This window comes from Cricetulus griseus, chromosome 2 (genome assembly GCF_003668045.3).
Source record: "Cricetulus griseus strain 17A/GY chromosome 2, alternate assembly CriGri-PICRH-1.0, whole genome shotgun sequence".
Lineage (NCBI taxonomy): Eukaryota > Metazoa > Chordata > Mammalia > Rodentia > Cricetidae > Cricetulus > Cricetulus griseus.
In genome coordinates this window covers 205,642,517-205,786,695 of record NC_048595.1, presented here as the reverse complement: position 1 = coordinate 205,786,695, position 144,179 = coordinate 205,642,517, and the positions used below count along the sequence as shown (strand labels likewise).

At 40.9% G+C, this 144,179-nt stretch overlaps 3 protein-coding genes across 6 annotated transcripts; 1 reads left to right on the top strand and 2 right to left on the bottom strand.

The window, feature by feature from the left end:
• Positions 1-33,639: 33,639 nt before the first annotated feature.
• On the bottom strand, positions 33,640-57,135 carry Slc25a46 (solute carrier family 25 member 46). 3 transcript variants are annotated; one of them, XM_027400648.2, is made up of 8 exons: positions 56,749-57,135; positions 54,310-54,352; positions 52,916-52,973; positions 49,536-49,613; positions 47,046-47,146; positions 43,665-43,721; positions 41,574-41,631; positions 33,640-35,787 (listed from the first exon to the last, which is right to left on the bottom strand). In XM_027400648.2, the coding sequence occupies exons 1-8, from the start codon at positions 57,029-57,031 to the stop codon at positions 35,209-35,211; spliced, it is 1,257 nt and encodes a 418-aa protein (XP_027256449.1). In that variant the 5' UTR covers positions 57,032-57,135; the 3' UTR covers positions 33,640-35,208. The 3 variants fall into 3 exon arrangements, with proteins under 3 accessions (XP_027256449.1, XP_027256450.1, XP_027256451.1); XM_027400649.2 differs by lacking the exon at positions 56,749-57,135 and adding an exon at positions 56,546-56,679; XM_027400650.2 differs by lacking the exon at positions 56,749-57,135 and adding an exon at positions 56,575-56,668.
• Positions 57,136-63,474: 6,339 nt separating this feature from the next.
• LOC100755897 (protein cornichon homolog 1) lies at positions 63,475-64,213 on the bottom strand. The gene has a single exon (XM_027400651.2). The coding sequence runs from the start codon at positions 64,165-64,167 to the stop codon at positions 63,784-63,786; it is 384 nt and encodes a 127-aa protein (XP_027256452.1). The 5' UTR covers positions 64,168-64,213; the 3' UTR covers positions 63,475-63,783.
• An 11,941-nt stretch (positions 64,214-76,154) lies between these two features.
• On the top strand, positions 76,155-140,703 carry Sap130 (Sin3A associated protein 130). 2 transcript variants are annotated; one of them, XM_027400653.2, is made up of 21 exons: positions 76,155-76,309; positions 77,845-77,962; positions 86,466-86,698; positions 87,556-87,714; positions 89,153-89,264; positions 90,415-90,539; positions 92,079-92,203; positions 96,711-96,858; positions 97,016-97,106; positions 97,303-97,407; positions 99,909-100,050; positions 101,663-101,784; positions 104,962-105,264; positions 106,787-106,961; positions 119,502-119,606; positions 125,123-125,481; positions 134,576-134,824; positions 134,987-135,112; positions 137,605-137,708; positions 138,560-138,673; positions 139,821-139,979. In XM_027400653.2, exons 2-21 carry the CDS (start codon positions 77,851-77,853, stop codon positions 139,977-139,979), a joined length of 3,168 nt encoding a protein of 1,055 aa, XP_027256454.1. In that variant the 5' UTR covers positions 76,155-76,309; positions 77,845-77,850. The 2 variants fall into 2 exon arrangements, with proteins under 2 accessions (XP_027256454.1, XP_027256453.1); XM_027400652.1 differs by lacking the exon at positions 76,155-76,309 and adding an exon at positions 77,334-77,387 and having other exon boundaries at positions 139,821-140,703.
• The last annotated feature ends 3,476 nt before the right edge of the window (positions 140,704-144,179 follow it).

The following is a 144,179-nucleotide window of genomic DNA, read 5'->3' as shown; positions in this document are numbered from 1 at the left end:
AAAATGTTTTAATTATAATCTCAAAAAAAGCCTTCTAGGAAGCACTTATCTGTACCAGTTACTGCTTCACTCATAGTCTCTAGTCCCTAACCTCACATATAGTGCTCAGTAGCTATTTCTGAGAGAGTTATTAAAATTCAGAGTGATGGAATGTGAATGTCTAAAGAGTTGGAAGGCATGATACTTTCTTCCGTTTATTCTACCTAAAAATGCTGTCTAACTTGCAATCTGATGGTCTATGACAATGGATTGAGCTAGAAAAGAGCCGCAGGTAGACTGATATATTCACATATCACAGACTTACTGCCTTTGTAAGTCTATTAATTTTCTAATTTAGATATTTCTAAGATGCTTCTATATGGCAATGCATTATGACTTAAAAAAAAAAACTCTTATTTCTAAGAAACTAGGGCTTTTGCTGGACCTCACAGTCAAAGTTAATAATTTATCTCCAGGTCACTTAAGACTGCTGTCCTACTGTGTGCCTAGCCTGATATTTAGCCTGCTCATTACCATCAGCCTTACTTTTCTTGGATTTTCCATGTTACCAACTTTTACAACCCAAACTAATGTACAGCTATAACTTTAAATTATGTAAGTTTCCATGCCCCAGAACCAGAACAATGCATGTGCATCGTTTGCTAAGAGCCACAAGTGTAGAGGTTTAAAGCAATCTTCTAAAATAAATATTCACTTACGGATATTGGTTGATAAACAGTGAAATCTGTAGTACTATTGCTGTCAGTTGGGATCAGCTGGGGCCAGTGACTTAATCCTTTGTAAAACTGTTAAAGATTTCTGTAACCTATCCCAATTGTTCCCCACATGACACTTTCTGTGCTGATCAATAAAGACAGAGTGAAGTCCTGTGTTGGAGACAGACAAAGAGATTCATAAGACAGCTGTCAGGTAGGCACAGATTAAGACTCATAATCTTATATGAGAGGAGACATAGGGAGCGTGGTGTAGAGTTCAAATCTGGACTCACTCATGGTTAAATGACTCCTGGGGGAAGTGCTTTTATTCCTTTCCTTAATGCAAAACTGATGCATTATGTGTGACTCAGAGTTAAACACTAATGCATTTAGTCAATGAAAATGTCATTTTTAGGAAATATAAATTCCCATGATTAGTAGTACATGGATATATACTTTTCAACTTACAAGTTTTTCAGGAAAAAAATATTTAATATAAAATTCTAAATAAATGGGGTAAAATAGAAGACATTGGTGAATTTAAGTAAAATATGCACAAGAATATCTTGTGCTTCTTTGTCAATCTTTCTTTAAATTTGGAATTGTGTCACAACGAATGGTCTTATCTGTTTCTATGTAATATTTGCCTTTGAAATACATGTTTGAAGAACAACAAGGACCCTAACAGACACATACATGGTCCCCTGGAGAAGGGGAAAGGAACAAGATCTCCTGAGCAAATTGGGAGCATGGGGGAGGGGAGAGGAAGCTAGGAGAAAAAGAAGGGGAGAAGAGGAAGGGAGAGGGGGACATGAGGGAGCAGGAAAGTTGAGTCAGAAAGAATAGAAGAGAGCAAGATAAGAGATACCACAATAGAGGGAGCCATTATAGGTTTAAAGAGAAATCTTGCACCAGGGAAATGTTCAGAGATCTACAAGGATGACCCCAACTAAGAATCTAAGCAATAGTTGAGAGGTTACCTTAAATGCCCTTCCCCGATAATGAATTGATGACTACCTTATATGCCATCCTAGAGCCTTCATCCAGTAGCTGATGGAAGCAGAAGCAGACAACCACAGCTAAACACTGAACTGAACTCCTGGAATCCAGTTGCAGAGAGGGAGGAGTGATGAGCAGGACCAGGCTGGTGAAACACACAAAAGCAGCTGACCTGAACAAGAGGGAGCGCATGGACCCCAGACTGGGGAAACCAGCATAGGACTGATCCAGGACCCCTGAACATGGGTGTCAGTGAGGAAGCCTCAGTAATCTATGGGGCCCCTGGTAGTGGATCAGTATTTATACCTAGCATAAGAATGGACTTTGGGAGCCCATTCCCCATAGAGGGATACTCTCTCAGCCTAAACACACTGGGGAGGGCCTAGGCACTGCTCCAAATGATATGACAGACTTTTAGGATTCCCCGTGGAAGGCCTCACTCTCCCTGGGGAGTAGAAAGAGGATGGAATATAGGGTTAGTAGGGGGTAGGGGAGAAGGGGAGGGAGAGGGAACTGGGATTGATATGTAAAATAAGGCTTGTTTCTAATTTAAATTTAAAAAGTAGAAAAAAAGAGAAAGAAATACGTGTTTGATGTTTAAATGGGCAGCAGGTTAAAAAAAAAAAATGATCATTCATGTCATCATTTTAAAACAATTCCCAATCTGTCCTTTAGACTTTTGGATACAATCCAACAAGCTGTTGTGGGAAGCTAAGACAATTTTATGGATGCTCTCTATACATTCTATTCTAAATGCCAGAGTCAAGCTTTAAAGGACAAATATTTAACAATCTAATAACCAGTTAAATAGAGACAACCATTCCTATTTTTCAATAGGTAAAATTGAAGTTAACTATAGTGACTAAACTTTGGAAGTTCTCAAACCATAAGGCAGAGGCTCAGTGACCATAACGAAGACCTTGAAAAGCATCATTACCTAGGTTCCACCTAAGAATTGTGACTGCATTCTTCTAGTGTGAATCATAAGTATCAGTGTTTTAAACAGTTCTTTGTTGCTCCACAACTAGAAAATGTGAGAACACACACCTGATATTGAAGACAAACAAACCTAGGACGTCACAAAGCACAATTTAGAGAAATCTATGATGCCATTTAAAAAAATCAAGCTACTGAATGCCTGAAGACTAGGTTGACTGATTTTGGGTCAGGGGAGGGACTCAAACTGTTTAGGGCAGAAGTGACTTCACTCAACCTTAAATATACTTGGTTGGGCTGGAGAGATGGCTCAGCAGTTAAGAGCATAACTGTACTTCCAAAGGTCCTGAGTTCAATTCCCGGCAACCACATGGTGGTTCACAACCATCTATAATAGGACCTGATGCCCACTTCTGTCGTGCAGGTATATATGCAGAGCACTCATACATAAAATATAAATGAATTTTAAAAATTAAAAATAAGATTAACTGAAGGCAATGTAGATGTCTGTGGCCTCAGATAATACCTCCAGCCATATTGGTGCTGGGGAATCATGCTGCCATTGGGGCCATGCAGATTGGGTTGCTTGTGCTGCTGCCTGGGGCCATGTAAACATCCAGGCCGAGGGGGCGAGGGTGGGGGAATGTCTGGGTCCATGACGTACTGAAACCAGGGTCTATTTTGAGCTCTGTGGCTTTTGTTGCCACTGGGGCCCATGGGACTGCTGGAGATGGGGGAATCTCTACTGCCATCAGGGACCATGCTGCTGCTGGGCCCATGAGAATCTGAAGAAGCCTACACTGCCGCCTTGGGCCATAGTAGCATCCAGTCCTGATGGTCATGTGTGGGTCTGTGGTCCTGCAACAGCTGGGGTCTGTGTTGATGTCTGTTGCCCAGGTAACCACAAGAGCTCATGTGAGCCATGTGTTGAACCATGAGTTGTCCTCCATCCTCACCAGAGAGCTGATCCCATCCCTCACCTGGGCCCTGGGATAACAGACCCCGTGACCCTGGCACGGCAAAGATGGCCAACCCCTTCACCATGGGCCTGGAGAGCTGGTCCAGCCACTCACCTGAGGAGAGTGTCCCAGCAGCCCAGAGTGATGAACTCAGCAGCCACCCAGGTATACATCCAAGGCTTTGAGCTGTCACACCCCAACATCTACCCCATCGAAGACCTGCTGGAGTGCATGAAGGGACTAGTCCTAAAGAACCATGGCCACACAGTCTGCATGACTTGGAACAACAGTGGGATGTCCAGGGAGTCTCTGTGGGGCTCCCGAGTTGATGGTGTATGGGAGACCAGAGGCCTTAGGCCTAGCCAATTACACATTACACAATGAGCATTTGCAAGGAAAGACGTTGGACAAAAGGGCATACTGCATGATACATAGCAGCTCCCAATGCCACTAAGATGAATGAAGAGGCAATGGAGAGGCAAAGACAGAAGGGCAAAGTGGTTTTCTCTTTTTGTTGTTGTTGTTTTCTTTGTTTTTTATTGCCTTCGTTGTTAATTGTTTTTAATTGAAAATTGATATACTTATTTTTACTTAATATTTTTTATTTTTCTTTTTTATCTTTATCTTATTTGTATTATTTCTCTTTTAGTTTTCCTTTAGGGGCACTACAAAGGTGAGGGATGGATGTGTGCTGCTACAAAGAATAATAGTAGTAACACTAAAATATTTGGGGCTACATAAAAATTGCATTTTGTTTCTGAGCAGGACATGGGTCTCTTCTCAATACAGAAATGCATCTGGCAGAGGAGCCATCATCTACTGCTGATCATGAGGCCAGAGAAAAGTGAGAGCAGAGCTCATTGGGCAGAAGGGTCTAGATCTTACCTATTCTAGTAGTAGGAAGAAAGAAGGAATTATATCCTAAAGGAGGAAAAAATGAAACTATTTACAAGCGCCACTGATGTCTAGCATGTTTGTCATCTAGTAGACTCAAAATGCTTTCACTGCTCAGATTTTTTCCCCCTACTCCTAATTTCTTCACCATAAGATTGTATACGTTACTCTCACTTATGCTTAGAGTTTTACCAAGGTCTAACCCTAAAAAACTACAGAGTCTACTCATTAAATCTCATAACAGAACTTCACAATAGAAAGAAGGTGAAGGTCACCTTCACTCTTTCTATGGAAATACATACTGTTATGAAAATGTTAATACTATTTTAAAGGCATGGAAAAGCTCCAAACAGGATTGCCTGTAATAACTATAATATAATCAATATTATGTTAGTTTTGAGATAAAATGGTATATAAATTAAAAACATTAGTGATTAACTCTGAATCAACAAACATACTCAGCTTCAAATTAAGAAACAAAAGCCCCTCGGAATCATTTAACGAAGAGCAAGTTCTCTACCTCATTCTTCTTGTGTCCTCTACCCAATCTGTTGCATGACTCTGAATCTGTGCCTGCCTGAGGCTTTCTGGTGAATGTGTCCCTCTGTCTGTGTGTGCCTGTGTCTTCTGTCTGTGTGTTTGTACCTAACAAAGGGCTTCACTTTGTCTTTATTAACATAGAAGGTGTCAAACGGGGAAGGAATGAAGGACATTTTACAGAAATATTTCAGAGTTTTACAAGAGATTAAGGCACTGATTCCAACTGACCCAGATAACAAACAGTACTACAAACATCATTGTTTATCAACCAATAACTATGAGTGTTGTTTTTTTAATGTTTATGGTGAATATTCATTTTAGAACACTTGTTCCAACTTCTGTGTTTGTTGCTTTCAGCAAATGATATTGTTCTGGGTCAGGAGAATGAAAGACTACATAGCAACATTACAGCTATGCATCAGGTTGGGTTGTAAAAGTTGATTACATGGGAAACCCAAGGAAAGTAAAACTGGTTGTTTCATTCTTCTCTTAAAAGAAAGTTAAACAAAAAAAAATTACATACCTGATGCCTACACTTCTGCAAATACACTGACAAAATGCTATTGCTCACCATAAAGGTGATAACTTTGGCAGTCTCCAATCATACTTAATGATTGAGCCACAGCTGGTACATTTATATATGTTAGAGGTAAAGCAGAATCCTAGTAAAGAGTCATCAACTACATATGTCTTATTCAAACCATGCCTCACTGAGAGCTAATGGCATTCGTAAAGAAATCCATCACTCTTACACACTGAGAATCCAAATGTTCTTTCAAATAAAGGATGTTATTTCTAAGTCTTAAAGCTCTAGAGACAAGGGACCACATATTAACACTTAAAGGAAGAAAATATAACAATTACTCATCTGTTGGGTTTCTTATCAACCCACTCAATTGGTCTTATCACAATGTTACTGCCACATCCAGTTGTTACAAAGCTTTATAAAGCCACTATCATACTTAGGAATATCCCCCATTCAAACTGCCTTCTACATTAAAAAAGCATGATCTCCATGTTTTTCCATAATTCAACATCATTTTAGACTGTTCCCCTTCCCACACACAACAAGTAGCGGGATATTACCCTGTAGTCAGTGCTGTGACTGTAGTTCCTGCTCAGATCCTCACCATCCTACATTTTTTCCATCATAAGAAAATGCCTGAGGTAATTAACTTATGAAGAAAAAATGGGCTTGCTTTGCTTCCATATGGAGTAGCTCTAATGCTTTGGATCACTGATAGACTGTACATCCTGTCTAGAGTGTACAGTGGAGGAAGCTACTTATATCATGAACTAAGAAGCAATAAAAGATAAAGAGGCCAAGGTCCCATTCACCTTCTAGGACATATCCCCAGTGATTCAGGGTCTGATAACTATAGTTTCCACAACTTACCAATGGCAATACAATGAGGACAATTTTAAAACAGACTAGAGATACTCAACTTATAAACTACAGCCATATCTTATCCAAGTTACTGCAACAATGGCTTCTGGCCACTCTTTTGTCTCTCCTCTACAATATTTTCCTTTCATCTGTAATCCAATTTATCTTCATAGAACACAAGTCAGATAACATCTGTTCCTTTTTAAAAAGATGTGAATAGGCTTTGTTTTCTATAGTATAAAGCCTAAACACTCTAGTATTGATTAAATTATTATACTTCGTATTTTAAGCCTATGTAGTTTTCATAGCTTCAAATTCTTCTTCTCTCTCACCATTCCATACCAAACAAAAAATAAATAAATAAAAAACAGACTTTCATTCAGCTTTTGGGTATCTTTTTATATACTACTTTTTAACCAAGTTATAAGGAATTTAGGGACAAGAACATTCAAATACTATAGTCAATTATCAGTCTATATATGTATAGTTAGTTATATATTGACCATATGCCAATCAATTACTTATTACCTGTTAACACAACAATTAGATATTCAAAAAGGAATTAACGTGCCTGTGAGGAGGAAGCAATCAAAAATAAGAGGTGAACATATTTTCTAAAATTTGGGCCTTTCTAGTATCTAAAACTTGAACATGTCATAAAGTAATTGCAATACACAGCACACTCCTAACCGTAGGAGGATGAGACAAGAAACAATAGACAAAACGGTTGAAGAAAATTAAATAAATGCCAGAGGGGAATTTTCTGGCTCTCCTACGAGCTCACTGACTGAGTTTGTGAAATGAACTGAAAATAAGAAAATTGACAAAGCAAGGTGAATGGAGTCAGGCCATGAAGGAGAAGTAAGCATCTCAAACATCAGACATCTACAAGCTTTGCCCTTATTCATAAGGAAGAAGGAAAATGACATGTGTAGAGTTTAGGGGGTATTGTATGAATTTTAAGAAGGCAGTTGGTGGTGGTGCACACCTTTAAACCCAGAACTGGGGAGACAGAGGCAAGCAGATCTCTGTGAGTTTGAGGCCAGCCTGGACTACAGAGTGAGTCCCAGAACAGCCAGGGAGGTTACACAGAGAAACTCTGTAGGTGGAAGTTTTCCTGCCCCAGCAGCCACTTCCCAAATAACTGACTCAGAGACTTCATTAATTACAAATGCTCAGCTGATAGCTCAGGCTTCTTACTACCAAGTTCTTACATTTAAATTAACCCATATTTCCTATCTATGCTTTGCCACATGGCTCGTGGCTTGTTACCTCATTTTCTACATGTCCTGTTTCCTCAGCAGCTGGCTGGCATCTCCTCTAACTCCAGGCTTCTTCTTCCCTAGTTTGATTGTCCCACCTATAATTCCTGCCTGGATACTGGCCAATCAGTTTTTTATTAACAATGAGAGCAGCACATTTTCACAGCATACAGATTATTCCACAGCAAAACTCTAAACAGGTTTTGTTAAACAACAAAAACCAAGCTTTAAGAAAGATAAGAGGCTCTCAGGAGAAAAATGGACAGCCTGTGACAATGCATATCCCGGTATGATACCAACCTCTGATGTTTCTCCTATAAGAGAAATAAATTTTTTCTTGGTTTCTGAAATTCTTTTGGACAGATTTATGGCATAATTTGTTAGCTTTTCCATAGGTAGACGAAAATGTTCAGAGGAAATGCCTTCCTGTATTTGCTGCTCACCAAATGTACCCTGTAGGGGACACCATAACCACGCCTTGCAGGCATGGTCAGGGTGATGTAGGGAAGGTTTAAGAGTGAGAGGCCCTCACATGGCCTTCCCTTCTTCCATTTTCTCTTTGGCTTGCTGTATTTACTCCTACCCTGCCGCTGGCTAGGTCGCCCTGTAAGTAAGATTTCTCCCTAATAAATACCCTTATATTTTTACCTGACCCCATATTGGTAATTACCCCATTAGTACCCACTATGAAGTAACCAGAACTCTGAGATGGAAAATGAGAAAGCACTGCTGGACCTCTTCATAGATATACATGTACTCTTCTATCTCCACCTTCTGCCATCTCTGAGACTGTCATGTACTCAGAGGAAGTGAATACATATAACTATATACTACGTCTAGATCCTAAGAGGTTTCATGTTACAAAGAAAACAAAACGGTTCCTGTAAGGAGATGAGTCCATAGTTTATCAGTAAGAACATGTAGCATATGGGATTCAGGATTTCAGAATTCCATAGAGACTACTTTAACTGCAGACCACAAATGCAGACAACAGAGTCCCTGTAATGGGAGATGATGCCAAATTCTAGAGCCACTGAATAAGAGTGTTTGGGACAGTCATTACTTATTTCATACTACAATTCTTTGAATGATTTGTCAATGATTTTCTGATATTAAGTGGGTGAGTCACAATTTAGTTCTGCTCTAACAATTGGTACATTGCTGATCTCACTTCGGAAATGTGTTGCGTGTCTCCATAGTTACCTGCACTTCTAACCAAGCATTTGAGAGCTCCATGACCTTCTCAGGCTTAACAGCTTTGTAGATTAACTTATAGGACTCTTAAATATAGAGAAAGCTCTAGAAAGTTTTAAAACACACAGATTTTATTACCTTGTTCTGAAGAGCCAGCATACCTAGAATTCTCAGTACATTAGTGTATTTACCAAATAACCATGAGGCACCACAAAACATGGATGTCCATAGTTCTTACTGGACTTCTTCCATCTTCAGCTATCACACCTTCACTCTGAGAGCTTGACTTCCCTGTCAAGGAAATAAGGAATAAATCAAAATGAGACAGTAGTGAATTAGGACACTTAAAATGGAACTGGGAACTATCGAGAGACAGATCTTAGGCAGCTGTATGTATAGCTAGACCTCTGCCTAGACTGATAAATGACAAGTGACCTTAGACATCATTAACTTTTGCCAACCTTTACTATATAAAACTCCTTTTCCCACAAACAACCTAGATATTGAGACAGCACCTAACACTTCGCTAGAGAACCATTTAAATCATAGTCTCAATCATAATTCACAGTAAATGATGTAACTGTGAACTCCTTTTCTGGCATTTTATAAAAATCTTACAGCACATTTTCAGAACTGTTTGAATCTGTGTGGGGGGTGTTGTTTGTTTGTTTAGACTACCCAACTCAGATTCATGGAGTTTTCATTGTTTTCAACTATTCTGATTTTCTTCTCTATCAACAGTACTAAATTTCCAAACTTTTAATCACATGGCATGTCTTTCTGGTGACCAGCTGTCAGCCTGAAGCTATTAGGGGCCTCATTTGTCTTGTTATTAGCACAAAATGTATTCTTCCCATCCAGAGAACTTCATACTTTCAAAGTTCTGCACCAGGAATTCCCCAGGGGGAATGATGAACAAGTACATGTTTTATTGTGCCACACCATCCATCATGGGTTCATTATGCCATTAAATTCTGAACTGTTTTAAATAACTGGTTTCTTAACTTACATAATGTGGGGAAAGGAAAGTAAGAAAATAAACATTTATCTCCTTTTATCCAGTTTCATCTATTGTCTTACTTAATTCATCATCTCATCTTCATATGTTCTTACCCCCAACCACATTTTCTCTGAACTATTTGGGAGTATAAGCCATGAAATATATGCACTCTTTTTTTTACACTGTTGCTTTTCTCTTTTTTTTCCATTTTTTATTTGAATTAGAAACAAGAGTGTTTTACGTGTCGATCCTAGTTCCCTTTCCCTGCCCTCCTCCCCTACCACCCCCCCCAACTAAAACCCTAACTATCACATAACCCTTCTGCTCCCCAGAGAGGGTGAGGCCTTCCATAGGGGGTCTTGGGGGAGGTCTGTCATATCCTTTGGGATAGGGCCTGGGCCCACCCCTGTGTGCCTTGGTTCAGGAAGTATCCCTCTATGTGGAATGGGCTCCCAAAGTCCACACCTATGCTGGGGATAAGTACTGATCTACTACAGGAGACCCCATGGATTGCTGAGGTCTCCTCACTGACACCCACATTCCTGGTGTCTGGATCAGTCCCATGCTGGTTTCCCAACTATCAATCTGGGGACCAAGAGCTCCCCGTTTTTCAGATCAGCTGTTTCTATGGGTTTCACCAGCCTGGTATGGACCCCTTTGCTCATCACTCGTTCTTCTCTGCAACTGGATTCCAGTATAGTTCAGTGATTAGTTGTGGGTGTCTGCTTCTACTTCTACCAGCTGCTGGATGAAAGCTATAGGATGGCATATAAGTCAGTCATCAATCTCATTATCAGGGGAGGGCATTTAAGGTAGTCTTTCCTCTGTTGCTTAGATTGTTAGTTGTTGTCATCTTTGCAGATATCCAGAAATTTCCCTAGTGCCTGATTTCTCTTTAAACCTAAAATGTCTCCCTCTATTATGGTATCTCCATTCTTGTTATCTTCTATTCTTCCCCTGACTCAACCTTTCTGCTCCCTCATGTCCTCTGCATCCCTCCTCTTCTCCCCTTCTCGTTCTCCTAGCTCCCTCCCCCCTCTTCCTGTACTCCCAATTTGCTCATGAAATCTTGTCCCTTTCCCTTTCTCCAGAGGACCATGTATGTCTCTCTTAGAGTCCTCCTTGTTACCTAGCTTCTCTGGTGGTGTGGATTGTGGGCTGGTAATCTTTTGCTCTATGTCTAAAATCCATATATGAGTGAGTACATACCCTGTTTGTCTTTTTGTGATTGGGTTACCTCGCTCAGAATGGTTTCTTTGAGTTCCATCCATTTGCCTGCGAATTTTTAAGATTCCATTGTTTTTTTCTGCTGAGTAGTACTCCATTCTGTAAATGTACCACATTTTCTCTATCCATTCTTCAGTTGAGGGCCATCTAGGATGCTTCCAGGTTCTGGATATTACGAATAATGCTGCTATGAACATCGTTGAACAGATGTCCTTGTTGTATGAATGTGCTTCTTTTGGGTATATGCCTAAGGGTGGAATTGCTGGATCTTGTAGTAGACTGATTCCCATTTTCTTGAGGAGTCTCCATACTAATTTCCAAAGTGGCTGTACAAGTTGGCACTGCCACCAGCAATGGAGGAATGTTCCCTTTTCTCCACATCTTCTCCAACATAAACTGTCATTGGTGTTTTTTATTTTAGCCTTCTGACAGGAGTAAGATGGTATCTCAGAGGTGTTTTGATTTGCATTTCCCTGATGTATGCACTACTCTTAAGGTTACCATAAAGTATTTATTTATCATGTTTTACTCCTTATCCACACATGTGTGTTTATACTTATTGCATCGAGTATTTTATTTCTATTTTGTATTGTCAGTAGTTGCATTGGTTATTTTGGTGTTGCTATGATAAAATACCATGACCAAATACAACTTGAAGAAGAAAAAGTTTCTTTGGGTCTTAAAAGTTCCAGGGAAAGAGTCACAATGGTTAGGGAAGCAGTTGGCCAAAGCAAGAAACAGAGACAACATTCTTCAACCACAGGCATAAAGCAAAGACAGCAAACAAGAAGTTGTATAAGGCTAGAAACTCTTCAAGTCCCAATGACGTACTTCCTCCAGTGAGGCAGCACCTCTTCATAGCCTCATCAAGCAGCATCACCAGTTGAGGAACAAGTTTTCGAAACTGTGAGCCTATGCTGAGTGGGGGTGTGGGGATGGAGTGCCATGTAGGGAGGATTTCCATTCAAGCCATCAAACCACCACAGTAGTTATTTTCACTGTGGTGGGCAAAGACATCGATATTTTAAATGTAAAGCCTCAGCCCCACAATTAATTGCACCTGAAGTCTTCATAAAAGCCAATAATCTCTAAAATATTTCTACATTGTTCCAGCTTCCCAGAGATTTCCCAGGATCTTTTAGGACAAAGCTTTCCTTCTTCCTATGGATCCTCTCAATCCTCCCTTCCCATTCCTTGGCATCAGCCACAGAATCCTAGAAATACTGCCTGGAGCCTATCTCAGTGGACACACATAATGGGGACTCAGGCAGGTGACTCACGCCATCTTTCTGGTCCCCATTATGACCTCTCCATTCTCACCATCAGCCGGTAACAGCCTGATTTTAGGTGCCCTCATTCACCTCAACTCCATCCACTGGAGACTCCAATTTTTGGCTTAGGCTCTGGGTTCCCAGGGCCCACTCATCCTTGTCTCTCTAGATTGTTCTTTGTCTCTCTTCAACATAATTACAGGAGCCTTTTCTCCCACCACACAACCAATTTCCAGGGAACCCTTCTTCTTGGTGTGGACAGGGTCCCCTTAACTCTTTTATGAAGCCCCTTTCAACTTTCTCTCCTAACCCAGCTCTATTCCTCTCTGCCACCCTCGGACACATAGAAGCACTCTCTACCAGGCAACCAACAGCCACCACACTTAGCTAAGTTCCAGAGAGAGCAACAAATTAAAAGTTTCCTAACCAACCAAAGTCCAGAGCCAGATGGTTTCAGATCAGGTCTACAAGAACTTCAAAGAAGAGTTAACAGCAATACTCCTAAAATTAGTCTTCAAAATGGAACCTGAAGGAACATTTGCCTAATTGTTTTTACAAACATTACAATTACTATGATACATAAACCATATAAAGGCTCAACAAAGAAAGCAAATTATAGACCTAACAACCACAGATGGAAATTTTCCCAATAAAATACTTACAAACTGAATCCAAGAACATATCATAAAGATTACCTACCACACTAATGTTGGCTTCATCCCAGAAGTGCAGGCATGGCTCAACATATGTAAATCAAAAAATGTTATCTACCACATAAACTGATGGAAAGACAAAAACCACACGATCATACCATTAAATGCAGGGGTCAGTACCAGGCTGGTGAAACCTACAGAATTAGCTGGCCTAAACAAGGGGGAGCTCAGGGACACCAGACTGCTGTCTGGGAGGCCAGCCTGGGACTGATCCAGACCTCTGAACATAGATGTCAATGAGGAGGCCTCCGAACTCTAGGGGGCCCCTGGTAGTGGATTAGTAGTTTTCTCTGGTGTAAGAAGGGACTTTGAGAGCCCATCCCACGTGAAGGAATGCACTCTCAGCCTGGACACATTAGAGAGGGCCTAGGTCCGGCCCAGGATGATGTTGTGGACTTTGGGGAGCCCCGTTGAGGGCCCTACCCTGCCTGAGGAGTGGAGGGTGGATGGGGTGGGGGCAGGCCGGGGACTGGGGGGAGGGAGGGAGAAGGGATTAACATGTGAAGCAAGCTTGTTCCGAATTTGAACTAATAAAAAAATTTTCTTAAATAAAAAAAAAGAACATGTCACATAATAGAAAAAAAAGAAGGGAACAAGAAAGGGAAATGGGGTGAAAGTAATCAAAATTATTACATACATTAATAAAAATGGCATTATGAAACCATGAAAAAAAAGGCCTTTGACAATATCCAATTCCCCTTCATGATTAAAGTCCTAGACAGATTAGAGATATAACATACATACCTCAACATAATAATAGTGACTGACAGCAAGCTCATAATCAACATCAACTTAAATAGAGAGAAACTCAAAACAATTCCACTAAAATCAGGAACAAGACAAGGTTGTCCACTCCCTCCACACCTATTCGATATAGTATATAAAGTCTTAACTAGAGCAGTAAGATAACTGAAGGAGACCAAGGGAACACAAATAGGAAAGGAAGAAGTAAAAATGTCTAAATTGAAGATATGATTTTATACATGAAATACCTGAAATACTCCACTAGGAAGCATGTACACCTGATAGACACTTTCAGCAAAGTAGAAGGACATAAAATTAGCCCAAAAAATCAGTAGCCTTCCTATATACAAATGACAGACTAAGAAAGAAATCAGGGAAATAACATCTTTCACAATAGCCTCAAAAAAAACAAAAAACAAAATCTTAGGGTATCTCTTGCCAAGCAAGTAAAAGACTTATATAATAAAAACTTTAAGAAACTAGAAGAAAGAAAGAAAGATGGGAAGAGCTCCCATGTTCATGAATCAGCAGAATTAGTATAGTAAAATGACCATCCTACTAAACACAATCTACATATTTAATGCAATCCCCTCCAAAAAGTAAAAAAAAAAAAAAAAAAACTTCACAGAAATGAAAAGGACAAATGTAAAGTTCTTGGAGGGAGCTCTGTCAGGCCAGATGAGAAAAGCACACTTAAACATATATGTATATTTATGCACAGAATTACTTTATTGTAACTGTATGCTATTTTCCCTTTGCCCTCCTCCAACCTTCCTCTGTGTTTACCTGTTTGCCCTCCCAGATCACATCGCTGGTGCTGTTGTTCTCTTTCTTTTGTTCCCCACACCCCTACCTACCATGACAATGGTCCCATCTTGCTTTCCTGGTGTGTGCAGTTTCTCCAGGCTAATGCACACATCTGAAGATGTGGAGCTAGGAGCCTCCAGTGTAGAGAACATGTGATGTCCATCATCTGGAGTCTGGGTTACCTCACTCAGGATGGTCTTTTCTAGTTCTATCCATTTGCCTGCAAAATTCATAATTTCATTTTTCTTTATAGCTAAATAGTATTCCATGGTGTTTATGTAGCGCATTTTCATTATCCATTTAGATTGTTTCCATTTCCTAGTCATTATGAATAGAACATCAGAAATGAATACACTGTACCTCAGGGGAGTTCAAACAGAATAACTTCCTCATGTTCCAGTTTTTCCCAGCATGCACAATTGGCTTCTCAATGCTGTGGATTATACCTTATTCACTTTTCATTTTACATGTATCAGATTGCTTATTTACAGATATTTGGAATGTGTGTGATAAAGAAATAAGTGGTCTTATACTCAAGGACCTTGTGTTTATCTTATCTCCTTTCCAACACATGTTATTCAATAATGTTAATAAAAATGAAAAAGCAATTCACTTGAGCTAAGTGGCCAGATATAAAGATGTGCATATTGTCTGTTTGTCTCCCAAGGACTGTCACAAAGCCTGAGTCCACATATGCCATTGACAAGTTCATAATGAATTCTTGGAATACAAAATTATGTATCTGAAACTAATTCAGAAGTTACAATCAAATAAAATCTATGGAGATTATGAGAATCTCGGTTTTCTGGGTCTCATATAAACGATTTTTGACGATGGCCAGGAAATGTCTAGCTTGTTGACAAAACATGCTAAGACTAAGCAAAGAGAGTGCCGAGGGATTCCATAAACAGATGTAACACATAGTGTTGGGTAATGACTCTTTCGTCATGCACATATACAGGACAACTCTGCACTCAGAGAACCAAGATATGGCTGCCGAGGGAAGACGGCAGCTCTGGTCTGGAGTCTCTGTTACAGGGTTCTTTTGTTAGCTTTTAGAATGTAGGCTTTCTTTGTTTTCCTTTCTCTCTTACTTTATTTTGTAGCCAGACTCATCAAAACAGCTGCAACGTGGTATAATTATTTTAATTGTGTGACTGCTATAAAGCCATAAAAGCAATTTTAATTTTTACCAGTAAATAGGTTTTATTGCAAAGGTATATTGTTGCTTATAGCTATCCGATGTAATGGGTACTTAGAAGAGTGTTTCAGTCTGGATTATTATGACTCCTTTTCCTACTGTATGCCCAGCCAAGTGTTAAAAATTTTGCCCAGAGGATAGCAAAAACATGCTAATAGGAGCAATTAAAGATATGAATAATATCAACATCTTTTTATTATCTTCCAGGTGCCATTGGAACTGCCCAGAAAATTAAATGGTAATGAGGAAGTTACAGTTATTTGCTAATTGAAGTGTTTCCTGGGGAAAGACAGAGATATTTATTTCCAGATCTTGAAGGCTTTTGTACTTCATTATGGGATGTGAAAAATAAAGCAAGCATCTACAGAATTTTCCAAATGGTGATTGATAATGCCAAGGTTCTCTAAGCAGTCAGCACACACAGCTTTTTACCCAAATATAGATAAGGCATGGCTCCTCAGCAGTTTCACAAGGTCAGCCTATTATGATTGTTTTTCGTTTTCCATCTTTCTTCTTGCTTTTTCTTTCTTCTGTTACTCCTCTCTATCTCTTTATTTTTGTCTTATAATTCTGCATTCTCTCTGCAGTTCCAGGCACATCTTCATCTACTCTCCATAAGTGAGGTGCTGCCAAAGAGAATTTGACCCACCCTCTGATCGGCAATCTGCAAGGGGAGAAGTGCAACTTGCCTGACAGAGTTCTTTATCATGCTTCCTGTTTATTCATTTGTCTAATGAAAGCATTCAAAATGAGTCTCCTTCAAACTTTGTCCCCTGGAGAAGGGAAAGGGTCACCATCCCCTGAGCAAATTGAGAACATGGGAAGAGGAGGGAGGGAGCTACAAGAATGAGAAGGGAAGAAAAGGAAGGATGCAGAGGTCATGAGGGAGCAGAAAGGTTGAGTCAGGGGAAGAATAGAAGAAAAGATATGTGATAGGTAGGGTTTTAGTTGGGGAGTGGTAGGGGAGGAAGGGAGGGAGAAGGGAACTGGGATTGTCATGTAATTCAATCTTGTTTATAATTCAAATTAAAAAAAAAGTCAAAAAAAGCACTTCATATCACTAATCAAAGAAATACATTCTAAAATAACAATAAAAAATGAGTCTCCTTGTCTTTTTGCTTCTTGATAGTTACCCCTCCTGTTTTTATGTTAATCTCTTACCTTGCAGTGATTTTCTTTTCCATGTGCAATTCCTTTGAGCCTGAAATGCCTAGAATGAACTTAACCTTCCTTCCTGCCCACTCATCTATTTCAGCCATCTAAGTTTTTTTAGAAAAACAGATCCATTGAGTTGTTTTTTTATTTTGTGTCTCAATTCCACCAAAAAAAAAAAATGTAAGAAATAAGTCAGTGGAGGAAAACAGAATATGTTCAGTTTGACTTCCAAATGGTGAAGGCAGACATTGATTGGTCTGAGCTATACGGGAGAACTTGACATGTAGAGTCTGACGAATCAGATTCTGTCATCAATAGCAAGTAAGGCAGGGTGGTGATGCCAGATTGGTTTTCTCTGTAACCTCCAGGCTCCAAGGGAAGGGGTGGAAGTTGGCTGTTTTCTGGAATTCCACAAAAATATACATAAACATAACAGGAGGCATCCTTTATTGTCAGGCTGCTTCCTACTTGGGGAGGTGGGGGTGTTTGGAAGTTTGTGTGTCTGTAGTCTCTAGCATTGCTTTTATTTCATCCTATGTGGTAATGACCAAGTAATGATGATGATTTGATCTAGAGGTAACGTCTGTAAAAGTTTAAAAGACAGGGTAACAATGAGGATAATGTGGAGGAAAGGAATGAGGAGAGGAGGGAGCCAGGATGGAAGGGAATCGAGAACCCATCCAAAGGAGGAGGCTTGTGGCTAAATTCTCTGTGTCTGGTCTCTGAATCTTTGGGTTCCACCTCAACCCCGTTTGGATTTGTGGTTATAGAAGCATCACTGTTCTGGGAGGAGGCCACAAATCCTTCCTTTGGCAGTTGTCATAAGGTCTCTGATTTTAGAGTATCATGGTGACCAAAGATTCCAGTTGATCCTGAAGGATGTCGAGCTTCCTCTGAAATTTCTTTAAGGGTTCCTGAGAAGTGAAGGGTTAAGGTAAATTGATGAAAAGAACTCAGTGCAGCTATGTCCTGAAAGAACACCCAGAGTGGCAAGAAGTCAGATGAGTTAAATAGCCCATTAGCTAGGTAAACAGCATCATTGGCATCAAAGACAAACTGGTAAGACATGGAGAGGAATTTGGAGCTAACAGTTGGCAGCAAAGTTAGAGCTGAATTAGGAGAGAGCAAGGAAGTTGGGTCCCCGGAAATATTGAGAATCAGAAAGAAGAAAGGTCAGAAAAGGAAATAGGAAGCCTAGTGAAATGGAAAATTCCAGAAGGGCACTATCTAGTCTTGAAGAGCAAAGGTGGTGATGATGATCTTGCATTAGCAAGGCTTAATGAAACTAATGGAATAGGGAAGTGGGAGTCTACAACATATATGGAACCTTTTGAAATAGAATTATTCTTAGCTAATAAGGTCCCCTGAGTGGATAATAAAGGAGCAAGTCTTACAAGGCCAGGAAATCTACTAGTTAGAAAACAACTAGTCCATTACTTCTCCCTCTCAGAGATTACCCTAACTGCTTTTAGGGGTTTAGAGGTACAGACCACTCTGCTTCCTAGCTGACAAAGGGGGTTATGCAGAAGAGAAAGCAGTTAGAGATCCTCAGAAGAGGGTCAATCTAAGGGGCTATGACAAACTTAGCAGATGTCAAAGATCCAAAACACAAGACAGCATGTGACAACAATGTGCATCTTTGGAGCACACTATGCAGAGTAGGTAGTATCTGTAATATACAAAAAGTGAAGTTAGTATTCTCATTGAGAGCTTAGTTAAGAAAAATCATTGGGGCAGTATTGTCCTCACTAGAAGAAGAGGACCTCTAAGAAAACTATCTGAAGAACCCTAGACAGGTTTTGTCATGGGTATTAGCAAGACTAGTGAGGTGGGGTTTTTTGTTTGTTTGTTTTTTATCTGTTCTATAAACAGATAAGAGAACTGTAATGACCTGTTTGCTACATCCGACTCCTGTATAACAAACAAATGCCTATGAGCTTTGTGAGAGAAATAAGTTAAAGAGAGCACCTAATAGTCAATTTAGAATAGACATAGGATCCACTGGATCATTTCTTTTTATAGAATTTCCATTGATGCTCCCCAGATACCATTGTATTCTGTATAATTCCCGAAATAATATCCCCAAATCTTTGAGTTGGGTGACCACATACCTGGTATTAGCACTTAAGAAGACAGGCTTGCACCATAACCAACCACCAGGGCTCTTCCAGAACCTGCCCTGCCTAGATCTGACCCACATGCTCCTCCCAAACCATACCCAGGCTCTCCACCAATTCAGATGTTCACATCCTCCTCCAAGGGCTAGCCCAAAGATTCTGCCTGACCATCTTCTTCAGGCACTCTCCACCAGATCTGGCCTAGATCCCACATCAGTACCCTCGCCTAGTCTGCCCACACTTGACTACATCATGTAACTAACATCTAGGCTTTTTCCAGACCCTGCCCTGCCTTCCCTTTGACCCATAGATTGCTCAAATATTATATCAAAACTTTCCATTCAACTACATTCTGTACATCCTTCTCTAGGGTATAAATTTATGTCTGATTCCCTCCTCCACACACTGTCTCTAGCTCCCAGATCTACCCACACACCAGGCTTAGGACAGAATGCACATCTGCTCACCAACCAGTATTCCTGTCATCTGACTTCACTCCATCGATGCCATTTCCAACCGATAGGCCCAACCACCCACACATACCCTTTTTGCCCCAACCTGCTCTGTTCAAATCAGACATAAACAAAAGAAGTCTATATTGGCTAGATGGCATTGCAAAAATGCAAACAGTGTGAAAGCTCAACTTTCAAACAGAAAGCCAGCATCTCTGTCTAGATCTATCAGTCCTGAGAAAATGATTGGGAATAAGAATCACTTAGATAAATATCAGGACTTAGAATTTTTAAAAAATCATAAATATGCTAAAGAATTTAAGGAATCTAAAGAAGAAAGAAAGAAACAGCTTAATAAAATCAAGGAGAAAGAACACCAAGAAAAACAAAAACCTAACTGATGCCCAAGAAAACAAAAACTTAGGCAGATAATATGGTAAAAACAATCTAGGTCTTTAGAACAGAATTCAATAAAGCTTCAAGAGAAAAAAACACAAGGCACATATAAGGAAACTCAGAGCAGAAATTAATGAAATAGAAGAAAAAGAAACATCAAAGAATGAAGGAATCTAGGAGCTGATGTTTTGAGAAAAGATAAAGAAGATCTATGACCTTTGACCTAACTAAGCAAAAGAAAGAGAAACCCCAAATTAACACAACCAGAAATGAACATGTAAACATTGCAACAGACAGAAATTCAGAATATAAGGGAATGTTTTACAGACCTGTATTCTATTAAGGTGGGAAAGAAAACAGATGAAATTCTATATTGAGCCAAACCACCAGAATTGTGGTGTTGTAAGTTGCCTTGCAGTTCATCTATAAACTGTTAGCCAGAAATTGACAAATGAGAATTTTTTTGGTTTTGGGGTTTTTTGTTTGTTTGTTTGTTTGTTTTTTGAGTTTTTCAAGGCAGAGTTTTTCTGTGGCTTTAGAGGTTGTCCTGGAACTAGCTCTTGTAGACCAGGCTGGCCTTGAACTCACAAGAAATCCACCTACCTCTGCCTCCCAAGTGCTGGGATTAAGGGTGTACGCCACCACCGCCTGGCATGACAAATGAGAATTTCTAATGAGTGTATTTCTTGATGTAATTAGCTAAGGCCAATAATACTGTTGTGTTGAGTCTACACTCAGTCTAGATCAGTGGTTCTCAACCTTCTTAAAGCATTGACCCTTTAATACAGTTCCTCATGTTGTGGTGACTTCAACAATAAAATTATTTTGTTGCAATATTATTAATATATTTAATAATGTGACAAGACATATATGAAATACAGTACAGAGTACAGAGTGTCAGTGTAACAAAAAGAAGTTTGGTAATGGGGATAAGAATTAGAAGTAGAGTGCCTAGGCCCGGCCTAGGATGATGTGGTGAACTTTGGGGAGCCCCCATCGAGGGCCCTACCCAGCCTGGGGAGTAGAGGGTGGATGGGGTTGGGGGCAGGTGGGAGGCTTGGGGGATGGTTGGGAGAAGGGGAGGGAGAGGGAGAAGGGATTGACATGTGGTTGAAATTCAGGAGAGTATGCCTTTTTAGTTAGCAGGTTGCTGCTTCCTGGCACCAGTTCGTTGTATGGCTTTACCAATCCTGCTGAAGCCCAGAAAAAGCCTGTAGGAGAAGGCATCGACATAATGCCCAGGCTATAAGCTATGAGGGGAACAGGACCCAGACATCAGTCAGGTCCTTGAAGGGGTTTCTATAAAACCACAAGTTTGGATAACATTGTCTTTTGTAATTTTTTGTAGGAGTCAAGAGGAAAAATTTAGGGAAACCATTTTTAAAAATTAAAAGTATAGGTTGCTTTGGCAAGTTGTTCCTGAGCAGTTAATCTTTTCTCTCTTATTTTTGTTTATGTATTTCATATTTGTACAAAAAAATGAAATCATTTAATTATAAATTGTCCTTGAGCTATGGGGAATGTTGTGAGAGACATGGAATTCCTAAGCTTTGAAAAAGAGATAAGTGTTTTTGATATACAAGCTGGACCATTGTCTGTTTCGATTTTGTCAAGATCCTCATGACAAAGAGACAGAGTCTGTAAATAACTGGAGCAGCTTATGTGCTTGATCAACAGAAAGGCATGCAACGTTATCAATATAAACATGAAAAAAGTTTAGACAACTAGAGAACATTTCATTTTTAACCTGTATCTATGATAATTTTAATTTTTATAAAGCTTTAGAAGCCACTACTTATTGTTGCCAAGAGTAGACTAATAATTTCTGAGAACTCCATTGACTTAACTGGAGGTTTAACATCAATGTGTCAGACTTTGAAGTTTTCGTATCGTCTTTAAGTCTCATCTTTTATATACCTTAAATAACTTACTAAGATGCTCACAACTGGCATATTTTTTCCTTTCCATCCATTTTAACATTCTTTAATAAAATCTTTCCATATTCTTATCCATATACCCTTCTTAATATTATGAGACATAGGTGCTTGGTTATGGAGGGTAGCCACTAAAAATCCAGGCCTTTTCTCTTTTTTCCTTTTTTAATTATTAGAGCATAAAGGAATAGCAAAAAACAAAAAACAAAAACAAAAAAACCAGTAAAAACAGTATGGGCGTTTTGAGATTGCTTTCTCTTTGAAACCTATTTGTGAGTGCCAATCTCAGAGGAAGCCTGCTAGCTCTACGAAAAGGCAAGGCCTAATTTTCACATCTGAAGCACTTAGAGGCCTGGTCAGAATTTATATTTTTATAAGTCAAGGAAAAAAATAAGATGATCAAAATTTCTTTATTATCTGCATTTTTATAACTTGTTGTAGAATTTCAAAAGTCCATAAGGGTCTGCAAGTCTTTATTTGCTTGTGGAAGAAGCCCCTGAGTGTGCTACAAAATCAGGGACTTGTTTATTTTTATTTACTTACTTTGTGCCCTTGTGCAGAATCTGTAAGCCTGTTGCAGGCTCAATGTTGTTTGTTTGTTTGTTTGTTTCATTTTTTTAATTTAAGAGATTCAGGTAATTAAATTTTCTTTTAGTGTTTTTAAATCTGTATCATCAATAAGCAACATGTTCACCCTTTGTATCCAAAGGTATTGCAAAGCTACCCTACTTTTAAGAAGAAAGCCAATTTTTTAGTTATGCTTGGATTGGCCAGGAAGCCACAGAAATGTTGGTTGCCTGCTTGCTGCTGTAGTAATAAGTAGCAGGGCTGATGAAATGTCTGACGATACAGCCTGGGACAAGGTGGGCCCAGAGGAATCAATTGTGTCCAGTGATAAAAATTTACAGGCTTGTTGGAAGGGAGGTAGTTTGGAATCAGTAGACATGCCTAGGAAGTCTGTTTTAAGTCATTTTTTAATGACCTCATTTTAGTCGTTTTCTGGATTTTAAAAACAATGGTTTTTTTTTTCTTTTTTATCGTAGTTACTTTCATCTGAACTAAAGGCTTCGTACTTACGTGCTGAGTGAGGATGAAGAATTTTCATTTCCCCAGCAATTTGCTGGCCCCTTGGAGATCAACTTAGATTTGTCTTCCAGGGGCTCCAAAGTAACAGCAACAAGACTCCAAATATTAAGGGATTTCATATGAATTGGTTCACCTTGCTCCTATTTTTGTCTTACCAGTTCTCATTCTTTTCCAATATTCAATATCTTTTCTGAAAACCACGGATAACATACTGTTGAAAGACCCCCGAAGAGGCACTTTCGTAGAGGGAGACCCACACACCCAGGAATCAGCGAGGCCACGAACTGGATGCAAAAAACAAGAGGCTTTATTGGAGACGCGGGTACCCGGGGCGACTTAGCTTCTGTGTGGCTAAGCGCCCCGAGCCAAGGGAAAGGGGTCCTTATATAGGGAAAAAGGCGCAAGCTAGGAGCAGGGATTCGATTGGATAATTCTAATGAGGCATTATACAGAGCTATTCCCATTGGTCAATGTATATGAGGCGCTATACAGGGTTATTCAAATGAGGCAAAGTACAGAGTTATTCAAATGAGGTGAAACACAGAGTCTTTCAAATGAGGCGAAATACAGAATCATTTCCATTGGATGGTTCAAATGAGACACAGAGCCATTCCAGATCAGCATATTCTCAAGGTCTGGTGTCTGGTACAGCAGACTCAATTCCCCCCCTTTCCTGATGGCTGACCTTGGGGGCGGAGACCTTGGGACGGAGTGTTTCTCTTCGGGCGGGGCGGGGGCTCAGGGGCAGGGCTCCAGGCCGGCTCACTCGGTGTTTGTTCTCGTGCTGACCCACCTGGTGCTCGCCCTCGTGCCGGCCCACCCGGTGCTCATTCTCGGGCTGGCCCACCTGGTGCTCATTCTCGGGCCGGCCCCACCCGGTGCTTGTTCTCGGGCCGGCCCCACCCGGTGCTTGTTCTCGGGCCGGGCGGGGAAAGGCCACCGGGGGTGGGGATCGGGGAAGCCGCCGACAGGAGGAAGAGGAGACAAACTTGAGAAAGAAAGGGCTAAGGGACAGGGGTCTTTCACTGTAATATGTCTATCATTGATCTAAATCATCCTTATCAATTTTAGCTCCAGTGAGCTAAAGCATATGGTTAAGTAAAGATACACAATGTCCCCAAATACCTTCAGAATTCCCATGCTCTTGGGTGCAGTGTTCTCTCTTCTGTATTTTTCCCCAAGCTGACACATACTCCTTCATCCAAACTGTAAATGTTTGCACAGTGAGTCCATGAGTTTCCTTCAAGCCACACATTGGGCACAACTTGCCAGGGACAATAATGCATCATGGGGACCTAAAAAGGAGAGCAATCAAAGGGAGAGAGACACAGGAATCTGGATTCACTTCAGGAATGAAGAACTTTTGGGGTTTTCCATTGCTGTTTAGCTAACTATTAAAAATAGCACTGCAAGCCCACTGTGAACAGTGTCTTTGATACCTTTATTTGAAAGCCCTCGACTACATTTCCCTGTCCTTGGGGTCTTGTTTTGCCAAGAACACTCCTTCTACACATTATCTCCTGTCTACAGTTTCCTCAATCAAGTTGCCACATTAGGGTTTCTGTATGAAGAAGGAATTGCAGACCTTCTGGCCCCTGACTTTCTATGAAACCAGAGTCACTATAATGCCAAACCCGGAAAAACACACAACAAAAAAGAAAACTACAAGCCAATATCCCTGATGAAGGTACATAGAAAAGCACACTGGCAAACAGGAACAGGGAATTTGGGATAACCTAAATCTGAGTTTCCAGTCCATGGTCACTCAATGGCTCTAGAATAAACCATCTCTAAATCCCTTTAAGATCAAGGCTATGGTTTTGATTGACATTGTATGCCAACTTGACATACAACTGACAAGCATGGCACAACAATACGGAACTCTGAGATGATCCACTTTTCACTGAAGAAAATCACCTGAATGGTCAAGTACCTGCATGGACCCATTGAGTCCAAATCATCTAGTGTTATTTCCTCAGGTTGATTGTCAGAGAGTTCTTTCCAGGGGCTCCAGACCTACTTTAGTTTAGTTAATAGTCCATTTTGTTTATTCTGAACTCATTAACAATGATCCTACTTTGGCAGTTACCTTTTTGGTCTGTATTTGGTAAAAGTATCTAGCTTCTTTGCTTTCTTTGAAAGCATTTTAGTCTAGACATTTGGTTTGGTTTTGTTTGCTTGCTTGCTTGCTTGCTTGTTGCTTGCTTGCATTCAGATCTCTAAATGCATTTTGGAATCTTTGCTTTTTTAACCTTGAAGACAATTTGGTTTCTGTTTTATTTGTCATGGTTTTGTCTTCGAAATATTTTTATTTATTGTCATTTGGCCTTGCCTCTGACATTCTTGCTCCAATATATAATTCTGATTTTTCTGCTGCTTCTCCTGTGACCCAAGTTTGTAGCTAGGAATTTTATGAGCACCTGATGATAAAGATGTTAAGACCAAAAGTGTGGAGGTGTCAAGGGGAACATTCCCATGATGTACAATAGCACTGTAGGAAAATCCAGCAAACATACTCCATTCCTGAGTCAGAAGAAATTTTGTTGACTTGCCCAGGAAGAAACATATGAGAGATTTGTCACCCCATGGCATGAGCAATCTCATGTTTACATAAATGTGCAGGATAAGGTCCAGGCCCAGTGGGAGAAGATGAACTCAGGGGAACAGTTAAGAAAGTCATCTCCAGCAGGGCATTGGTGGCGCACGCCTTTTATCCCAGCACTTGGGAAGCAGAGGCAGGTGTATCTCTGTGAGTTTGAGGCCAGCCTGATCTACAGAACAAGCTCCAGGACAACCTCCAAAGCAATACAGAGAAACCCTGTCTCGGGAAAAGAAAGAAAGAAAGAAAGAAAGAAAGAAAGAAAGAAAGGAAGGAAGGAAGGAAGGAAGGAAGGAAGGAAGGAAGGAAGGAAGAAAGAGAAAGTCATCTCAAAAGCAACAAACTATCCAAAACACATATTTCCTAGTGTCATGGTTATTGTTCTATTACTGTGAAGAGACACCACAACCAAGGCAACTTATAAAAGAAGGTGTTTAATTAGAGACTTGTTCACAGTTTTAATCTCTAACCATAATGGCGGGAAGCATGGCAGCAGGCAAGCAGGCATGTTGCTGAAGTAGTAGCTGAGAGCTTACATCTGATCCCCAAGTAAAGAGAAAGTGAGAAAGCAAGACCTCACTTGGCATGGGCTTTTGAAACCTCAAAGCTCACCCCCCCCATCCCACCCCTACCCCCAGTAACACACTTCCTCCAACAAGGCCACATCTTCTAATCCTTCCAAAACAGTTCTACCAACTAGGGACTAAGCATTGAAATATATAAGCCTATGAAGGCAATTCTCATTCAAACCACTACACATAACTAGCATAGATGTTGCAGAATATTTGTTTATACTATAAAGATATGTCTTTGTCAAGGCACCTTCTGATTGTTTTAATAAAAGATTTTAAATACCATTCATATACTAATTAGCATCCTAATTGGTTTCTACAGTGAGAAATGTGGGATGGAAATCTTATATCTCTTGAGATAGCCTGAGATTATTATAATAAAGCTAGTTTAGAAGTCATAGTCAATTAAAGACATTTATTTATTTAGAAAAGTAAACATGAGAGGAACTTTTGTCTGGATAGCTTTCAGGGAAAAAAATAAAGACGGATCACTGTGCAGTAATTAGAAAAGGGAATATTGTGTTTTTCATATTGTCCAAATATAGCACACTACAACAGGAAATCAAAGGGAAGACATATCTCCTCTGTCTAATTAGGTCCATTTTCACTTTACATATTTACCCATTCTCCTCTATCTTTCTGAAATTTTCTTCTTTCATATGTATCATATCCAAACTATCTCTGCTTCTGATCTCTGTGCCACTGACAATCAGACTAGTGTTCTAGAACCCCCATGGTTAGTCCTTTCATTCCAAACCACAGCAGTGAACCTTGGTTTACTAGACAACTGGCTCAGACAGCAGCACGTCAGCAGACTAGTGCAGGAGTCCATAGGGATCCACCTGGATTGACTGCAACAGCAGCATTCACGGATGCACTACTTCTGCAGCACAAATGGGCATACCTAGACAGCAGGGCACACAGGTGTACCGGTACAGCAGTGCAGGTGGCTGTCCTAGTGTAGCATGCACATGGATGTATGCGCTCATCTCTGGAAGAGGATGTAAAAGTATACCAGCGAGCATCAGTGTAGGATTTGCTAGGAGGGCAGTGCACACAGATATAGAAGTACATCCTCAAACACAGGCATATTAAAACAGCAGCACACGTGGATATACTAGAGCAGCATGCCTTGAGATAGCGGTACCACACTGAACATAGACGTACAGATACAGCCTTGCACAAGGAAGTACTAACACAGCAAACACACACATGTATTAATGCTGGGAGAATGGAAGTACTACTATAGCAGTGCAACTGGGTCTACTAGAAGAGAAGAGCATGTGGATATACTAGCACCACAGCACACAGGACTGTACAGTACAATGGTGCCTGAGGATATACAGCAGGGAGACTGGAGCTGGAGACTTAAATGGAGAAGGGAAGAGAATAGGGGTGAAGGCGGGAACACAACACTTAGGCCATAGGAAGGCTCATATGGGAACCTACTACTATTGAAGTTTCTTAAAATATGTACATATATGAGGTCGAATAGTGGTGGTGCACATCTTTAATCCTAGAACTCAAAAGGCAGAAGCAGGCAGATCTCTGACTTTGAGGCCAGCCTGGTTTACAGAGCAAGTTCCAGGACAGCCAGGGCTACACAGAGAGATCCTGTCTCCAAAAACCAATAAATAAATAGAAATACATATGTGAAAGAAATCTAAAAGGAGTCACCAAATAATAGGGGAGAGAAAGCCCCAACCAGACATCTTTTGCCACCAAATGAAACCTCTAGTTCCATGGGTTACATCTAGTTGAACTATTGGCCAAAGGGTCACTCTGGGAACCCTCAAACAACTCAGGCGACTGACAACCCTATTGGTTGCTCCCCACAAACTGATGGTGAGGTCCTATTGCTGAAGACAACATATATTCACAGAACTATATAATACACATAAGTGTATGCATGTATATCTATATATTAAACAAAGTTATGCTACTTCAGCTGACAGAACTCCTCACAAGAATCATAAACTAACAAGAGTACCAGTATGTACTTTCAAGTGGTTGGTCAGGGTAGTCCAAATGAGGTCCAAAACAATAAAGGCTAATAACATTGCACTTGGATGCCTCTCAGAAGTTGAAGGTAAGCCCCAGTTGCTGAATATACCACATGCTTAGGACACAGGACTCGGGTGCTTCAAGCTTAATCTGACCCAAGAACCTCTCTCCTGCCACCTCATTTCCATGGTTCAAGAGCATGCTATGAATGAAATATGTTGAGGAGGGAAACAATATTCCTACCAAGCTGTGGCACCTATAAACCACAATGACCAGCATAGCAAGATACCAGCAAAGACACAGTGGTGGTACTCACATGTTGGTGATACCAGCAGCTGTCTAAGTGGACTGAAAGATCACTCAACAGGAGGGAAATCATGCCAACTCCCTGGGGTAGTGAGGTCATGGACCTTAGAAAAGAATCTACTGCGGCCATTTCACTCAACCAGCATAATTTCTTTACTATATTCCAAACATTATCCTTATACCTACTGATAAATGTAGCTCACCCCCTCCTCAAATAAGCTGCCCTCCACTGCAAGTGGAGACCATTACAGAAAACTACAACAGGACACAATGCAAACATCAGTGGGTTTGGGGGAGCTCAGTCCCATTGGATACAGTTGAAGCACAGCTCCTGCAATTGTGGCTCAAGAAGCATCACATAAGAGGGGGCAGAAAGAATGTAAAAGATGGAGTACCAAGAAGTCTGCTGTGTGACTGCCTCTCTTAGAAATGGCTACATAAGCAAGACCAAACAATAGTACCAATAGGCATGCAGATGAGGAAGGGAAAAGTGTCTCATGAGTTTCCTCTCCTAGACAAAAAACTACAGGCAGCTAATAATGTGAGTCAGGGAAATTTGTCACTCCCAAAAATGAGTTCCTTGATTGGTTACCCAATACACAGCGGTCAGTCATGTAACCACATATACAGAAACAAAAGTGGACTCGGAGGGATATTTACATAGATTTATATTAACTAATGTATATTATTTCTATATTTATTAATATATTAATATGTTTATGTAAATAATATATTAATAGCTATAAACAATATATTAGCAAATACTATATATTGATATGTTATTTATATATATATAAATATATGCCTAGATATCGATAGATATAAATAATATGTATTAGTGAATATATATCTATATATTTAAAAGAGGCTATCAATCTAAGATTAGAGGGAAAGAACTTGGGAAGGGCTAGGAGGAAGAAACGCAAGGGGAAGTGATATAATTATAATTAAAATGTAATTAACAAATTTTTACTATTTATGTGTATGGAAGGGACCAACCCCCTGTTTTAGCAGCCATGACAAGCTAACATGTGCTTGCCTGACCTTGCCCCTCCTGTCCTACTCACTAGGTCAGATACCCTCGTGGCAAGGAACCAATCAGAAGTTAGCTGGCAGGGCTGTGCTTTAAGGCTCTGGGTGTGCTTTACCTATAAGTGGACAACAGTGATGTGCAGAGCATAGCAACCACCTTGGGAGGGCCTATAGGCCATAACAACCAGTTGACCAATCAACACAGAACAGGTTGTCCAAGCCCGGAAGCACACCAATCCTGAGACTGTTGCATACCCCTAGACACTCCCCTTATGCTATCCGATATATTCCCTGCCTTGTGGTTTCTCTGGGTCTTTTCTCCAGCCATCCACCATGGTGGATGGATGAAGGGCCTGAGCTAATGGGGTTAGCTCATTACACAAGTATAATAAAAGACTCTTTGCTTTTGCATCAAAATGGGTCTTTTGGTGATTTTGGAATTTCAGAATTTGGGCACAACAGTATGAGTTCTTTACCTGTATGTATCTGTACCATATGTAAGTATGTTGCCCACAGAGATTAGAAGAATGTTAGATTCTTTGGAACTGGAATTATGGGATGTGAGCTGCCATGTGGGTGTTGGGAACTGAACCTATGTCTCTGAAAGCGCTTTTACCTGCAGACCCCAGTTTGCTAGGTTTGGGGAGGGACATAATTTTTTGCATGTATACTACTCATAAGGAACACCAGTCTGCAGCTCTTGTCTAGGACTTAATCCTGTATTGATTTAATTCTGGTTTCACAGGGTGTTATAATATGAATGAATGAAACAGTTACAAGTTCTTCATTTGGTAGACTTAACCAGTGAAATTCATCATAGATTTTTGTTGAGTTTTTTAATTGATTCACAGTTGGCATAATCTACTAAGATTTTTCTATTTCTTCTTGTGCCTGTTACAGTTTGTTTATAGGGATTTGCCCATTTCATGTAGCTTATCCAAACTGGCATGTGGTTTTTAATAGCAATCTCTTACAACTCATGCTTTTCTATAAACTTTGCAGCAATGACCCATCTTCATTTCTGATTTAATAATTTGAGTCTTATTTAGTAAATTTTGTTGTGGGCTTAGTTTTATTATTGTTTGACTCACTTTTTTGTTTTATTTTCTTATTCACTGTGAGCATGATAGCACAACTCACTCTGCTGTTCATCCTGGAGTTCACAAGGAGCTGACCATTTTAGTGCTGTGTGGTGATTTGAATAGCTATGGTCCCTCATAGACTCATGTGTTTGAATGCTTGGCCTATAGGAAGAGGCACTATTAGGCATGGCTTTGTTGGAGGAAGTGTGTCATTGTGGAGGCAGGCTTTGAGGTCTTATATGCTCAAGCCACGCCCACTGGCAACTTCACTTGTTACCTGCTGATCAAAATACAAAACTCTCAGCTCCCTCTCCAGAACCATGCTGCCTGCATGCTGCCATACTTTCCTGCCATGATGATTGTTGAGCCCATAAAGATGACTCCACTCCATCTTGACTAAAGGTCAGAGAATTCAAAACTGTCTTTATACCTATAAGACTAAGTTTGGCTGCCACAGGATGTTTCAGCCTTGGTAGTGGATGTCTTTACTTAGGCAGGGGTGGAGGGTTACTCTAGACCCTGAAGGCCTGATGGCAGGTGTGGCTACCAAAAACCTGGAGGATTAAGGGAAGTTTAAGTCTCTTTGCCCCTTATACATGCTAACAGATGTCTTCTGCCATTGTCCCCACTTTTGATTGGGTACTTATGTTAAAGAATAAACTCGGGGTGTTCAGCATTCAGCATTGAGTATAATCTGAATGGCCCTCCTGACAATATCCCTGTGTCCCTGTCTTGTCTCTTGACTAACTCCCTTAGCTAGCCCTTCTTGGTCCACACTCCCCGTCTCAGTTACAAACCATGTTTTCCTTTATAAAAGTTGCTGTGATCATGGGTCTCTTCACAATAGAAACCCTACCTAAGGTATGCAGTTAGACCCACAGTTGCTCAATACAAGGCTAGTCACAGGCTTTCTAATTATTATTATTTAATTATTTCTTGAATAGTACCCAAACAGGACTATTCCAAAAATGCCGCAGGGCTGTTGTGCAGGTGAAAAAATGTTAAGACTTTTTAACAGGATGCAATGCAGAAATTTATCTTAAGAAATAGGCTATTTTGTGTGCCACAGCTGAACACACTGCTTGGTGTGCCACATCAGTTACCCTAGTTTATAATGCAAGGAATTTTTCTAAGTAGGTGGTGGCAAATGTTCAATTTTACATACAGATCTTTCTCTTGATCTTCATTTTGTTTCTGGCTTGTGCTTTGGATCTCTGCTGTTTGTTTTGGTTTGGTTGGGTTTTGTTGTTGATGATGATCGTCATTTCTTTCTAGAAAAGAAAAATCACCTTTTATCCCCACCCTGAGTATTACTCTAATATCAATAAGAAAAATATATTGGCTTGATTATACATTTTATCAACCTTTCATGTTACAATTTATTATCTAAAATATTTAAAATGGTAGTGAGGCAAAATTTAAAAAAATAAACTGCCTGGCTGAGGTAATAAGATATGAGTCACCATCAAAACATGGGTTTTTGATACTCTGCTATACAATCTATTACTATATCAGTGAAAAACCGTTACCTATTCAGGGAGAGGGAGGGAGGGGGAAGAGAAATGTATCATGCCAACTACTTGAAGAGAACACAGAAACGTCAGCAGTGAAGCTCTGATAAAACCATCCTAGAGCCAGCCGCAAGTAGTCACGCACCTCTGCACTATTCGTCCCTTGTCCCACCTCCCAGTCACACTGATGAAAACACTGGCTGAGGGACCAAACAATCCAGCTTGGAACCCACAAATTAGCTTCCTTTTAGCATTTGATAACATTTACTGTTATGAATCTAGAGGATTGAGTTACTTTATTACTAGGGACTTTAAGGGACCCACAATAAATTTGAGGATATCTCAGGGAAATCCATACATAGCTTACTAAATAAATTAATAAATTTAAACAAAAGTTAATTTTAACTTGTCTTAACTCAATCACTTATTTAAATTAGAAAGCCTAATTTTTTTTTTTTTTAAAGCCAGGCAGTGGTGGTGTATGCCTTTAATCTCAGCACTTCTGGGAGGCAAGGCAGGCGGATCTCTGTGAGTTTGAGGCCAGCCTGGTCTACAGAGCTAGTTCCAGGACAGCCAGGGCTACACAGAGAAACCCTATCTCAAAAAACAAAATGAAACAAACAAACAAACAAAAAAAAACTTCCCAAGTTTCTTGGCCAAAATCTGGCCCTCTGAACTACTTAATAGAAGCACATCCATGAGGCTATTTGTCATACTAAATCTAAAAGGCATTGTTTTATTGTTATTGTCTTTTAAAATGTACCATACGGATACTAGATTTTGGCTTCTATAAGTTAACAGGAATTTTTGAAAAGAAGAGTGACTCTTATGGCTATTATTTTCTCAATTCATTGAGAAACATCCGGCCAGTTAAAATGTTTTACTTTCAAAGGTTGTGGGGGGGGGGTTGTTTTTTGTTTTGTTTTGTTTTGTTTTCGAGACAAGGTTTCTCTGTATTGTTTTGGAGCCTGTCCTGGAACTCACTTGGTAGACCAGGCTGGCCTCAAACTCAGACATCCACCTGCCTTTGCCTCCCAAGTGCTCGGATTAAAGGCGTGCGTCACCAACACCTGGCCCAAAGGTTGTGTTTTAACCAATTCAGAAAAGCAGGAGAAAGAAAGAAAGAAAGAAAGAAAGAGAGAGAGAGAGAGAGAGAGAGAGAGAAAGAAAGAATTAGAACTTTATTTAACATTCTTCAACTTTAGTTTTTAAGATAGTTCCTGGGGAATTCTACAAAGAAACAGCAAATGAGACCTGTCTTATATTTAGTTCAGCTACAAGTATTTTGACTCCAGCTGCAATAAATTTATACTACCAAATTTATGGTAACTGTAAATAAATAATCCTTAAACATCTACTCTTTAGATGCATGGAAAATTCCACAGAATTAACCTAGTAAATACTTTATTCCATTTAGACTGTTGCAGGCATTTTCTGAAACCATAAATTTCTGGTTCTTCCCTGAAACAACGTTGACTTGTATATAAAATGAGATTCTGAGGAAAGTGGCCATAAACATCTACAAACTTAGCTGCTTAAGTCAATAAAAACAACTTTAGTCCCATTTTTAGGCAGAGAAAAAGCATTTATTTTCCCTTTTTGAGGAAGTGAATAGTGGACAACATTACTTCAGTAACATAGGGTAAGGACAGCTACTCACACATTACTTCATGCTTTTCCTTGGCCATGTTAAGCTCTTATCAGTCGAAGTAACACTCTCTGTGATGTTTAACATGTAACACCAGTTTTAGTTTGCATGCATGCTCGGTTGGGCAACATCTGCAGGCACTGCACTTCAGAATGTTTGTAAACTTGCTCATACTCGGGAAGAAATGAAACATTAAATGTTGCATGAATGATCAGTGAACTGCGTATCACTTCATTACAAAGTCTAATCCACCATAGGAACACATCAACTTTGCTTTATTAAACTGATTAACAAGTTTCATTTGTTGGAATACTGACTCTCCCTTTCCTTCATAAAACATAAGAGCAAATTTCCTATGAAGTTTGTATTTTTCTTCAGTACTTATCCAAGCAAGTTTAAATAAAAAGTAACAAGGATCTCTCATTTTTATCTTTAGGGTAGCTCATTTGGAGAATAAAACTTTACAAACACACACACACACACACACACACACACACACAAAGAAACATTGCAGTCATTATTTACGATGAACAAGAAGCACAAATTCCCAGGTGAACTTTAATTTTGTCCCCTCTAAGACAAGTTCTTTTAGAAATGAAAGACAAGTGAGGCTCCTTTAGGTAATGTGGGAACGGTAATGGCTGCCATGATTGTTAGGTATCTTTAAAAGTGGCTCTAAAATCATCCGATGAGCCAAATGTATAAGCATATGAAAAATTTCAAGTTTCTGGCACTGCATTGCTGGGTGTGATGCAGACAAGAAAGCTATTTCCTGGTGTTTTGATGGCTTACTCTTGATGGTCAAGCAGAAGGTGTCTCCCTTCATCTGATGCAATAAGCTGGTCTATGAGAACTTGCAGGCATGAAGGGAATCCCAAGTTACATGTACACACACAAAGGAATCCATATAATATATATAGCAAATAAGAGGGCTACACACAATTGGACAGCCTTCAACCCCTGCTTACAGAGAGCCAAATCTAATCATTAGTTGTTTCAATGATGATGTAATCTATTTGACTAAAGGTAAAAACCCCTGATACTATACACTGCATTAAGAATTAACACACTGACCCGAATCCAGGTTAAACAAACATATATAACAAATATTAAGGTCAATAAAATAGATTCAAGTCATTGCAATTTCATTTTATACTTGATACATTTTTGCTTCTACCCAGGATCAATTTACTTCAGCATGAGTGTTATACCAAAATGTAATTTTACATTTTGCATTTAAAGTATTACCTTTATTGAGTTTTCAATTTTGGAAAGGTTTTGATCCAGTATTATTTACACAGCTATATGTCTATATATTTATGCCTTAAGAAAAATGAGAAGTTAGTATAGCCAGCATGAGCTTTTCCACCAGTCTCAATTCCCAGTCTACTTCTTTCCACCCAGCATTTTACTTTCATTACTTACAATTTCAGAGCAAATTATCCAGACCACATTTTTGGATCAGCCAATGATAGAACCTAAATCTCAAATGCTATTCTGAAGAAGTGTGGAGTAAATAATTTTGGTAATCTGTAAGATGGCCGCATGCAGTGTATACTGTATAATAACAGCACCAAACCCTTTATAAAAGCCAAACACTCCTTCCTCCTGCTTAATGGTATTTATACAGTCTCTCATTCCCTCATACTGAGTATTAATTGGAAGTACTTCATAGCCAAGGTCTGTATTGTCAATTATTGTGCGTGTTCCTTGAATATGAAGGCGATGCAGAACGGTTTCCAATGGGTAAAGTATAACGTCAGAGCAAAGGCTGGCAGCAAAGTTAGCAATAAGTTCTGGAAAGTAAGCATCCAGCATACTCTGCATGGGGCTGGTACTCTCAGCGAGGTGGCTATTACAGGTCTTTCTCTTCAGAATTAGGAGGACAATCTTCTGAATGATGGAGCTGATGATGTAATGAAGAGCTCCATGCAGCACTGTCGGGAAGATGAGTGAGAGCAACGGAAGAAGGCGCTTGCTGTGAGGCACGCCCAGGCCTATCACCCTTCCAATCCCTTCTTTAATACACTCCAGGATACCGGTATTATCTCGGATTATCTCACTCTGAAACAAAAATTATGAAACAGGTTCAATTTTATTAAAAAGAGAGAGAGAGACGTATTTGTTGCATGTGTATGGCTGTTTTGCCTGCATGTGTACCCAGTGTATGCAGTACCTGCAGAATCCAGAAGAGGCCATCAGATCCCCTGGAACACGATTATTATGCTGAGAATTGAACCCTGAAGAGCAAGCAGTCAGTGTGCTCTTTACCACCGAGATCTCATCAACTTAACATTTTTTAAAAATTGCCATGGAAAGTACTGTTATTAAGTCCCTTTGAGAAATGTATTGATGAATATAAACAACCATGATTTGCCAACTTCAGCTATGAGATTAGATTAGCATTAGATTCATTTTTCAAAGGAAATATCAGAAAGAGACAGCAATGAGTTGGGCATCTACCTGCAATCGCCTACAAGGCCCTTCACTCAACCCAGCCTCTTCCCACTTCCTTTACCAGTGTCTAACCCAGTGAGTCTCCCTCATCTCCCCACTGAGGCCTTCTCCACATTTAGCCTGATTTCCTAAAACTAGTGCCCTAGCCTAGGCTAACCACCCCTGACTGAAATGCAACCAGCCTGTGGGCTTCCACCAGTACCTACCCTATTACCTGCAACCACCTACAAGCCCCTTCTGTGCCATGCCCAACCTTCCCCACCCAGCCAGACTTCCCACATCTTCTCCAGAGTCTAGCCCCTGGAGTCTCCCTGATCTCCCATCCACACCTTTTCCCCAGCTGGCCAGATCTAGCCTAGGTCCCACATCCTGTGCCCTAGCCTACTCTGGCCTGCCCTGCCTGCACCACAAAAGATCTCTGGGCTTTGGCCAGGACCCTCTTTACCTATCCCACCTCCCACTCACAGGGCCCTTCAACAACATATCCAACCTTTTCAACCGCCACACTCCAGGCTTGAACCAGGAAGTACATCCTGCACATCAGCCTAGTCCCTTCTGTCCACTTGACTCCATTCCACCCAAGCCATTTCCAATCTCTAGTCCAAACCTGCCCCACATCATCTCTTTTACCTCAACCTACTCTGTCCATATCAGACTTAGAACTAACAAAAGAAGTCCACATGATCAGATCTCATTGCAAAAAATTCCAGAAATATGAAAGAGACAGTATCTTCTTTCCAAAGCACACCCGTACTATAGAAATGTTTAACAATGTGAATTAATCTAGATAAACCCAAGGATACAAAATTCAAAAGAACAATCATAAAATTCATCAAAGATTTTGGAGTTTAAAGAAGACACAAAGAAACAGCTCAGTGAATTTAAGGAGAAAGCTTAAAGAGAAAAAATGTCCAAGTGATGCCCAAGAAACACAAACATAAGGCTGACAGAAAAGATGAAGACAATCCAGGGCTTAATAATGAAATCAAAAAAGGAGATAGAAACACTGAAAAGGACTCAAGCTGAGAAGAAGATGGAATTGAAAAACTCAATTTCCCAACTAGAAAACTCTAAGGAAAGCCTTACGAATAGCATGAATCAAATAGAACACAGAATATCAGGACTTGAGGTTAAAGTATGAGATCTAGGCCAAATAAGAAAAGAGTACGAAAATTATTTTTAAATACAAGGAATGATCATACCAGAAATGTGGAATACCATGAAACCAAACAAACCAACAAATTATAGGCATAGATGAGAAAGGAATCCCATGTCAAAGGCATAGATCTGATCTTCAACAAAATAACAGAAGAAAACTTACCTAAATTAAGGGACAGACACTCACATACGGATACAAGAAGCACACAGAATACCAAATAGACAGGAGGAGAAAAGAAAATTAGTTAAGAAAGAAGATATATAACAAAGAAAGTATACTGAAAGCTGCAAGAGAAAAAATGCAAATCACATATAAAGGAAAACCCATCAGAATAACAGCTCAGTGAAAACTCTTTAAAAGCCAGAAAACTCTGGAGCAATGCATTCCCAGTCTTAAAAGACTATGATGGCCTACCTACACTAATATACCCAGCAAACCTATCTGCCATAATTAATGAAAGAAAAACTTTCCATGATAAAAATATACTAGAAATTTATATCCAACAAGCCAAACCTAAAAAGAAAGAAAGAAAGAAAGAAAGAAAGAAAGAGAGAGAGAAGAGAGAGACAGAGAGAGAAAGAAAGAAAGATAGAAAGAAAGAAAATTACAGGAAGTGATATGTGTTGATTTGAATGGGAATGGCTCCCATAAACTCATGTTTGAATGCTTGGTCCCAGTTGGCAGAAGTTTTGGTGAAGATTGGGATGTGTGGCCTTGTTAGAATAGGTGTGTCACTAGGGGTGAGCCCTGAGGTTTCAAAAGCTCATGCCAGGCCCAGTCTCTCTCTCTCTCTCCTCTCTCTCTCTTGCTCTCCTCCCTCTCCCTCTTCCTCTCTCTGCCTGCTGTCTACAAATCAGAATGCAAAGCTCTCAGCTACTGCTCTAGCAATACACCTGTCTGCCTCCTGCCACGCTGATCATGGACTAGTCCTCTAAAACTGTAAGCCAGCCCTAATTAAATGCTTTCTTCTATAAGTTGCCTTGGTCATAGTGTCACCTCACAGCAATAGAACAGTAACCAAGACACAATATTTCAGGCTGAAGAGAAAAATGAGCATAGCAGAGAGATTATAGAAAGAAATATGAAGCCATAATTATTAAAATACATAATATAAAATACATAAACTTTAAATATCATGACCTCAATTCTCCAATCAAAAGACAGACTGACTGAATAGAACAAGTCCTGGAAATTTTTTATTTCTTTCTTGATTTCATCTTTGACCCATTGATTATTCACTAATAAGCTGTTTATTCTCCATGAAATTTATTTGATGCCAATTTTTAAGCTTTATTGCATTGTGGGAAGGGATATAAGGAGAGATTCAGTGTTTTTAAATTTTTGTTTTGTTTTGTTTTTTTGTTTTTTGAGACAGGGTTTCTCTGTGTAGCTTTGTAGACCAGAGTGGCCTCAAACTCACAGAGATCCGCCTGCCTCTGCCTCCCCAATTGGTGGGATTAAAGGCATGTACCACCACCACCCAGCAAGTCTTCTTAAATTTTTAAAGATTTGTTTAGTGTGCCCCAGGATGTGGTCTATTTTAAAAACACTTCCCTGTGCTGTTTCGTATTGGAGTTTGGGTGGAATATTCTGAGGATCAGTTAAGCCATTTGATGAATGATATCAATTGATAATAATATTTCACTGTTAGTTTTTTATCCAGATGACCTGTCTTGGAGAAAGAGGGGTATTTGAAATCGCCTACTATTAATGGATTGATGTCAATCTATTTTTAAATACAGTTGTATATTTTTTATGCAATTGGGTTCCCTAGAGTTTGGTGCATATATGTTTAGGATAGTAATGTGCTCTTTGGTAACTGTTTCCTTGATTAGAATGAAGTTTTCCTTTTTTATCTCTTTATATTAGTTTTAATTTGAAGTCTACTTTGTTAGATGTTAGAATAGTGACACTTGCATGTTTCCTGGGTCCATTTGATCAGAGTATTTTTGTCCATCATTTATTCAAAAGTGGTGCTAATCTTTAAAACTAAGATGTGCTTCCTGTAGACAGGGACAAAAAGGACACAGAGACAAATCTATTAATGCAATCTGGATACTTACAATAAGTACAGAAATTGAGTTATTCTATGCAAGATAAAATTACAATTTAAAATGATTAAAAAATGTCTAAAGTCACTGTCTCTGTAAACTACAGACACAACCCATATGCAAGAGGACATGAAAATATGTTTGGGTCATGAGATGTTAGTTTCAGTTAACCAACATTAGTTCTAACAGCAACAGCAAAATCAGAGATTAATGATGTAGTGGGGACAGCAAATTAAGAGAAAACAAAACAAAAGCCAGAAAGGCAAGGCTGGCCCAACAAGCAATTCACAGAGCAAGCACTGACACAGGTGGGGAAAGTATTCTTGAAGTTCGGATACTGGTAACAGAAGACAAGCTGTATAAGCACTTTCTTTTTTTTTTTTTTTAAGTGTTGAAATGACCTTTAATAAATGAACTAAGGCCGGGTGTTGGTGGTGCACGCCTTTAATACCAGCACTCAGGAGACAGAGGCAGGTGATCTCTGTGAATTTAAAGCTGTGTCTACAGAGCAAGTGCCAGGATAGGCTCCAAAGCTACACATAGAAACTCTGTCTCAAAAAACCAAAAACAAACAAACAAAAAAAAAGAACTAAACTTTTGATTTATAGGAAAACATCAAAAGTGGAGTAAAAGTGAGAAAAAATTGTCAGTGATTAACCTGAAGACCCTACAGGAGGTAGTTTGAAGGAGATGCATTAAATTTTCAAAAGGGGGAACGACAGATAAACATAAGTTTTCTATCTGGGAAGAAAATGCCAGTGAGATTAAAAGAAAACCAGTATAATAAAGCATCCTAAAGTCAAGACAAAAAGGGGGGTAATAAAATCTCTGCCCTTAAAACTGTAATTTACACACATTTCTTTCTCTTCTCCTCTACTTTTTTTTAAATATATATATTTGTTTGTTCATTCATTCGAAGCATACACACGTGGAGGTTAGAATCAACTTGGAGTTTGTTCTTTCTTTCCACCATGACAGATGGCTATGGGACTGGACTTGTTATCAGCAGTGACTACAAGCACCTCATCTTGCCACTCTTCCTTTGCGTCTTTGAGACACAGTCTCACTATAGCCCATGCTGTCCTGGAATTTTAGCCATCCTCCTGCCTACCTCTTAGGTGCTGGGATTTGGGGTATGTGCTGAAAACAAGGCTTAGGTTAATTCTTCGTATCCTTCTTCATCGATACAATTCTTTTGAAGAACTTATATGACCTGAGTTACTCGAAAATTGATTTTTAGTTATTCCAAGGTATAAATCAGAAAAATACCAAATATTTAAACAATTATAAATGCATATAAAAAGAAATGTGTTGCATCTACAACAAAGCAGATTAATTTTCTGATTTTCTGATCAAACTGCAAGGGTATGGGCCAAAAGTATAACTGAGACAGTAGGTAAAGGAAGTCAGAGGTAGATCATGCATTTAGTGTATGCAAAGCTTTGGTTTCCACCTTAAGTAACCTCCCTCCCCCTAAAAATGCAAGAGTAGGTGATGTCTAGTTTTCTGTCAACTTGACACAAGCTATAATGATCTGAGAGGAGGGGACTTCAGTTGAGAAAAAGGCTCCAGACGATTGGGTGTAAGCAGGCTAGTCTATAGGGCATTTCCTTAATTAGTGATCACTTTCATCTTAACAGTTTTACCTGTAAAAGATGGTGAGGCTACAAAACTTAATTCAATGTGCTTCAAGTGCCACCTTGTGGTGAGAAACAGTAAAACAAGCAAGCAGAATTTAAATACAGGAAACGGCTGAAGCTTTGTACTTATTGTGCCAACAATATTTCATCAGAGGGTGTTTAAAACTAATGCTGTTAGTATATTACACATGGTGCCACCTACTGACTGTTAAGATAATTACTTCTTATGCTCACACAATTATTAATGTACTTGCTATAAGCCATAAGCATTTTCAATTGTTCTTGTGCCTTGAAAGAGAATTAAATATTCAAAACAAGTCATAGTTTGGGCTCTAGGATACTTGAGTGAAGAGTATAGTTGTGTATGGAAGGGAGAAAAATAATTAAAACCATGTGACCCAAATTTGCAATGGGAATATTACACCAGTGGTAATATATGGTAAATATGTATCTGTGAAGCGAACATTTAAAATCAGACATACACAGTATACTGGATATTCTAAAAGTTCTTAACAAAAAAGTTACAAGAAAAGAGCAGCTCACCTGTACTGTTTCAATCAGACTTGCTGAGTAAAAAGGCATGGCCACCACATATGTTAGGCTGCAGAGATAAAACAAACACTATCAGTACAGCAAAATAAGATGAAATTTTACAATCTGTTTTAATGTATTCACCTAATTTACATTCAAACTCAAAATTATTTTTTTTTATTTTTCAACCATACTTTGAAACTAGTGATACTAACTCAGAATACTGAAACACAGAGTACTTTATTCAACAGAGGCAGAAATTAAAAAGTAATAATAATAATATAGAGACAATCTAGGGGGAAAAAACCTAGATTATACCTTTAGCAGAATGCAGGCTCCTGTATGACTGTTTGGACATCTACCTGCACATACTAGGGCTGCCTGGAATCTGTTTCTGAACCTTTTGGACAATTATTCCATAGTCCGGTGTTTTAGTAATGATTTTTGCTATTATCTTACTATCTTGTTCTACTTCTACATTCCCCACCAGCAGAACTAAGCCAGCTTTCAACTGTGAGCCAAGTTCCCTTTTATTATGAAAACGTAATATTGTCCAGCTTTCCAAAGTTGTTTCCTCATCAATATAGTAACATTACAACTTTGCAAACCTGCAAAGTGTGTTTACTTAAAATCATTTCAAGGGTAGGACTAATCTAATCAACACCCTTAGGAGCCAGGTCCTCATCAATACCAGTCTCCAAAGTAATGGTACATCAGTAAGTAACTATGTGCTAGACTGTCCCACACAGACAACCAGCAAGCTAGAGGAATTTCCAATTCACAGTCCTTAAAAAATAAATAAATAAGTAAATAAATAAACAAACAAACTTCTAATCTGTAAAAATAGTCACTGATGTAAAATCACCAGGTGCCTTTAGACTATACTGTAACGTGACTATCGTTTTGATCTAGCTCTTCACCAACTCTATACATCCATATTTCTGACTAATACTAAGACAAAGGTTTAGTGTCCCTGCTATCAGAAATGCTTAGATCAGATGTATTTCAAATTTGGGGACATAACTAGATATCTTAAGGATGGGACCCAAGTCTAAATACAAAGTTATTTATGTGTTATACTCATTTACCCACAAAGCTTGACAGTGTTTTTACATTTTACATTAGTATTTTCTGTGTTGCTATATTCAGACACCCTATCCCTAATTAAATAGGATCAGGTTAGAGATATTTAAAACAATTGACATGTGTTGATGTTCAAATTCTTCAGAGTTTGATTCATTTTGCATTTCAGATGTTTGGCTTAGGGATGTTCAAGACAGAGTAGTAATATCTAGCTAGCTAGCTAGCTATCTAGCTATCTATCTATTTTTAATCTTGGTCAAGGGACTGGGAAGATCTCAACTGGTTAAGTGCTTGTCATGCAAGCATGAGGACCCAAGTTTGATCCCAAGCATCCATGTATAAAGTTGGGCATAGTGGCATGTACTTGCAATATCAGAGCTAGGTAGACAGAAACAGGTATATCCCTGAGGCTTCCTTGCTGCCCAGCCTAAATCAGTAACCATGGACTGCACTCCAACTGATTATCCAATACCAAATAATCATCCCTAAAAACACATGCATATAGTAACATTATGTGGATCGAGAAGGCTGTATTTGTGCATTTACACACATACAGCAAGTAACAACAATGAGGTGAGGGTTACATGGGAACAGTTGGAGAAAAAGGAAAGGGTGGGGGATGATATAATTATATACAATCTCAAAAAAAAAAAAAATCCACCTTAAAAACAAAAAACAAGATTGATGGTGTCTGAGGGGACTCTGGCCTTCGTGTTCACACAAGTGCACCCGAACACACAAACACACACTACCCACCCCATTCCACCCCCAAATGAACAAAAGAAAAAGTAATTTAAGAGAAAAAAGTTGAACCACAACTTTTATCTTTCAAGTGCCTAAGAATCATTTTAAACAGCGTGTGTATTTCAGGATCTTAGCCCTAAGCCTTGTTACTTGTTCCGTGACAGTCCATTCCTATTACTCTGACTTCTTCGACTATGCTATGCATATGTGTTTTTCAGTTCTGACACTAAAAAAGCTAATAGAATTTTCTGGTAACAATGTCATTGTAAAACTTACCATTTCAGAAGAAGGTGTTCACCTATTAGTTTAGGATTCCATTTGTGTAAAACTTCCCTAAAATTTAAAAATAAGTATAAATAAACAAAAACAGTTATTTTAAATATTTTGAGTTAATTTTTTTAAACAGTAATAAATTTTTGTTTTTGTTTTAATCTGTAGAGAGGATTTTTCCTTCTGGACATAATTCTGACACCTGGAGTGGTTTAAAAGAAGAAATTGTGTGTCTGCTGCAGAGGGGGCTGCAGGGGAAAAGCTGTGACTTCCTGCATGATGGCTACTACTGTGTGACAGACGAGAAGACCTAGGAGACAAACCTCTAGGTGTGTCTGTGAGGAAGTTTCACGCCTGGATGGATTCATGGGCTAGGATCCTGGACTGAATGAAAAAGAGAAAGTTGGCTGAGCACCAGCATGTATGCCTTGCTTACTAAAGCACAGGGTAGTGTTCTTTATCAGAAATGCTCAGGACCAGATGTGTTCCAGATAGATAGCTCGTCTCTCTCTGAGAAGTGGGACCATTGCTTTGATAACTGCATGTGACTTGGGTCTATGGGACAGGTCTGTCCATTCCGATTTCCCCTCTTCATCTCTCTCCCCATAGCCAAATTAATACATTTTCAGTTGTTTGCCTACAACTCTGAAACTTAAGTTTCAGAAATCAAACCACAAATATTATCACTGCAGGTACTGAATTCTTGCCACACTATTAAACTGAATGACCTGCACTTTGTTAATTTTTTATAGATCTCTGTTTTTGGGGGAAGCCTCAAAAACAAGATCTGGCACATCTGTACTTTCAAATGCACTCTGAGACATCAAAAGCAGTAACAGATATAATTAGCCAAGCATAGAAACTCAATTTATAAAGTATGAGTCAAGAAACTTTTAGCTGGCCAGGTGTTCCTAGCCTTTAACAAAGCTGTATTAAAGGAGTTCTGAGAATACACAGTTCCTTGAAAGCAAATACATTGGAAAAAGTTTGCTCTTAGCTTCTTGACTTTGTTTCCTTCCCTTACAAACATATCCCAACATCGAGTACATGTGCAATACTAGTGGTTAGTTAGACCTTCAACTGACTCCCTTTCTTAACAAAGCAAAATAATGTATCCTAAGGGCTAACTTCAGAAATAAAGAACTATTCAAAGGCCTTAACACTATCCATGAGTTCATGCAGAAGAATACAGTACTTAAAAATGGAAAATTGGTCATGCTAAAGAGTGCCCAACAAATTACAATCTCTCACTACTGTCTATCATATCTTTGTTGTTGGCATGCCTTGTTGCCAACCGCCGTAACTCTGGGATACTTACAGTATCAGTCTCTCAGAGCTTTCTAAAAGTCCAGTGCTATCTTTCCTACAACAAATAATGGCTTAATTTGACCCACAGAGAAGAAACAGCATATTTCCCTAACTTTATCTACCTTCTCTCTCCCAGTGTATCTGTAATTGAAGTTTACAACCTTGGATTCTACAAAGTGTCATGAATCTTACTACTAATTTTGTTTTGAGGGTATCACAAACTATACCCTTCAACTACTGCTCTCACCACCCCCACAATACCACATATGGGACAGGTTTGTAGACATACAAATTGTCCACGACACTTTCCTTGTCACCTCTCATAACTTGTGGTCTACAATTCTCCATTAATTGAATTTCACTGAGTCTCATATTCTTTATAATATTTTATGCCACAATACTCAAAACTATGTCTATATTTAAATAATTTCTGTAGCATCCTAATCCACAGTTCCAACCACCTTTTACTCATGTCCCCTGTGGTTGTTAGAATGAGAATGGTCCCCATAGGCTAATATATTTGAGGATTAGGAGGTGTGGCCTTTTGGAAGGGGGTGTGACCATCACTGGATGTGGGTTTTGAGGTTTCAAAAGCCTTTAACATTTCCAGTTAGCTCTCTCTCTCTCTCTCTCTCTCTCTCTCTCTCTCTCTCTCTCTCTCTCTGCTGCAAACCTGTACATCAGATGTAAGCTCTCAGCTATAGCTACAGTGCCATGCCTGCCTGACTCCAGCAATGCTCTTGCCATGATGGTCTACTCTAGAGCTGATGCCCAAACTAACTGCTTTCTTTTATAAGTTGCCTTGGTCATGTTGTCTCTTCACAGTAATATAAAAGTAACTAAAACAACCCTTACAGGTCTGACAAAAATCTCAAACTCCATTTAGTGAAAGTTAAATTCCTTATCTCCTTTCTAACTCATTCTTACTGAATTCTCCACCTTGGTTAGCATTCTTATTAATTAATTAATTAATTAATTAATTAATTAATTCTCAGCTACTGCCGGCAACTCACTTCCTAATATGCCTCCCACTTTCAACCTAATGGCAGCTAACATCAATTACACGGAGCATGTCATCCTAACTCAGCACTTTCTGTTCTGTTCCATAACTCAAAATAGTCCCTATGTGGTTAAGATTAATGCATGAGCCCTCTACAAAACAGTCTGAAGCAATACTTTCACACTACCTCTTGGGAATACCCTCGATCAAAACACATCAAGAAACAGATAAAATGTTTGATTTCAGGCCCACAGAAAATAAGCCATTACAAAGACACAATCACGGAGGGAGGGAGAGGATTTGAGTTGGATATGACCTAGATACTTGTATATACACACAAAATGATCAAAGAATAAATAAAAACATTTTAAAAAGACACAACATCATGGCTTCTCTTCCCTCCCACGAAAAAGCTGCTTCTTTTTGTCACCGAGACTAAGTTTCATGAGACCAGCTGAGTATGCTGTTGCCTTCTCTTGGAAGGCTCTCCTTTCCTACCCAGTCAGTTCTTTTTTTATTGTTTTTATTTTGAGACAGGGTTTCTCTGTGTAGCTTTGGAGTCTGTCCTGGGACTTGCTCTGTAGACCAGACTGCCCTTGAACTCACAGAGATCTGCCTGCCTCTGACTCCTGAGCGCTAGGATTAAAGGTGTGCGCCACCACTGCCCAGCCTGCCCAGTCAATTCATATTTCAGACTCTATCTCAATTTTCAGTTATTTTTTTAATATGTGCCAATAACTCCAGGTAAATATCCCTAGTCATCTGAAAGGGGTTTATTTAATTATGGCACAAATCACACAATGCACTATAATCATATGAGCTACTTAAGGAAGTTGTTCACTTAGCTGGAGGTTTGCTGGTGCACAGCAGGAGGAATGAAAGGCATATTTCAACAGACACTAGACCTGAAGCCCCTATCACACACCCACTATATATTAGCAAGATATAACTAATAGAGTAGCTTTACTGTCCCCCTTCACTGTGCTACTTCAGATAAGTTTTCAGATTCAAGACATTGGCTTCCATACTTGATAAAAATTTAACATAAGACTAACATGGGAAAAAGGCTACACAAGTACCTTGGTAAAGGTGTAAATTCACTAATTATGCCTTCTGCTCCAAGTGTGACTCCCTGGACAATAAATGTGCTTCCCATTCCTTTCCATAGGGCTCTTGGTCCCTAAAATCAAAACAAAAACAATAAAAATAGTTCTGTTAGTGCCTAAAAATAAAACATAAAACTTCTTAATGAAACTCAACGTTGAAGGATTGCTGATATTTCCTAATAAGGTATTACTCTAATATAAATCTTACAGAACTGTAACTAAATCTAGTAGTGGTAGATTTCTACCAGTTTGTTCTTTTCCACTGAGGCACACTCTCACATAACCCAGGCTGGCATCAAATTCTCTGTAGTAGCTGAGGCTTGCCTTGAACTCTTCATCCTCCTTCCTCAACCTCCCAAGTCCCAGGATCATAGGCCTGTGCCATTACAGTAGCCTCAATTGTCAATGTTAGACTAGTTTAAACCAAGATGAATGCTCCATGTAATTCAGTACTCCAAAATGACTTATTGAAAACCTCTGGTATCTCCATATGCCACTGCCTATGATCTGTTAGCTGCTCCTATGACCTACAGGTATCTCAATTTTCATATTCCCCCAAATTCACGCAATCGTTAGCACTGTTTCTTTTCCTTCTGTGTTGTTGCTCCTATTTCCCTAATAGCTCCTTCATGACACTTGTGTCCAAATCATGTATTTATCATTCTTCCTGTGTAATCAATCAAAGTTCTTAAAGTTATCTCAGCCCCAGTCTATGTTCTTTCTTCCATCCTTATGTTATTACTTATGTACACCTAACACTAGAGAGTTCACTGTTTCTACTACAATAACAGCAGTAGTGTTATTACTATTATTTATCTACATTATTATTGAATGAGAAAATAAAATATCAATACTGTAAAATTAGAAGCAGCAATATAGTATCAGGAGAAAAAAAATGTGTTTCTTTTTCATGCTAGTCCCTTAGCAGAGGCTTTTCTCTTTCATTCTCCAGAGACAGCTCAGCATATAATAGAATATCTATGTGCATGCATGCAAAGATGCACTTTTTTTTTTCCATGTTTGGGGGCATTTTTTTTTTTTTTTTTTTTTTTTGGTTTGTCCAGACAGGGTTTTTCTGTGTGTAGCCTTGGCTGTCCTGGAACTCACTCTGTACACCACATTGGCCTCAAACTCACAGAGATTTGCCTGCCTCTGCACCACCTGGCTGGTTTGTTCATTTTTAACAGGAGACACACAGAGGTAGCATCTTATTTGTAAAGGCCACCTGGTATCTTACCACATAAATGTGTCATCATTGTTTTAATGGTATCCTCTTGTTAAATATTATAATTTCTTGACTCATTATTATGTGTAATACCACACAATATGATATCCTTGATACACATTTTTACACATGTATATAACATTTATGTAGAAAAGTTCTTAGAAGTCAAATACACAAATTTTAAATTTTGATGCAAACAATCCATTGGTTCACAATGCTCTCGTCACTCTAACACATCTGCAATGGTTCTCTTGTAGCTTTTAGGATAAAGTGTGCAGGCCATAGAAGGCCCTTTACAATGCTGCTTACTTCTCTGGCTCTTTCATCTTCGTCTTACCCTCCACCTCTGCTACAAGGTACTATTTACTGCATAATAACACCTAGTCCCCAAAATTATAACCTCTCTTTGCCTTTTGCCTTTGAACATCAACACATGAAACCTTTACCCTGAATTAAGAAGCAGACTTTCTGACAATATACAAGAATTCGAGTCAGTGTCTCTTTCTCAACAGCTTTCCCAGATCATACCCTGTGATCAATCCCCGTTGTGGTAGTCAATCCTCACTGTAAACAGATTAGAAATGTTTAACTGAGGAGGAAGACCCACCCTAAAGATCGACAGCATCATTTCTTTATCATCAAGAGCTAAAGAAAGGCCAAAAAGCCAGGTACCAGCATTTATGTTTCTCTGCTTCCTAACTACAGGTTCAGTGTGGTCAGCTACCTTGAGCCCAGACCCCCATGTCATCACTGTCCTGACAGATAACATTGTTTTAAATTTTGAACAAAACAAACCCCTCCTTCCTTAGATGCTAGTGTTGGGCATTTTGTTAACATCGATAACTAATGAGGATATCAGTTTTGATGATGCGTCTCATCTATACAATAATCAGTACTTTATCATTCTCATTTCTGTCTCTATGACTACACTGTAACTCTATTGATTGTACAGACATTAGAACTTAGCATAGCTCTTTGCAATTTCATTGAATTAAGTGAAATTCTGGAAAAGTCAAAGGAGATTTTTTTTTTCCAAGACAAAATTTCTCTGAGTAGCCCTGGCTGTCCTAGAACTCACGCTGCACACCAAACTAGCCTCGAACTCAGAGATCCACCTGCCTCTGCCCCACGAGTGCTGAGATTAGAGACATGTGCCACCACCACCCGGCTCAAAGGAGAATTCTTACTTTAATGCTTAACAAGTTTAAATCTACAGCTTTAATAGAATAGATTCTCACCTGAGTTTTGTTGAAGCTGTACATAATGTTGATAACTGTAAACGGAGTGAGATGGTAATGCCGAGCATGGTAATTAACCTGTAAAAATACACAGTATCTTTTCTGTCTTGTCAAGAGATAATAAGGCCATGAAAATCTAAAGCTCAGCATAAGCAACAGTTAAGTACTAAAGTCAAATAATGAGCACTCCAAATCAACCGTTTGTGTTATGCACATGGTGATATAGATAGAATACACAAGGAGTACATAAAATACCTAGTAATGCAGACTATAGAGAGGATCTTGCTGGTTGAAAGTGAGGATTTTAAGCTCTGGAATTAAATCTCGTACTCATTTTGGCCAAGCATTTTTAAAAACTATAGCATACAAAAAATGAACAAATCATAAATGAGCTAAATGTGTCAAAATGATATATACTGGATCAGCAGTTATTATCATAATTTAAATATATACAAATCAATTTCACTGTTCTGGGGCATCTATAACTGCCACTGTTATTTAGGTAGTTATTTCTCTATGCATTCTTATTTTTCAGTGACAAGTATAGATAGATTAATTTGTACTGATTTATACTGTCTTAATGTTATATGGGAAAATTACTTTGCAAAGAACTGAAGTTACATGATAGGACCTGCAACAGGCCAATAACTGTTGAGAGCTCCATTACCTTACCAGAGGCATAAAAAGCTCAAAATATTTTCTTAGTTTAACTCAGGCACCATTTGCCTTCTTCATGTATTAAAAACAATCTATTAATATAAAAACAAGGGTGAATAAACTGCAGATTCTTTACCATGAATCAAGGTGGTAGCATCAATTGTATTTTTCTATGATATTCTTCACTATAGATAATGACAGATTATCATTTAAGAGTATCCTTGGTGAAGCAGTGCAAAGGGTAATTATATGAAACCTGATCTGTAAGTACATATCACCTTTATAATTAACATTTTGTGTTTTACATAAAGAAGACAGCTCACATGAAGGAAAATTCTTACATGATGCATTTGCTACTTACCCATTTTTCTTTTTATCACAGAACACACACACCCTTTTTTTAAATACCCTATCAAACTACTACTTTCATGCAAACTATTACTTTCACACTTAGGACATACATCTTTCCTTACAGTACTGAGACTTAAACCTAGGGCCAATTATATGCTCAGCCACTCAACTATATCCTCAGATCAAATGTGTACTTGTAAATTAGCAAAGTGAGCTTGATTTTTGTTGCTATTGTTGGTGATGGTGGTGGTTTTTTGTTTTGTTGTTGTTGTTGTTGTTGTTGTTTTTAAAAAGAAGATCCTCAGAGTGTTTGTTTTCAACTTTCCTCCAAGTACAAATTGGAAAAACACTTTAGTAAGATTAAAATGTTGTTCTGGTTAAGGAACATATAGGAACTACACTTTAAAATCCTGGGTTAGGCAAAGGCTTTCTGAAAAGGACTCTAATAACTCAGGAATAGTAAGAATTGACAAATAGAAAGGATAAGTTAAGAAGCTCTTGGTCAGCAAAGTAAACATGGAACACACAGAATGTGAGCCATCTTACAGGGAACTAACTATCCAGAATATATAAAGAGCTGAAAACATTAGACACCAAAACCCCCAACACTCCAAGCAATAAGTAGGCAAAGGCAAAGGAAATACTATTAGCCAAAAGGTTCAATGCCATTACATAGCAGAGAAATGTAAATCAAAGCCATACTGAGATTCCATCTCAACCCTATGAGAACTGCTATCACTGAAAAAAACAAACAAAAATGAATGCAGGTGACTATGTGAGGAAAAGAACTGTCATTCAGTGCAATCACTGTGGGACTCTCTGCAAAGGTCCTTCATGAAAACTAAAACCAGAGCTACTGACTGTTCAATTGTACCATGGGATATATCAGAGGGATGCAATCAGCAAACAGAGACATCTGGGCATTCTTCTTCTTGTTGCACTAGTCACAGAAACCAATTTATGGAATCAGCCTAGACACACACACACACACACACACACACACACACACACACACATACACACACGATTATTATTATGCAGCCACAAAGAAAAAAACCATTGGACAGAACTGGAGATTCTGACTAAACAAAGTAAGCCAGACTCAGACAAACAACATACATTTCTCATTTGTAGAATACAGGATGTTCTGTAAACTAAAGAAATAATAACAAAATAAAAAACTAAAGCAGGAAGCATACTTTTTGGGAATAACAAAGTGACCAGTAAAAGTTGGGAAGAAGGACAAGGGAAATTAATGGGGACAAGAAAAATCATGATATAGATGTATGAAAATGTCATAATTTTGTGTAATTATTTTGTATAAGTAATACATTTTAATAAAATGTAAAAAAGAATTTAGGGGAATGTGTATCTCATTAAGAATACACATTGATTAAAGACTTTCTTGTAAGATAACTGGTTCTTTCAATGAAGATGAATTTTGGTATGTAATAATTCAATGTTTCAGAATCTGGACACATAACTCAGTGAATCAACATCTTTCAGATTACCAATACAGGCTGATAGAAAATCATGTATAATATAAATTATAACGCATTTGGATGCATTATAAATCAATGGGAATTTTTGTTGTAGTTGCCCCCCCACCCCCGCGCACGCGCGCGCGCGCGCACACACACACACACACACACACACACACACAATGGAGTAGCCTTGGCTTTCGTAGAATTTTCTCTGTAGCCTCAAACTCAGAGATACACCTGCCTCTGCCTCCAAATGCTAGGGTTAAAGATATGCTCAGTTCAACAAGAACTTTTTAATGTAATAGAGGTTTTTTTTTAATTAGGTTGCTTCAGATTTCACACTGCACATAAGACACCACCACTTAGTGAGTTTAAGTGTAACTCATGTAACTCACGTTACACTTCGAGGCACATTATTAGAAAAGAATACACATACTCCTACTTTCAAGAGCATCATGTGTAGGAGGCTGATTATTCTTGTTTCTCTTAAAACAACATCCTAGGACAGATTGACTGGAGGAGCAGATGTGAGAAGCTCGCTCCTATTATGACAGACATTTTGGAGAAAAACATAAATTTTTGCAAAGATGATTTGTTAATATCTGATGAATGCATTATTTTTTAATGAGTTAGATCAATATTACATCAGTTCTAATTTCTGAAATGGTGAATCCTGACAGGCATGAATAATCAAAACATCTTCAGAGTCCCAATAACTTTTGAGATTTTGAAGTGGTTTTAGACTAAAAAGTTGGAGAACTGAAATATTATAGATTTTGGAGCATTTCACATAGAACAATGGGTATAAGATTTCACATCATTTTATCAGAATTCTATGCTTCTAGTTAGGATTAAGCTTGTCTCAAAAGTCCAAGAAATTACATTTACCTGACATTGGCGGCGTAAAACAATGCAAGGATGGGCCAGTACATTTTCTGTAAAGAGACTATACAGAAATAATTTATATGTGTGTGTATAAATGTCTTTACACAAATTTTATTTATAACATACATATACCTGAAGTTATCTTATATTTCCACAATTAAGGCAATTTAATATCTGCTCATCTGCAAATAATATAAACAGTAAATTCACTAAAAATAAAATTTAGACCCACAAACTTGTATATATTTATTATCTATAGTACAAAAGTGAAAATAGATCTCTGTATGTTTGACATGAAAAAGGCTACATCATTTAACTTCCATTTCAGAAAATATCCTATGAAGAAAATTCTCATATGAAAAGTCATTTGCTTTTCAATATCCTTATTCTAGAAATTTTTATTTTGATATACTTGGTACTTAAGTTACAGGATTTTTGATGTTAATTACTACTTTATAAATCAAGTATTTCTTTTGACTATGTTCCCCAATGGCTGTGGATTAAGCTCTAACAGCTTAATATAATATAAAACTTATATATATTATATAAAATGGTATTAAGCTTTAAGAATAAAAAATTAGGCTAAAAAAGATTAGCAAAATGGAAAATGGACTTTATCTATGCTGACACTAATATCCTTCAGTTTTTAATATGCAATAAGGTCACTTCACTGGTTATTTAAAATGGTGTCCATTCTGGTATGAAAGGTAAAAAAATACACAATATTTATGAATCTTCATGATAACATAAATAAGAATGATGAATGTTCTTAGCTATAATGGCCATTATAAGCAATAACAAAACCAAAAAAGGAAGCTGACCACCAAACAATAACTAAAAAAAAAAAAAAAAAAAAATCAGTCTCTATGCTGCAAAACTACGTGGGTACCACTGCAATGTTTAAAGAGAAGGCTCATCTCATCACTTTGAGAAGGAAGATTACATTATATTCTATTCTGACAGACTCATGAAAGTTACTACCATATTCATTACAAAATTACTTCTTTTATACAATGGAAAGACTGGTTCCTACCTCTACTAGAGAAAAATCAAATTATGAATTCTTTTGGGGTTTTTCTTTTTGTTTTTGTTTTTTTTTTTTTTTTTAGTTTTTTTGAGATAGGGTTTCTCTGTGTAGCCCTGGCTATTCTGGAACTCACTCTGTAGAGCAAGCTAGCTAGGAGCTCAGAGATCCATCTGCCACTGCCTCCACAGTGCTGGGATTAAAGGTGTACACCACCACCACCACCACCACCCAGCAAGTTATGGATTCTAAATAATCAAATCCTACAAAGTAAGTACATAAACTGTTAACAAAACCTAAAAGAAGAAATGTTAATCACTTAATATTATAATTAAAGGAAAGACAATAAAAAAATCTTTAGAATAAACATTACCTTGCAAGTCCAATACCAAATCCAGCAAATCTATTCAACTGTTCTAAAATAAAAAGGATAAGATTACTTATAACCAATATTTATATTTACTGTGATAACCAAAATTTTAGAGGAACATGATGTTCATTTAAACCTCAAAGTCTAATGTGGGATAGTGAGTCAATTTAAATAGTAAGTGACTCTGGTGGAGCTTGTGGCAAGTTCCACCAAAAGGACCTCTTTATGGAGCAATTCTGTCTTTCATTCCAATGCACTGTTGCCACAAGGACTTGTAAGCTAGGACATTTCTAAGTTGTAACTGTTTTAATAGAAAAAAAGCTTTAAATAGTATCAAAAGCAACTACCTTAAAAAGTGCTAAAACCCTGTATGGACTATGTCAAGTTTGTATACAGATGGAATCTAAGTATTGCCAGTTTTAATTTCTGATTACAATCATTCTAAAGTTTTCTATGGACGGCCATGACAGATACACAAAGAAACTGATAGTCATCTATTATTACTGAGGGACAATGGTTGTTGTAAAATACCTCAAAATTGTTACTCTGAGAGTACTTAGTGTTATCAATAGAGGTTAAGTACCCTATGATCTTAAGTTGTAAATAGTTTACCAATAGTTGTTTATTCCAGTCTATGTGGTGGGACCCTAGTTGCATATGTGCTCCCTCCTATAACACTGCTGGAGAGCTATCTATCGGCTGAAAACTCTATGCACATGTCAAAAGAGAAGCTTTCCCCTGAATAAGGAATCCAAAATCCTAACAATGGTCTAGCCACAGGATTAGACATTAAATAGCAATATTCACAAGAGACCATTCTCTCCCTTCCGTCTGTCATTTCAAATGAAGCAATGATCCTTTATGATGAGAATATTCTCTTATAAAAGGCCACGTAAACATTTTCCTGGGGGAAAAAAAACTACCCGCTTCGCCTTGAAACATGTACAAGCTAGAAAGCTTCTTGTCATATTGAAGTACTTTCTTTTGTGAGCACATTTATCATTCCCAAATACTAAAGAAAATATGACATTTATGAAAAGTTTTAGGAAGGCTTAATGTTGTTAATTATGTGAGGCTCTACTTGTTGCAAAGTTTTACTCAGTCACTTGGTAATAGCTTCAAAATAAACTAGCTGTATTAGCAAGCTTCCCCTCCTTGGAACTATCAAGATGTAATTTATAAAAAGATGAAAAACTTCACTGCGTAAGGCAGTAACTTTACAGCAATTATACCTGGATTCTGAATCATTTCACTTAGAGCTTCATTCAAAAAGAGTTTTCCGGGCTGGAAAGATAGAGGTTAAGAGCACAAACTGCTCTTCCAGAGGTCCTGAGTTCAATTCTCAGCAACCGCATGGTGGCTCACAACCATCCCTTATGAGATCTGGTTCCCTTTTCTGATGTGCAGATATACATGGAAGCAGAATGTTGTATACATAATAAATAAATAAAATATTTTTTAAAAAAGAGTTTTCCAGCACTAACACAATGAAACACAGGAAATAACAGCCAAAAGTTGTGTGACACTGGATGAGTCACTGATACTCCTTCACCTCCTAGTGTACTAATAATTAGGCTCTTCCAATTCAAGCATTTCTGCACTCAAAGTAAAAACTAAGGAATGAGTATCACAATTACTTATAGCATGTTTAATACTTAATGATACAATTTGTTATTCTCAGAGAATGGAGTCAGCTATTTACACATCAAGAATAAAACGTATTTTAAATGTATGCTGTTCATGCAGTGTTGCAATTGAAGCTCTCTGACATTCCATAAAGAGTAATAGCTTACAAAGTCAGGTTATAGCAATGTTTCTAAATCTAAGTGGAGGTTTTAGGTCAGAAGACGAGAAGGGAGAACTGCTGGGAGGTATGGATTTGGGATCTAAAATCAGAACCCCCATGTTGAAAGAGTAAGTGAAGGAAACGAATAATTATCCTACTGTGCATATTTACAATATTATACTGTTATTCATCTTATTTAGCACTCGTAAAAAATATGTCATTCGACAAGTCTGAACGAGTGATCAGTAGAAAAATGGTTAAATTTATTATTGGTCCAACCTAAATCTTCCTGGGCTATAAACCTTCATTCCAAAACACGAAGATATGAGTCAATTAACCAAATCAAGAAAATTCACCGGCTAGAGTGAATCAGACAACAGTAAATAATCTAATTTATTTCTTTCCTGCTCCCGACACCAGTGGTAACGTTCCTGGGCCCCTAAGCACCCCTACCAATGCATCCTAGGCTATACAGATGTCACCTAGTGTGGTGATCCCGGAGCACAAATCGCGTGCACGAGAGTCTCGCTTCAGGACAGAGGACGAAAGGAGGGCAGAGGGTGTGGTTGTGTGTGCAAGGACCTAGGCGGGCCCTGAGCGCCCGCACTTCCGGAGTGCGCGGGTCCACCCGCCCGGCCGGGCCCCGCACCCCTCACCGCTGCTCGGGCCCGGGCGCGGGACGTCGCCGCCTCCCGGGAAGGGCTCCTCCGCGGGGCCCTCGAGCGTTGTGGGCGCGGACGGCACACCGTACGTCGGGCTCTTTTCACCCCAGTGCAGATTGCGGCTGCCCGGAATGTCCGGAGGAGTCGTCACCCAATGGCCCAGATCGCTCCCAGAGCCGAAGGAGCGCGCATGGAAGGGGCCGCCGAAAGCCGGGTCGTCCCGCACGCCTCCCCGGTAGCCCAGGCCATCGAAGCCGTCAGGGCGCCGCGGATGCATCTCGGACGGGCGGACGAGGACGAGAGAGGCCGGCCCACGGAGCCCAGGCCTCCACCGCGTCCCCGCCGCAGTCGCCGCGCGTCCGGAGAGTGACAACCGGAAGTCACGACTGGAACCCGGAAGTCCTGGGAGCACTTGACTCCGCCTCTACTCTCTTCCTCCCTACTTGGTTGCTAAGGAGACGCGGCAGCTGTCTTAGGCTGGAAGGGGAAGGATGCTTGCTGGGCCTGGTCCCAGAAGATGCAATGTGTGTCCTCTACTTTCAGGGATGCCACGCACGGTGCAGCAGCCCCGGATGACCTCGGCCTGTTGCAACGTGCTGTCTCCCCTCACCCAGGTGCCTCACCCTTCCCAGGGGAACCCGCATGAGGGCAGGAGTATCATTCCGTCTCCCTTTGTCTCTTGCTGTATGGGCCACCAGGCATTAGCAAAGTACAAGTCAAAAACACCCTCACGTGTGAATACATACTGCCCTCCACGACAAAGGAATCAAGTGTTTAAACTTTTCTAAGGCCACAAGGCAACTATAAACAGTTTTTTTTCCCCCTGATGTATCCAAATAACTTGGGGTATTAAGATCACAGCGTTGTCACTGAACGCACACACACACCCACTAAGACTTCTGTTGATTCCCCCCACTACCTGTTTTTATTAGCTTCTTGGGCTCTTGAGGCTGGGTGGCTCTTGATAGATCTGATTGCGTTTTGCATGGCTTCTTCCTGAGCCTTCTTCCCAACTGAACGCTAGAATCTGAGGGCGTTCAGAAGAGAACCCTGACGTATTGCCCTCAAAAGCCATGTCGTTTAAAGGGATAATCAACATTTTGAGCAACTTGACGTTTCTTGAATTAGGTCATGATATGCATTGGCAAAACATGGCGAGTCTCTTAAGTATTAATACCAAATCACTACTGGAAATGGCCATAAAAGAATTTCTTTTTCTCAACTTGCTGAAGGGAAGAACTTGACTCTCAAGCCCTAGAGGTTTCTGTATGATTGATAGTGTGTTTTAAGGAGTAGGAGAGTGAGTTTTAATACAGAAACGTTGCACTTCACAATTTCACATCCTTGAAAGTAGAGAGAGAATGATTTATACCTCAGGAGCCAGCTGAGGGGAAACAAAACCATAAAAGTCATTACTCACAAATTATAGCAGTAATGCATTATAATCTTCCTTGTTTAAAAAAACTTGGAAGAAAATATGTGGATATGTTTGTGCAGTAAATTGGAAGATTTTCAGGGACTGGAGAGATGGCTCAGAGGTTAAGAGCACTGGCTGCTCTTCCAGAGGTCCTGAGTTCAATTCCCAGCAACCACACGGTGGCTCACAGCCATCTATAATGAGATCTGGTGCCCTCTTCTGGTATGCAGGAATATATGCAGATTGTACACTGCATACATAATAAATAAAATCTTTTAAAAAAAATTGGAAGAGTTTCTAATCCAACAGCAAACCTAAAAGTCATTTAAGGAATTGGGAAATATTATAATTAATGTTACTGTAAATTTCATATTTGGTAAATTAAAAACAGCTGTAATCAACATTAAAAGATAAATGACAAACTGGGAAATGACATTTTAGAATGGCTTAGACATAACTCTACAGAGAGCTTTTTGCCAAGAATGGTTGTATATCAGTATAAATATAAGCAAAGGACATAAAGAGGCTATTTAAAAAGGAAACAGGTTGAGTAATCACATAAATTATGTTTCCAGCAATGAATCATTTTACATGAACAGTCACCATTCATGGGTTAAAATGGCAATTTTGACCAGGCATGGTAGCTCAGGCCTATAAGCCTGGCACTTAGCAAACTGGATAGGAAGATTGCCAGAATTTCCTAACCAGCCTGGATTACAGGTCAAAACCCAGTTTCAGACCAACACAAAACAATAAATGTCATTCTTTATACAAAAATGCACATTGTTGTTCCAGGTGAGAAGTATCTCTCCTATAAGGAGTAATTATAAAAACATAACAACTTTTTTTTTAGGGAGAGCAGTTGGGTAATTTGTTGTCTCTTAAACTCTTAAATTTTAGGAAGTAAATATAACATTTGTGGCCTGTATATGCTTAGAGCTTATATAATATGCATGGGTCTATGACATACTTGATAAAAATAAGAAAAATCTGCAGAGCACTAAATAAGTTATTATTAACTTACTAATCATTATTAATCATTAATAACTTAAATAATCAATAACATAATCACTAAGTGAAATGTCAATACAGATGATTAATTAAAATATAGATCATCAGTCTTGAGACAGATACTGTTTGGATTTTTGCATGTGAATGTGGTGGGCATGTTCATGTGTGTGGACATAAGTGCACATAAATATAGAAGTCCAAAGTTGACATTAGCTGTCTTACTCAACCCACCTCCACTTTATTTATTGAAGTATAGACCCTTATTAAATAGGAGCTTGCCAATTGCAGATAATCTAGCTAGTCATCTTGCCCCAGGAATACCCTGACTCTACCTACTGAGTGCTGAAGTTGCAGACAGCCTCCACACCTACCTGGCTTTTATTTGGGTGCTGGCGATCTGAACTCCTGTCCTCACACTTGCAGCACAAGCATTTTATCCAAGAGTCACTTCCATGCCCCTCCATACTGCTTTAAACAATAGGAATACAATGTTAAATAAGCCAGATGTACTTTTTTTTTTTTTTTGGTTTTTCGAGACAGGGTTTCTCTGTGTAGCTTTGGAACCTATCCTGGCACTCGCTCTGGAGACCAGGCTGGTCTCGAACTCACAGAGATCTGCCCACCTCTGCCTCCCCAGTGCTGGGATTAAAGGCGTGAGCCACCAACACCCGGCTCAGATGTACAATTTAGAGAGACAAACAGCAGATGTATACATGTACACATAATGTCGACTAATGGAGCAAACATAAAGTAATGTCAAATGATACTTGGAAAAACTGAGTAGTAATATTGTCTTTATATATTAGTTTTTCTACAAGATAGTCCACTCTGAAGAACTGGCCTTTGAAGTGGGGATTGAATGAAGCAAAGAAGGGAGCCACATTTAATTCTCTGGGAGAAAAATTTCCAAGACAAACTAAGAATGTGGTCCAGGCAACAAGCTAGGTAGCAAGCTGAGCAGCCTGAAAGTAATAAAAAATGAGGGTGGGTTCTAAAAGTAATCAAAAGATGTGTAGTTTTATATTGGCACTTTATATCCTTATGTCTATAAAATATTGTTGGGTACAATAAAAATGAAGATTAATTGGAAAATAAAACAAATGAAGGCTGAAGCCGGGTCTCTCGGGCAAGCTGGATAGAAACAATAACCCTGAGGTTTTCTTGAGAGTGAAAGAATGATGTGGCCTTAATGCTAATTTAGGAAGATGAACCTAGTGTTTGTACAAGGTAGGAGTGACTGTTCTCTGAGTTTAGTAGGATAGCACAAGCTGCTTTGAAAATATACCAGAAATTTTATCTCCAGTGATGAAGGCAATAGAAGAGGAGATTAGACTCAAGGTGTTTAAAGATTATATTAAATTTAGTATTAACTGGCATTAAAAACAAATCTAAACAGTCATAATTAATAAAAAGTCTCCTTGTCATTATTTTTAAAACCCTGTATTCTACCAACCTGGAAAATCTAACCCACAAAGTTAATTTAGATGAAGAGGGAGCTAGAGCTCAAGGCCAGGTGGATTCAGTTCAGAGTTCTGCCAGACCTTCAAAGAAGATAGAATATCAGTATGTTTTTATTCCATCATTTCTGTTCTGATTTTTATTATCTCTTGCTGTCTTCTTGCCTTTGGTTTGGCTTGTTATTGTGTCTCGAAATTCTTAAAGTTGGATTATTAAGGATTTTTGTGCTCTTTCTGATTTTTTTTAATGGAAGCACTTAAGCCTGTAAGTTTTTCTCCTAGGACTGCTTTCAGCATGTCCCAAAGGTTTTGTTGTGTTGTGCTTTCATTTTCATCTAATCCCAGGAAGTTTTTAATTTCTTGATTTCTTTTTTGACCCAGTCAACACTTAATGATGAGTTATTTAATCCTCATGAGTTTGTGTGTACTCACTAGAGTTGGTTTGCTATTGATTTTAAGTTTTATTGCATTATGGTTAGGTAGGATACACAGTTATTTAAATTTTTCTGAAGTTGTTTAAATTTTCTGTGAAGATTTATTTTATATCCCAGGATATGTTTTATTTTAGAGAAGCTTCAATGGGTAGCTGTGTAGAAGGAATATTCTTTGCTGTTTGGATAGAATATTGTGTATTTATCTGTTAGTTCTATTTGATACATGATGTCATTTATGTCTGATGTTTCTCTATATTTTTGTACAGATGACCTGTCTATTGGAGCATGTGAGATATTGGAATCACTATTAATGTGTTGCTGTTAATCTTCATTTTTGTTGGTTTTTCGAGACAGGGTTTCTCTGTGTAGCTTTGGAACCTATCCTGGCACTCTGGAGACCAGGCTGGCCTCGAACTCAGAGAGATCCGCCTGCCTCTGCCTCCCGAGTGCTGGGATTAAAGGCGTGCACCACCAATGCCCGGCCCATTTTTAATTTTAGTAGTTACATTTCATAAAATTGGATTCACCAGAGTTTGTATATATATGTATATTATTATATGTAATGTATAATATAATAAAATTATATATATGATTTTATTGTCTTTGGGGGTAATTGTTTTCCTATTTAGAATAAAGTATTCACTTTATGCTCAGCTTCATTTTGAATTCTATTTTCTCAGTATTAAGACGGCAAGCCTGCTTCATCCAGTAGCTGATGGAAGCAGAAGCAGACGCCCACAGCTAAGCACTGAGCTGAACTCCTGGAATCCAGTTGTAGAAAGGGAGGAGTGATGAGCAAAGGGGTCAAGACCACGCTAGGGAAACCTACAGAACTAGCTGACCTGAACAAGGGGGAACTCATGGACCTCAGACTGATAGCTGGGGAACCAGCATATGACTGAACCAAGCCCCCTGAATGTGAGTGTCAGTTAGGAGGCCTGGGCAGTCTATGGGGCCTCTGGAAGTGGAACCAGTATTTATCCCTAGTGTACAAATGGACTTTGGGAGCCCATTCCCCATGGAGGGATACTCTTTTAGCCTAGATACATTAGTGAGGGCCTAGGTCCTGCCCCAAATGATGACAGACTTTGATGATTCCCCCATGGAAGGCCTCACCCTCCCTGGGGAGTGGATGAGGGGTGGGATGGGAAGGTCAGTGGGGAGAATGGGAGGATGGGAGGGAGAGGGAACTAGAATTGATATGTGAAATAAGATTGTTTCTAACTTATTTTTTAAAAAAAGATGGTAAGCCTGCTCCCTTCATTTACATGGTAACTTAGTTAGGGTTTGTATTGCTCTGAAGAGACACCATGACCACAGCAACTCTTATAAAGGATAACATTTAGTGTGTCTTACAGTTTCAGAGGTTCAATCCATTATCATTATGGTGGGGAGCATGGCAGTGTTCAGGCAGACATGGTGCTGGCTACATCTTGATATTCAGGCAACAGGAAGTAAACTGTGACACTGGGAGTAGCCTGAACATAGGAGCCATCAAAGCCCACCTATACACACTTACTACAACAAGGCCATGTCTACTCCAACAAAGCCACACTCTTTGGGGGGGGGGGTATTTTCTTTCAAGCCACCACACAAGGGGAGCAATTCTGTGTTCAGTAGCATCAGACTGGTAGGTTGACATTGGTCCTGATGGCATTATTTGATGTAAAAATCAAATCTCACCTCTCCTCCCTGTAGGATATCTTAATATTTACTGGTGTGTGTGTACATGCATTCATGTGTGAAATATATGTAACCATATGTTTTGTGGAGAATATTCAAGCATAACAATTTCACCTGTGTTGGAGATCTATGCAAATCGTTATTGGCTCATCAGGATATTTTTTTTCATTTCAGAGTTTTATTGTGTTGCACTGAAGGAACAGCAGGGTGGTTACACAGTTCTCTCATTCATTTTTGAAAATCTAAAGTACTTGCAAATTCTTAAGAACACCTTGACCACTGGATTAGGACAGTAAGCATAATATAACCAATTTCTTAGTAAATAATGTCTTGCAAATAAAAACACATTTAAAATAGCTTTAAATGCATTCTTTACAGGTAATTCAGCATATGCTTATATCACTTATGCTTAAGAATTAAAGCAAGTATATTGATTACTCTGATGGAAAGGAGGGAATTCCCTCTCTCATGCAATACATAGGGATAATGTTCAAGTCGACAGGGAAAGAAATCTCACTCTTCTTATTATGGTGTCCATATACAATCAGCTACAGTGATAAGTGGGGAAACCTACGCTGTTTCCCACACAAGTCAGACACACATTTTCAGCTCACAAAGAGCACCTCGATCTACAGCTAATTTATATTGAGCCCTCTGAACAAAGCTCCCAATGGACTCAGGGCAGTCAGTAATTAATGCAATCACTCGGAGGGTTATGGCTGTTCCTTAAGAGTGCAAGTTCAACCTGTCAACACCAGAGGTAATCATTTTATATTAATTTATATGTAATTCCATTTAGAGTCTTTATCCAAGTATAACATATGAAAACAGTCTTTCCACAAGCAAAAAATGTGGAAACATTTAAAAAATAAGGTGTCATTTTTCTTTTAAAGTAACTGATCAGATTCCATAGGCTACTCTTGGAAACATGACCTTGCTGGATAGAATTCCTTCATTAGTGGCAATTTGCATGCACTTAACTGGACCGATTCTTCTGTGTTGTTCTATGAGCTCCCCAAAACATAGATCATGCCATATAGGTAGTAAAAAAAAAGGCTAGAAGGTAAAAAGCTAGTTTGCACCATCCTTCCTTCTGACAGTAGGCTAGAATGTCTGCATTCATGATGGTCGTCGGGTCATAGAGTCCAGGGCCGCTCATCACCGGTCTACTCATATACCTCCAAATATGATATGCCAAAAGGGGCATATTGAGACCCAGTGTAAGCCACTCTGCTGCACAAAGAAACATGACACAGAAGAAAGCATGGATGAGGTACTCTGGAAGTACAAGAGGGTTCAGAGCATTACACTGGTCTATAGGGTTCTTGTAATCAGTCTTCAGCTCATCAAACGCTATGATGTGCCAGATGGCGAAGAAGATGAGCGCGGCGGTGAGCAGCAGCGCCAGCATATAGCAGAAGGCTGCGAAAGTGAACGCTATGGCCGGGGAGGAGCTGGCAGGCGCGCCAGGGCCAGGGTTCATCAGGATATTGACCCTAGTCATTCTGAGCTCTTTAAGGTCAAGGAGTTCTCTCCAGTGTTGAGTTTGGGCTCTTCTTTATTGAGATAGATTGAGAGATGTCTGTATCTTAGGCATGTAGGTGCTCCTTCAAACTTTGTATGGTTGTGGGATGTGGGTGTCAAATTCCCACAAGTGATAGGCAGATGACTTGTAGAGTATATAACTTCTGTGGTGTGTCATCTGTGTGATGGGAAGTAGTCACAAAATTGTGTTCTTTGACAGGGATTTGAGTGAACTAAGTCCTCTTAATGTGTCAGTCTTCCTTGAGATCACCTGAGTAGCCAAAGTCCTACTGGACTCCTCTATGGCAGAGACATGTTTCCTAGAATATAACCATTGAAAACCTTCAGACCTGTGTTTCCACTGCCATCTGCCTGCTTCATGTTTGGTGAGTACTGCAGGGTGTCTGCAGTCATCTGTGTCTCCAGTTTTGAACCAATATGTATCCATGGAACCTGAGGCTTCAGAAGCTAGATACAACCTCCAAGAGCCCCTTATCCCGAGAAAAGGTTTTGCTTTGTATTAGGGAAACCATATTTTCATTGGTCATGCTTAAAAGAAATGTTCTTATCTCTGTTGGCTAGGAAAACCTCTAGCTGTGGGTAGCTCAACTCATCTTTGTGTTTTCTCAATCTGTATTCCAAATTTCTTTAATTTCTCTACTCCAGAGAATGGTTGACCCTGGAAGAGTGTGTGTCTCAAAGTTGCCTTCAGCTAACCTTATAAATACCTCCTGCCGAGATTTGCCAAAGATAGTTGTTTGACTGAATAAATTATTAATAAAATATATTCTCTATAATAAATAAATAAATAAATAAATAAATAAATAAATACCTCTTGACTCTCAGCCTCCTGCCTCATATTTTCTAAGTCTAGCACTTTGATGCTAGGTCCCCTTATATCAGTGCCCTTCTGAAGCATATTTAGACCTTGCAGGCAGAGTTGGAGAGATCACTTTGTGAGTGTGGTAGTTTGAATGTAATTGGCCCTCGTAAGTTTTGGGAGGCCTTGCTGATCAGAGGTTGCAGTCTACCATGGCCTGGCAGCTCTCTCCAAGCTCCATAACATGGGAGACTCCCTCCCCAGTGAGATATCCTGCTCTCTACCTGCCCTTATTTGGGAAAGGTCTCTAGGCCAGGAGGCCTGACCTTATCTGGAAGCTGTCCCTAAGCCTGGATGCAAAATTTAGCTCTAGTGTGACCCTTGGCATAGTGCTAGAGCCTGCTAGAGCTCTCCCCCTGCTGCCCATACGCTAACTATGACTTGTACTCGAAGCTTTATGACAGGAGCTTGCTGTTTAATGCAAATTAGGTGCTACCCCAGCCACTGCCCCCAGTCTTTATATCCCCCTTTCTTTCTGGGATAAAGTGGAGCTGTAGCACTTAAACTGTCTCTCCAGAGAGCTGGCTCCATTGATTCCCAGTCTCTCCTGATTTATCCTTATCTCTCCCCTCTCTCTTCTATCTCTGTTCTCTTTCTCTCTTCTCATCCTTCTCTGTCTTCTATCTCTGTTCTCTTTCTCTCTCCTCATCCTTCTCTCTCTTCTATCTCTGTTCTCTTTCTCTCTCCTCATCCTTCTCTGTCTTCTATCTCTGTTCTCTTTCTCTCTCCTCATCCTTCTCTCTCTTCTATCTCTATTCTCTTTCTCTCTCCTCATCCTTCTCTCTCTTCTATCTCTGTTCTCTTTCTCTCTCCTCATCCTTCTCTGTCTTCTATCTCTGTTCTCTTTCTCTCTTCTCATCCTTCTCTCTCTTCTATCTCTGGTCTCTTTCTCTCTTCTTATGCTTCTCTCTCTTCTTCCCCGCTCCTCTTGCTCACCTGTTCTTCTCTGTGCTTTCTCCTCTCTCTCCTCTTCCTCCTCTCTCTCCTTTCTCACTGCCCAGTCTCCTCCCCCAACTCTTTCTGCCTCCTCTCTCTCCCATCTTGTTTCTCTCCCTTTCCCCATCTCACTCCTCTATATCACATTTTCTCCTCTCTCTCTTTTCCCTTTCCCCCATTGTTATTTCTCTGTCCTCCCCTCTTCTCTCCAGATGATCTTTTACAGCAATCTTCCCTCTCCTTCTCTTTTGTCTCTTTCCTCTCAGTCTCTCCCTCATCCCTCTGTAGTCTCTCTCCCATCTCTCTCTTCTCTCTCTCTGACACTCCCTCCCTCACTGCCTGCATCACCTCTTTAGAGAGAGAGGGAATACAGAAGGAAGAAAGACAGGTCAGAGTAGAGAAGATACAGAATGTGAGACCAAGAAGACAAAGATAATGGGGTGGTGACAGTGAGAGAGAAGGGAGGCAGGGGGAGTGTGTAAAAATTGGAGAGAGGAGACAGAAATGCAGAGGAGAGACAGGTAAGAAGAAAGAGAGAGAAAGAGGAGAGAGAAAGAGCGGAGAGTTGTAAAGGAGACATGTCAGAGGGAAAGATGGGACAGGAAAGAGAGAAGAGGTAGGGGAAAGAGAAAGAGGAGAGCCAGGAGATGCATGGTAAAATTAAAAGAATGGACAGAGGGAAAAGACGGAGGGCAGAGGGTGTCAGAGAGAGGAGAAAAAGATGAGAGTGAAAGAGGAAAGATGGGTGAAAGTTTAGAAGAGAGGAGAGATGGGAAGAGGCAGATGGGGAGAGGAAGAAGGGAATGAGAGAGAATGGAGAGAGAGCAGTTAGAGAAGGTAAGACTGAGGGGGAGAGAGGAGATACAGAGAAAAGGTTGGGAGAGAAAGGAGACGAACAAGGTGTACAGATGGGAAAGAGAAGAGAGAGGGGGAGACAGAGAGGAATGAGAAAGGAGAATAGAGAGGGGAGAGAAAGAGGAGAGGCAGGAGAGAATAGAGAGAACAGAAAATGAGAGAATGGGGAGAGAGGAGTGAGAATTGGGTGAGTGAAAGATGAGAAAGGTGAGAGAGCAGGAAAATGAGAGATAATGGAGAGAGAGAGCAGTGTGAGATGGGAGGAGGCACAGAGAGGGGTATATGCGGGGAGAGAGGACACAGGAGAGAGTAGGGAGAGATGAGGGAGTGGGTGAAGAGAGACAGCACAAAAAATCACAGCACAATGACAGAAGTCATCAGGGGGAGAAAAAAGACAAACTGGGGAGAGCTAGCATGATAGAAGAAAGAGTTGTAGGGAGAAGATAGCGGAGAAAGGTGTGAGAGTGTAAGAGAAAGGGTAATGGAGAGAGGGGAAGGGGTTAAAGAGACAAAGGTGATTGGGGGAGGTGAGAGGGAAGGGAAATGATAGCACAGTGAGAGAGGAAGCAGAAAGACAGAAGGGCAAGAGAAGAGAGAAGGGTGAGAGGAAGGGATGCGTGGCCACTTCTCTCTGTTCAGGGGCCCTATCTGGTGCAGACCCTCATCGTCCTTGTGCATGCTGCCACAGTCTCTGTGAGTCCATATGCTGTGTCTAGAAGGCCTTGATTCCTTAATGGCCTCCATCCGCCATGGGTCTCACACTCTCTGCCTCCTCTTCCACAGAGTTCCCTGAGTCCCGAAGGGAGGAATTTGATAAAGACTTCCCTTTGGGGGCTGAATATTCCGAGGTCTCTCACTCTCTGCTTGTTGTCTGACTGTGGGTCTCTCTCTTTGTCTCATCTCCTGCAGGAGAAAACTTCTGTGATGATGGCTGGGCAAGGCACTGATCTATGAGTACAACAGAATGTCATTAGGGGTCATTTATTGCTGTGTTCCTTTAGCAGAACAGTAGTATTTGATTTTCCCCTAGTCCCTGACCTATCTATCTCAAGGTTTTGGCCACCTTAGCAGTGCTGGGCACAGGTACGGGTACCCTCTCATGGAATGGGCCTTAACTCAAATCAGATTTTGGTTGGTTACTCCCACAAGCTTTGTGCCATTATTGTACCAGTGTGTCTTGCAGGGCACTCTTGTAAATGGAAGGGTTTGTATCTGGGTTGATTTTTGCTTTTCTCCTTTGGTAGCACGCAGAGTACCTTCCAGTACCATGAATACCAGTCCAGAGTGGTGAAGGCTCTAGGTAAACATCAGCTTGAAATCTCCATGTTCAATGAGTCAGCAATACAGACTGACTTTACCATCAGTTTGTAGAAAGCCACCACTCCCATCTCTCCATTTCTCATCTGTCTCACCTTCCATCTCTCCCTCATATGTCATCTCTCCCTGTCTCCTCTCTCTCTCTCTCTCTCTCTCTCTCTCTCTCTCTCTCTCTCTCTCCCCGTCTCTCTCTCCGTCTCTCTCTCTCACTCCTCTCCTGCTCTCAGTCTCTCTGTGTTCTCTTTATCCCTTCTTTCCTCTTTTATTTCCTCTCTCACCTCATTTTCTTTCCTCCCCTTCTTCTTGCGCTCTCTCTCTCTGTCTCTCTCCCTCTGTCTCTCTCCCTCTGTCTCTCTCTCTCTCTTCTCTCTCTCTCTCTCTCTCTCTCTCTCTCTCTCTCTCTCTCTCTCTCTCTCTCTCCACTCTGTCCTATCTCCTTTCTCTCTTATCTCTCTCTTTCTCTCCTGCCCATTTGTAAGTTGAGAACGCATCTCACCTTAGAGCAATCCTTCCTTTCTGACTCATTTAATTGAGACCCAGTTTCTGTGCTATTAGTCTAGTGTATAAAGTGGTGGGCAGGCCTCCCCCTTTATCTGCTATCTCTTCCTTCACTCCTCTTTTTTCTCTATGTCTTCTTGCTTTCTCTCTCTTGCTCTTTTATATTCTCAGCTCTCTCTTCTTTCTCATCTGTCTCTGAGCTCTACTTTAAAAAAGAAAAAATAAAAAGATTTATCTCTTTATTATGTATTCAGTGTTCAGCCTGCACTCCAGAAGAGGGCACCAGATCTCATTAGAGATGTTTGTGAGTCCCCATGTGGTTGCTGGGAGAGCAGCCAGTGCTCTTAACCTCTGAGCCATCTCTCCAACCCCTAAGCTCTACTTTTTAACTCTCTTCTCTTCCACTCCTCTTTGTCTGGTCTCTCTCTGGTCTTGCTCTCATCCCTCTCCTCTCTATCTCTTCAGTCTTCTCTTTCTCTCCTCTCTCATATACCCTCTTCCCCTTTCTCTTTTCTCTCTCTGTCACTCTCTCTCAACTGTCTAGTCTCTCTCTCCTCTTACTTTCTCACTCCCCTTTCTCTTGCTACACTCCATTCTCCCTCTATGCTATCCCTTTATCTCTCCTTTCTTTTTATGGTCTCTCTCTATTCTCTGTCTTCTCCTCACTCTCTCTTATTTCTCCTCACCTCTCTCTTTTCTCTCCCTCCAAACTCACTTTCTTCTCACTCCTCTCTCTGCCCTCTCTGATGCTCTAGCCTCACTTTCTCCTCCCTCCCTCCCTCCCTTTTCTCTCCCTCTTTCTCTTTCCCCTCTATCTCTTCTCTCTCTCCTCTCTCTCCCCTGTCTCCTCCCTGCTTCCTGCTTTTCTTTCTCCTGTCTCACTTTCTCATCTCTCTTCTGTTTCCTCTCTCCTTTCTTCCCCCCTTTTTTCTCTTTTCTCCACCTCCTCTCTTTCTCCCTCTCTTACTCTCTTATCTCCACCCGCACCCCATCACCTTTCTCTCTCACCTTTCCTCTTCCTCTGTAGGAGGCACAGAGGCCTTTGTGCTCACAGATAAACACTAAGGGAATCTGGAATGTTAAACACACAAGAGTTGTTCCTTCAAAGGAAGGAATGTATAACCGGTTATACACCCAGAAGGCAAGGAGCAGACATGGTTAATAGCCTGGTGATTTACTTGTGGTATTTGTGTGGCTGAAGACCACACTGGATCTTCCCCAATCTTTATTAAAAGCCTTTTTCTTGGCTAATCTATAGAACCAATCCATGGAGTTTACGAAGAGTTTTGAGGCAGTCACAACTGATCTGTTTAGCTTACTTTGTTTCTCAAGGAGATTAATGTATGCTTTGTTGTGGCATGCAGAATTCAGTTAATTATAACTAGAAACGTTTTCACAAAATTGTGTTGTGCTTAAGTATGCCTAAAATAAACCTTTCTGGGCCAGACTCCTGAAGTTTTAACCAACACTGGCTAATTAATCGAGTTAAGCAAAACGGCCTTCTTGGCTCCTGCAGATCATTATTCTGCTGGCCATGGTGGTCAAGGTCCCCTGCATTTCTTCATTTCTTCTCTCTCTCTCTCTCTCTCTCTCTCTCTCTCTCTCTCTCTCTCTCTCTCTCCCTCTCTCTCTCTCTCTCATCTTTCTGTTCTCTCTCTCTTCTCTCACTGTTCTCTCTGTATGTTCTCTACCATTTCTCTATTCTCACTCTCCCCACTCTCCTCTCCTCTGCTCCTCTCTCTCATCTCTCCTTCCTCTCCCCTGACTCTCCTGTTTTCTGTCTCTCTCTGCTTTCTCTGTCCTCTATTTTCCCTCTCTTTTTTCTTGTCTCTCTCACACCTTTCTCTCATATTCGCCTTCTTTTTCTCCTCTGTCTCTGTTCTACCTCTGGACTCTGTCCCAGCTCTCTCCTATCTCTCCCCTCCCTTACCTGTGCCTATCTCCTCTGTCTTTTTCTTTCTCATCTCTCTTAGTATCTCTTTCTACTGCCTTTTTTCCTCTTTCTTCTCTTTTTCCCTCTGTTATCTTCCCTCTTTCCCAACTCTCCTCTCAGTCTCTCCCTCCCTTCCCTGCCAGTCTCTACTGTTTCTATCTTCTCACTCTCTTCTGTCTGTCTGTCTGTGTGTATGTGTCTCTCCCTCTCTCCATCATTCCTCTCATATCTTTGTCTCCTCTCTTCTCTTTGCCCCCCCTCCTCTCTTCTCTTGCCTGGTCTCTCTATTTTCTTGCTATAAGAAAGAAGGCTGAGCAAGCCAGTAAGCAGCACCCCTCCTTGGCCTCTGCATCGGTCCCTGCCTCCAAGTTCTAGTCCTGCTTGAGTTCCTGCCTGACTTCCCTTAATGATAAACAGCAATATGAAAGTATACACCAAATTAACTCTTTTCTCCCCAATGTCCCAATGTGCTTTTTTTTTGGGGGGGGGTATGGTGTTTCGTTGCAGCAATAGAAACCTGAACCAAGACACTGATGTACTGTAATAGAAGTGGTCACACATGCTACTATTACCAATGTGTATTGCTTTACACATTGGGAAATACACATTGGTAATAGTAGCATGTGCTGTCCTACTGGTATGTTCACATGACGTGATGTACTAATGTATCCTTGTGTGCTGCTGTCTAGTACTTTAGTACTTCCCTGGGTGCTGATGTCATCAATCCATGAGTCTTGCTGTAGTTAATATTACATTGTTGTGCATTTCTGTAATAGTACATCTATGTAAGGCTGTACTTGAATATCTATGTGTGCTGCTGTAATAGTGTGGACGGCTGTTCATGGACACCCATATGTTCTGGTGTACTGGTAACTGCATGAACACACAGAAACTAGCGTATCCATGTGCACTGTCATCCTTCTGCACTAGTACTTCAGTGTCCGTGTGCACTGCTCCCATAATCTCATCTGTGCTGCTTTCTAGAAAATCTATGATCACCTCTGTTCCAGTACATCCATGTGCAGTGCATTAGTAATACAGACATTTTTGCTATGTGTCCTTACTTCCTTTGAAACTGTGTACTTGTACATTGCACTGCCCAACACCTTAAAACATGTGCACTGAAGTTCAAGTTCAGGCATGTGCAGAGTTATCCAAGTGCTTCCGTCTCCTTTGTTGTAAATGCACATTAGTTAACATTGAAAAGTAGTACATCAGGTTTTGCAAAGACATCATTTTGTAGTACTTTAGAAATAGTGTGTATGGCTGGGAAGTGGTGACACTCACCTTTAATCCCAGAATTTGGGAGGCAGAGGCAGCTGGATCTCTGTGAGTTCAAGGCCAGCCTGGTCTACAGAGGAAGTTCCCGGTCAACCAATGCTATTATTACACAGAGAAACCCTGGAGAGAGAGAGAGAGAGAGAGAGAGAGAGAGAGAGAGAGAGAGAGAGAGAATGTGCTTCTCTACCAGTACATTCATGTGCAGTGATATACTAGTATATCCTTGTGTGCTTTTGTCTAGTATTTCTATGAGTACTGATATCATTTGCCTTTCTGTGCAGTTCTGTAATAGTGCATCTGTGTATGGCTGCACTCATATATCCATATACATGGCTGTATACCTCTGTCGTAGTAGTTGAATGTTTGCTGCTATAGGAATGCTTCCATATTGGCATGTAATAGTATATTAGCTCATATTGCCTCACCTGTACAATGGTGTGCACGCCAGTGCTTCTGTGTGCTCTGCTTGATGCTACATCCAAAGGCACTGATGTATTTCCAAGTACACGACACTACAAGTTCATTTGTGTGCAGTGCCGTACTACTTCCACGTGCACTGCTGCTAGTGTTTCTAGGTGCCATGCACTGTAAGTACATCATGTGCTCTGCTGTGCACTCGCAGCCATGTACTAGGCTATCCTTGGACATCAGTATGCAGTGCTCTACTTCTGCCCTTGTACATTCATAGTTCAGACTTATAAAGACATCCATACGTGATGCCATAAGAACATTCGTGTGTGCTGCTTTACTAATACAACCACGAGCACCGCTCTTCCGGGATATTCGTGTGTGCTGCAGTAGTAGGACACTGATCTTTGGCACTGTACCATGTACATGGCTGTTGCAGTATAACTATGTGTGCGATTGTCTAGTAATTACTGGAGCACTGGGTGAGTAGGACATTCCTCCATCCTTCTGTAGCAGTATAGATGTGTGTGCTTCTGTTACGGTACCTCTGTGTGGGGGAGGGGTGCAATGGTACATCTGTGTGTCCTGTTGTAGGCATACAGGCCTGCATGTGTTCATGGATGTCCATCTGTACTGCTGTACTAGTACCCGTGTGCTGCTTTCTTAGAAATCTATGATTGCTGCTGTTACCGGACATCTGTGTGCTGTGCACTAGTAACACAACCATCCCTGCCTCTGTTCCATTGCTCCCATTTATCTTGTGTACTTGTTCATCCTGATGCACGACTCTACTCCTCAAAACACGCATTGCATGTGTTCAGGCATGTGTAGAGCTGCACCCTGGCACAAGAGGTCTCTGCTCTCTTCCTGGTTAAAATGGCTCTGGGCACAGCTGTCTGCTATTTTTCTTGATCAGTGCCCTTTGGCACAGGTGCCTGTGAGTTTTCTGATTAGCCGTATCCCTGAACACACGTGTCTGCACTGTTCCTGAAAATCAGCTGTGCACCTAAACACGGCTTGTCTCCCATGTTTCCTGCTGAGCTGCACACCTGGGCACAAGTACCATCCCTTTCCAGAATAGGTGAGTCCTGGAAACATCTGCCAGTGGTTTTCCTGATTAGTTGTCCCTCTGGGCACAGGTGTCACGTGATGGCATGGGCACTCCTATTCACACATGTGCCATGTTCCAGCACTGTCATATGGTGACAGAAGCACACCTCTTCACATGCATGATGTCTCCCAGCATAGTCATATGTCAAGTTGGGCACACCTTTAAACAAGTATGCCATGCCCCAGTCTGTAGAGACTAGTGCATGCGTGTTCACACATGTCATGTCCCAGTGGCCCTGCTTGGTTGGTGTGGGCATGCCTGTTCATGTGCGTGACTTGTCTCAGGGCAAGTGATGTGAAAACATCTGTAACATGGCTGCCATGTCTCAACACCATCACTTAGCATCTTGGGCATGGCTGCTCACACACATGCCATGTGCTAGCACTGTCAGGTCGGTGGCATGGGTATGCCTATTCATATGCATGCTGCTTCCTAGAGCCATCCCTTGGCAGTGCAACGTGCCTATTCACACGTATGCTATGTGCCAGCATAACCCCGTAACAATGCAGGCATGCCCATTCACTTCCATGTGGTTTCCCAGGGCTGTACTGTGGTGGTGTGGGCGCACAGGTTCACACAACAAGAGATGCCACCATTCCTTTGCATGGTGCACTGGCAAACCTGCTCACACTAGTGCCATGTCCCAGCAGCATCACCTTGCTTCACAGGGACAACTGTTCACGTGTGTTCCATGTCCCGGCATCATCGTATAATAGAGCAGGCACAGCAATCTACACATGTTACGTCTCAACACCATCACATGGTGACACAGGCATGTTTGTTCATACATGTGCTATGGGTGCACATACTTATACATACATATGCTGTGTTTTATTAACATCCCTAGCAATGTGGGCGTGCCTATTCACATGCACATGCCTATTCATCAGCACTGGCTTTGGTGGCTCAGCCACCCATATTCACATACATACCATGTCCTAGTGATGTCATAGCACACTGTCCATACAAGTGCCATGTCCCACCACTATCACGATAACATGGGAATGCCTATTCACACATGCTATGTCCCTGCACCATCATTGGTGGCACATGTATGCCTTTTTACATGAATGTTTACATGCATCCTGATCCGTCTTGTGGTGGCATGGGCACACCTATTCATATTCATGCTGTACCCCAGTACAATTCCATGTCAGTGTGGGATGCCAATTCAAATGAATGTTGTGTTACAGTGTCATTCACTAAGGGCATGGGCTTATCTGCTCATTCACATGCTGCATCCCCGCACCATTCCTTGGTGGTGTGGGCATAGCTGTACACATATGTGTGATTCTAAGAGCCCAGTTTGGCTGCTAGAAACTGAACTTGAGTCCTCTGCAAGAACAATACACACTCTTGACCACTAAACCATCTCTCCAGCCTTTGAATGGTTTCTTACTTTTATTATATATTTTATTTTGTGTACAAGCACAAACCACCTTATCGGTTCCTTGAGTGGGTATTAATAACTTTAAAGGAGCATTTGAAACTGTGGCAGAACTCACCAAGATGTAGACACTAGCCAGGTTGGTGGTACAAGCCGGCAATTCTAGTTACTCTGGAGACTGAGGGAGGAGGAATGCAAGTTAAAGGCCTGATGGGGTGACAGATTAAGTTCAGGGCCAGTCTGGCCAATTTAATGAACATCTGTGCCAAAAAAATTAACAAAAGGTATTCAGTAGGAGACCACCTAAATAGAGAGCAGGCTGAATTATGTCAGTTAATTTTAGAAGCCAGAGTGACATTAGAAAGGAAAATACTATGAAGGAAGAGGGGCACTTGAGACTCTTCCCAAACAGTTGGCTCATGGCCATACATGTCAGAAATAATCGATTATGATCTCCATTCCCCCCCCCTTTTTTGGCGGGGGAGAATTTTCGAGACAGGGTTTCTCTGTGGCTTTGGAGGCTGCCCTGGAACTAGCTCTTGTAGACCAGGCTCATCTCGAACTCACAGAGATCCGCCTGCCTCTGCCTCCCGAGTGCTGGGATTAGAGGCATGCGCCACCACACTCCAGTTCCAAATGACCTTCTGGGAAGAGAAGCTCGTAATCTCTTAGCAGACAAAAACAATTTTATAGCAGCATCTCTGGCAAAGGCATAAACTCTATAAACTTCCACGACAAGCAAAACAACACCCCACCCCTCTATTTGTAATCCGGAAGACTTAATCAAAAGTGGAGCTGCCTTCGCCAACTGTGTGCACTGAGCCCGATCCAAGAGGGTGTTCAGCTCCTGGGGGCTCTGCCACTCCAGTGACCCCAGGATGCCAAGACAGCGAGGGGAGGGGGCAAAAGGTGGATACCGCGGGCTCCTGGGGCAGCCACATATCATACTCCTTTACTCTTTGCGCGTCGCACCGCCTCCACCTCCGGGGTAAAATGCAACCGAGCGCTTTCCCGCTGAGGCAACAGCGTGGAATCCTTTACCTTCTCAGTCCCAAAAAGAAATGGCATAACAGTCCAGACCGGACTGCGAAGGAGGAGGAAGCCCGCGTCGGGTCCCCCAGGCCCCGCCCTCCTAGGGCAGGGAACTACATTTCCCAGGGGCTTCTGTGGGTCCGAGAGGCGGGACCGACGGCCTTCCTGCTCTCTCCAGGCGAGGAGTGGCTGTCTGGGAGAGGGGCGGGGTTTGTCGCAGCCAGTGAGCGAAAGTCTCGTTACGGCGGCGGAAGCAGCGGCGCTGGAGTGAGGGGTGGGGGGACAGAGTGCTATCGGTCCGGCGGTGACTGCGGGTCCGGAGCCCGAGGACATTAGCCCCACAGGCGGAGAGCGCACGGGAGCAAGCTAGAGGCGGCGTGGCCGCACCTAGGTAATGGCGGAACGAGAGCCGGGAGGGAGGGGAGGAGTCGAGGGGGCGGGACTGCATGGCTAGTCCCGGTGCTCGTCCCTGGGGAAGGACAGAGCCGCACAGCTTTTGCAGCCCTGATTCCAGCTCTTTAGCGAGCTGGGCAGAGCGGTTGAGTCGGCGGCAGGGCCCGGGTGCTCGGTGCGAGGAAGGGCGAGAAACACCGAGGGGTGGGCAGCCCCGGGCGTGGGGGCGTGGCGGACGCGGGCCTCCGTAGGGAAGTCAGCGGGAGGGAGGGACGGCCTATGGAGTTTGGCTGCTGGAGCAGTTTAAAGTGACTCTCCACATCCGGGCCCTGCGCCCGCCGCTTTCAGACCCCTGCCGGGGCGGGGCCTCCCGGATCCCCGCCCTTCTTGCCAGGGATCGCCTAGCTCTTTGCCTTCTATTCGCCCAGCCGAGGAGTTTAGGCTGCTCCCCGCCCCCAGCGAGACTGGCATCTTATTGGCTGGCGGCCGGCGGGAGGGTGGGGCGGGCCCAGAACGCGCAGGCAGCTGCGAATTGGTACTGAGTCCAGTGATGCGCCCAGTGTCTGACCAATGGGCGGGCGGGGGAGGCAGGGGTAGGTTGGGTGGTAAGAGGACTGGGAGCCGAGCGGCAGCTGTCCGTGGGGGTGAGTGTGGCGGGCGGGCTGAACTGAGGCGGGCCGGGACGCGTTCCGAATCGCGTTCCCTCTGTGCCTGCGGAACCCCTCGAGCCCTTCGTGGCGGCCACAGATAAAAAGGCACACTGCTTTTCTTGCGGAGAGGGCTCCGTAGGACGTTTTCCCGGAGAGACAGATCCTCGACACCCGGAGTGTCTGGAAACGCGTGTCCTACGATCTCGGAGGAGGAATGGGGTTAACTGGGGTAGAGGGGAGATCGGCGAAGCCTGACTCCGAAGGAAAAAGTGGAAGACGATTTTAGAGATTGTGGAAAAGGTCTCGAGTCCTACCCGTGTCTCGGGCTGGGAGGGGGGGTTGTCGATGATGAGGAAGAAAGAAAATCCTTAAATGGAGGCCTTTACGGAAAAGCGTTTGAGGATTCCGCAAGCATCGGGTCTTAATGTAAGATTTCCAATCCTTTCTTGGGGCTGGGCATTATGACATACTAATTACGGTTCTGTTTATCTTGATGTGAGGCCTGAGTCTTTAAAAGAGCCATGCTATTTCCCATAAAATTTTACATAGATAGCCTATGGTTATGGTGGTAGCTTGCATTTGGCGGCTATATAACATTCAGTGTCTACTTTTTTTTTTTAAATATAGAGATCCATAAGTATTTTTGGAAGGCTATAGTATCCTACAACACTTGTATAAAGGTTGTCATAATTAATTTAGCCTTCTTAGTACATAAAAAAGTCCTCAATTAGGTGTTTGCACCATTGATGGTAACTCATTGTTTTAGATAGAAGAAGCTGTATTTGTGTTTCTGAGAGATGTTGTGATTACTAAAGATGCTTTGATCTCTCAATGTTGGTTCTAATTTCAGAACCTGGTAATAATGGACCGACTTGTTTTGTAGGTGGAAATGAGTTCTCAGCAGTTTCCTCGGTTAGGGACCCCTTCCCCTGGACTCAGCCAGGCACCCTCACAGGTCGCAAACAGTGGTTCCACGGGCTTGATAAACCAAGTTGCCACAGGTGAGATGTGCTACATTTCCTTCATATTGCTTACTGTTTTAATAATGTTACTAATTTCAAATTAGCAAATTCCCTCTCATGATTACTAGCCTACCGACTTTGAGGAAAAGAGGTGATAAAACACTGTTTTAAAATAGGCCTGCTTTTTAAAATCATTTTCATATTCTAGGGTAAGTGAGCAACTTTAGTAAACCATGCTTATAAGAAACATTTTTTTAAATGTATTAGTGTGTTACCATTTAATTAACTCTCAGGGTACAGGCATGGTGATAGTGCCATGAGAGAACCCAACAGTGAGTGGGACAGAAATTTTACATTTTAGGAAGAGAAGTAAATAGAATGTGTCTCTGTCTTCATGCATGTGTTTGAAGGCCAGATGTCAACCTTATATGTGCTTCCCCAGCAACTGTCCACCTTGGTTTTTGATATAGGGTCCCTCACTGAGTCTGGGATTCTGAGTAAGCTAGGCTGACAAGTACTTTATTACTGACTGAGCTATTTCCCCAGCCCTGGAAAAGATGGTTGAAGAGTATATATGCACATGTTTGCAACTTGGTTTTTATTTGTAATAGGTCCTTTGAGTGCTATAGATTGGTTGATTCTCATTGTTGAATGATATTGCCTATAACAATATTTGGCTGTGCCTGGAGACATTTGTGTTGTCACAACTAAGAAGTCCTAAACATCCTAAAATGCACCAAACTACTTTAGCCCTCAAATAATTATCAAAGCCAGTGAGCAATCTTCAAATGTTTTCACTCTGTATTAAATACATATTGTAAGCTGAAATGCAATCCTCTTCCTGGTCTGCTTCATCACCATTCAGTTCATGTATGCTTTGTGGCAAATCCTGCTGTTGTTTATTCATCGCTCAAGCCAAAGGCTGAGGCATCTTAGTTGTAATTGATTGTCTCTACTCTTTCCTCTTCCTCCCCTAATCATAGCATTGATTCATAATGTAGCCCAGGCTGGCCTCAAACTCTTGATCCTCCTCAAGAGAGTTTGTCCCACCATGCCTGGCTGATTTTATCTACCAGTGAGCTATGGCCCTACTATTTTGGGCTCATTTCTATTGCTTTGATGACTTCTTGCTAACTTAATTTTAATTACTCATTTTCTGCATGCAGTGTTACCAGGTTTCATGGCCCAGGGCTTGATCCCATTTCCCTGATGGCACAGTTTTTCTTCTTTTCCAGGTTCAGTTATTTGGCTAATTGTTCTTCCTTGAGGATTCATCTAAAGTGCCATTTTCTGGATGTCTTTGCTGACTTTATTTTTTTTACTGCATTTCAGACACATTCCTGTGTGTTTCATGTGCATACTTGCTATAAAGAATAGCACAAGTTGTGGTCAACAACTTCTTGTAGAGCCATCTAAAGTTTTTTATTTCTTGTTAGGTATAGTGATGCACATCTGTAGTCCAAGCACTTGAGTAGTTGAAGAAAGCTAATCAGTTTAAAACAATGTAGCTGAAGTTTGGCTACAAAGCAAGTCCAAGACTAAGCTATGTAAGACAACTCCCTACCCCCACCCTCACCCCCCCAAAAAATGTGCTAACAATATTTTGCCTTTGGCATAAGTTCAGAACAGTGATTTAAAGGGCTGGAGCTCAGAACATTGTTTTTTGAAGGGGAAGAAATGAGAGTTATGCTTATGGAAAAAAGAAAGGTGAGATTGTCTTTGGAGCTTTGCAGTTTGCTGCTTCGTGCTAATCAATCCTAAGACTTCCTTCCTAGACTGTTTTTATAGTTCACCCTCATGCTCCTGTACTCTCCACACACTTCAAGACCCAGCTCAAAACTTAATAGCTTTTTGAAATTTTTCATGAACAGTCAACCTGTATGTGACTTCCTCTTTTCATTTTCCAAATCAGTACTTTTTATCTGTTTTTCCTTTTATCTTCTTAAGTAAACCTAATTTATTTTCCAAATAAATGTTAAGTCTGGGATTAACCAGTCCAACATGATAGGATAGCTTCATGATCATCATCCAGGTTCCTTTTTCCAGTAGCTATCAATGCAGCTTTCTGCACAGACTGCTTGCCCAGCAGACTGAAGCTCTGGGTTCCATCCCTAGCACCACATAAATGGGATATGGTGGTGCATGCTTATAATTCTAACTCTTAGAAGGCAGAGGAAAGAGGATCAGGAGTTCAAGACCAACCCTGGCTACATAGCGTATCCAAGGCTATCCTGAGTTACATGAGACCCTAGTCACTGGGGCTGGAGAGATGGCTTAGTGGTTGAGAGCAGTAGCTGCTCTTCCAGAGAACCTGGGTTCAATTGCCAGCACCCACATGGCAGCTCACAACTGTCTGTAACTCTAGTACCAGGGGATCCAACACCCTCACACAGATAAAAATGCAGGTAAAACATCAATGCATATAAAATGTTTAATAAATAAATAAATGAAACCCAACACCCTCACAGATGTACGTGCAGGCAAAACATCAATGCACATAAAAATTTTAAATAAATAATAAATGAGACCCTAGTCACAAAAGAGGAGGGTAGAGGAAGAGAGGAAGTTCTCACCTAAGTAGTTACATGTTTCTGTTTCACAAGAGATGATTTGGGTTCCTAAGCATGCCAGGAATTAAAATATGTTCAAAGTTAAGTAGAAATACCTAATGCTTCAAGATTCTGTTTTGTGGAAGATGAATGGAAACATCGTTGGGGATATAATTCAGTGACACCGTGCTTATCTTGAATGTTTCAGATCTCTGGGTTTGAACCTCAGCAATTCGGAACCCCCCCCCCCCCATAAATAATTCTAAATGTGTGGAGGAATTCCCAAAAAGCCTAGTGGAAAATGATTAATACATTCCACTTTAAGTTGTTAACAGTCAGTCTACCTGGACCAAATAGGCTGTGGGAAAGCTTAGGAAACTGTCCATATTCTTCATTTTTTTTACTAGGGAAAAATTGGTTTGGATGACCAGGAAAGTAAACAGTCAATAGGAAGTGAAAGACAGAAATTAAACTGCCTTTATTCATAAACAATATGGTCATATATACAGAAAATGTTAGTCTTTTTTTTTAAGCTGTCAGAATAAGTAACATTAGTAAAATAATAGGCTACAAGATCAATGTGCAAAAGTTCATTATATGTTTAAATATTGGCAATAGACGATTTTTTCATGTGTCTATAGTTTTTGTATGTGTTTGTATGAATGTGTATGTGTGGGCCAAAAACCATGTTGGATTCCTTGATCACTCTCCATCTTTTTGAGGCAAGGAGGTCTTCTTTTTTTTTTTTTTGGTTTTTCGAGACAGGGTTTCTCTGTGTAGCTTTGGAGCCTATCCTGGCACTCGCTCTGGAGACCAGGCTGGCCTCCCAAGTGCTGGGATTAAAGGCGTGCAGCACCAACGCCCAGCGAGACAAGGTCTCTTATTGACCCCGAAAGTCATGAATTTAGCTAGCTTGTGTGTGCTGCATGCTCAGCTTTTTGTGGGCACTGAGCATCCAAACTCTGGTCCTGTGCTTGCATCTTACGACATGAGGTGGGTTTTGTTGTTGTTAATATTCATTTACAATAGCTACAAAAAGTGATCAGAGATAAAAAAAATTTTTAATACATGCAAGGCTGGGTAAAGTAGCACACACCTTTGATCCCAGTTCTTAGGAGGCAGAGACAGGGTTCGAGTCCACCCTGTCTTGAACATAGCAAGTTCCAGGCCAGCCATGACTACATAGTGAGACCTTGTCTCAACATAAATATATTTAAGTCAAACACATTGAGATATTGACATGAATAAGACATTGCTGAGAGATACTAAAGAACTAGATAAATAAAAAATCTTGATGATCACAAATTGAAGTACTTAATATTTTCAACACCATTGTTTCTTCCCTAAGTGATAATATATATACAAAGAAAACATAATTAACAACCTTGTGTACTTTTTTGTAGAACCTTGACAGCTTGGTTCTAAAATTTATGTGGAAATCCAAGGGGTTTAAGGATTTGTAAAGCAATTATGACCCCAGAGAAAGGAAAATCATTATTGTCTTATTTCATAACTTATTACAAAACATTATTAATCAAGATGGTGTAGTATTGGCATGATATAGATGAATAAAATATGCAGAAAGTCATTCATAGATAGGAAGTCATTCATAGGCTATATATATATATATATATATATATATATATATATATATATGTGTGTGTGTGTGTGTGTGTGTTGTGTGTGTGTGTAGCCAGTTTAAAAAAAATAGAAGTGTGTAATAGGGAAATGAACTTGAATAAATATACCAGTATGGAGATAGAAAACAACTTTCTAGGATTTTTTTTTTTAAGATTTTATTTATTATGTATACAGTCTTCTGTCTGCCAGCAGAGGGTACAAGATCTCATTCAAGGTGGTTGTGAGCCACCATGTGGTTGCTGGGAATTGAACTCAGGACTTCCGGAAGAACTGTCAGTGCCCTTAACTGCTGAGCCATGTCTCCGGCCCTAGGATTTGTTTTTTGTTCTGTTTTTTTCTTCTATCCTGGAAGCCTTAGATCAAACTCAGATCATTAGATTTACGTGGCAAGTGCTTTTACCCACAGAGTTATCTAGCTAGCCCCAAAATAATAGAACATAGGGAAAAATAGACCTTAACCATTACTTTCCTTTTATATAAAAATTAATTGAAGATGTACCATGGATTTAAATATTAAAATTTTAATTTGTTTTTTCCCCATTTGTTTTACCAGATAGGATTTCTCTGTATTGTTTTGGAGGCTGTCCTGGAACTCGTTCTGTAGACCAGGCTGGCTTTAAAGTGACAGAGATCCACCTGCCTCTGCTGGGATTAAAGGCATGTGCCACCAAGGCCCGGCTTAAAATTTTAATTTCTATAAGAAAACATAGGAGAAACAGTTTGCAACTTCTCAGAAAAAATTTGTTAGGTCACAAAAAAATACTAATTGGAAAAAATACTAATTGGAAAAAACAGTTGATGTAAATTAAAAGTAACTTCATTTCAAAAGACATCACTAACAGTTTGATACTAACAGTATCAAACAGGATGCCACAACAAGCAGTAAAGGGTATTTTTTAATAATGTAACTGGAATAACTTGTATCCTGAATGTAGAATGAACTCCTATTATAAAACCCCACAAAAACAAAAAACAAACAAAAACCAAAACCCAAACAACAAAAATAAAATAAAACCTCATTGGTACAAGGTGGACTTTGGTTTGTTTTTGGCTTTTGGGGGGTAGGGGTTTTTTGTGTAAACTTGGCTGTCCTGGGACATGCTCTCTTTCTAGACCAAGCTGGCCTTGAACTCATAGATCATCCTGCCTCTGTCTCCCTGAGTGCTAGGATTAAAGGTGTGCACCATCACTGCCCAGCAAACCAATGAGTTTTATTGGAGTTAATTATGGAAATACAGATGAGAAGTTACTTAAAGGAGCAGGCATGATTTAAAGACTGCTAGTGTCACCAAAGCCCACCTCAGCATGGGTTTCAGCTCACAAAAGCTGAAAAATGGAGCATACTGCACAGACCTACCAGCAGTTTGACATGCTGGAGAGTCCTTTATAGGCAGCCTGGATGCTCTGCCTGTTTTAAGTCGCTTAGCTACTGTGTGCCTCTCTGCAGTCCTTACTGCTTATATGTGCTTGAGGAGGGGCAGGGTGAATCTTGTCAGTTGGAGGGACTTTCTCAAGCCTTTGAGTTGTTTACTTCCTGAATGTGGTAAGATTCAGAGTGGAATGTTTCACCTCACCTTAGAACAGCCTGTGTCTTAAAAGCTTTTGAAGATGGAAAGATTTGTGAAGAGGAACTATACAGCCCTGACTTAGCTTCTTTTTTTTTTTCTAGCAAATCAAGTTTATCTTTGATGTTACAAAGATGTAACAAGATTGAATTTATCAATCTTGTTAACAAGTTTATATTTAATAGCTTTTTGTTTGTTTGTTTTTTATTTTTTGTTTTTTTCGTGACAGGGTTTCTCTGTGTAGCTTTGGAGCCTGTCCTGGAACTCGCTCTGTAGACCAGGCTGGCTTCGAACTCACAGAGATCTGCCTGCCTTTGCCTCCCAAGTGCTGGCATTAAAGGCGTGTGCTACCAACGCCCGGCATTTAATAGCATTTTTAAAAACCAGATTTAACAGGCTTTTGTAGAAAAATATTTGTGTTTGTTAATGCCAGTATTCTTAAGAGTTCACAGGGCTTTTTTATAGTTTATTAAAAATAGATTTTTTTTCACACACTATTCTGATTACATTTCCTTCCCCCTACTCCTCTCAGTTACTCCCCCATCCAGATCCACACCCTTTCTGTCTCTCCTTAGAAAACACACAGACATCTGAGAAATAATAATAAAATAAATCAAAACCAAATCAGAAGGTAACAAAATAACCAAACAGGAAAAGAGCCAAAGAAAACGCACAAGAAATTAACATAGATGCAGAGAAAACAAGTTCTTGTACACAAGAATCCCATAAAAATCCAAAATCCTGAAGACATTATATGTATACACAAAGGACCTGTAAAGTAATGGTGTGTGTTTCGAGGCTGGGGGGGGGGGCTGACTTAATGTTATAAGACAAAGAATCTCTATGGAGGCCATTGAGTTCGTTTTGTGTTGGTCATCTACTTCCGGGCATAGCTTATTTCCCCAGTAAGACTCCCTTGGAGAAAGTATATTTCTATCTGCAAGTGGCTATCAATTCGATATAGATTCTGGGTTAGAGGTGGGGGCGTGTGTCTACTTATTTCAGCTACAGTGCCCCGTGTGGTGCAGAGCATGGCAGGCCCTGTGCATACTGCCACACTGAGTTCATGTGTGCACCCAGCCCTGTTGGATCAAGAAGGGCTTGATTCCTTGGTGTCCTCCATCCCTTCTGGCTCTTACACTCTTTTCACCTCTTCTTCAGCAGGGTTCCCTGAGCCCTGAGGGGAGGAATTTGTAGACTCATCCTATTTAGGACTGAGTGCTCCACGGTCTCTCACTCTGCATATTGTCTGGATGTGTGCTCTATACCCACATAGTGCAGGAGGAAGCTTGTCTGATGATGCCTGAGAAGGCACTGATTTATGAGTATAGCAGAATGTCATTAGGAGTTATTTTATTACTATATTCTTTTAGCACAACAGTAGTATTTGGTCTTCCCCTGGGACCATGACCTATCTAGTCTCAGGTTCTTGGCCACCCAACAGTGTTGGGCATGAGCTTCACCTCATAGAGTGGGCTTTAACTCAAATCAGATATAGGTTGGTTACTCCCACAAACTTTGTGCCTCTACTGTACCAGCATATCTTACAGCCAAGGTACTCTTGGTAGACTGAAGAGTAAACATATCTTTTTGGTTTTTCATGACAGGGTTTCTCTGTGTAGCTTTGTAGACTAGGCTGGTTTCCAACTCACAGAGATCCGCCTTCCTTTGCCTCATGAGTGCTGGGATTAAAGGCATATGCTACCACCGCCAGGCATAAACATATCTTCTTAATACCAAGTTTTTAAAACTTTTGTCAGGCATGGTGGTACATACTTGTGATCTCAACACTTAGCCTGAGACAGGAGGAGGATCACAAGTTAGAGGCCAAGCTGGGCTACAAAGTTAAGACATGCTCTGGAAAAACAAGCAAGTCATTTTAAATAAAGTTGTACTATATCCTTAGTATACTTTCAACTACTTAAGGGGGGTTTTTGTTCTAATTTTGTTTGTGTGTCTGTGTGCATGCATGTGTGCAAGTCAGAGGAAAACTTGCAGGTTTTGCCTCTCCTTCCACTATGTAGGTTCTAGAGATCAAACTCAGGCCATCAGTGTTGGCAGGAGGTGTCTTTTCTCACTGAGCCATCTCTCTGGCTACTATTGGAACTTATTTTCAATGTCTCTCAGGACCCTGTATTCAGAGGAAATTTTAGATCCCACAAGTTTGACTCTTGGCTCCACTGTCCCTCAAGAAAAAGCCTTTATAAGGCTAGAGAGATGGCCCAGCCATTAAGTGTACTTGCTGCTTCTGCAAGTTCCCAGCTCCACATGGTGGCTCACAACTATCTTTAACTCCAGTTCCAAAATGTCTGATGCCCTCTTCTGGCTTGCACAGGCACCAGGCACACACACACTACATGCACACAAAGCACTTATTAAAGGAGAAAAAGGCATGTCTCAGGCATGGGGCACACTCATAATCCCAGCAGCTGGAAGGCAGAGGGATTGCTCCAAGTGTGGGGTTAGCTGGGTGCACATGATGAATTCCAGGTCAGCTGGGACTATATAACAAAACTCTCTAAAAAGCCAAAAAGGTAGAAGCTCTTACAAGAGAATTGACAGTGGCATATACAGGTAACACCAGCACCCCAGAAGCTAGGACAAGATGATCACAAATTATAGACCTGTCTGGACTGCAATAGTAAGGTGCCTTCTCTGAAGAAAACAGCCTCACAAGGAATCGGTCACTATTTCAGTCCTCAACTTAACAGCAAGGGCTACTCTGTGTTACATTGATTAGCCTTAGAAAATTGTAATATACCTTTTCCATCTTAATATCTTCATTAGTTAACGATGAGTCTGGCCGAGATGCTGATGTTGGTGCCAGGGAGCACGTGGGTGCTAGCAGCTCCCTGCCACCCCGGGAAGAGAAGCAGGAGCCAGTTGTGGTAAGGCCATATCCGCAGGTACAGATGCTGCCTGCACATCATGCCGTCGCATCAGCCACTCCTGTTGCAGTGACTGCTCCGCCAGCGCACCTGACACCAGCAGTACCACTCTTTTCAGAGGGAATTATGAAGGTAACCATTTAAAGTGTCACACTACACCACAGCTGCCCTCGGTTGTGTCCTAGGGTGCTCCTTCAACTTTTCCTTTTTGGCAGTCCATTCCATCTTCCCTGTAATTTGGGGCTTTGTTATGCTGCAGTGACTATACTATGCTGGGCAGTTGGGAACCACCGGACCTTTTCTGTTACCTGTTATTGGACCTTTTCTGTTCCCTTTTCTGTTGTTGTGTTGTTGTTGTATTTTTATGGGGTTGATTATTTTGAAACACAGTATTATACTATAGTCCAGGCTAACCTGGAACTCCCCTTGTAGACTAAGCTAGCCTATACCTTCTGACAGTCATCTTGGTTCTGCCTCCCAGTTGCTAGGATTACAGGTTTGTCTACCATATCTTAACTCTGTTACATAATTTAATGTTAAGAATTGTTCTACTTACAGACATGCTAAGTGAGTTTTATCCTGGTGCTCTTCCCTGGTTTGCTTTAGTAGCTGATTAATTTGGAGGTATCTGAGCAGGTTGCTCTGTGAGTTACTTAAGTTAATATTTTAATTACTGAGAGTTCTGTTTGCTTCTGCCCAAATATGAGAGGCAGGACTGTATAGAAGACAAGGCATACAGTATAAGCAGTACAAACCTGGGCTTTAGTCCCAGTTCTACTTTGTACTTTATGTGTGGCTCTGAGTAAGACGTTTAGTCTTGTTTGTGCATTCTTTCCTCTGTACTATAGAAAAGCTGTGATGCTGACAGGTGAACTATATGATACCTGTCTCATCTGTGCCACTCTCCAGATTGGATTTGTGTGCTTTTAAAGAAAATGCATCATAAGAGCAAAGCTATTGACATGTCTCCTGTGGTTTTCCCTTTGCAGCCATCCCCAAAGCCCACCATGCCTAGCCGTCCCATTGCTCCTGCTCCTCCTTCTACCATGTCACTTCCCCAGAAAGTTCCAGGACAGGTTACTGTCACTATGGAGAACAGCATCCCTCAAGCTTCAGCCATTCCTGTGGCAACAATCAGTGGACAACAGGTTAATTTTTTCCTCCTTTCTTGTTAGCTTTCTAACTGTAGGCCCAAGCCGTTGATCATTATGTATATAACTCTGGGATACATTAGGCACTGTCCTAAATAATTAAATGGTTTCTGATACCCACAGAGAAACAGTAGCATTAAATCAAAAGAAGGAATAAAACCCAGGCTGCATACTAGGTAAGCAATATCTGCTGAACATACCCTATGCCAGGCACTACCTTCATTGTAAAATCCCGAGTAGTCATGAGCTGTCCATTTCTTGGAGGAATCACAGGATTGATTAGACTGATGAGAAGGAAACAGTACCAAACAGTTGAGTATACCTCCCAGCAGTGTTGTTGGGAGTATCCTAGGTTTTGTTGGAGCATAGTAGATGTGTATCTGGGGCTGATTGGTTAGCCTTCTCATGGTGAACATTTATGTTGACTCTTGTTTTAACTTGAAATTTTAATTGCATTCCATTATGTATAGTTGACTTATCTTTGAATTATAACACTTACCTGTGAAGAAACTAAATCCTAAAATTCTTTTCCTTTGTGTTTTCAGTAAGATTAATGTTACAAAAAGATGCCCTGTATTGTTTTCAGTTTAACATCTACTAAGTAATCTCAGTAAATCAGAAAATGTCACCTGAGATGCACTTATATTGCTGTGCTAGAATACTTAAAGGGATGTACTGGAATACTTAAGGCACTATCTGTTGGATACTAACATGTTTTTAGAAATCTTCAGTAGCATAAAGAATAATAGATGCAACGACTTTTATGAATGAATGAATGAATGTAGAAGGATGGGTGTACTGGCGCACACCCTTAGTCCCAGCATTTGGGAGATAGAGGCAAATGGATCTCTGTGAGTTCAAGGCTAGCCTGGTCGACAGAGCAAGTTCCAGGATAGCCAGAGCTACCTAGTAAGACCCTGTCCCCGCTCCCAAGAAACAAAACAAAACCAAAAAAAAATAGAGTAGGAGGTGACTCAGCCTGTGACCAGGAGAAAGAAAACAAGTAGGAAAGACTGATGTTGCAGAGATAACTATAAGTAGATGGTCAGATTATCTCATCTGGTCCTGGGATCTAGTAACTAGTTAGGTTCTGGTGCTTGTTGACAGGGTCATTATTTTAATAGAGTAGATGAAAAAGTAGTAGCTCAGTGTTCTCAGAGCCCCTTTCCCTTGGGGTCCTCACTGTCTGACAGTTGAAATTGGGTGTGCTCAGGGTGATATAGCTGTAGATGATACTCACTATCCAAAAGGAATGGCCTCCTTCAAGAGTGTAGATCAGTATACATTCCTTGAATCATGTATGCTTTTGCCCTGGAAATCTCCAGAACAGCAGGGGGGGGGTGGATGTTAGAGAACAGCCTGACCCAATTTGAAATAATGTAAATAATGGCTAAGCCCACCCTTGTGAAATTGCATTCTGTCCTGTTTCTTCCAGGGACATCCCAGCAACCTGCATCACATCATGACTACAAATGTTCAGATGTCCATTATCCGAAGCAATGCTCCTGGGCCCCCTCTTCACATTGGAGCTTCCCACTTACCTCGAGGTAACAAACACACAGTTTGCTCAAATTCTGGAAATACTTTAGCAGATGCACATTTGATAGAACACAGATGACAGTTAACCTAAAGTTACAGATCAGTAGAGATAAACCTTAAACAGTACAGATCTTAACATGGTCTATTGTGTGCTTCTTAGAACGAGTCCGTATGTATAAATCTAAAGGAAAATAAATTTTTGTTGTCATTATGAGACAGTCTTCCTAAGTAACCATGGCTGGTCTCAAACTTGTGGTCCTCCTAAATGCTGATTACAGGCACACACCTCCACTCCTGGATGTTTTTGTGTTGTGTTGTGTTTGTGACAATGTCTTGCTATGTAGCCTTGATAGGACTGGAACTTGATAGCATGCTGGCCTTGAACTCACAGTGGTCGTCTTACCTTTATCTTCAAATTACTCTGGCTATAGGTTTGAACCCATACCTGGCTTCTAATATTTTAAGTTTTCTGAAAACGTTTATTAAATTTTTAATATTCATTGTAACAAGACTGATTTATTCTTACAAGTAAGTTAAAATAAGTTGTAATAAATTTAATGCATTTTAATCTTCTTTTACAAAGTAAAACAGTTGGGGATTGTTGAAGAAAACCAAGTTAACAAAACCAGGTTTACTCAGTCCTAGTATAATTCAGCAGTTCCCAGCATGTCATTCACTGACTCTTAGTCTGTGGTATCAGAGCTACCTTAATGGAAATGCCTTTTTACGCTATTTACCTTTTTGCAATGCTAGTGTCTGTACTAAGGGAACAAAGGCAACATGAGGAGGTGACCTGTTTATTACTAGTGACTAAAGTGTTTAAGCCTTCATCAGAGTCTAGGCAGTGGCACCATACTGTGCCACTCTGATGGCACCAAACAGGATTGTTAATTGTGTCCTTCCTAATTGCGATTTAAAATAAAAAAAATAAGCAATTTCTTTTCTTTTCTTTTTTTTTTTTTTTAAAGCTCAACCTTTGAATACACATTTTCCTAATTTTCTTGGTGATAAAGTAAGAGGTGTACATATAGTATACTGGAGCTGAAAATCCACTTGCTGTCCAGGTTTTAGCAAGTATGCCTTTCCTATGAAATATAATTGGCTTTATTAAGCAGTGTATCTCTAGACTATACTGATATTTTTTTTTTTTCCTTTCAGGTGCAGCAGCTGCTGCTGTGATGTCCAGCTCTAAAGTAACCACAGTCCTGAGGCCAACTTCACAGTTGCCAAATGCTGCTACAGCACAGCCAGCAGTACAGCACCTCATTCACCAGCCAATCCAGGCATGTTGGGGTCGGGGTACTTGGCCAGCATGGCTGTGGTGTTTTACCATTTACTCTGCCGGACACTGAGGGAGCCCATAACCCTATAACTGAGTTACTACTCAAGGCTTTGGAGAGTTTGAAGGATGCCTGAACAGTGCAGGGATAATAATAATTTGTTGGGAAAGTAGCAAGTGAGACAACAGGTGCTAGAAAAATAAAGACGGCCATGCACAGTAGCAAGGAAGACAGACAGTGGTGGCTATAGATAGTGTTTGGTGAGGGCTAGCTAAGATGGAGGATTGTTATTTGGAAAGAGCTCTGTGAACACCTCAAATTTTTATGTACATTTTATGCATATAAATGTATGCCTGTCGGGTTGTGGTGACGAATGCCTTTAGTCCCAGCACTCAGAAGGCAGAGGCAGGTGGATCTCTGTGAGTTCGAGGCCAGCCTGGTATAGAGAGAGAGCTCCAGGACAGCCAGAGTTACACAGAGAAACAGGAAGTGTAAAACAGTACTTTTTGAAGGATGGGCAGGATGTGGTGATTTAATTGCATCTATGAAAGTCAGGAAAAGGGGTGAATCAGGACTCAGGTGATAGGAATAGGTATAGTGGACAAATGATCGGTGCCATTTGGGGGGCTCCTTTTTCACGTTTTACACACAGATGTAGTAATAAAGGTTAGGACTAAATATTTGTATGAAAATGTAGAAAGCGCCTGAACACCTGACATTGCCCCCCTTTGAACACCTTGACTCTGGCCAGCATAGAAGTCTGTCATCCCCTTGCCCTTTGTATCCTAGTTTAGACTGAGAGCCAGCAACTCCAGCCAATAGCTTCATGGGCCCTCTGTGGAAAACACTTGGATATATGACATTTTGAATGTCCACTCTGCACCATAGTAAACCACGAGAATGCTGAGCAAAACAGTTAAATCCTAGTTTACACTAGGACAGTACTTTTACTATAGTTGTATTAAAAAGTCTTAGACTATCCAAACAAGATAGGAATTTTTGTTTATATTGGAACAGTCTCATTATGTACTCTTGGGTGGCCTCAATTCTTTACATAAAGCAGGCTGGCCTCAAACTCACAAAGATCCACCTGCCTCTGCTTTCTGAGTGCTGGGACTAAAGACTTGTACCACCACACCCAGTATGAAATAAGAATTTTCCCTACCTTTTTAGCAGTGCTGGGAATCGAACCCAGACCCTTGTATTTGCCTGTCTTCCACTCAGCTGCATGTGTCCTGCTCTGACATCTATTTCCCCCACCGCCACCCCCACCCCTTTGTTTCTTGGTATATGTGAGGTAGTGTAGGTAGCCCAGGCTTAGCTCACATTTTCTTGGGGGGGGGGCAGGTTGTGTGTGTGTGTAATTCTGACCTGTCTTATAACATACCTAGAAAAACCATTAGGGTGCTAAGGACTTGGTTCCATCTAGTCACAGACCTACTCATCTGGAGGCCTGAGTTTCAAAATGGAGTTTTAGTATTTGGTTTGGTGTTGTTACTTTGCTTTTTGCTTTAATTGAAGTATTTTTTCTCTCCCCTATAGTCTCGCCCACCTGTGACCACCTCCAGTACAATCCCTCCTGCTGTGGTAGCAACAGTCTCAGCCACCAGAGCTCAGTCTCCTGTCATCACTACGACAGCAGCACATGCTGCTGACTCAGCACTAAGGTATCCGGGCCATCCTGCTGTTTCCCTCTTTACCTCAAATGAGTTTTCTAAATTGTACTCTAGATCAGGGCTTCTTAAACTTTTATCATCCAAGAGATTTTCACATGACCCTGGATATATAGGTATATAAAATAAGTACAGAAACCAAACACTTACTAGTAATAAATCCTAACAAAATGTCTTTTAAGGTGCTAGAGAGATAGTTCAGCAGTTAAGAGTACTTGTTGCAAATGAATGAGTGAATGCTTGTTGTGCTTCAGAAGACCTTAGTATAGTTCCCAGTACCCACATTGGACAGCTCACAACCACCTCTAACTCCATCTCTCCAGAGCCTAGTGTATACACACACACAATAAATCTTTTCTCTTTTTTCTTTTCTTTTGGTTTTTTCGAGACAGGCCCTGGAACTCTGTTGACCAGGCTGGCCTTTAACTCATATAGATATGCCTGCCTTTGCCTCCTGAGTGCTAGGATTAAATGATGCATGTGCTGCCATCACCACCTGGCAATAAAAATAAATCTTAAAGACAAAAGTGAACTGATTTTACCATTTACTAAAGAATTGTGCTTGTTTATCTTTACATAAGGAATTACATCTTGGCCCAGCACATCTTTGACTGGCAGCATCTTCAGCATTTTACAGACTTGGTTGATACTTTGATTTTATAATTGTCAATGCTGAGAGTGCCACTTTATATAATATAAATATGCAGAATGACAGAAGTATATTTAGGGCCATTTGCAAAACTGTTGGAAATTCTATCCTAATCCCAAAATTTATGGCCATAATTCATTTTGGTTTTGGTTTTTAGATTTTTTTGTTTGTTTGTTTCATGGATATGAATGTTTATATGTGCACCATATGCGTACCTGATGTTTGCGGTGGTTAGAAGAGGGCATTAGATCTCCTGGAACCAGAGTTATGGATAGTTGTGAGGTACCATGAGGATCCTGGGAACTGAACCTTGGTCTTTTGCAAGAACAGGCAGAATTCTCAATGGCTGGGCTATCTTGCCAGCCCCTTTATTTGTTTTTAAATAACATATAAAGGCCGGGCGTTGGTGGCACACACCTTTAGTCCCAGCACTTGGGAGGCAGAGGCAGGTGGATCTCTGTGAGTTTGAGACCAGCCTGGTCTACAAGAGCTAGTTCCAGGACAGCCTCCAAAGCCACAGAGAAACCCTGTCTCGAAAAACCAAAAACCAAACAAACAAACAAACAAATAAATAACATATAAGGTAATAGCTTGTCTTATGGCTTTTCCCACACACAATTCATGTATATGTGCACACATGCACATTTGTGAATGAATGGGTGAGTATACACCGCAGCATATATAGAGATATTTTCTTCTCGGTATATACCAGACCAGCTGGCCCATGATCTTCTAGCAGTTCTGCTGTCTCTGTCTCCATCTCTGTAGAAGCACTGAGTTACAGATGGCCAGGCTACATCTGCTTTTTTGTGGGTTCTGGGGATTCAAACTCAGCTTCTCGTGCTTACACAACTTGTGCTTTTTCACAGAACTATCTCCCTAGCGCCTTAGTTTGGTTTTGATCTTCCTTATTCTTCTCCCCTGTCCTCCCTTCCTACTTACATCTTCTGTCCCTTTTAGTTTCCTTTCCACATTAAATCACGCCTATGCTATTATCCTTCCTCACTCTACTTTCAAGACCTATCATTCATTCATATATATATCAAGGATCTGTAATTGGGAATGTACTGTCATTTTGAGTGATCCATCTTGAATGGGAGAACAGAAGCAGTGGCCAAGAAAGTTACATAGAACACTGGGTCTTTTAGAAATTTCCTCTTACCTCAGTGTATTGCCTTGACTATAAAAAGAACAAATCACAAATGATTTGTTCCAATCAAAATTAAACTCAAATCAGACATGATGCCTCCCACCATGACCACAGCTCTTCCAAAGGACGGGAGTGGGATTATTATCATTATGCATGTCAGGTGGGTCACACCTGCTGTAACTCCACTGAACAATCAGACCACTCAGAATGGAAAAACGCCCCTCTCCTCTGGGGTGTAGCATGTTCCCTGTGGGACTCTACTAACCCATACTACAGTTCCTAGTTTAACCCTAAATCCTTTGCTTCTAACCCTTGGAACTAGTCCAGATCCTGTTTCACTGCTAACACTGATTTCACCAGCACAAAGCAGTCAGGAGGCTGAGGCAGGAGGATAGTAATTTCAAAGCTAGCTTGGGTTATATAACATGTTTTAAGCCAGCTGAGCTGCATAGTTAGACCCAATCTCAAACAAAAGAAATTTTATTTTCCTTTGCCACGGGGGGGGGGGGGGGTTGACCACTTTATTATTTAATAATAAAATATTAGAGAACTTGGCAAGTTATGGTTCCTACCTGTATGGCTCCACTTGATGCCTCTGAATGCTTTTGGTAGGCGAGTTCTCACCAAGGATTTAATGAATGTTACATTTATTCACTGTGTCTTAAAATCCCCAACCCATCCTTCCTCCCCACTTGTCCCAGAAATTGACTAGTGAGAACTCCTCTGAGCTGCTGCTCTGTCGCCTTTTGATAACCAAGTCTTTGAGTACTTCTTGTTGATATGTAATGTTGCAAGCTCACTCTCACTTGCCCTGCTTCTCTAGATTTGAAAATAGCGATTTCTCCAAACATGCTGTGTTCTAGTGGAAGATGGTATTTGGGATCTAAAGTTTAGGTCCTACAGGAGCTCATTGCTTCTAGGAGGCATTCCTTTGAGGCTTTTTTTGTGAATTGAGATTTTCAAGTGAAATAATATGTTTTTCCCTTCTTAGATTTTTGTTTTTTTTTAAGTATGTGTGCTTATAGGTGTAGGTGCCTGCATATAAAGAGCAGAAGACAGCCTTGACTGTTAGTTCTCAGGCACTATTCATCTTTAGTTTGAGCTAGGCTCTCTCATTAGCCTAGAACTTCATCACACAGGCCAGTCTAGCTGGCCTTTTATGCTTCCAGGGATCTACCTGTCTCTGCCTCCAAGCACCACTTGGGTCCTGGGGATGTGAACACAGGTCCTCCTGCTTGAAATACGAACACTTTACCATCTGAGCCATTTCCTGGCTTGCTTTCTTGGATTTCATATTTATGTATTTTTCCTTACACTGAAAATGATGCTTTCTTAAAATGTTAACGTGAGTATTTGTTCTTCATCATATGACACACATGGTGGAGACTAGAAAAGGGTGTTGGATCCCCTGGAACTGCAATTAGATACCATTGTAAGCTGCCATGTAGGTGCTAAAACCAAACTAGGGTCCTCTGCAAGAGCAACCAGTGCTCTTAACCACTAAGCAATCTTTCTAACTCTACCTTTTGGGGATTTGGCTTGTTTTTTTTAACATGGGGAACTCATAGCCAAAGTTAGCTTACACATATAGCCAAGGATGACCTTGGACTTCTAATTCTCTTGTCTCTACCTTCCAAGTGTTGACACTACAGATATGCACAACCAACCGTGTGTGGTTTATACAGTGGTAGTTATTGATCCCAGGGCTTCAAGCTTGCTAGGCAGCACTTCAACTAAACCATGTCCACAACTGCACTGTCTTCCTAAGGCAACCTGTCACAGTTTTTAAACTATTCTCCCAGTGTTTGTATATGCAGATACATTTGAATTCAAGTTCTTATTTTATCCTCTTGATCCCTAAAGAACACTTAATTCTTCATCCTGCTTTACTTTGTGGTTTGTTTTGTTTATTGTGTGTGTGTGTGTGTGTGTGTGTGTGTGTGTGTGTATGAGTGTGTGTGTTTTAGACTTTATGTGTATTGGTGCTGCGTGTGTGTCTGTGAACCATATGCATGCAGTGCTGAGAAGAGGCCAGATATATAAACAAATCTTCAAGGAGGGGGAAAAAAGGAAACAAAAGGGACTCACTTCCAAGATAAAAAAAAAAGAGAGAGAGAAAATATCAGTATTTGGTGTCAGTAACATTTCTAAAGTGAGCATCAAAGGCAAAGATCTCAAGTTCAAGGCCAGCCTGGGTTACAGGGTAGACCCTGTCTCAAACAAGCAAGGACCTCCGATATAAGTATTGGTAGAGCCCTTGCCCAGCATATTCAAGACCCCCTGGGTTCCTTCTTCAGCATGGGGGTGGGAGGGTGTTCAGGTGAAGTTGCTCTCCTCTAAGTCTTGTAACTTTAGCTCAGTTCCAGAACCCATGTAGTAGAAGGGAAAAAGCAACTCCTTCATGTTGTCTTGTGACCTCCACACATGCTCTGTGGCATGTGTGTACCTCCATACACACATAAATGCATGTGTGAAAAAATGGTTGAAAGTGTAAACTGCATCATGGATTAAGAACTAAATTATCAGTTTTTTGATATTGCTACCTTTTGAAGCAAGATGGCAGCCACAAGAGAGAAACCCCAGGGCCATTTATTTCATTGGTAAAGTTGAAGACCAAATATTGTTTTAACTGTAAATTCTACATAACTCTGGAAAAAGTTCTGTGGAGAACTTGTAGGTCACAGTACCCTCTCTCCCCACAGTCGTCCTACTTTATCTATCCAGCATCCACCATCGGCAGCCATTAGTATCCAGCGTCCTGCACAGTCTCGAGATGTGACAACAAGAATCACACTACCTTCTCATCCTGCGTTAGGGACGCCGAAACAGCAGCTCCATACAATGGCTCAGGTAAAAACAGTGAAGAACCACCAGGGATTCTTTGGGATAAACTTGAATCATGCCCACTTATTAAAGGGCCTGGCAGTGTAAAATCAGTCATCATTTTTAAACTGGATAGCATAGGAAGTGTTCTTGTGTGTAACTATGTTATGCGGTCCCCTTACAGAAAACCATCTTTAGTACTGGCACACCAGTGGCTGCAGCTACAGTAGCACCTATTTTGGCAACCAATACCCTTCCTTCAGCAACCACAGCTGGTAAGTCAGTGATCCTTCTCTTTGTGTTAGACAAAAAGGAGGCAGGAGCAGTGAGTTGTTTTTCATTTTTCACTTTTCGCCTTCAGAGAAGGTGAAAGTATTATCTTTCCCTGAGAGCTTTCCCAAGGTTTTTAAGAGCCTGTAATGCATACAGAGAGAATACTGTTAAGGAACTTTCTTTTTACCCTCTTTTCAGGATCTGTGTCGCACACACAAGCTCCCACGAGTACAATTGTTACTATGACAATGCCCTCCCATTCATCCCATGCTACTGCTGTGACCACCTCAAATATCCCAGTTGGTAAGTTGTGTACATTTTCACACAAAAGCCTGTGGGGAATTTTCAGCCCATATGATCAGGCCTTCATGTCAAAGGTGATAGGATTATTTTCATATTGTTGATTTTAAAAGTAACTCTGAATTTGACTTTTATTTGTTTATTTAGAGTGTGTGTGTGTGTGTGTGTTTAATGTATGTGAGTACCACCTCATTTTTTTTGAGACAGTGTCTATCACTGAACTTGGAGGTCTCTAACTTGGCTAGGCTAATTGGCCAGTGAGCCCCAGGACTTTGCCTCTTTCTGGTGCTGGAATTATAGGCACAAAGTGCTGTGCCCAGCTTCTTACATGCTTTCTGAAACTCTAAGCTCAGGTCCTCATGCTTTACAGCAAATCCTTTACCAACTAAACCAGAATTAATTTTTATTTTTTATTCTAATTGACTTTATTGAAATCACTGATCACAGATTAGTCCTTCCTTTTCTGCAATACCATAACCAGTTTAGCTTGCTTGTGCATCTTCTGTTGTCTTTTAATAAACTTTTTGTTTCAAGATTAAAATTACATCATTTTTCCCTTCCCTTTCCTCCTTCAGGCCTCTCCCATGCATACCACCCCCCACTCTCTTTGAAATTCATGGCCTCTTTTTCTTTAACAATCTTATGCACACACACACACACACACACACACACACACACACACACACACACACACACTCACAATCTGCTCTATCAATATAATGTTACCTATGTGTACACGATCTCAGGACTGACTGACCATTTGGTCCTGGATATGGATAATCAGTGGTGGGTGAGGAAGATCATTTCTCCTATTCTCAGCATTCCCCAGTTACCAGTAATTTTTTTGTCTAGGGTTGCCACCCCACTAGTTTTCCCCCTTCCATGTAAGCATGTCCATTGGTATAGTCAGGTTGATAAGACTTCATGGGTGTAGCCTCACAGTCTTAGAAGATAAAGTCTCACAGCAAGCTCACAGTTCTCTTGTCTCCTACAGTCTTTCTGCCACTTTTCAGGATCTCCAAGCCTTAGTGCAGGAGTTGTGTTATATAGTTCTGTTAGGACTGAGCTCCATGTGATCTCTTGTTCTCTGCATTTTGATCGGTTCTAGGTTGGGGTTTTCTGTGATGGTCTGTTGTAAAGAGAAGTTCTTTGATAAGGGGTGAGAACTATGCTTATCTGGATATAAGGAAAAATATTTAGTTGGGGATTATCACTGGTTTAGTAGAGTGGTGGGAGTAGGTTTTCTCTAAGATCCCAGATAATAGGCTAGATTTGTAATACTAGGCATGATTTCCCTCCTTCTGAGTGGGTCTAGTCCAATTAGAGTACTTTTGGCTACCCCCAAGGTATATATACCATTATCGTACCCTTAGGGCTATTGGGCCATGCTAGTCATAATTGTGGTTCATAGCTGTCATAGCTGGGCAGGACTATGCTTTGCTTTTCTCCCTTGGAAGTTCGTATGGAAACTTCTGATACCATGAGAGCTATTCCTCGTGGAGGAAGCTTTCAGTTCAGACCCAGCTTGGGTGCTCTGGGCCTTGTGTCTCAAGTGCATGGTGCCTTCAGCAATGGACTTTTCACCTCTGGGGGGCAATGAAGGGCTACAGCAATAGGCTATAATGTTTCAGGAGTCTCCTAAACAACCCTGACCAACAGCTCAAAGGCGGGCTTCTCATGCTTGGTGTTGGAGTTTCTGTTAGATAGTCTGTGGTTATTTGGGAAGAACATTGTCAGCCCAGAGGCGAAATTTTCATTTAAATTCTCCCCCCGCCCCCAGGTGTTAATGGGACATTTTTCATTTCAATTCCTTGTGTGTGTGTATAACCAATTGGTTGTGGAGACCAGAAGTGAATGTTGTTTCACTTATATTTTGAGACAGGTCTCTTGCTGGCCTGGAGCTTGTCAAGTAGGCTGGGCTGGCTGGCTAGTGAACCCCAGGCATCCTCCCACTTCTTGTCTTCTAAGGTCTGTCTCCATCTCCCAAGCTCACACTACCATGCTCATTTTTTAATGCCATCTCTAGAGATCTTGCTTGCACGTCAGTGAGTCTCCCAAGCCTCTGCTGTTTGCTTTATTAGTTCAGTCTTGGGGTCCACAAAACGCAAGCTAAAGAAAAAGGACTGCTCACTGAATTTTTTTTTACTCCCCTTTGACAAGTAACAGCGAGTACATTGAAATTATTCAGTTGAGCTCATTTCTTTTTCTTTTGTTGTTTTGGGTTTAAGAGTTTTGTTTTTTAAGAGAGGGTCTTTGTGAACCTGGCTGACTTTGAACTCACAATCCTCTGGCCTCTGCCTCCTGAGTGCCAAGTTATAGGGCGTGCCACTGCCTACTCTTGACTTAAAACTGTTGGCACACACAATAATAATAGTAATAAACTGTAATAATAAAACTCTTGCACACACAATAATAACAATAAACTGTAGGCATTTTAAGAACACTGCTAGCCTTGTTTGGCTTGCCAGTGAATAGTAATGGAATTGATGCTTTACTATCTGTAGCTAAGGTGGTGCCCCAGCAGATCACACACACTTCCCCTCGGATCCAGCCCGATTACCCTTCGGAGAGAAGCAGCCTGATTCCCATTTCTGGTCATCGGGCCTCTCCAAATCCCGTGGCCATGGAAACCCGAAATGACAACAGGTAGGAGGCAATGTCTCAGTTACTCTCCTCTGTGTTTTGTTGAGTTCTGTTTTGTTTCTGGGTTTGGTTGTTTTGTTTTTGTTTTGTATACATTGCAGGATCATAACCTTTATTCATAAGTACTTATTTTGTTCCTCCTAAAAACAGTACATTCTTGTAAGCAATTATGGATAACTGAAAGGATTTTGTAGCTTTCCATCCTTTCTACATTTTCAAAGCATTGATAGGCCAGTTGTTTTGTATAGTAGCAATTTGGTTTTGTCTTATTGTCTCTTCACAATTAGATTGAGGTTATAAATTTTTGGAGTTATATGATCTCACCATAAGAGAGTACATGCTGGCTATCAATCCTGTGATTGGTTACGGTAACATTAATCGTTAATGAAGGTGCTGTTGTTCATCATTCATACTCTTTTATAAAGGTCCTTTTTTTCTTTTGTGAACAATATGAGGGAATACTTTGGTTTTATTGTTGTTTTTAGTAGCAAGGAACTTTATTTAGAATTGGGTATGCAAAGTCAGTACACTACAAGATAACAATGAACTCCAGCAAGATGCTTTAGAGCCTGTGTGAAATAGCAAGACTGCTAGGTGTGGTGGTGTACACCTTTAATCCAGCACTTAGAAGGCAAAGGCAGTTGGATATCTGAGTTTGAGGCCAGCTTGGTCTACATAGTGAGTTCCAGGACAGCCAGGGCAATACAGTAAAACCCTGTGTCAAATAATAATAATAATAATAATAATAATAATAATAATAATAATAATACTTTGAGACTATGAATAATTTTCATTCATTGTAGTATTTTTGTAATTCATAGCTGAATTAATTATATTTTTGAAGGAATGACTTTTCTGTTGCTTCTTCCATTCTTTGTAGTTGGCTCTCTGAAGTGAAAAAGCTTTCCTACATACAACAGTTATTTATTTGAATTTTGTTTGTTTGATTTTTAGTCAGCCTGAGCCTATGAATGTAGATTTATTAAGTAGCAGGATAGGGATTTGGTTTTATTCATTACTGTCATTTGGTCTCCTCCTTTGGGAGACTCTTAAGACCATATCTGTGAGTTTTACCATCTCCCTTAAATTCTAGCCCTCCTTTATTTTTTACCACGATGTATATCCATTGAGCCCAGGAATCTGCTCTTTGCTGAGGGTCTTTGAGTCCTTGGGAAGCCTGCATCTCAGCATTAGCTTGGCTTTGCTGTGGGTCTTTGTTCCTCTCTGCCTTTGTAACAGACCAAGGTCTGAAATGAGTGCTATATAAACAGAAGTATTTGAAAACAAGCTGATACTTCCAATTCAACCCATTCCATATTTGTATCCCATTTCCTACATTGTAAATCTTTTAGAAATACTTATAGTTTTATTTGATATATTGTTTTTATGTCTATCTACCTAGCTAAATTGCTCTTATTAGCTCTAAAAGTTTGTAGGTTCTCTTGAATTTCCAGTGTCAACAATTTACCATTTCTTGGTTGTGTCCTTTGTAAGGTTGGGACAGTTTACGAGATGCTGTATGATGCTGTAAAGATGTCAAGAGAATCTGAGGTATAGGATCATTTGAATCTAAGAAAATAACTGTTTTGTTTTGTATAATCTGCTGTATTTCTAGACCTTCGGTTCCTGTTCAGTTCCAGTACTTTTTGCCAACTTACCCACCCTCTGCATACCCGCTGGCTGCACACACCTATACCCCCATCACCAGTTCTGTGTCCACTATCCGACAGTACCCAGGTATGAGCTCCACTTGACTTTACATGTTGTCATCTTTGTCAGCAATGAGAAGGCAATTGATCAGAGTTTCTCAGTAAGAGATAGAATTATTCCAGTTCTTTCCAGATTCAGATAAGACTAACATGTAAGACTTTTAAGCACTTTAATCACCATTTTTATGATCTGTGAAAGGGTTGTTACATATTTATATTTGAATGGTTTTATCCTACCCTGAAAGTAATCATGCTAATAAATTTTGCTCTGCCTTAAAATGGTATCATAATTCCTATGAATAAAGATGAGTCCTACAGGGGTTTTGCTGGTTTGTTTCCTTTGTATTTTTTATTTTAGTCTTGGTATGTTTAACACACCAACCTGATTTGTAAATACTGTAAATCCTGATCTTTCAGTTAATCCAGAAAAAAAAGTAAAATTTTTTCGCTAAGGTTTGTTTTACTTATATGTCTTTGTGCACATGTGTATGGGTATTCAGAGAACTCAGGTGTGTCAGGCCCTTTAAGCTGGAGTTGCCAGCATTTGTAAGCTGCTGCACATGAGTCTGATAGAGCAGGAAATGCTCTTAACTGCAAAACTAGAAAAGATTCCTAGCTTTGTGTTTGTATAACACTTTTTCCTGGACCTCAGGAAGCCTTGTGCAGACTGAGCCAAGTGTAGGGTTATATTACATATGGTAGAAAACCAACACTCACGAAACTGTGGGAAGAAGGTCACAGATTCAAGATTAGCCTGGGTTACATAGCAACTTCTAGGCCTACCTGGGTTACTTTGCATGACCCAGTCCAAAATTCAGAGCTAAAGATGTGGCTCCGTTGGTAGAGCATTTGCCCAACATACATATAGCTCTGGGTTTGACCGCAGCAGCATAAACTGAGCCTGGTGATCAATGCCAGTATGCCCAGCACTAAAGAGGGGCATGGGGAATCAAAAATTCAAGGACATCTTCCACTACATAACAAGTTTGAGGCCAGCTTGGGATACATAAGAGCCTGCCTTTAAAAACCAACACCTTGGGCAGGTGAGATGGCTCAGTGGTTAAGGGTACCTGTGCCAAGTTTCATGACCTGAGTCAATCCCCAGGATCTACATAGGGTAGGCAAGAACTTAACCCACACATGTTGTTCTTCAACCCTCACATGCTCCCCATGACACTTCATGCATATGTATGCATGTGCCCCAGAGTAGGTATGGGGATCAGAGAATAACAGTGGGTTTTGGGGGACAGGTGCCCTTAACTGCTGAGACATCTCATCACCCCTATTATTGAAACAAGATCCCCTGTATTTTGGGCTGACATGCAGTGTAGAGGAGATGACCTCAAAGTTCTGATCCCTCCCCTCCAATGTGTTGGGATTGCAGGCATGAATCATCAGACCAGGTTTCTGATCTGTTTATTTATTTATTTTGTCATTGATGAGATGGTGCTTTTTAATGTTCATTTAATTGTGTGTGTCTGAGTGTGGGTGTTATGTGTATGTAAGCACAGGTACCCATGGAAGCCAGAAGCTGGCCCTGGCTCTTTTAAAACTTCAATTAGAGATGGTTTTGAGTCACTAAACATGGTTCTGAGACCAAACTGGTGAGCCATCTCCCCAGGCCCCTATTTACTTTTTAATCTTATTTTTTTAATGGTGTGTGTATGTGGGGGGTGGCATATACATGTGAGTGCTGGTACCCAAGTAGTCCGGATCAGGTCATCGAGTCAGATACCCTGGAGCTGTAGTTGCTTGTGATTGTGAGCCAAATCTCATGGATTCAGGGAACCAAACTCAGGTCCTCTTCAAGAGCCATGTATACTCTCAGCCACTGGACCATCTCTCCAGCCCCCATTTCTTTATTTAAGAAAAAAAAAATGTTGCTACTGGAAAACTGAAAGTTGTATATAGTATTATATTCCTATTTGAACAGTGCTAGTTTGAAATTTCAAGCACTCTAAAATATTTAATGGCCTGGAACTCTTTCTTGGTTCTTCTGATAACGGATAAGGATTACCTTGTGGGACCGGAGCAGTGGCGCAATGGTTACAAGTGTGTACTACTCTTACAGAGGAGCCAAATTTGATTCCCAGAGCCACATCAGGCAAGCAGCTCACATCTACCCGCAACTCCAGCTCCGGGGGATCCAGTGCTCCTGGCTTCCAAGAGCATCCACACATCTATGCACATACTCACACAAAGACACTAATGATTAAAATTAATTTCTTAAATTATTTTTACTTCAAGTTGTGCCTGCATACATATGTGTGTGTTGCTAAGAATCTAACACACAGCCTTATATATACTAGACAGGTGCTCTATTACTGAAATACATCCTTAAACTCAAAAATAATCCTTTGTATTTATTTTCTTTCCTCAAATTATAAGGAATTGTGCTTTTATTTGGGGTTTTAGTAGATTAGATTTGCGTTGTAAGGGAAGGGACTCTACTGTCCTCTATCTCCAGTAGGTACAAGCTGTTGGAAATTTCTATCAACTATCTATTTTAGACATGCTTTGGGTAATACTTCTATCAATTAAAGCAAAGACTCTTGACCTGCTACCCATGGGTTATTTCAGAAGTTTATTTTTTTAGCACTATTGTCTAGTATATGTAATTTGATAGATTAATTTCTTTTTTAAAACAGATTACTAAACTGTAGTATTCACTCTGTTAACTTGGGCTCACCTAGAACTCACAGTACTCCTTCTGTCTCATCCTCCTGAAAACTAGGAATATAGGTGTTACAGAATTATAAACTTTCTTATTGTGTTCCTGATAATTTGCAGAAAGATTGTCAAGTGGGTACTTCATGAAAAGAAAAACAATTCCTACTCCATAGTTTTAATTAACAAGCACAGTAGCAGCTGAGAATTGAACCCTGTCTGAGCCTTGTACATGCTAGGTAAAAGATGTCCTGTATTTTGTTTCTTGTTTTTGTTCTTTTCTTTTTCAAGACAGGGTTTCTCAGTGTAAAAGTCCTGGCTGTCCTGGAGCTTAACTCTGTAGACCAGGCTGGCCTAGAAGTCAGAGATCCACCTGCATCTGTCACCTGAGCACTGGAATTAAAGGCGTGTGCCACCAGCATTGTGCTTTGTTTCTGAAAACTAGGTTTTAACCCTTACATAGTGAAACAACTATTCACTTTACTGTTATCTTTGTGTGTAGACTGTCTTACCTAGAGCTGACCTGTATTATTTTCAGTTTCAGCTCAGGCCCCAAACTCCACCATCACAGCTCAGACTGGCGTTGGTGTAGCATCTACAGTTCACTTGAACCCCATGCAGCTGATGACAGTGGATGCTTCGCACGCCCGACATATCCAGGGGATCCAGCCAGCCCCCATCAGTACACAAGGAATCCAGCCAGCCCCCATTGGGACATCAGGGATCCAGCCAGCACCAATTGGCACACAAGGAATCCACTCAGCAGCCCCAATTAACACTCAGGGGCTTCAGCCAGCACCAATGGGAAATCAGCAGCCACAGCCTGAAGGAAAAACCTCAGGTAAATTAACTCTTTAGGGAAGGGGGGTAGGGGCAGGATGGCTCAGCAGATACAGGTGCTAATCACAAAGCCAGCCACACCACCTGGGATCGATCCTCAATACCCAAAACAAATATATAAATAAACTTATCTCTCGGCATAAAAGAAAAGTGCACCTGGGTTTTAATCTTGTCCTTGCCACTTTCAGGTTCTATGGCCTCAGGTAACTTTTCCAGTGTTTAGTTTCACCTTTGTAAGATAAGCTGCTTAGAATTTACCTATAGCTTTACATTAAAATAATATGTGTGAGCCTGGAGAGGTGGTGTACAACTTTAGTCCCAGCACTCGAGAGGCAGAGGCAGGTGGATCTCTGTGAGTTGCAGGTCAGCTTGGTCTACAGAACTGCCAGGGCTACATAGTGAGACCCTGTCTCAAATAAATAAAAATAAGTGTGTCGGGAGCTCCAGAGATGGCTCAGAAATCAAGAGCACTGCTTGTGCATCCAGAGGACATCAGGATTTGATACCCAGCACCTATATAGCAACTAACAACTCTCTGTAACTCTGATTCCAGGAGATTCCACACCCATCTCTCAGCCTCCTCAGGTAACACACACACAAACGCACGCACGCGTGCGAGTACACAGATACACATGCAGACAAAACACTTACACACACAAAACACATAAAATGAAAATAGAAATAAATATTAGAAATAACATGTGTGAATATCCTAATCTGCATTTGCACTGAGGCAGAAGAGTTCTATAAAAAGCTCAAAGTTAAAAGAGCACAATTACCTTATAAATAGTGTTCTCATTCAGTTTTCTCTTTCTTCAGAGTTGTGTATAGAGCAGTCAGTCTTAATGCCACCTTAATATTGCTGATGTTCACAACAAAAATACTAGTAGAATAATCATTACATAAAGTAGAATGATTTGTTGTGTTTAAAATATTGATTAGCAAAGAGTGTAGTGCTACATTCCCATGATACCATCACTTGGGATACTGAAGCAGTCAAACCTGCCAGCAAAGCATCCATACACATAATGTAAAAATAACTAAATCTATTTATTTATTGTTTTGCAAGACAGGGTTTCTCTGTGTAGCTTTGGAGGCTGTCCTGGAACTAGTTCTGTAGACCAGCCTGGCCTTGAACTCACAGAGATCTGCCTGCCTCTGCCTCCCGAGTGCTGGGATTAAAGGTGTGAGCCACCAACGCCCAGCCTAAATCTGTTTTTTTAAAGATAAATGGTATTATACCCATTTATATATACTTGTAGGCGAAATGAGCCTTGTGCTGTTTCTTCTGTTTCTTATCTTCTGAGGACAGGAGTTTTGTAGGGATCAAACCCAAAACTTCCAATCCAATGTGCTAGTCACATGCCATACAACTGAGTCACATCTCCAGCTCCTGTTATCTTCTTAAATGGGGCATTGATAACATGAATACCTAATGTCAGGCGTCTAAGTGTTTTGTGTATGTATTATATGGCATTTCAGTAACATTCCTGTTTCTCTTGTCCTCATTTCTCTTTCAACAGTGGTGTTGGCAGATGGAGCTACAATTGTAGCCAACCCTATTAGCAATCCATTCAGTGCTGCTCCAGCAGCAACAACTGTGGTACAGACTCACAGTCAGAGTGCTAGCACCAACACGCCAGCCCAGGGTTCATCTCCCCGGCCAAGCATACTACGGAAGAAACCTACCACAGATGGGTAAGTAGATTCAGAAGTGTATTTGGCATAAAGAATAGATTCTTACATCCAGTGCAGATAACAACTTAATTTTATCTCTGGGGTCTAGAGAGAAGACTCAGCAGCTGTCACAAGAACTTACTGCTCTTGCAGAGGACCTGGGATTGGTTTCCATAGGATTCACTACATAGCCATCTGTAACCACAGTTGAGGGATCTAATGCCCTCTTCTAGACACCAGGCATGCATGTGGTACACATAAATATGTGCAGACAAAACACTCATGCACATAATTTTTTTAGTTAAATTTATTTGTTTATTATGTACACAGTGTTTTGTCTGCATGTATCCCTGCAGGCCAGAAGAGGGTTCCAGATCTCATTATAGATGATTGTTAGCCATCATGCAGTTGCTGGGACCTCTAGAAAACCAGCTAGTGATCTTAACCATTGAGCCATCTCTCTAGATCCCCAAAATGAACACAAGATTGCTCAGTAAGCTGCATCCCGCTCAGATTCTGATATTAAGACTCTTCCAGTCAGTGGATGACAGTTTCAAGGTGTATTGTACACTGTATGCTTTAGGAGTTCTCTCTAGCTTTAGAAGACATAGTTTGCCTCTTGCTGTGGTAAAGACCATCACCAAAAGCAACCTGGGAAGGAAAGGATTTCTTTGACTTACGCATCACAGCCTGTCATGAAGGAAGTCAGGGCAAGAGCACAAGTCAGTAGCCTGGAGGCAGGAACTGAAGCAGAAGCCATAGAGAAGTGATGCTTGCTTTCTGGCTGGCTTTCAGCTTGCTCAATGTGCTCTGTCACCACCCACAGTGAGCTAGGCCCTCTCTCCCGTGTCAATCATTAATCAAGAAAATGAGATTCACCTACAGGCCAGGATTGTGTATGGCAGTGTTTTCTCAATTGAGGCTTCCTTTTCCTAAATGACTAACTTTTGCCAAGTTGACAAAAAGACCAAAAAAAAAACCAAAAACCTCAAAGTCTAATCCTGGAATTATTAATTAGCCTTATAATTAAGTCTTTGGGTGTGTTTTAGATTTTCTTAATGTGGACTTTGTTGTTTTGTTCTCACCAAACTTGAAATGTTGCTAAGGGCAGGCAGTTTTTCAAGCATAGTAAGCCTCGTTTTTGGTTTTTTTTTTTTTTTTTTGTGACAGGACAGTATTTTTGTGTGCCCTAGATGCCTTCCAGTGTAGGGAAGCCTTGTGCTGTTGAATATAGTGGAATGTGAGCACTCCTGTTTGGAGAGCAGAGTGTCCAGCTCAACCGAGATGATGGCTGAAAAAGTGAAGTATAAGCCAAGCTTGAATAAGGGTCGGTGCAGGTCTTTTAGGTTTCCAACAGTGTAAATTTGGCCAGTGCAGGACTTTGAGATATGTAGTTCTTTTCGTAGACCAGAATTACTGTCTTTGCTTATTATGAATACTTTGTAAAGAAGTTCTTTTTAAAAGCTCAGTTTAGCTCATGGTAAAATGACCCTAATAAAGACAGAAGACAACTAGAGAGAGGACTCAGCAGTTAAGGGTCCACACTCACTGAGCAGTGGTGCCTCCCCCCTTTAATCCCAGCATGTGGGAGGCAGATGCAGGCACATGTCTAAGTTCAAGACCAACCTGGTCTACCAAGTGAGTTCCAGGACAGCTGGAGCTACACAGAGAAATCCTGTCTCAAAAAACCAAAAAGAAAAAAAAGCACACACTGCTTTTCCAAGTTTGGTTCCCAGCACCCATGCAGGACAGTCCACAACTGCCTTTCATTCCAGCTCCAGGGGATCTGACACCTGGTCTCCATGGGTACCTGTAGTTAACATGCACATAGCCCCACATAGACACATTTGTACACATAATTTAAAAAGAAAAATCTATTTTAAAAGATGGTAGACTTTGAAAGATAGAGTGATCATGCACATATAAATTTCTCTTAAAAATCATGTAGAACTTAGTGCTTTGTTTTTAGAAAAAGACTACAAGTGACTGGAGATATGGCTCAGCAGTTGAGAGCACTTGTTGCCCTTGCAGAGGTCACAGATTCAATTCTCATCACTAACATTGTGACTGACAGGCTACTTGTTACTGTAGTTCCAGAGAGAAGGTCTGATACTTTCTGATACCCTTGGATATTAGGAATATATAATGCTGTACACGCCTGCAGGCAAAATAGTCATACACACTAAATAAAATGAATAAATCTAAAAATAATTTTTTTAAAAAATTGTAAGTACACAGGCTGATGAAAACAGGAGAGGTCACAGCTGCAGCAAATTTTGAAGTGGAGAAGCAGCAATCTGTGGTCACAACCTTGGTTGTGGGGTGACCAAATGTTTGCAGAAAGTTGAGAAGCATTCTTATTGAAGCTGTGTGGTTTGGGAGAGGACGAGAAGAAATTGGGGTTAGAAATGGGGCATGTTCTTGTAAGGAGAGCACACTGCCTCCAGCCTGAGGGAAAGGTCTCAGGACAGGAGCCACAGTGAAACTCACTTTGGACAAGCTCTTTCCCCCTGCACAGAAGACCCACATTCAATCATGAACATGCCACCATAGACAACTAGATATGGCAGGTATTTAACAGTACAAGGTAGAAAGGCCTGATTAACACACCCACAAAATGTGCAAAAGCTAGATAGGAAAAATGAGATTGAAATAAACAAAGACCAAAAGCTATCTGATAGCTTCAGAAAAGCAAGGGAAACATGATGTATGTCTGAGCACAGGTATGTGCCTGCCCTCTTGAGGCAGGGACTTTTGTTTCTGTTACTTTGTCCCATACTCCAGGGGCTCTGAGTTACCAGACAATTCATTCTCCTGTCTCCACCTCCCACTGTAGGAGTACTAAGTTAACAGAAAAACGCCACAACATTCAGATTTTTACAAAGGTTTCAGGGATCTTAGGTTGTCAGGCTGGTACAGCAAGTTCTCTTGTTGTACCCACTGAGATCTCTCTGGCTTTTGTCTCTTTTTATATACTCCATCCTGGCTGGCCCAACTCATGATTCTCCTGCCATGGTAGGTAGCATGTGCCACCACATCCAGCAGGATATTCTGTCAATCATTCCATCTTCTCAAATTAAAGAGCAAGTTGAGCAAGAATACAGTTGGGTAGGGAGCCTGGATGCTTTCCAGTATAGGAAAGTACACCCTGCTGGCTACTGTGAGAACCTAGTGGAGGTTTGTGAGGCTGAACACAGGTGAAGAGAGAAAGGCAAAGTGGTGGTGGTATTTGGCGTGCAAAGGGACCAGAGTGGATCAGAGAGAGATTCTGACAACCCCAGCTCAGATCCTGACACTTTGTGGTTAGTGCTCCAACCTTTGAGCCCTCTTTCCAACATACACTATTTTTAACTTTTTCTTTTTTTTTTTTTTTTTTTTTTTTTATTAGTTCTAGTTAGGGAACAAGCTTATTTCAAGTCCCTTCTCCCTCTCCCTCCCCTCACCCCCAACCCTCCTCCCCACCCCCAGTCTACCCCCCACCCCATCCACCCACCACTCCCCAGGCAGGGTAGGGCCCTCAACTGGGGCTCTGCAAAGTCCACCAAGTCTTCCTATGCTGGTCCTGGGCCCTTCCCCATGTGTCCAGGGCCAGAGTGTAACCCTTCATATGGGTTGGGCTCTCAAAGTCCCTTCTTGCACCAGGGAAAAATACTAATCCACCACCAGAGGCTCCCTGGAGTGCAGAGGCCTCCTTATTGACATCCATGTTCAGGGGTCTGGATCAGTCTTGTACTGGGCCTCCCGGACAGCATCTGGGGTCGATGTGCTCTCCCTTGTTCAGGTCAACTGTTCCTGTGGGTTTCTCCAACCTGGTACAGACCCCTTCGTTCTTCATTCCTCCCTCTCTTCAACTAAATTCCCGATTTTGGCTCATTGTATATCTGTGGATGTCTGTCTCTGTTTCCATCAGCCACTGGATGAGGGCTCTGGGATGGCATAAAGAGAAGTCATCAATCTCATTTTAGGGGGAGGGCTTTTAGGTTATCCCCTCCACCGTTGCCTGGATTGTCAGATCATGTCATCCTTGTAGGTCTCTGGAGATCTCCCTGGTTCCAGATCCCTTCTCGGGCCTATAGTGGCTCCCTCTGATATGGTATCTCTCATCCTGCTCTCTCTCCTCTATTCTTCCCCCAACTCAATGTTTCTGCCCCTCCATTTCCTCTCCTCTACTCCTCTTCTCTTGCTCTTATTGTAGCAGCTCCTTCCTCCCCTACCCCCCCCACCCTCATGCTCCCCAATTCGGGAGTTCATGCCACTTCCATTCCTGGGGACCATTTATCCCTTAGAGTCCTTCATGTTTCCTAGTTTCTTTGGTGAAGAGCATTATATACTGGTAATCTTTTGCTCTATGTCTAAAATTCATATATCAGTGAGTACATACCATGTTTGTCTTTTTGTGACTGGGTTACCTCACTCAGGATGGTTTCCTCTAGTTCCATCCATTTGCCTGCGAATTTCAAGATTCCATTGCTTTTTTCTGCTGAGTAGTACTCCATTGTATAGATGTGCCACATTTTCTCAATCCATTCTTCAGTAGAGGGGCATCTAGGTTGCTTCCAGGTTCTGGCTATTACAAACAATGCTGCTATGAACATGGTTGAACATATGTCCTTGTTGTAAGTACATGCCCTATTTGGGTATATACCCAAGAGAGGAATGGCTGGATCTTGAGGTAGACTGATTCCCATTTTTCTGAGCAACTGCCATACTGATTTCCAGAGTGGTCTTACAAGTTCCACTCCCACCAGCAATGGAGGAGTGTTCCTTTTTCTCCACATCCTCTCCAGCATAGATTGTCATTGGTATTTTTTATTTTAGCCATTCTGACAGGCGTGAGATGGTATCTCAGAGTTGTTTTGAGTTGCATTTCTCTGATGGCCAATGATTTTGAGCACTTTGTTAAGTGTCTTTCAGCCATTTCAGATTCCTCTGTTGAGAATTCCCTATTTAGTTCTGCACCCCACTTTTTAATTTCATTGTTTGGTGTTTTGGTGGCTAGCTTCTTGAGCTCCTTATATATTTTGGAAATCAGTCCTCTGTCAGATGTGGGATCGGTGAAGATCTTTTCCCATTCTGTGGGTGGTCGTTTTATCCTACTGACTGTTTCCTTTGCCTTGCAGAAGCTTCTCAGTTTCAGGAGGTCCCATTTATTAATTGCAGACCTCAGTGTCTGTGCTACTGGCGTAATGTTCAGGAAGTGGTCTCCTGTGCCAATTTGTTCAAGGGTAGTTCCCACTTTCTCTTCTAGAAGATTCAGTGTGGCTGGATTTATGCTGAGATCTTTGATCCATTTGCACTTAAGTTTTGTGCATGGTGACAGGTATGGATCTATCTGCAATTTTCTGCATGTCCGAATCCAATTGTACCAGCACCATTTGTTGAAGATGCTATCTTTTTTCCATTGTATAGATTTAGCACCTTTGTCAAAAATAAGGTATCCATAGGTGCGTGGGTCGATATCAGGGTTTTCAATTCGATTCCATTGGTCTATCAGTCTATTTTTGTGCCAATACCAAGCTGTTTTCAGAACTATGGCTCTATAGTAGAGCTTGAAGTCGGGGATGGTGATGCCTCCAGAAGATCCTTTATTGTAAAGAGTTGTTTTGGCTATCCTGGGCTTTTTATTTTTCCATATAAAGTTGAGTATTGTTCTTTCAATGTCTGTGAAAAACTGTGTTGGGATTTTGATGGGGATTGCATTGAATCTGTAGATTGCTTTTGGCAGGATTGCCATTTTTACTATGTTAATTCTACCTATCCAAGAGCATGGGAGATCTTTCCATTTTCTGGTATCTTCTTTAATTTCTTTCTTTAAAGTCTCAAAGTTCTTATTGTACAGATCTTTCACTTTTTTGGTTAGTGTTACCCCAAGATATTTTATGTTGCTTGTGGATATTGTGAAAGGTGATGTTTCCCTGATTTCTTTCTCATTGGATTTATCATCTGTATATAGTAGGGCTACTGATTTTTTTGAGTTAATTTTGTATCCTGCTACCTTGCTGAAGGTGTTTATCAGCCGTAGGAGTTCCCTGGTAGAGTTTTTCGGGTCACTAATGTAGACTATCATGTCGTCTGCAAATAGTGAAAGTTTTACTTCATCCTTTCCAATTTGTATCCCTTTGATCCCCTTTTCTTGTCTTATTGCTATAGCCAGAACTTCAAGTACAATATTGAAGAGATATGGAGAGAGTGGACAGCCTTGTCTTGTTCCTGATTTTAGAGGAAACGCTTTGAGTTTCTCTCCATTTACTTTGATGTTGGCTATTGGTTTGGTGTATATCGCGTTTATCATGTTTAGATATGTTCCTGTTATTCCTGTTCTCTCCAAGATCTTTATCATGAAGGGATGTTGGATTTTGTAAAAGGCTTTTTCAGCATCTAGTGAGATGATCATGTGGTTTTTCTTTTTCAGTTTGTTTATATAGTGGATTACATTGATGGATTTTCGTATGTTGAACCATCCTTGCATCCCTGGGATGAAGCCTACTTGATCATGGTGGATGATTTTTCTGATATGTTCTTGGATTCGGTTGGCCAATATTTTATTGAGTATTTTAGCATCGATGTTCATGAGGGATATCGGTCTGTAGTTCTCTTTCTTAGTCATATCTTTGTGTGGCTTGGGTATCAAAGTGATTGTAGCCTCGTAGAAAGAGTTTGGCAATATCCCATCTGCTTCTATTGTGTGGAACAGTTTGAGGAGTACTGGAATTAGCTCTTGTTTGAATTTCTGGTAGAATTCTGCAGTGAAGCCATCTGGCCCTGGGCTTTTTTTGGTTGGGAGGCTTTTGATTAACAGTATAGGTCGATTTAAACTGTTTATCTGATCTTGATTTAATTTTGGTAAGTGATGTTTATCCAGAAAGCTGTCCATTTCCTTTAGATTTTCCAATTTTGTGGAATACAGGTTTTCAAAGTATGACCTAAAGATTCTCTGGATTTCCTCAGTGTCCGTTGTTATATCTCCTTTTCATTTCTGATTTTGTTAATTAGCATGCTCTCTCTCTGCCTTTTGGTTAGTTTGGCTAGAGGTTTGTCTATCTTATTGATCTTCTCAAAGAACCAACTCTTTGTTTCATTGATTCTTTGTACTGTTTTCCTAGTTTCTACTTTGTTGATTTCGGCTCTCAGGTTGATTATTTCCTGGCGTCTACTCCTCCTTGGTGTGTTTGCTTCTTTTTGCTCTAAAGCTTTCAGTTGTTCTGTCAATTCTCTAATGTGACTTTCCTCCAGTTTCTTCATGTGAGCACTTAGTGCTATGAACTTCCCTCTTAGCACTGCTTTCAGGGTGTCCCATAAGTTCGGGTATGTTGTGTCTGCATTCTCATTAGATTCTAGGAAGTCTTTAATTTCTTTTTTTATTTCTTCCTCAACCCAGGAATTGGGAGTTATTCATTTTCCACGCAAATGTAGGTTTTCTGCAATTCGTATTGCTATATAATTATAGCTTTAATGCATGGTGGTCTGATAAGATACAGGGGGTTATTTCAATACTTTTGTACCTGTGGAGGTTTGCTTTGCTGCCAACTATGTGGTCAATTTTAGAGAAGGTTCCATGTGGCACTGAGAAGAAGGTATATTCTTTTGTGTTTGGATGGAATGTTCTATAGATATCTGTTAAACCCAGTTGTGTCATAACTTCTTTCAGATCCTTTGTTTCTTTGTTAAGTTTCTGTCTAGTAGTTCTGTCCAATGGTGTAAGGGGGGTGTTGAAGTCTCCTACTATAAGTGTGTGTGGTTTTATGTGTGGTTTGAGCTTTAGTAATGTTTCTTTGACAAAGGTGGGTGCTTTCGTATTAGGGGCATAGATGTTCAGGATTGAGACTTCATCTTGATGGACTTTTCCTGTGATGAGTATGAAATGCCCTTCTTTATCTCTTTTGATTGCTTTCCGTTTAAAGTCTAATTTGTTAGATATTAGGATTGATTTGTACCCCAGCTTTTTTCTTGAGCCCATTTGATTGGAAAATTTTTTCCCATCCTTTTACTCTGAGGTATCGCCTGTCTTTGAAGTTGAGGTGTGTTTCTTGTAAACAGCAGAAGGATGGATTCTGTCTTCGTATCCATTCTGTTAGCCTATATCTTTTTATGGGTAAGTTAAGACCATTGACATTTAGGGATATTAATGTCCATTGTTCATTGGTTCTTCTTTGTTTTGGGTTTATTGTTGGTGGTATCATTGTGTGTGGGTTTCGCCCTCCTGTTTCTTTTTGTGTTTGGTGAAATTAGATTAACTACTGCCAGTGTTTTTGTGAGTGTAGTTATGTTCGTTGGGTTGGAATTTTCCTTCCAGAGCCTTCTGTAGTGCTGGATTTGTTGATATGTATTGTTTAAATCTGTTTTTGTCGTGGAATATCTTGTTTTCTCCATCTATAGTGATTGAAAGTTTTGCTGGGTACAGTAGTCTGGGTTGACATCCATGCTCCCTTAGTGCTTGTAGGGTATCTATCCAAGACCTTCTGGCTTTCAGAGTTTCCATTGAGAAGTCGGGTGTGATTCTGATTGGTTTGCCTTTATATGTTACTTGGCCTTTTTCCTTTGCTGCTCTTAATATTTTCTCTTTATTCTGTAGATTTGGTGTTTTGATTATTATGTGTCGGGGGGACTTCTTTTTGTGGTCCAGTCTGTTTGGTGTCCTGTAAGCTTCTTGTACTTTCATAGGCATATCCTTCTGTAGGTTGGGGAAGTTTTCTTCTATGATTTTGTTGAATATGTTTTCTGTACCTTTGAGCAGTGTTTCTTCACCTTCTTCTACACCTATTATTCTTAGGTTTGGCCTTTTTACAGTGTCCCATATTTCCTGGATATTTTGAGTTAGGGTTTTGTTGGACTTGAGGTTCTCTTTGGTTTATGTAAGTATATATTCTAGCGAGTCTTCAGTAGCTGAGATTCTCTCTTCCATCTCTTGAATCCTGTTGGATATACTTACATCTTTAGTTCCTGATCGTTTATCCAACCTTTCCATTTCCAACATGGTCTCATTCTGTGTTTTCTTTATTGTGTGTATTTCAGCTTTCATGCTTTGAACTATTTCAAAAGCTTCCTTCACTTGCTTGGATGTTTTTTCTTGGCTTTCTTTAGATTCTTTAAGAGATTTATTTATTTCTTGAATTTTTTGGTTTGTCTTTTCCTCCAATTCATTTAATTTTTTGTTTGCTTTCTCTTCTATTTCTTTAAGGGATTTTCTTGTTTCCTCTTTAAAGGTCTCTATCAACTTGCTGAGATAATTTTTGAGGTCCATCTCATCTTCATGCTCTGTGTTGGGCTTTTCAGCTCTTGCTGGAGTGGAGTCCCTAGATTCTGGTGGTGTCATATTGGTCTTTCTGTTGTTGAGTGAAATCTTATTCTGTCTTCTCCCTGTCTTCTTTTAGTGGGTGCAGGTGGGTTCTCTCTATCTCCTCTTGTGGCCCAGTGGTGTGTGGGGCCTAGGAATTCAATGTCCACAACTCTAGATGATCCTGACGCTCCTGGTAGTCTCCTCACTAGTTCCTAGTTCCTCGGAAGAGTGGGGTGCTAGCAGATTTGGGGCATGGGGAGCTCCTCCCTGCCTGGGCGTGTCTGGCCCAAGCCCGCAGGCACAGGCGGGGTTGGGAGGATTGGGGTGGGCAGAGTGTGTGCTGTTCTGGCCTGTGGTCGGGAGCGGGCAGAAACTCACTCACCCAGTTCCAGGTCAGTCGGCGGAATGGAAGAATGGGCTATTTTTAACTTTTTATTGTTGCAGCTAGTTCATTATTACCTGCCAGTCTCAATATCTGGTGTTCTCCCTCCCTCACTTTGACTCTAGAGAACACCTGTGTCTCCTCTCTGTGGTGCTCACTTTCCTTCTTCATTGCTTATTCAAGAACAGGGCTGGATAGGGTTCTTCCTCACTCTTAACAGCATCCATTTTGGTTTTCTAGGGGAATAAGAGTATAAAAACTTTATCTGAGTTTTTTGAGGGGGTGGTGTTTTGGTGCTGGTGACTGAACAAGTACTCTGACACTGAGCTGTACCCAAGCACTGTATACTTTGATTGCTCTGTCCTTCACAATGTCCTATTGAACCTATACTGCTCTACTGCCTGCCTCTTGTCCTTTTACTCTGTATAAAGAAAATAAGGGAGTTTATTGGTATTTGTTAACGCTATTTCTTCTGCCATGTCAGCATTTCCATAGACTAGGAGAAATAACCCACATAATGCATAAAAAGCCTACTGAATATTAGAGAATGAACAAAAGGTAGCACCACCTCCCAATGGTAGCAATTAAGTTATTTCAAGTTTTGACCAAACACAATCATACACCGTAGTGTACATTTTTTTTGGGGGGGGGAGTCGAATCAGTTTACTCTTTTGTATAATCTGTCTACATGTAATTATAACTTTCTTATTGCTATCTAAAATACTACTGTATGGTTGGAAATAGTTGACCACTAGAGTTCTTGTCTGGTATTTATGAAGCCTTAGGTTTGAGGTATCACACATTCTATTTTATGTTATATTTATGTTGTATTTAAAACACCATAACTTTTGTTTATTATTTTGTTGTTATTTGGAGTGTTTTTTTGTTGTTTTGTATAGTGGTTTGGGTTTTTTTTTTTTTTTTTAGAAGCAGTCTCCATAGCTCCAGGCTGGCCTTGAACTTATCCTGCCTCAGTCTCCCAAGTGCTAGAGTTATGGGTATATTCTACCACACCTAGCTTTCTTGAAGTTGACTTATTAGAGATATATGGTCTTTTGATCCTCACTTTAGACTTTCTCAGAGGCCATCACTATTTCATAATGGTGGCTTAACACAACAGATATATCTTACCAAACGGTTCTAGTCTCCTGTCAGGACATTGGCAGTATTGGTTCTTTCTGAAACTTTTGGATTATATGTTCGTCCCTCTGTCCGGCTCCTAGTGGCACTTGTTTGCATTCCTTGGCTAGTCTTCTCTCCCTATTGAATGGCCTTATCCTTGTGTCTGTCTCAATTCCCATTCTCCTTTTTGTTCTAAAGTACTAGTGGTTTCATTTAGGAAAGACCCTAAATTTACAATGATCTTACTCAAGGTGTTTAGTTAGTTGCACTTTCAAAGACCTGCTCATACTGACCTGGAGAGCTGGCTCAGTGGCTAAGAGCACTGAGTATGCTTCCGAGGGACCCAGGTTCAATTTCTAGCACTGATCTGGTCTCATAGCCATCTGTAAATCCAGTGCCCAGGGATCCAATGCCCTCTTCTGGTTTTCAAGGGCACCAAGCCCGAGTATAGTACTCAGACATATATGCAAGCAAAACACCAATACACAAAATAATAACAAAGACGTTATTCTCAAATTTCATGTACAAAGTTAAATTTACATGTACAAAGATTAAGACCTTTGTACTCTTAGTCTTTATTAGTTCAGCTCAACACACCTAATTGTGTTGTTTGGTTTGTTCTAGCCTATGCATTTCATGGAAGTTGTTATGTGTGTCTGTAAGTTTGATAAGGACCAGAAAGATGACTCATCAGCTAAAAACATTTGCCACAATGACTAATGACCTTAGTTTTGTTCCTTGGAACAAATTCATATGTTAGGAGAAAACTGACTCCTACAAACTGTCCTATGACATTACACATACCCCATGGTACATACATGTATACAAACACAATGTAATTTTTTAAACCATAATAATAAAAAATAAGTTTTACTAGATTCAAATTTTTTTATGTATTTATTGCTTCTTCCAGGATGAGTGCCACATAAGGAGATGATTAGTCTCTTATTAGGAGTCAGAATGGTAATTCACTGAATAGGCACTGGAAATGATATACTTTAATTCTAGCCATTCTTTCTCAAGCCCATTCTCATCTGGCATGGTCCCACCACTGTTTTCAAACTAAATAGATTGAGGTCACTTCTGGCATCCATTCCACTAAAGCCAGGATATGTTCTCAACCCAGAACCTTATGTGACCTCTGTCTGACAACAAACACAGTGGTTCTCTGATTCTTCCGGTCAGTTCTTTTCACTGGGCCTCTAAGATTTTGCTCTCATCCCTCTGAGTATATAAGTATATAATGATTGTGAACACCTTGAAGTGGATTTTAATGATAACAAGAGATAGAAAGGTGTCACACACTAGAAGCAGCTCACAGTAATGATGTAGTTGTCCTTGGAGTTGATAGCAGGAAGTGAATAGGGATGGTCAAGGAACTTGATGCATTTTGTTAAAAAGCCATTTAAGCCTGGTGTGGTGACACACATCTGTGACCCCCACTCCTCAGAAGGTTAAGACTGAAGGATCCAGAGTTCAAGGCCAACCTGAACTACATAACAAGATTATATCAAAAGAAAAATACTACTTGATGGGTATAATACTTGATGGGACACATATAGTAGTCCCGTCCTTCAGGAAGACAGAGAAGGGGGATCAAAGCAAATTTGGTCTACGTAGTGATTCCCAGACCAGGCAGGGTGACATAGACTCCTTGTCTCAAATATAACTGAAGAAACAACTAAAAAGCCTTGTCATTGAAATATTTTTATTTTTAGCAGATGTGCCTGGCAAATGTATCTTGCACTGCTATTTTCTGGATTTGTCTCATTTCTTTCAGAATGGCAGTTCGGAAAACTCTCCTCCCCCCTCAGCCTCCTGATGTGGCTAGTCCTCGAGTAGAAAGCTCTATGCGGAGTGCATCCGGATCACCTAGGCCTGCAGGGTGAGCTCATGTATTATATCACTCTTACTTTAAATTATGTATCATTGTGTAGCAATGTTTTATGTGACCAGCTTCCAATGATTTCTTTTTTCTTTTCTTTTTTTATTTTTGGTACCTCTTTCCAAAAATGGCTTTTCCAGCTTCATGACCTGGGCAACTTCTCAATCTCAACAATTACCAGTAGTAATATTTATAGAATAAACACACTCCTAATAGCTAACATCTACCTTATAGCATCCTAGTATACTTAAATCAAATGCTTAAAGCACATAACAAAGAGTCTGCCTCATAATAAACACCCAGTTGTTCCTTTGTTTTATGGCATCATGGGACAGGAGAGGTGGCTGTAAGCTGCCTGCTTCACTAATTTAAACACCTGAGTTCTGAGCCTCAGCAGCAGCCACATAAAAGCCAGACACTGGATGCTAGGTAACAGCCGATCTTGGAAGCTTCCCAGCCAGCTAGTCTAGCCCCAAGGAGCTTCAGGTTCAGTGAAGAATCTTATCTCCAAAAAGGGGGTTGGGGATGGCTGGAGAGATGGCCCAGAGGTTAAGAGCACTGGCTGTTCTTCCAGAGGATCCAGGTTCGATTCCCAGCTCATATCCATCTGTAACTCCAGTTGTAGGGGATCCAATGACCTCCTCTGGCCTCTTAGGACACTCTCAGCCATGTGGTGTATTTATATACATGCTGGCAAATATTCATACACACAAAACTGAATAAAATGTTTTTAAGTAACAGAAATAATTAAGAAAGGCCTGAAGCTGTGCAGTGGTGGTGTGTGCCACCACTCACAGCACTCAAGGTGAGACAGGAGAATCCCTTCTGTACTGTAATTCCAAAAGTCATGTTGAAATATTGGGAAAAAAATCATCAGACAAGATAAAAAAAATATTTAAAATGTGAAAAAAAAATAAAGTGCAGTTAGAGAATCGTTTCTGTCCATGCGTTTTAGACCAGTCTAGTCAACATAGACTGTACTGTGGGGGTGGAAGGCATGTCTTTTGGGCTGGGGGTGCAGCTTAATAGTTGAATACTTGCCTGAAATAAATGAAGCCCCGAGTTTGACCCCCAAATCCCTCAAAAGCTAAATTGTTGTTAAGCTTTTAAGATTCATTTATTATGTATACAGTGTTCTGCCTGCATATATCCCTATAAGCCAGAGAGGGCATCAGATCGAATTACCGATGGTTGTGAGCCTCCATGTCATTGCTGGGAATTGAACTCGGGTCCTCTTGAAACCAGCCACTCCTCTTAACTTCTGAGCCATCTTTCTAGCCCCAAAATTAAAACTTTAAAAATAAAAAGGTAGGGTAGCAGGGCAGTGGTGGCACACACTTCTAATCCCAGCACTTGAGAGGCAGAGGCAGGCAGATCTCTCTGAGTTCAAGCCCAACTTGATCTATAAATTGAGTTCCAGGACAGGCTCCAAAACTACAGAGAAACCCTGGCTTGAAAAACCAAAAAAAAAAAGGCAGGGTCATGGAAGAGACTTAAGTGAGTAAAGATGACCTATCAAGCCTGTTGGCCCACATAGTATAGAGAGAATTGATCCTGCAAGTTGTCCTCTGATTTCACATTTGCACCATGACACTTGTGTGTTGCATGCGTGCCCGCCTCTCCCCCACATAACAGTAAATCAAAATTTGAAAATATGTAGCTTCTGGAAAGATGACTTAGCAACTTAGCACCCACATCTGCTGCTTACAAACATCTGTAACTCCAGTTCCAGGGAAACCGACTACTTCTGGCATGCATACACATACACAAATGAAAAACAGATAAATCTTTTCAAATTAGTTAAATAAAAACAAATCAATTAAAATTTAAAAATGAAAAGTTGGAGATGATATGGGGTATGTGTGTGTTTGTGCATGTACATATTTAAAGCATAAAGTCAAAATCATCCTGTTTCCCATCTGCTTTACCAGTCCTGTTCCCACAATAATGATTGATAACACTTTTAATAGTTGTTCTTCCATGCCTTGTTCTGTTTATGCACATAGGTAAGTTGGCTTTGAGCATCGGTCTTGATGTTTCCCAGGCTTGTCTCCAATGCATGGGGTCAAGTGATCCTCCTACCATAGCCTCCCAAGGAGCTGGGGCTACACATATCCACTACCTTACACAGAACTTTGATTTGTTTGTTTGTTTATTTGTTTTTCAAGACAGGGTTTCTCTGTGTAGCTTTGGAGCTCCATCTGTATGCCAGGCTGGCCTGGAACTCACATCCACCTGCCTCTGCCTCCCGAGTGCTGGGACTAAAGGTGTGTGCCACCACCACCTGGCTTAGATATGCTTTTTAAACCTCATTTAGGAAGAAAATTTATATCAATTAATACTTGTATCAAGTATCATTTTAGGATCTGGAGACATAGTCTACTAACTAAAATAGATATGTTTACACTCCATCAACCTTGTTTCTTTTACATGTGAGAAACATGGGAAATCTACCCTCTTAATCCCCAAAAAGCACCAGAGTAAAAAATGGAGCCAAAAGTGGCAGAATGAGCCGGACGTTGGTGGCGCATGCCTTTAATCCCAGCACTCTGGAGGCAGAGGCAGGCAGATCTCTGTGAGTTCGAGGCCAGCCTGGTCTCCAGAGCGAGTGCCAGGATAGGCTACAAAGCTACACAGAGAAACCCTGTCTCGAAAAACAAAAACAAACAAACAAAAAAGTGGCAGAATGAATAGGTAGTGATTTACAGAAAGATTTCTAGAGCAGAGATTTTAAATAAGGAAAAAATATATACATATACGCTCACTGGTGTTGATTGTATCAGGAAGAAGAAAAAGCAAAGACCAAGACTGGTGGAGGGATACTAATAGTTGTCACTGTGGACCTTTGTGCAGAATTATAAAAATGTCTACCCTGTAAGGTGAAACTGTACAAAGTGATTTTCAGCAATTGAAAAGAGTGTTTTGGGCCAGGTGTAATACACACCTTTAATCCAACTCTCAGGAGTCAGAGGCAGGTGGATCTTTGTGAGTTCAAGGCCAGCCCAGTGTACAGAGCAAGCTCCTGGACAGCTAGGGCCACACCAAAAAAAAAAAAAAAAAAAAAAAAAAAAAAAAAAAAAAAACCCTGCATGGGAAAAAACACAGAAACGAAAACAGTGTTTGGGAGATGGGTCAGTCATTGTAATGTTTGTCAAACAAGCATGAATACCTGAGTTCAATCCCCAACATGCACATTAAAGCTAACAGTAGTGATGACATACCTGTATTCCTAGCACTGGGGAGTCAGAGACAGGAAGGTTCCTAGGGCCTATTGCAGAGCCACTGTCAGCCAAGTCAGTGCACTCCAGGTTCAGTGAGAGACTCTTCTCAGAATAGAATATAAGGAAGAAAACAACTAAAGTTGACCCCTGACTTCCATGTATATGTTTATTCATATGCATGCTCAGGCACACGTGACATCATGCAAAGTGAAGACTGCCTAGATACTAGGAATATAAAGACCATCAAGGAAAACTACTAGCCTAATGTAAGAGGGAGAGTTGCACAATATAGTTTAGAGCTGGGCATGGTAGCTCATGCCTGCAGTCCCATCTCTGAGGAGACTTGCCCTAGTTCTAGGCTAGTCAGAGCTATCTAGTAAAATGCTGTCTCAGAAAAATACAAGGGACTGAAGACATGGCCAAGTGACTAGGAGTGTGTACTGCTCTTGGAGAAGATCTGAGTTCAGTTGCTAGCACCCATATCAGGCAGCTCACAACCACCTGTAACTCCTATTCCAAAGGATTGGATGCCTTCTACTGTGTTTGAAACAGGATTTCATCCTTGTCCCCCATTGTGTGCCACGTTAGGTGACTCATGAGGTTCCAGGGGTTCTCCTGTCTCTACTTCTCATCTCACTGTATGAGCACTGATGTGGCAGGTTAACTGCATCCAGCTTTATGTGGATTCTAAGGATCTGAATTCAGATCTCAAACTTGAAAAGCCAGCACTATATACCTGAGCCATCTCCTCTCCTTTTTTCCCCTCTCATGTTAAAGTAGGTTCTCACTGTGTAGTTCAGGCTAACCTTGAACTCACAGTTTTCCTTCCTAAGCCCCTGTAGTGCTTTGATTACAAACCAGTACAACAGTGGCCAGCTTTGTACATTTTGGAGTTTATCTGCAACTAATCCTAGGGCCTTGAGAACGCTTGTCTTTTCTTATCTTTTGAAACTTTGCCATTTGCAGAATTTCTTCTTTACAGAAAATTTGGCATTTAAGAAAATTCATGTGAGGGCTTGATCAAAAGCACTTGCTGCTCTTGGAGACTACCCAAGTTCAGTTCCCAGCACCCAGGTTAGGTGACTCACAACTGCCTGTAATGCCAGCTCTAAGGGATCCAGTGCCCTTTTCTGGCCTCTGCAGATACTTGCATACATGTGCACAGACATATAGGGGCACATGGGCACACACACACACACACACATATACCTAAATAAATCATTTTTAAAAGTCGGTACATGTGAAATGTGAGTATAATTATAGTTTAAAAGGAAAACTCCTTTTTTGATGGCACATGCCTTTAATCCCAGTACTTGGAAGCAGAGGCAGGAACATCTCTTAAGTTTAAGGCCAGCTAGAAATACATATCGAGATCCTGTCTCAAAGAAGGAGAAAAAATTAAAACTGCAACAACAACATACATATTAAAATTTCATAGTCCTTAAACAGTATGTGACTCCAAGTGATTTCTTTTTGAATGTTCATTGTTTTCTAATTAAATTGAATTACTGTATATAAAAACTTAGCAGGAGCCAGGCATTGGTGGCGCTCACCTTTAATCCCAGCACTCTGGAGGCAGAGGCAGGCGGATCTCTGTGAGTTCGAGGCCAGCCTAGTCTCCAGAGCGAGTGCCAGGATAGGCTACAAAGCTACACAGAGAAACCCTGTCTTGAAAAACCAAAATAAATAAATAAATAAATAAATAAATAAATAAATAAATAAATAAATAAATAACAGGATAGGCAGTGTTGCTTGTTTTTTGTTTTTGTGGTGTTGGGGATTGATTGAACCTAGGGCCTTTAACATGCCTGGCAAACACATTAGCACTCAACTGTATTCCCAGCCTTATACAAGCTATTTCAAAAACCTGAATTTTGAACCAGGTGGTACTGGCACATGCCTTTAATCCCAGCACTCTGGAGGCAGAGGCAGGTGAATCTCTTGAGTTTGACACCAGCCTTGTCTACTGAGTGAGTTCCAGAACAGCCAGGGCTACACAGGAAAACCCTGTCATGAAAAACAAACCAACCAACCCTGAATTCTGAGCTGGAGTATAGCTCAGTGCTAAAACATATTCTTAGCCTGCTTATGGCCCTGGATTCAGGCCCCGATACCGTAAGTAAAGAGCTATTTCTTTTTTTTCTGAGTTAACTTAAGATGAACATGTATGATTAAAGAGTAGAGTATCAGTAGGGTGTGCTCTGTAAAAAGAAGTAAACACCCCTCCTTCAAGATGTTTCATGGTAAGACAGTTTTGTCTCAGTTGCTACATAATGCTCTCTTTCTGTGTTTCAGTGCCAAACCTAAATCCGAAGTGCATGTGTCTATAGCCTCTCCAGTCACAGTGTCCTTGGAGACCATATCCAATCAAAATGCCGAGCAGCCTACCATTGCAGTTCCACCAACTGCCCAGCAGCCTCCACCAGCCATTCCAAGCATGATTGCAGCAGCCAGTCCTCCATCCCAACCGGCCATTGCTCTTTCAGCCATTCCTGGAGCAGTCCCCGTCACTCCACCCATCACTACCATTGCTGCTGCACCCACAACATCAACACCTGTGGGTGGCAGTCTTTCCGCTGTTCTGGGGCCTCCCGTTCCTGAGATCAAAGTAAAAGAAGAAGTAGAACCAATGGACATCACGAGGCCTGTTTCCAGTAAGTTCATTCACAGATCACTATTTGCAGTCCCCTTCCTCGTTCTCTCCTATGACTGTCATCCAAGAAACCCATCTCGGGTGCCAAGGCCACTCTGGAATTTTCCAGTGTGAGCTGCCAGCCTGTCTTTCCTTCATATCTAGGAAAGAAAGAATACCTTTGAAAAGATTGTCTTTCTGTGACTTATTTTTACATGTATTTATGTGGACACACATGTCCTATAGCAATCATAAATGTCAGGACAACTTGTGGGCATCAGTTCTCCTCACCACATGGACCCAGGGATCAAGCTCGGGTCATCAGGCTTGGCTTTACCTATTCATCCATCTCATAGACCCCTTGAAAATTAAAGGTGTTTTGCTGGGTTTTTTTGTTTTGTTTTGTTTTGTTTTTCGAGACAGGGTTTCTCTGTGTAGCTTTGGAGCCTATCCTGGCACTCACTCTGGAGACCAGGCTGGCCTCGAACTCACAGAGATCCACCTGCCTCTGTTTTTTTGGCTTTTTGAGACAGGGTTTCTCTGTGTTATAGCTCTGGCGGGCCTGAAACTTACTCTGTAGACCATGCTGACCTGGAACTCACAGAGATCCACCTGCCTCTGCCTCTCAAGTGCTGGAACTAAAGGTGTGCACAACTAGGCCCAGCTGCTCTTTTGCAATTTTAATTCTGAGCTATAATCATAAAAGAAATACCCTAATGTGCATCTTTCAATGTAGCTTCCTTTTGCTGATTGAGAAAATATTATTTAAAATGATTTTAAAGTGATCCTAGCTAAGTACTGTTAATGTACAATACCTATCAGGTTTGGTTGTTTCATTATGTAATAAAATAAGACATGATCTTCAAAATACTCTCTTCACAAAAAACATGATTAGTAAAAATCTTAAAACTGTTTGTTATCCCTTTCCTCTTCTCTTCCTGTCAACTCAATTTCCAAATTGTGAGAGTCTGTCACTTTTTATCTCCTCCATCTTTATACGAGTATGGACATTTTATGTGTGTATATGTCTGCGCACCATGTGCTTACCTGTTGCCCTCAGAGGCCAAGAGGGGCGTCAGATCCTCTGGAACTGTTGTGAGCTGCCATGTAGGTGCTGGAAAGTTTGTCTCAGGTCCTCTGGAAGAGCAGCCAGTACAGTAGGTACAGCCTGAAGAGCTGGTTGCCCATCATGACCCTGAGAGACGACCCCCCAGTGGACCTTTATACTCCAGGTTCTTACTCCTCAGGCAGTGTTGCTTTCTTGACCTGGGTGTGGTGGGTCCACAGGATGACACCTGCAACTTAGTGTTTAAATGAATATCCGTAATGCTGACTGGCCCTGTAGCAGAGCCTCTCTTAGATTCCTTAAAACTCTTTTGGGGACTCATTACATAGTCCGGTATTGACCCCTTGGCCCTGGGGTTAGTTTTGCTAAGAAGAGAAATGAAAGCCTGGGTGAAGGGTATGGCCAGTTGAACAGCACTCGGATCCCATTCCAGTCAGGTGGCAGGCTTATGTACAAGGCTCCCCTGTTCACAACATCCTCCAGTGGCAGTTCCAGAGGCAGTGAGTGAAAGGTAATTGCTACTTGCCTCTATTTTGCTTGATACATTAAGGATGTGCGTACAGACTATTAAGATCCTCCACTGGGCAAGAGAATCCATCACTGCCATGTGAGACGGGTAGCAATTCATCTTCCCTTGTAGATAAGGAGCTTTTCCTGGTCTGGCCTGTACAGCCAGAGATAGGAACCTTATAAACATACTCTGGCAAGTCTTATTTACCCCATCTTCATTCAGTAAGGGCTAGCATGCAGTTTATTCTGATGGAGTTAGGGTCCCATCCAAAGGAAGCGGTGCCACTTGAGCTACAAATGCCCTGCCATGCAAGTGGATTGTAAGTTTAACCCATTTTACTCAAGCTTTGAACTCTCCATAACCATTTTTAATACACCTGATTTTGAATATTATATTTAGCAGACTTCAAGTTTACTTTTAAACTTGTTTTGAGTTGCCTACTTTAGGATAAACTTTGACAATATATATATAAAGGATGCCTTGATTACCTTCTATTCAACAATTTACAATAAATTAGTAAATCTCACAAGATTAGGATTTTGTAAACTAGGATAATTTATCCCTTTTAACATTTTGAGCCTTGGGCTGGAGAGATGACTCAGAGGTTAAGAGCACCGGCTGCTCTTTAAGAGGTCCCCAGTTCAATTCCCAGCAACCACATGGTGGCTCACAACCATCTATAATGAGATCTGGTGCCTTCTGGCCTGCAAACATACATGCAGGCAGAACACTGTATACATAAAAAATAAATCTTAAAAAAAAAAAAAAAGATTTTGAACCTTATACTGAATTGAAACGTTTAGTACCAAAGTAAACTTTTATTTTTTTTAATGATTTTAATTTTATGTGCATTGGTGTTTTTCTTGCTTGTATGTCTATATAAGGGTATTGGATTCCCTGGAGCTGCAGTTACACAGAAAATTGTGAGCTGCTGTGTGGGTGCTGGGAGTTAAATCTGGGTCCTCTGGAAGAACAGCCAGTGCTCTTAACCTTTGAGCCATCTCTCCGGCCCCCAAACTAAATTTTAAAATATAAATACAGTCCATCAAGAGTTTGGAAACCTCACTCTCCTGGTCCTTGTATAGTGTACTTTTACAAAATTGAAATTAGTTTGACAGATTTTTTTTGTTGTTTTTTTTGTTTGTTTGTTTGTTTTTGAAACAGTGTTGTCCTGGAACTCACTCTGTAGACCAGGCTGTCTTCAAACTCACAGAATCCACCTGCCTCTGCGTCTAAGTTCTGGGATGACAGATTTTTTTTTTTTTTTTACATCATTTTATCACAAAGAACATATTACAGAGAAGAGTAAACTTAGTTTTTATAAGGAGACACATAAACCAAAATGGTGTATAATTAATTCTTACTACAGTTCTTGTTAGGACTCCAAGTAGCTAAAGCTTAAAGATAGCAGGGACATAAGTGACTAGATAGACATCTTTAAGTCAGTTAATGTGAATAGGCTGTTAGAACCTTAGGAACATTAACAGATTTTAACAATTGAATATGTTGTCTTTAAGGTTTTTTGTTTGTTTGTTTGTTTTTTAAGATTTTATTTATTTATTATGTATACAGTCTTCTGCCTGTGTGTGTGTCAGCAGAGGGCACCAGATCTCATTCAAGGTGGTCGTGAGCCACCATGTGATTGCTGGGAATTGAACTCGTGACCTCTGGAAGAACAGTCAGTGCTCTTAACCTCTGAGCCATCTCTCCAGCCCTGTCTTTAAGTCTTATCCGCCATGGCCCTGTATAGACGGACTTTCTGGGACGTGGCTGCAAGCTTTAATGGTTTTATTTTTATTTTTATTTATATAATTCATCCTACCTAAAATAATTCAGTTCCTCTTTATTTATTTGAAAAAAGATCTGTATTCTAATTATGGTTTCCCCTCCCCAAATTCCTCCCAGATCCACACCCTTTCTTGTTCTATCTTGAAAACAAATGGGCAACTAAAAAAAAGACAAGAAAATAATAATAAAATAAGATTAAAACACAAACAGGAAAAAAAGAGCCAAAGAAAAAGCAAAGAAACATATAGATGCAGAGACACACATTAGCAAACACAGAAATCCCAATAAGACAAGATCAGAAACCACAATTTATAACCTGGAGGGATTAAAATATGAGACAGACAGACAGATCCAAACTTACCATTGAGTTAGATTTATGTTGGCCATCCATGCTGGGAATGGGACCTTATCCTGGAAAGTGGCTTATATATGCCCAGTGAGACTACATTGGAGAAAACTTTTCTTTCTTAGCAAGTGGCAATAGCTTCTGGGTTAGGAATGGGGCTTGTGTCCACTTGCCCTCAGCTCTGGGACCCCATCTGGCTTCAACATGTGCATGCTGCCTCAGTCTCATCCTCTGTAGTGTGAGTTCATGTGGGTGGCAGTCCTGTTGTGTCTAGAAGGCATTGTTCGTTGGAGTCCTGCATCCCCATTGACTCTTACACTCTTTCTGCTTCCTCTTCCCAAGAGTTCCCTGAGCCCTGACAGGAGGGATTTGATGGAGATTTCCCATTTAGGGCTGTTTCAAGGTCTCTCACTCTCCGTGTACTGTGTGGCTGTGGGTGTCTGTATTTGTTCCTGTCTGCTTCAAGAGGAAGTTTCTCTGATGATGGTTGAGCAAGACACTGATCTATGAATCATGAGGGGGCATTTCATTGCTTTGTTGCCAGTATGATCATTTTCCCTTAGCTGCATTGGTGGACACACTGCCTGACCTCCCACCCCCATTCTTAGTTTTGCTAGCCTGTGTACACTAGTTTCTGCAGAAAATGTTGAGATACAACTTGCATACAACTAGCTGGGAGGAGTACATAGGTACTCAAGTTAGAGGCCAGAGATCTTGCCTATCCTTGCCTACTTTCCTGAAAGAATATTAACATTAGCAGGCATAACTGGAGTTACAAAGATGGCAGTTGGTTCTGCTTAATATTACCTGTGAACATATTGTTAAACCATTAGGCCTCAGGCCTGGCAGTGGTGGCATGTGCTTTTAATCCCAGCACTCGGGAGATAGAGGCAGACGGATCTCTGAGTTTGAGACCAGCCTGGTCTACAAGAGCTAGTTTCAGGGCAGCCTCCAAAGCCACAGAGAAACCCTGTCTCGAAAACCAAAAAAAAAAAAAAAAAAAAAAACCCACCACATTAAGCCTTGTAAGTTTCTGGGTAAAACTTACAGAAAGTGTAAGACAGTATTTACAATGTATATAATGTGTAGTTATTATAACTAGCATGAAATTGATGTTTACAGCATTGAACAAAATTTAGTTGGCCATGATGTTGTTATTGAGAGATTAGTTAGTTACTTTAATTTTAAATATCTTTATACCATAAGATAAGTAATAGTTGTCTCTAGTGGAAATAGTTTAATCTTATTGGTCCTCAAATGCACAGTGCCTTCTTCCTGGGCTGTTCTATTGTTCTCCCTGTCACAAGTCAGGGGCCTGCCTGACCTAGGATGGGATTTAGAGGAAACTTGGAAACCCTCATGCTTGGGTATGAAGTGGGGTTGTTTGTTTGTTTGGTAAGCAAAGGCAAGAGTATTCAGGCTTGGTGGGACAGAAACAAAAAGCAGACCACAGGCACAGACACAGTGATCCCAAGAACAGAAAGAATGACCTATCTCAGAGGCAGGCTTGGAATTCAATAGGAAGAACAAGCATGGCTGCTGTCACCAGTCTCCCACCCAAGCAGTGCAGGTAAAGGCCACTGAGTTGGGGACCTGAACTTACCAGTTGGCAAGGCTGCCAGGACACCTAGGGTCTCAGTTCAGATAAAGAAGGGGAAGGACTGATCCTCTCTTATACTGCAGCTCCTCTGGTGGCCAGACAAAAATATTAAAACCTGTGTCCTAGGAGAACCAGAAGGAATTGATCAGTTTTGGTGTTGGGAAACATAGTGGACTTTCCAGGACTCCAGCCCCAGTATGAGAATCATGGAGTCCTGGCATGTCTCATGAAGTGCTTCAAATGCAACAACCCACCAAGCTCAGGAGACCCAGAGCAAGCCTGAGCCCCTTGAGGGGTAGAAATCTCACTGAACCTCTAAATGTTCCTAATCAAGTCAGAGAATGCCACTCAATGAAGGACAGATTAGGAGTCTTTTATTTGCTGGGGGTAGAGAGCAAGCTAATGCCAGGAAGGGCTTGCAACTCTAGGAAAGGCAAGGCAGAGCTTATAAAGCCAGAAACAGCAATTATATCACAGAGGCAGGTGAGGGTTTGAAACACAAGTTTAGAAAGGGTCAGTGCAGTTGATTAAAACAGTTTTTTGCTTGTTGTGCAACAGTGGACCTCCCTAAACTGCAGGTTCAGCTGCATGAGAATGCTGCTCAACAGGGCCCTAAGGGCAGGTGGGTGGAGCCTGAGATAAGCTAGCTAAACTAGTACAAAATGGAGTTGCTTTGGGCATTTCAGTAGGTAAAGGAATGAAGTCAAGAGGAAGGTTTGGAGTTTTGTTTTCAGGGCCTAGCTTGCATGCATGTGTTAGTGAGGCACTCCACCGCTGAGCCATGCCTTCATTCTAAGTTGTGTTTCTAATGAAATGGTATTTGAGGTTGCTTAGTCTTGTTTCTTTGTGCTTATAATGGAGCAGTAAATTATGACAGGAAGGAGTAGTGGAGAAAATGGTTGAATTTCTTGGCCATGAAACAGGTAGGCACGACAGGGTTCTACACTCTTTATTAGAATATCCACCACAGTGACTAGTGGGACTGTGGTTATGAGAGCCTCAAAATGTGTGGATGCCTGAGGGTGAAGTGAACTTTCATTCTAAAAGCAAAACTTTTCCAATGAGTTTATATTTTGGAGCCTGCCGTGGGTGGGGTTGGGCAATTCCTGAGATGCTGACACAACATTTTTCTGTAAGCCTTATGCATTTTTTGCCTTCAGATTTGTAACAATAAAACTATTTGTTTTTAGAGACAGGGTTTTTAATGAAACAATATTGGAGTTTATTAAAAGATTTAAACATAGTCCTAAATATCAGATTAATAGAGAAAGTAACTTAGAGAAAAATGTTGTATACACCCGGGTTTGGGTTCGGGATTCTGAAGAGATTGTCATGCTTAAGTGACTTTACATAACTTCATGTGTGTGACTTAGGAGCTAACATTAGTCAGAATGTTGCAAAGGAACCTAAATGATCATAGGGTGGTTCCTAGTGTGCCTTAAGGCAAAAAAAAAAAAAAAAAACCTTGATTTTTGGAGAATTAAACTAGGTTTGGTTTGGTTTGGTTTTTGCTTATTTTTTAGAGACAGGATCTTACTGTGTAGATCTGGCTGTCCTGGAATGCACTGTGTAGATCACGTTACCTTTGAACTGGGGCATGTTACTACTCCCTGCAAAAAACCATTCTCTGTAACTTCGTTGCTGCTGAACAGGAAGGGGCACAGACCATGCCTATCCAGAGGAAAATCTCTACCTGTCTGATCTCAGGGATAGAGGAGAAGGCTTCAGCTTGGAGAATGGAGGGTCTTTCTGTGTTACTGTGAACATCTAACTTCGTAGACCTGGTAGATTGCTGTGGCTGATCCTAACGCTAACCCAGGATAAGATAAAGCAAAGTTTCTCAATCATGAGAGTCCTGAGAGCAAAGATGTTAGTAATGATCGAAATCACTAATGCTTGAGACAGTGGAGACACCCTTAATCCCAGTATTCAGGAGGCAAAGGCAGGAAGAGCTCTTGAGTTTGAGCTAGTTTGGTCTATCTAGTGACTTAACAAGCCAGCCAGGGCTACATGGTAAGTAAGACCCTGTTTTTTGGTTGGTTGGTTGGTTTTTTGTTTTGTTTGGTTTGTTTTGGATTTTTGAGCAGGGTTTGTGTAGCACACCAAAGAACAATTTTAAGAAGGAATCCAGGGCTAGGGAGAAGGCTCAGTGTTTAAGAACACTAGCTGGTCTTACAGAGATCCTGAGTTAAATTCCCAGCAACCACATGGTGGCTCACAACCGTCTGTAATGAGATCTGGTGCCCTCTTCTGATGTTCAGGCAAACATGCAGGCAGAACAGTATATATATATAACAAATTAAATAAATAAGAAATCCAATGATGAGGTAATTTAAAAGGAAAACAATGTAAAGTTGTATTTCATTGACTACCATAGCAACAGTGCCTAAGAGGAAATCAGTGAAGCAAGCCAAAATATAGTAATATTAACAACTGCTGTTAGATGTGTAGTGTTGGGAGAGATGTTGGGCCTCAGCCCCCAGGGGGTCTCCGTGAGTTCATAACTACAGATGCATCCTGTTTTCTAGTCCTGAATTACAGCCCGGGCCTTGCCCCGCTGTCATCAAAAACATAAGCTCTTACACCTGGGATTTTTCCACTGTGTCCTAAGTCTGTATATAAGGCTGCTCCCTCCCTGGAATAAAGACAGACACACATAGCACAAGCAGCTGAACGGCTCTGCTTTCAATTAAATCAGTACAGATAGAAGAGATTATTATTATTATTATTATTATTATTATTATTATTATTATTATTATTCACTGGGGTACAGAAATCTGGTCCAGTGGCTCACTGTCTGTAATGCCAGCTAATTTTTAAAAAAGGAAAAATAAAAAATTAGTCTTTTAATAGTTTACAGGTACAAACGGCTTTGTCCTGAGTATATTCTTGAGGCTGTGGAGAATCAAAGGGTTTTATTCTAGGAAATCACTTAAGTTCTTTCCATTTGGGTGGAGTGACCCTCTCCTTCCAACAGTGCATCAGAGACGACTGAAGCAGTCAGCCTTTGTTGGAAGAATGATAAAAGAGAGTGGTCACAGGACAAACAGTGAAATAAAAAGTTGGGATCTTAAGCCAGGCAGTGGTGGCACACACAGTTTTTCCCAGCACTTGGGAGGCAGAAGCAAAGGGATCTTCAAAGCCAGCCTGATCTACAGAATCAATTCTAGGACAGCCAATGGGAGGGCTAATAGGCAATAGTTCTTTGTGAGGTCCAAGGCTTGCTAGAAGCCACTACTCAATGGAAATTCCTGGAGAGTTAGTGATTAAGATAGATGTGAGGCAGTTTGCAGTTATTAGTAACAGTGATATATAGGATATGACTGTTAGAAGTGAGTAACAGTAGCTAAATATAGGAAACCTGTTCATGTAAGGTAGAATAAAAATGAAAATTCAGGGAGGCAGAGGCAGGTGGATCTCTGTGAAATCGAGACCAGCCTGGTCTACAAGAGCTAGTTCCAGGACAGCCTCCAAAGCCACAGAGAAACCCTATCTCGAAAACCAGAAAAAAAAAAAAAAAGAAAAGAAAAGAAAGAAAAAGAAAATTCAGGTGAACCTGTGCAATTGGGAAGCCCTTGCTATATGGTCCACACTAGTTCAGAATAGCGCTAAGTTTCTCAGTGCCTGGTAGATAGTAGGAAGCAGCTCACAACTCCTGCCTAAGAGGATTTTATATACTGCCAGGCCCATAAGAAACCTCTGTACTTGTTAGCCAGCCAGCTGTCTTCATAATTGTTATCCTGGAAATTGAGGGAAGCTTTCCAATATTTGGTTCTCACTGGTGTGTGTGCTTCACCCCCAACAGCAGTCCCTCCTCTGGCTACCAACACTGTGTCTCCATCTCTGGCTTTGCTGGCAAGCAACCTGTCCATGCCTACAAGTGACCTACCACCTGGTGCCTCCCCAAGGAAAAAGCCTCGAAAGCAGCAGCATGTGATCTCAACAGAAGAAGGGGATATGATGGAGACAAACAGCACTGATGATGAGAAGTCCACTGCCAAAAGTCTTCTGGTGAAGGCTGAGAAACGAAAGTCTCCGCCCAAAGAGTACATTGGTAAGGCCACCTGGCTGATCGTCACCTGGCTCTTACCACCTAATCAGGTCCATCTCAGAGCATCAGTTTCATTTGTGTCTCACTCACTGCAATTGAATGTTGAGGATTATTTAAGATACCTAACATGCCACTTAATGCCCTCCTGTTTTCTCATTGGAATAGATGAAGAAGGGGTGAGATATGTCCCAGTGCGACCAAGACCTCCCATCACTTTGCTTCGTCACTATCGGAACCCCTGGAAAGCTGCTTACCACCACTTCCAGAGGTACAGTGATGTCCGGGTCAAAGGTTAGTTTCCTTAGAAATGTCTAGTATTAATCATGAAATGGCATAACATGTAAGCTCTATTGTAGTCACAATAAAAAGTATTAGGATCACAGTTCTCTGATTTCCAACCAAAATATGCAATATACAGTTGAGTATAACAGTGGAGAAGTATTCTTTGTTCCCAGAAAGCTGTGTGTTTATTGGAATCCCAGTGAAATGAACAAGGAGAAGCCTTAGTTATAATAAGTTCTGTGTGTTAACAGTTCCCTGAGTACTGATTCATTAACCTCCTTGGTTCCCCCAAGTACTCACAGGGAGCCCGTAATTGTATTGCAGTTTAACGTAGACAGAGTGCATTATAATTTCTAGGATGCTAAAATGATTATGTACACTATAGGTATTTGTTTCCAAAAGATCTTCCATTCAACACATACATGAAACACTTAAAATGACCTAGGGGAGAGACTAAGGAGATGACTCAGTGGTTAAGATCACTGGTTGCTTTTGTAAAAGACCTCAGTTCAGTTCTCAGCAGGTACACGGTAGCTTACAATTAGATAATTAGTTGACTCCAGTTCCAGGAATTCCAGTGCTGCCTTCTGGCCTCCCTGGACACCAGGGACAAATGTGGTAAGAAAGAAAGTAAAAACAGCAGGGTGTTGGTGGTACATGCCTTTAGTCCCAGCACTCGGGAGGCAGAGGCAGGCGGATCTCTGTGAGTTTGAGACCAGCCTGGTCTGCAAGAGCTAGTTCCAGGACAGCCTCCAAAGCCACAGAGAAACCCTGTCTCAAAAAACCAAAAAAAAAAACAAAAAAAGTAAATACACCCAAACACACAAAATCATTCTCTGAAAAAGCTCTTAACAAAGCTGAAAAGAAAAAAGAGAAGACACAAAGTTGTTGATGCAGATTAATAGTAAATTGTATAGTATGTGCAAGGCCCTGGGTAATAACAGAACTTGGTTTGAAACACTCCCTTGCTATATATTCCAGACTCGCCTTGAGCTTGTGATCTTTCTGCCTCTGCCTTCCTAGTATTGGTGTTGTATGTGTGTGCACCACTGCAGGTGAAAGGACAAGATATGGTAGTACATGCTTAATCCCAGTGCTTGGGAAACTGAGAAAGATTATGAATTGAAAGCCAGCCTGGGCTTCTAGTAAGTTATAGACCAGCCTGGGTTAGAGATAGAGCTCAGTCGGTAGAGTACTTGCCTAACCTGCAAGAATCCCTAGGATCAGTTCCCAGTACTACATAAAAGCAAACAGTAGCATGTATCTGCAATCCTAGGACTCAGGAAGCAGAGGTAAGAGAATCAAGAGTTCAAGGTCAACCTTAGCTACATAGCATTTCAAGGCCTGCAGGGGGATACTGGTGTTTTAATATTTTCCAATTAAATAAATTTTTAATGAATACAGTTTGTAGAACAAAGTAGGTTCACCTCAAAACAAAGTCCGAAGCTCTAGCACAACCTGATTGATAACCCTCCAGCAGCTTCCCCTATGAAACTGTACAGTCCAGCTAGAAGGCCTATTACAGAGCAAATAAGACTAAACTCACCTTTTTACAGACAGCCCTCAAACCTAATCTGTGCCTCCCAGTCTTGGTGATAACATCATATTCATTTTATTTATAGTTATGTTTATTTACATATGGTTTCAGATAAGAATAGCATACTACAGGAAATAGATACTCAGAAAGGACTGTCCCTTTGTGCCCAAGACAAGAAACTCTACCTCTGTGCTGCCCGGTTACTGTGTATCTAAATCTCTCTTCTCACATTAGAAATACAACCACCACCACCACCCAAAAAAAGCTGATGGTGGTGGCACACGCCTTTAATCCTTGTACTCAGGAGGCAGAGGTAGAGGGTTCTCTGTGAGTTCCAGAACAGCCTGGTCTAGAGAGTGAGTTCCAGGACAGCCAGGGCTACACAGAGAAACCCTGTCTCCAAAAAAAAAAAAAAAAAAAAAAAAGAATCCCCACTTGGTAATTCTCTTAAATTATAGGTAACTCTCCAAAAAGCTTCCAGAATTTCTAGTCCAGCTCTCTGGCTGCACATAAGCCCCACACATAGAACAAGGGTCTCTTTCCCAGAAGACCATTTCTCCTCTGCAAGATTACCATAGGAGCTAGCTGTCCTGCTAGCTCCGGTTAGCAGAATATGACTTAAAAGCTCTCTCGTGGAACTGATGAAAACACAGAAAAGAAGCTGGTATAATGGTGCCTCCTTTAATTCCAGTGCTCAGGAAGGAGAAGCGTGTGAGTGAGGTCAGCCTGGTCTACACAGCAAGTTTCTGGCCAGACGGGCTACATGTTGAAACCCTGTCTGAAAAAATGTTACACATATGGTTGGCCCCTCTTCCCCCTGATGTAAATGCAGAAGACTTACTTATAAAGATGTTTGAGGAAAGAAATTCTGATAAAATATTGACACGTAAACTCTTTGAACCCAAATGAGTTTGCTTTTATAACAAATGGAGTAATACTTAATTTTATTTGTATGTGGTTCCAGAGGAGAAGAAAGCTATGCTACAAGAAATAGCTAATCAGAAGGGAGTGTCCTGCCGTGCCCAAGGCTGGAAAGTCCACCTCTGTGCTGCCCAGTTACTGCAACTGGTAGGTACAGTTCTGTCACTTGTGTCATGCCAAAAGAGGGAGCCCAGTAGGTAGCCAGCCTGATGTACCACAGGCCCTGGGTTTGATCCCCAGAGCTGCCTAAAGTGGGGTGATAAAGGCACATAGGCCTGTGATGTCACAATTAAAGCAAGTAGATCTATTAGATGGTAATTATTTATTTGATGGAGGTGGGTCAGAGGACAGCCTTTGGGAGTAGTTTCTCTCCTACTATATGAGTCCTAGGGGATCAAACTCAGATTATGATGCTTGGGAGCAAGTGTCTTAACTCACCGAGCCATCTATCCAGGCCTGAATTTTAGTTCTAATTACCTGGATCCAAAATATATGAAAGTGCTGTAGTGTAAGACCTGAAGTTATCCCGGCGTTGGTGCTGCACGCCTTTAATCCCAGCACTTGGGAGGCAGAGGCAGGCGGATCTCTGAGTTCAAGGCCAGCCTGGTCTCCAGAGCGAGTGCCAGGATAGGCCCCAAAGCTACACAGAGAAACCCTGTCTCAAAAAAAACAAACAAACAAAAAAAAATGACCTGAAGTTAAAGTTGAATATTATGTCCTGTCAGGACATATGAAAAGAGGGGAGCTAAGTGGTCTTCCCATGAGCCTCTTTTCCTAAGCACTCTGCTTCCTCAAGAAGGTTCTTCTTTAGCAGTTCCTTCACCATTGGCCACCACACGGTTTGTTTCTCACCAAGTAACAGGCTCAGTGACCTACCAGCTCCTCTTAGGGCTCAGACCTGTGCCATCTTGCTTTGGAGAGCAGGCAGGGGTCTTCTCTACAAAGCCTGCCTCCCACCATGCCTGGAGTCACAGTGTGCTCCCTCTTGTGTGTTGCAGACAAACCTAGAACATGATGTTTATGAGAGACTTACCAACCTACAGGAAGGAATTATCCCAAAGAAAAAAGCAGCAACAGATGATGATCTACATCGAATAAATGAGCTGATACAGGTTTGATGAGTCCTCAGCCTTCTGAGTACCACTTGGTCACGAAAGCATCTCTTCTTTTTCCTTCATCTGTCTATTTACTTGGGTTGAATTTTAATTGCAACATTTCTGTCTTTCCTTTCCTCTCTCCAAACCCTCCCATATTCCTTTCCCCACTGCAAGAGTGTTTTTGTACAAACTTACTTACTTCAGTATGCATTACCAGGAGGTGCTCAACCATTTTATTTACTTTATTTTCTGGTTTTATATACGTATATTTTATGCCACACACATGCAAGTGTATGCAGAGACCAGAAGAGGGTGTTGGATCCCCTGATATACCTATATTTTATGCCACACACATGCAGGTGTATGCAGAGACCAGAAGACAGTGTTGGATCCCCTGGAACTGAAATTACAAACAGTTGTGAACACCTACATGACTGGGAACCCAATTCAGTTCCTCTTAAAGAACAGCAAACACCCGTAGCTGCTGAGCTATCTCTCCAGCCCCTTTTTTCACCTTTTTTAAGTGTTATTTTCTTTTGTCTCCCTCTCACTGATTCTTTCTTCTTTCTAATTAGTCTTCTTTCTACATTAATGTCTTTTTTTTTCCAGTAACCCCTTGAGTTTCATTAGAGTTGTTTTCAAGGAGCATGGGTGGGTGTATACAAAAATATGTGCTCCTTACCAGTGAGCCTATGACCTCCCCAGCCACAGGCGTCTACTCAGATTTATGGAGTCAGAAATGGATTTCCTTCTGTGGAGCCACCACAAATCCAATCAGAAGGAGTCCTTTACCTTTATAGCAGACTGGCCACCATTGCACCAATAAGTTCATTTTGCCTGGCCAGTTGGTAATGCACACAGGGACTACAAGATAAGTAAGACTTAAGTAAGACTTAAGACTATTGATAACAATTCTCTCAACACAATAAGGGCTGGCCAGCAAGAAGAAAATCCATGTCCATCTTGATTTCCCTTTGTCCTTTTACCAAAACATGCAGCAATAAGGTCCCACAAATTAGTTCTAGTGGGGCCTCAGGCCTCCCTGGCCAAGAACTCAAAGGGATAGTATAGTCAGCCTTGTTCTCTGTTCTCTGAGTGAACAGGCCTCTAAAAGCTGTTTCATTCCCATGACAGCCAGGTAATAGTGTGCCTTCTCTTCCAGGGAAACATGCAGAGGTGTAAACTAGTGATGGACCAAATCAGCGAAGCCAGAGACTCTATGCTTAAGGTTTTGGATCACAAAGATAGGGTCCTGAAGCTCCTCAACAAGAACGGGACTGTCAAGAAAGTGTCAAAATTGAAGCGAAAGGAAAAGGTGTAGACCCAGAAGAATCAGGACTTGGAAACAGAATTTATGAAGAATAATGATTTGAGGGGGGAGGGGGAGAGGGCTTTGACTACTTTCACAATGGAGCATTGAAATGCGGGACAGTTTTCTTCATTTACTTGAGGAAGCAGAGTTGATGGCACAGAAAGGTCAGAGCTGGACTGGCATGGTGAGCCCTCCTTCCTCCAGGTACATGCCTGTTACACCTCTGTCTTCAGCAACTCCCGATACTCGGTGACACAAATGGCCAGCTGAGTTTTCAGCCTTCCAGTCCATAGGCTGTATTTATCTGGTGGATTCCTGCAGGGCCTGAACTGAGCCTGGACTGAAAGTATCCACTTGGACAATCTGTTATCTCTCTAGACTAAACAGAAAACCTCTTCTCACTCCAGTCAGTTCTTCAGTTTGACCGTCCAGTTTCCAAATTGGCCTACAGTGGTGCCACAGCACCCGGAGAGCTGCCACATCTCACACAAAAGGGTTCCAGCAATCAGCTGTCATCTATTTTCCAAGTGATGTTGTTACATTGTCTGTCCTGCCTGTATCAGAGCTGGATTCTTGTGGAGGTCAAGAGCAGACAACACTACACTGCTCTGGAATCCTGTTCTGGAGTATATTTTCAGTTATCTGTACTTCCCCACTGGTGTGATGCTGTTGATCATATGTACCACACATCTCCAAATGTTAATAAAAGACTAGAAGAGGTTTTTGTAGATGAGCAGTTTGCCTCGTTCTAATGTACATCTCTGAGGTGTTCACCCTGCTGTACTTTACAGTGTTCAGTGTAGTAGGCTAAAGTTTTATTCCTCGTTGAATTCCACGTAACCTGGTAATCTGAAGATGTTTTCAGTGGTAAAGTTTCTTGGCTCCTGTTTGTCTTAAAATAAGCCTGATATATAAAGCCAGGCAGTGATGTCACACACCTTTAATCCCAGCACTTGGGAGGCAGATGCAGGGAGATCTCCAGTTGAGGCTAGCCTGGTATACAGAACGAGTTCCTAGACAGCCAGGGCTACACAGAGAAAGTCCTGTCTCAAAAATAATAATTATAAAATAAGCCTACTATAACTTGGTCAAAACAAGGACTGTTAAGGCTACATATGGGGGGGGGTATTTTCTTCACAGGGTTGTGGGGGGCATGTCTCAAGTGATCTATGTGGTATGATAACCAGTCTTGATTTCTTTATTGTGTGTATTTATTTATTCAGGGACGGTGGCATGCACGATTGTGTGTGTTCATACACTTACCCATGTATGTACAGGTGTAAACCAGAGATCAATGTCACATCAAGTATCTTCCTGTTTTATTCTCCACTTTATTTTATTTTGGTATTTCAAGACAGAATTTCCCTGTATAGTTCTAGTTGTCCTGGAACCTGCTCTGTAGACCAAAATGACCTCAACTCAGGGATCTGCCTGCCTTTGCCTCCTGAGCTCTGGGATTAAAGGTGTGTACCACAATGCCTGGCCACATACATGTATTTGTATATACATACATATTCCCAAATATAACCAGTCAAGTTCATATCATGTTATTTGTTTGTATGTTTGTTTTCAGAGATGACTGTTGGCACTGGACACCAATTGGTATATCTTACATGGGAAGAATCCCTTTTCTAACTCTCCGCTTTAATCAGTTGCCCATAGGTTTTGGTGTGGGATTGAGGCCTCATAGGCTTTTCTCTATGCAATTTGGTGTCATTCATGTTCAGTTCACACTTGCATGGTCAAAGTTGGATACTCTTAAAAACGAACAATCAGAAAGCAACTTAATGCCAGTTATGGTGGCTCACACTTGTAATTCTAGCATTTGGGAAGTGAAGACAGAAGGGTTAGGAGTTCTAGGTCACCCACCATGATACAATAAGTTTGAGGCCAGCATAGGCTACATGACATGGCATGCAGGTAAAACTAAAACTAAAATGAATAAATAAATGAATAATGATTCTGCTGGGTATGGCAGTACATGTCTGAAATGCCAGCCCCCAGGAATCAAAAGGCATAAGCAATTTGAGGATATCCTGTACTATTAAGCAAAACACTTTAAAAAACAATCAATAGGACTGGAGAGATGACTCGGGTTAAGAGCACTGACTGCTCTTCCAGATGTTCATTTCCCAGCAACCACATGGTAGCTCATAACCATCTGTAATGAGATCTGGTACCCTCTTCTGGCCTGCAGGCAGAATACCATAAACATAATAAAATTTTTTAAAAATCCATCAACAAAAATTTATATTTATGCCAGATGAGGTGGCACACACCTTAACCCTAACACTAGGGAAGTAGAGGCAGACAGATAATCTGAGATGAGGACCAGCCTGGTCTACAGAGTGAGTTCCAGAACAGCCAGGGTGATACAGGGCTACACAGAGAAACCCTGTCTTGAAAAATATATATTTACAATAATGTAGTCTTTATATAAGGAAACCAGATGTTCCCTAAGCTAAATATACATATGTGCCACATAAGTTAGAAATTCTATCCTAGGTGCAAGAAACTTTCCTGGAAACCTTGTACTGTGTACAGTACACAAACAGTAAAAGTGATGCAGGCAGGAATATCACTCAGACCTAAAAAGGAATGAAGTTCTTGGGCTGTGGAGATGGTTCATTGGTTTAAAGTGTCTAATGTTCTTAGGAGAATTCAAGATGGCAGCAGCTGCCAGCACTCCAGGGTCCTCAGGCTGCCTCAAAGAGTCTGAGAGACCCACAGAGCCTCCAAGAGAAGGGAAGATGCTGTGGACAGTTAGCTTGCAGGTTGCTCAGTATTTCCAGAACAAGTAAAAGAAGGCAAGTCTTACGGGAAGTTTCTTTAAAAAGTGATTTAATAGAATTGGGAAAAAAAGATGGTGGGTGGAGTGGAGTGACACCCACAGCAGAGAGAAATGGAAATAGTGACTCAGTGATGGCAGGGATGGGAGCACGAGACTGACAGACAGGGGAGCATATTGAGTAAGGGTAGCCCACCTCGCCCTGTCAGTGCTGGCTGCCTAGACTAGTGCCTCCGCCACCACTGCTGCTACCCCACCACTGCCTCCACTGCTGCAGCCACAGTGTACAGCATGTGTACAGCAACCTACAGCTCTTGTAAGTCCTGTCCCTGCACCTGCTGCCCAACGTGCTGACTGTGAACAAAAAGATACCTGGAATAAGGAATGGTTCATTTTCTGGACTAAGTCTCCTAGAAAGACTTCCAGGGTCCCTGCTGCTGCCTGAGGCCATGCTGATGTCCATGATTTGTGCTCCTGCCATAGGCAAACCCATAATCTCTGCTACCACCAGAAGCTATGTTGATGTCTCAGGCCCATGCTGCCACTAGGGACCAGGTTGATGTCTGTGATCTGAGCTGACACAGGAAACCATAATGAAGGCCACACAATCCATGCTGCCGCCTTCAACTGTGTGTAAGAGAGGATGACCCCAACCCAGTTGGTACAGGACATACCCAGACACCAAATTCTTCACACAAAGGAGATTTATTATCCTGGAGTGACAGGGGACAGAGGTAGACAGCAAGCAGTAGCAACAACAAGCAAGCAGGTTGTTTGTTTGTTTGTTTGTTTTGCAGGAGTGGGTTTTTAAGGAGAAAGCAGTCTCTGGTAGGGTAAATTGGTAAATCCTGATTGGACATGTTAGCCAAATAATGAATTTTAATTGGTGGACCTTGGTGTTGTCTTGAGAATGAGTCACTAGTCAAGGGAATGGAACTTGGGGGTTAGCCATAGGAATGTAATCTAAGGGTCTTTAGCAAGGAGAGGGAAAGTCGGAGAATGGTAAAACCTGTTGGTGCCATGTTTGCCTTGAATGAACCTGTTAGAAAGCCCTTCAAACAGTCCAGACAGGAAGCCATTGACGAGAGTCCTTAAAAATAAAACTGATCAAGATACTGAAGTGTAGCTCTTCAACACTGGTGGGTTTTGGTATGATGGAGAGGAGGACTCAGTTTTCACTAAGGGGCCAGCCACTGGAGTTTGACCATGCTCCAATTAATATATGAGCAACACAAATTGGACTTGGGGGGCGTTGGGAAGGAGGCAGGCACAAGGGTGGTGTATAAAATTCCCAAATAATAAAAATATTATGTTGGGCGCAGGAAGAATGTTGTGTTCTTGCAGGGTATCCAGGTTCCATTCCTAGGGCCCACATTGGTTGGCTCTCAACTGCCTGTGATCTTAGATCCAGGGTGACATAA

Coding starts and splice junctions, on each gene's coding strand:
- Slc25a46 (XM_027400648.2), bottom strand. CDS start 57,031: ATGCATCCGCGGCGCCCTGACGGCTTCGATGGCCTGGGCTACCGGGGA. Junction 52,974..54,309: donor TTTGGTATTGGACTTGCAAG/GTAATGTTTATT, acceptor ATTTCTGTATAG/TCTCTTTACAGAAAATGTAC. Junction 35,788..41,573: donor GTCTGATTGAAACAGTACAG/GTGAGCTGCTCT, acceptor TTTTTGTTTCAG/AGTGAGATAATCCGAGATAA.
- LOC100755897 (XM_027400651.2), bottom strand. CDS start 64,167: ATGCTGGCGCTGCTGCTCACCGCCGCGCTCATCTTCTTCGCCATCTGG.
- Sap130 (XM_027400652.1), top strand. CDS start 77,334: ATGGAGGCCTTTACGGAAAAGCGTTTGAGGATTCCGCAAGCATCGGGT. Junction 86,699..87,555: donor TTTCAGAGGGAATTATGAAG/GTAACCATTTAA, acceptor TTCCCTTTGCAG/CCATCCCCAAAGCCCACCAT. Junction 138,674..139,820: donor GAATAAATGAGCTGATACAG/GTTTGATGAGTC, acceptor CTTCTCTTCCAG/GGAAACATGCAGAGGTGTAA.